Below are 144179 nucleotides of genomic sequence, written 5' to 3'. Positions count from 1 at the left end.
TTTGGAAATTATTAATAAAACATCCCTGAGAAAATGAATGAGATATTTCATAGTTTATCATACTTTCTTGTGATTCATCTACTAAGCGGATTTTTTCTGCATGCTTGCTGCGCTGTCCCTGAGGTTGATTTCCTGGCTTATTGGGCATACCGAGCTGCTCTACTGGAAGCTAATGTGCAGCCTAATCAAAGCAATTGTTTAAAAGGTCATCTAATGAGTAGCAGTGAAGATCATATGTTAGCCTTTATCCCTCTGTGTGGGACCTTGTGGTGAGTATGGACCACCTGCTAGCTGTGGTCAAAACATTAGCTGATGTTAATTACCTCCAGCGACAGCTTTGTTTTACACATTCAGCTGTTAGCCATAAAAACACCTTCCACTTTATTTTATTGATATCAGAGCCAAATATAGAAGCTCTAGCATGAAACAGTAGACAGATTCCTCATGTGTTTGCACTTCTACTGCATGCATTTGATTACTGTCCACACAGTTACTATCCTGACTTCAGATATTCAGCATGCCATGTTGGTTTTTGGAAAAATGGTCAACTGCAAAGCATTTTTCTGATGAGCACCTGGTCTTACAATAAATAACTCATCAGATTTTAAGTATCATGTCCTGGAAATGTAAATATCCTGCCTGAAAAAGCAAGGAATCAAACAAGTGACCCTTGGATAGGTCAGTAACTCTATTTGTCCTCTAATCAATACAATATAATATTTCTAATCCAAATCTAAAAACTGGAGAAAAAGTTAAAAGCACTTGCATTTTAAGCTGCTGGATCATAACCAGGATGTAAGTTGAGCTAAAAATGCATAAAACACGGGTGCAAAAAGGCAAAACAAATAGATTAGACCAATGATTCAATATGATATTTAAGCTCAAACAGGCTGTTCATCAGCTGATCAAAAATACAAGGCCACTTACCCCCTAAAAAACACCTAAACAGATCTAAAAACATCAAACGAAAGGCCTTAGTAGTGAGTAGCCCCACAGTTCCAGTTGGTCACATCAACGGTTTTAAAAAACAAATGTTTTCATCCGATTGTTTGCAGTAGGTTGGTAGGAGCGTTGCTCCATGCGGTTAAGATGGATTCACAAAGGATATCTACCCTCTGCAACTGAGATCTATTTTTGTAAACCTCTCTTGCCAGCCATCCCCAAATGTTTGCATTTTAACCAGAAGAACATACAGGATGAAAGATGAGCATTATCTTTCGTGGATAAAGTCCCTTGTCAGAGAGGTATTGTGAACAGCATTGTCCTGTTGAAAGGCCCTACCATCACCACATAGATGAGGACCCTGTGTTAAGAGGGACACTGACTGCAACATCTTCACATGGTCAGCCATGATTTGACTCCTCTGCACAACCTTAAACTGCATTTCTCCATTGAAGGAAACAGCTCCCAAAGCATGATGAAGCCTCCTCCACTGTGCTGTGCAGAAAACATGTCCAGTAGCATCTCCTAATCATGCCAATAATGTTGAAAGCCATCAGAACCACCAAGATTAAATATTTTTTTCTTGTCAGAGACCAAAACTTACTTCCAACATTTAATGTATCATGTTTAAGGCTTTAGGTTATTTAAACAATTTATAGTCTGAGACAAATAATAATCTTGTTTTGCTTTCTTTATAGCAGCAGTACACTGGTTTTGTAATTAATAGAAATGAAACCAATCAACTTCAGAGGCAGATTTCCTTTCAGCTGAAAAAAGCTGTTTTTTCCTGTGCAAAGTACTTTTGAGTGCCTAAATATCCACCAGTTTATAGTTTATGCAGATCTTCATCTACAAGTTTACCAGGAACTAATACAACCCTCAACCCTCACCTGACAAAACAAAGCCTGTTTGTCAATATAATGATTAAAACTATCAAAAAAGTAGTCCATCATTGAACAGACAAATGAGCTTCCAGTTATAATAAAATGAATAATGAAATGATCATTGGGCTGCATTAGTATGTGCACACAAACTTGGCCAATAAAAATGAGTCAGATTCTAATGTCTCAAATAAAGCACAACTAGATCTGTTTCTTTACAACAGAATAATCATTGTTTTTGAGTAAGGCTTGAAAGTCTACCCAATAGGCATTTAAAATTGTTATTTTTAAATAAAGGAGCTCATGCTTCACATGAAAATAAAAGCAGTTTGTTTTGAAAAAATAAGACTAACTCAGTTATTAACTCAACTTCACATTACATTTCATCAGTATTGCACAGTCTACATTACTGTAATTGTGTCCTATACTGACTCACCAACAATGTTCATGACATTGCAGTTTTTTCAGGATGTTTTTTTGGTTTTTGTTTGACAGTGATTGGTATTTGTGTGAAAGCTGTGTGAAGGAGGCCTGAGGCTTAGATGAGTGGATCAAATCACAAAGCACTGTTTCACTGCTCTTGACTAATTCTACATTTTTCAAACATTTTCTCTAAAATGATATCCAGTAATGAAGGTCCATCAACTCTAAAACAACAACTTACATATTACTGTAAACAATATATATCACACAGTCTTACTCTGTGATGTTTTTGCTTTATTGCCACCATGCAAATGAATAAGTCCATCACCAGCTGTCTCAGTTGTTCTCAGTTGTCTTTGCGCATAACAGTGACCCCAAAAATTGAGTTCATGCTGTTTAAAAGTAGAGACTGGCTCAAATCTGTCCTCCAAGACAGTAATATTACTTTGCATATACATAACATGCAGGAAATGTATGCTATTTTTACTGCATCCGGTAACCCTGACACTAAGATGTATGCTTGCATTCTGATTGACCATTCGCCTTAGATCAGGCTTTGACATTTAGATAACAGTTGAGTGCAAAGGAAATAGAAAACATAGAATCCATCTGTTGCGATAGTTTAATCTTATTAGAAAATCCAGAATTTGCATAAATAATGATAATTATCTTTATTCAAAGTCTTGACTCAGAAATTATTTTCCCATAATTCAGGTACTCTTGCAACTATGAAAACTTTTTAATATTGAGTTTGAGTTATACAAATAACATAACAGCTTTAAGAATATCTGCTTAACTGAAGAACAGAAAGCAAAGACTGCTTTAGGTGTATTTCTCCTTGTATAGATTCTCAAAGAGGAAGACAAGGAAAGAATTATAGCAATAACATGCCCCCCCCACCACCTCCCTCCAGTCAGGCGTTTATTCAAACACAACGTTTTAGCTGCTACTCAGGGCTTGTACTTCGCATAAGGATGCAAAGCAACAGATTTTACAATATTTGGTTTTAGTTTGGAATCATCTTATCAATTTTATATTTATCAGCTTCAAAGGATTTTCTTTAGGACACTTATTAAACCCTGGACTCTCTTGGAAATGTCAATAAAATTCAAATTTTCTCAACTGCCACATTATTGGCACAGATAAGAGAATGAGAGCCGCAATGCCGGCTCTCAGGAATCATTCGAGTCTTCTCACTGCTGATGTTTAAAGGCAGGGGTTTTCAAAATCAACAACCTACACCAAAAATATTACATGTTTATGCCTCTATATATAACTGTCTCTCCTCTCATCCTGACACAAAGATTCCTGTGGATTCCTGTAGATAGCCAAGAGATCAGAAAATGTTGGACCATTAAATGAACACACATTTACCCATGTCAAAAACATAACAACGCTACAGCCAGGACACTTTCATCAAAACATGCAGACATTTGGAAAGTACACACCAGGTCACCGCAGCTCCAGACGTTCAGATGATGCAAATAAGGAAGCAGCATGTAGGAGCTGAAATGATTTTGATGGAAATAAAATCACAAGGGGTGTACTGTGAATGTGCTTAAAAATGTATAAAAACGGTGTGCACAGAATCATTATCCAATATATGACAAAATAACTCTTGGATAAATCATGTGATCCATAAACTGTGACTTTTTGTTGCAACTTTGTGGCATTAGATAAACAGAACGCAATTTACAAAACTCTTAAGGGGGAGACAGATGACATCCAGTTTAAATAAGAAGCTTCAAAGTTAGCTAATTGTCACCTTATTTACATAAAAGTGTCAGCAAGTATCACCATGTCATCTTTTCACCACCTATTGTTCATTAGCTTGTTTGGTTCAAGAGAAGCACAAAATGTTACCTAAAGTACTTCTGAATGATACATAATTTGCAAAGCAGAATTTTATTAATCTTTTTTTTTATTTTCTGGCACAGAAGTCTAGTTTTAAATGAGCTTGATTTTTATTGTTTTTATATATGTATTGTTAATCAAAAGTGACAGTATAAGTGACTATTATGTGAAAAGAGATTCACAGAAAATATGTAAAAACTATTTTCTGTGAATAGGGGGAATAAATAAAAAAACTTGCAAATTTATTCACACAACTTAAAACTCATTTTCCACCGTAACAGCGACAAAACTAAATGTAATTAATTGAGATTTTAGTTGATAAATCAACACAAAGTAATGCATGATCTGGACTAAAAAAGACAGACTTTATTGATCTCACAATGGGGAAACTAACTTGTTACAGCAGCTCTTAGTAACACACAAGTAGGGTGCAGATAGTTATGAAAAAATGTGCAGTTAAAGAAGAATTAGGTAGATGTGCAAAGAAACAAGCAGTAATCGAATAGAATAAAATAAAATAGTGTATGTACAGTAAAAAGTAATACCCCAAAAATTGGTGCAACCAATAAATCCACCCTAGCCTAGGCCTAAATATAAATAATGATTTTTGGCATGATTTGAAAATTGATGTTCACAGGTGCTCTCTACACTATAACTTACTGACCTTTAGTTCTTTTGAAAAGACCACAATTTAATTATCTTGCTGAGAAAAGTTGTTAGAGACATTCGCCAACAGGGTTGCATCTGTAATTGCAGCAAAAAGAGATTCTCCAATGTAATAAATCAAGGGCCTGAATGCATGCATTTGATACTATATATATCATTTTACTTCCACTTCACAGATATGTATTAATTTGTGTAGGATGGTCCAAAGAAAATCCTAATAAAATATGTATCTACTGGGTCATAATACCTTGCAATGCACTGTAAATGTTTGCTATTGTTTGTATTTTTACAGACTTCAGCTGAAGCATCTTTTGCTCCTTAATTCAATTCATTTGATTCCATGAGAATGAGATAATTTGTTTCAGCTTCAAAACAAGTAACTCAAAGAAACAAGTTGATTTCTTTATTAGTTAAATAACTGTAAAAATAAATGTTTAATTAAAGTGTGCCAGAGATAATTTGCAAAATATCTGTCTATTTAGATTTATCCTGTTTTCTATAAGTGTATATGGAAAACTTTTACAAGGTAGCTCCATGGCCACAGCACCCCAGCAGCCCTTAGTGTCAAATAAACTGTGTTTTTATTGAAGAAAACTGTCTTGCAAGGAAGCCTTTTTTGTCACAAAGCCAAAACAGATTGCAGGCCCCCATGCCTCAGTGGACCCCTCATTTCGACACTGCTGTCAAAAGCAAATAGTGATAGGAGAACCCAGGCTTTTGACAGCTGCTGACAGAGATCAGTGCTCAAGGCTCACATCCAGTTGTGTTTAATTCAAAGACTTTTGTAAGAGCGTTTGCTCAAAGTCTAAGGGCTTTTAAAACTTTATAGTATTCAATTGGGACTATTTCTTTGCCACAGTCTTTGTCTTTTTTGGTGATGTGATGAGAGGCTGTAATTGAAGTGCAGGTACCTTTAAAACCCTTATTGTCAGCATTTTAGCATGACTTTTTAGCCACCTAACTTTGACACAAATGGCCCAGCTGATGAAAGCTGCGGATAGCTGAGAGCACAGAGTTTTTTTTAAAGAAAACTAAAAAGAAATTCTTTTTTGCATATAACTCAGAACCTGAACTGCTGTTCTGTGGTATTTCATTTTCTCACAGAGTCTGACAAAAAACCTGAATTAATTATCATCTCAAGGAAGATATTGACTTCCACTTTTCATTTTTTCTCTCTTCATTATTGATCAGTGTTATTTCATCAGCTGGGAAAGACAGAGAAGGCAGAGGGGATCCTCTTTTAAGTCTAATGTCAGTTAGATGCAATTACATGTCTGTCAAAAACGAAAGACATTAATACGAATAATCTACCATCTTGATCTTTTTTGGGTTCTGCATAGAAATATGTATAAACTTTTTTATATGCTTTTATACATACAGTCATGACGGTTGGTTTAATTAAAGGGCCGTTTTGCTGTTTTTAAATACTTAGATTGTTTAACTTAAACTGGACCCCAGAGCCCCCAACAAGTCAGGCAGGTAATCACCCCCATGGCAGCCAAAACTCAGAAGGACCAAGGTAGGGAGGGCAAATTATCATCCCTCCTGGTGAGATAGCATGCGGGAGGTCAAGACGAAGGGAATCCCACCAGAGCCCAGCATAGTCCCTGTGACCCACAACTGGCCACCTGGCCAGACACATCCCCGGGAGCTATAGGCCAACCGACGGGAGTCCACTACAACAGGACGTCCACCCATACAAACCACACCAAGGGGGGAAGCCCCCACTAGCACCTTTCATGGCGCCACTAGAGATCCCCAGACCCTCCCCACACCTCCAGTCCCACACCTACTCCTCAAGACCCCACTGATGTGTGGTGTTGCATATGTTAGGGAATAGAGGATGGGCGCCTAGGTGCTGGCACGAATCCCTTCTGAGGGTCAGCTCCCCAACTGGCCCCTCTTGTCCTGCCCACACCTAGGTCAGGCCCACCCCTCTAGATTCTCAAAAATGCCAGGGGGGAGTGCCCACAGAGCAGTGACCCCCCCGGTTTGGCACAGTCAGAGAACAGGGACCAGCCTAGTGAAGTGAGGCCTCCATCAGCAGCCCTGGGGGTAAATTTGACTCAAATTTAACTTTCGATAAACATAATCTATTCATCTATGCAGTGACCCTTTTTTAAAATGAGGCATGAAACTTTGCTGTCATTTTTGTACTCTGTACAGAACTTTGGTTAATGTTACAGTTGTTTTTAAATGTGTTATGTACATGAACCTGAACTTGTTCATTATGTTGGGCATGTCTCTTTAACAGATTTGTTAAATTTGTGCAACTACAGATTAGTCATTCAACCATTAGAGCACACATCAGTTATGTAAATGCAAAAATAAACACAAGCTGAAAAAAAATCTGGAAAATAAACCGTCATGAATTTTTAAATCAGGCCCAAATACCAGAAGCTACCCCGTTGACAAGATGCTCCCTCGGATCGGCTGTAGGCTTTGATGAACCACTGAGAGTTGGACACATCACTCTCATCTCTCCGAGAGATCTAATTAAAGCTGAGATGTGCGACCACTTGCTGAGATGAATGACATGTTTCTACTTAAGCCTGAAAGGCAGTTCAATGTTGGAGGTTCCTAGAACTTAAAGAGAAAACACACTCTAAAGGAGGTTTGGTGTCATTTTTACTCTACATGCCATACAATTAGGCTGTGATGATGTGTGTAGAAGAGGGTGACATGACTTGGTGAATACTATACTGTACTGGCTGCAAATAATTCATAATCTTTACCTCAGAGTAGCCATTTCCACAAATGCATCAGGGAATCATTCCCAGCTGACGCACCTTACACTACTGACTTACAGTCATTATATTCAAACAGAGGCACACCGACTCAGCATGGATAGTCCAACCGTGTGTTTTTGCTGTTCTCTCCACCCCAAATAACAATGAGAAATCACAGGCTGTTGAGCCAATAACAAGAATGAGCCATTTGGCGTGCTGTGTCATTCATTTCATGCCATTTGTCATCATTACTAAGGTCTTAATGTAGCACACAATCCCTCAGTCATTATGTGAGTGGGAAAGTGTCTATGAAAGCCATGGAACAACCCAGCATGTTTCAGTTGATAGTGGTGGTTATTTAGGTAATTAGATTTTAATTCTTAGGAGATTGTCACAGGTATTTTAGCCTCAACCTGCTTTCAGAGAGCCTTGGCTCTGAGATGTCTTTGTATGGACAAGGTGGAGGAAAATTTATTTTGAATAGTTATTTAATTATTTGCTGTTGTCCTGTGTATACCTTTACAGCCTTCTTATCTTGTTTTGTGGGTTTGGCTCTTTATTGTACTAAAAGACAATTTATATTTTCACTTCTGTTTTTCCTTCTTTTTTGAGCAATTACTTCACTTGTTGAACCACCAGTGTTCAGGCATAATTTAAAGGATGTATTTTGTCCTAGTTTTGGCCCAGGAAAACAACACATCTTGATAGTAACATTAAAATATCACAATCTCCCTTCTAAATCTGTCAAAGCAAAAGAGTCATTTTAAAAGGGACTTATCATGCTTTTAAATCCTTGCTTTTCACATTTAAATCATTCAGTTGTGGTCTGTATAAAGTAGAACTGCAATGCTTTGATCTGAACTCCTTGTTATTGTAGCTCTACAGGCTCCTCTTTTACCCCTGTTCTGAGGTCCGTCTAAGAGCAACTCATTTTGGTGCCGTCTCTTTAAAGGCTGCTGAGGTGCTTCACACCCTGCCCCCCTACAGGTCAAGGTGCGCTCCACTTTAACCAGTTAGTTTGATAACAATTATCTAGCCAAGAACATGACAAAAATGGGAAAAACAGTGCAAAACGTTATGTAATAATAATATTCCAAACATGCAGTACAGTTATGTCCTCAAGTAGCTAAAAGCAGCACACAGTGCTAACATAAGCAGAAGGGACAATACTATTGCTATCAAATCAATGACCAGGATGTCATATTAACACACAATAAATTAATGTCTAAAATAAAGTTTGTTGTCATTTTAGCATTATTTGTAGCTTACTGCTTTGCTGTATCCGTCGATTCCATAGACAGAAGGAACAAGCCGTTTAATCAGATGAACTCTTTCAGCAAATCCTTCTTGATACTGGTGGAGGTTGCTGAAGGCACTCGTCCTTCAAGTAGGGAAATAAAAATGTCCCCACTGATGTGGGAACATTTCCATGAAAAATAAAATATAACCAGCCACATAGAAGAGGTTCTGATGCAGGGTGTAATGAATTGTGTGGGGGTTAATACACCCAATAACCAAACCGAACTTATCCTCTTAAGGCATACTTGAGCTTGGAGAAAGAAATATATATGCCGGAAACACAAAATTGATCAAATGGAAGTCCATGATCTTATTTAGCTGTTCCGCAGCAAATACTGTGAGGTATCAGTTGGAAAAACCAATTCAGCTTCTGAAACGGAAAATATTTTTAAAGCTGAAACTGAGCTGAGGATTTCACAAAAGAGATGGTTGTTGTACAACCCCAATTCAAATGCAGTTGGGACGTTGTGTAAAGCAGAAATAAAAACTGAATACAATGATTTGGAAATTCTGTTCAACCTATATGCAATTGAATACATTACAAAGACAAGATATTTAATGTTCAAACTGAAAAACTTTATTATTTTTTGCTAGTATTCACTCATTTTGAATTTGATGCTTGCAACATGTTAAAAAAAAGCTGGGATATGGGCATGTTTACCTCTTTGTTACATCACCTGTCCTTTTAACAACACTTAATAAACATTTGCGAACTGAGGACACAAATTATTTAAGCTTTGAAGGTGCAATTCTTTCCCGCTCTTGCTTGATGAACAACTTCAGTTGCTCAACAGTGCGGAGTCCCTGTTGTTGTGTTTTGTACTTCATAATGGACCACACATTTTCAATGGGAGACAGGTCTGGACTGTCCAATCTAGTACCCGCATTCTTTTATTATGAAGCCACGCTGTTGTAACACGTGCAGAATTTGGAACGATATTGTATTCTTGAAATAAGCAGGACATACCTGAAAATGACGTTGCTTGAATAGCGGCATATCTTGCTCCAAAACCTGTATGTGCTTTTTAGCATTACTGAAGCCTTTACAGATGTGCAGGTTACCCATGCCATGGGCACTAAACACACCCCCATACCATCACATATGCTGGCTTTTGAACTTTGCACTGATAACAATCCAGATGGATCTTTGACCTAGAGGACACAATGTCTGTGATTACCAAAAACAATTTGATATGTGGACTCGTCAGACCACAGCCCACTTTTCCAATTTGCGTCAGTCCATCACAGATGAGCTCAGGCCCAGAGAAGCCGGTGTCATTTCTGATGTCTAATTGGTATATGGTTTCGCTTTGCATGATAGAGTTTTAATTTGCACTGTAGATGCTAACTATTGACAGACAATGGTTTTCTGAAGTGTTCCTGAGGCCACGTGGTAATCATTACAGAATCATGTCGGTTTTTAAAGCAGTGCCTCCTGAGGGATTCAGGGTCAAGGGTATTCAATGTTGATTTTTGGCCTTGCCGCATATTGGCATAAGGACTGCAGATAAAGAAATCCCTAAATTCCTTGCAATTGTACATTGAGAGACATTGTTCTTCTGGCTACTACAGAAGTGCTCTTGATGAATCCACACACAGCTCCAAAGGTTGCATTTAACCTGGCTGCTCCATGTCATGAATCTGAAACATCTTATTGCATTTGAATCACCTGTTCCAAACTAAATGGAGGTGAAAATGCCTGACATTTTCTTCCCACTTGACGCCTCGGTAGCTGGCATGTGGTGTTGCAGAGAAATGTCACAGCAAGCGGTGACAGCGTTTGAGCTCTTTGACACGAGATGCAAACCCACACTGCAGCTGTGCGTGGCAGTGTTTTTCATGCTGTCATATGTTGTGACTGTGCAGGGACATGACAGCCTATACATTGGCCCATCTCAATGCACTGGCAATGTATAAGAAAAGGTTGCAGGAAATCACAAAAAAGATTGTTTTTAATGATGTGACATAAATTCTAAACATCAAGAGAGGTGACGTTGTTGTCTTAGTGACACAAAGTCTCTAGCATGGAGCAGATTCAAAATAGCAAAATAAATTTGTTTTTTGTTTAAACCATCCATCGCGTCAGGGAAATAAGACTTATCTGTGACAAATTGTTAGGAATAGTTGGGGTTTAGGTCAACAAAGCCACATAATGTATTTCATAGTATTATGTGGCCTCACAACACCAATAAAACAAATTTTTATTTTATTTGATCTGCACTTTGTTCCCATTACTGTAAGACAAAGACACATTACTTTATCAGTTCAGCCTTTATGCTATTTTATGCTGTTAATATTTTACAACCATGAGTTAGAAGCTAAAAGTTGTTCCAAACACCTAAGCATTTTGACAGAGAAATGTGGCTGTGACAATGTAGTCTCTTTGCCCACATAGGCACCATATACAGTACAGACCAAACGTTTGGACACACCTTCTCATTCAAAGAGTTTTCTTTATTTTCATGACTATGAATAATGTAGCTTCACACTGAAGGCATCAAAACTATAAATTAACACATGTGGAATTATATACTGAACAAAAAAGTGTGAAACAACTGAAAATATGTCTTATATTCTAGGTTCTTCAAAGTAGCCACCTTTTGCTTTGATTACTGCTCCACACACTCTTGGCATTCTGTTGATGAGCTTCAAGAGGTAGTTACCTGAAATGGTTTTCCAACAGTCTTGAAAGAGTTCCCAGAGATGCTTAGCACTTGTTGACCCTTTTGCCTTCACTCTGCGGTCCAGCTCACCCCAAACCATCTCGATTGGATTCAGGTCCGGTGACTGTGGAGGCCGGGTCATCTGGCGCAGCACCCCATCACTCTCCTTCTTGGTCAAATAGCCCTTACACAGCCTGGAGGTGTGTTTGGGGTCATTGTCCTGTTGAAAAATAAATGATGGTCCAACTAAACGCAAACCGGATGGAATAGCATGCCGCTGCAAAATGCTGTGGTAGCCATGCTGGTTCAGTATGCCTTCAATTTTGAATAAATCCCCAACACTGTCACCAGCAGAGCACCCCCACACCATCACACCTCCTCAAATATGCTTCACGGTGGGAACCAGGCATGCAGAGTCCATCCGTTCACCTCTTCTGCGCCGCACAAAGACACGGTGGTTGGAACCAAACCTGGACTCATCAGACCAAAGCAAAGATTTCCACTGGTCTAATGTCCATTCCTTGTGTTTTTTAGCCCAAACAAGTCTCTTCTGCTTGTTGCCTGTCCTCAGCAGTGGTTTCCTAGCAGCTATTTTACCATGAAGGCCTTATTCACGCAGTCTCCTCTTAACAGTTGTTCTAGCGATGTGTCTGCTGCTAGAACTCTGTGTGGCATTGACCTGTTCTCTAATCTGACCTGCTGTTAACCTGCGATTTCTGAGGCTGGTGACTCGGATGAACGCATCGTCCGCAGCAGATGGTCTTGGTCTTCCTTTCCTGGGGCGGTCCTCTGGTGAGCCAGTTTCTTTGTAGCGCTTGATGGTTTTTGAACTGCACTTGGGGACACTTTCAAAGTTTTCCAATTGTTTGGACTGACGGACCTTCGTTTCTTAAAGTAATGATGGCCACTCGTTTTTCTTTACTTAGCTGGTTTTTCCTGCCATAATACAAATTCTAACAGTCTATTCAATAGGACTATCAGCTGTGTACTGTATCCACCTCCTGCACAACACAAATGATGGTCCCAACCCCATTTATAAGGCTTGAAATCCCTCTTATTAAACCTGACAGGTCACACCTGTGAAGTGAAAACCATTTCAGGTGACTGCCTCTTGAAGCTCATCAACAGAATGCCAAGAGTGTGTGGAGCAGTAATCAAATCAAAAGGTGGCTACTTTGAAGAACCTAGAATATAAGACATATTTTCAGTTATTTCACACTTTTTGTTCAGTATATAATTCCACATGTGTTAATTCATAGTTTTGATGCCTTCAGTGTGAAGCTACAATATTCATAGTCATGAAAATAAAGACAACTCTTTGAATGAGAAGGTGTGTCCAAACTTTTGGTCTGTACTGTAAATGTTTTTGATTAGATGCTTACAGGCTCTGCCCTGCCAAGAGAGATGATTTCAGTGTATCAGTGCTAACTCCAGGATACAAAACCAAAAACCAGGTGCTGATTTTAACACATCACCTCTAACCCTACCACCACACTGACAAATAAAGGTTTGTAACAAATGACAGCACATGTATTTGCACCATAGAGATGGTGACATCTGTGTGTTGCTCAGTCCATTGCAGGGCAACAGACATGTCTTTGGACTTTCCATGCAGAAAGGTGGGAGTCAAACCCAGGACCTTTTTGCTGCAGGGCAACGGTGCTACCAACTGCGCCACCGTGCAGCCCACCACACAGATGTCTAACCGTCAATTAAGGAACATGTGTGTCACATTTTTGCTGATTTTTGTTGCAGTAAAAAAAATATTTTTCATTTCCTGATATTAATTAGATTTTATTATGTTCTGTCCGAGCTACTGCACCCTGTTAGCGGTCGGACGCCTCAGAGCTCCTCCGGTACTTGGTCCCCAGAAGCGATCACACACTCTATCTAAAGACTCTTCAATGAATGACTCTCAACCAGTTTCTAACTTTTAGCTCTTTTGATCTAATTTAAGGCAGAGGAATGATTACAGAGATCAGCGCTGAGGCTCCCGTCTCAGACCGTCGCCATTTGTTAGAGCATGACGAAGAGCCTCGATAGACGGTCACATCTAGTTTTTATATCTGGCACTCCAATGCAGTGGATGTGCCCTCCCTCAGTGATTATCAGTAGACTGTGTGTCACCATTGTGGTGTCTATCTGTTAGATTGTGTAGTAGCGGGTGTCCTTACTTAATCTAAGTGTGCTGTGGCTTTCTAATCAAACCAGTTATACCAGCTGCTCCACTATCAAACCCAGTGCCCCAGCCTCAGGTCATTCATGACAAACCTTGGGCCATTGATCCTTGTACTGTGTGTCTATGAGCATTCTTATCCTATTCTAACAAAAGGGAAACATTAGAACTTGTATTTTATATTACTATGGTATAAATGGGAAAAACAGCTATGAGTCATATTAATAAAGGTTATTCCTAACAGTTCTGAAACTTGGAAAGTATAGAACTGACTGGAGATTTGTTTGGATGTTTTTCTCAATAAATAATGTAGTCTAAGCAGGCATAGCCTGTACCTGGATGAATAGAACTGTTAATGTTAATGTTTAGAAATTGTTAAATAAGACACTAGTTATATTTAAAAATAAAACAAATCTTTAAATCACATTTGGAGTTGTTTGATATTTCAAGAACCTAGTTGACCGGCTGTACCTGAATGCAGCATGCGCAGTGCTTGGGAAAATTCCCTCTCATCAACGATTCCTCCAGCGTGCATTTGATATAATGCAAGGAGTGTGGGTTGATTGGATGCTACAGGTAGCCATTTAGACATCAGCTGATTTTTTTCCTGTATCTGTCATGTTTTCATTTGGTTTGACGTTTCAGGTGAGAAATTCCGGTAAGTGCTGAGCTAGCTACATACACCTTATTGCTGATGTAAAACACTTAGATTAAGTTTTGGTTTGGCCCACCTTTTTTTCCTCACCATAGCTGCATGAAAAACCTTCATGTTTCCAAACAGACGAGATTAGGGACAGCTGGGAGTCCTTTGTTTTGTTTTGGCGTAATTGTTTAAAGTTGCACATAGAAAAACTTTTTATCCAATATGAATAAATAACTGAATCTGACAGCACTGTTCAATGGTTAATTATTAACTGGAATACATGTGCCTGACTTGAAATCTATATGATTCGATTGTATTGACTTAGCCCATTTTAATGTTACCCACCTTTCACACAATGCAACAGGAAACAACACTCTCCAATTATTCTTACCTCCGCCTTCCTCCCTCCCTGTTGGATGGAGTAAGGGGGAGTCAGGTTTAGCCTAAACCGGCTCAGTTATGGTTGAGGTGCAAACATACCTTCCATTTCTGCTACCTTTCTCTTTTCCAATGGTTATAATAAGTCTGACAGAGAGATGTACCCCCAATCCTTGTGGTTTTTAGTATAACAATGGCCACCAGTGGGCTCTACATGGACACACTTTATCAGTGTATTATTTTACTTAGTACCCCTACACATAACCCCTACACATAGCCCATTCCAAAATGGCCAAACTCTAACACTCAGTAATTTATTCTAACCTCCCCAACAACCCTATACCATTCCAAACCCTTTGTGAAGTGCCTTGAGACGACATGTATTGTGAATTGGCGCTATATAAATAAAACTGAATTGAATTGAATATACATTCTACATCTGTTCAGGTATAAAACAACACTGCATTAGTTTGCTGTGTTCATTCAGTACACATGTGTACCAAACCGACAGGGCCATACCGAATATTTCTGGTACGAATACGTTTAAGGTTACTGCCACAGGAAGAATGGTTGCCAGTGGTTGACATACTGGAGGCTGAAGTCCCACCTGGTTGCTTTAAATCAGCAGTGTACAGAGGAGTTTTTGGTTGGATAGCAAATGTATTTCTGATACTATGGTCATAAACTAGCACTATTATGGCAAGCTATTTAGGCTATTTGTGTATTTATTCCATATTATTGATATCTCTCATCACTACCTGCCTTTTCATTTGTGGCTTGCAATAAACTCTTTTCAATGCCACAGAATGATTAATAAATACTATTAAAGGGGTTTTTTTCGGCACTAGTGGTCTTTATGTTTTGTAATTTAAAGTAGGCAAACAGGAAATTGGGGGAAGAGAGGGGGGAAGGTTTGACATGCACTTGTATTTAGAGCCCCTTACTGTGATGCTTCTAAATAAAATCCAGTTCAACTAGCTGCCTTCAGAGGTAAATAGTAAGTAGAGTTCACCAGCGTGCCATTTAATTGAGTATTTATAATAAACCTTTCTGTCAAGGCCTTAGAGGATTGATAGAAAACGTTAGTAAACAAACAGCATTGTGAAAACCAAGGAACACAGCAGACAAGTCAGGGCTAAAGTTGTGCAGAAATCTAAAGAGTTAGGTTAAATCAATCAATAAATATCCCAGTCTCTGATCATCTCACAGAGCACTCTTGAATCCATCATCTGACTGGCACAACTGCAAGACAAGGACAAACAAGTCAATCTTGTGTTTTATTATTTATTTGTACCCTGTATCATTTTACTTGACATGATTTTAACAGATGGAAAAATGCCTAATTGTCTCTCTCTGTGTTTTTGTGTTTTACACTAAAAACTCTAATGAAGAAAGGCAGAAATGGAAAGAGAATGGAAATCCATAAAGTCACAGCACAAGCCATCTTCAGTGTCCTGTATTTTGAACCATTGTGACACAGAATAAATCCCAGTTTTCTCAAGTGTCCTTGGGGCCAAATAACTGCAAAGTTGTTCCCTGATCAGGCCTGGAAATTACACACTAATACTAGCTGACTGCCTCTGCAGGTCTTTGATCAAGAGAGATTGGACTGACAACAATGATAATGGGGCCTGTTCCATCTTGCCTGCTCTGCCATTTGTCAATCTGTTTCACCTTGGTATAACTTGGTATAAAGGTTACATATCTATCTGTCTCCATAGAGCTGCTTCTGCACTTTCAGACAACGAACTGAAGTCTTTGTAACGGAGTGAGAGACTTACCATTAAAATTTCCCATAGTGAAAGTGGTTCACTGTAAAAACAATTCTTTTCATTTCTTACTGAATTAGGTCGTATTGAATTTCTTAACTTATTTAGACTTAGTTTTCAAGGCTTGTCACTTATACCCCTTTTCCATGGTCTCTACTTTGGCCAGCTCCGCTCCACTCAGCCCCTTTTGTGACCGTTTCCATTACTGGCTTTTCCGGCCCGGTATTGGCTTTCTTGGTACCATCTCATCAGCAGCACAGACTGCTGTTTACTGATTGGCCATAAGCGTGGTTATATGTCAGCGGCATGAGAAAGTGTTTGCCAAGGTAGCCCAGAGAATGACAACATAGATTTTACCACACATCGCATTGCCGGGAAAAACAAAAAAAAAACTAAACTATTGAGGACCACAATGGCTGCAGCGGATCAAACTGAAACCCGTGGAAATACTTGTACTCAACTTTTCTCATACTTGGTAAGCTCATGCTGAAGAGGCTTACACTGAATGACAGTAAGGGTTAATAGCAGCATAGCGCAAGATGCTGACAGCTGAAGGTGGGGCTTCAAGCCATATCTCCAGCCATCAGCGAGTCAATGAAAACACAACAGCTTTGTGTCGAGTAGAGCATGATCTAGCGGAGTGGAGCACCAGTGGTGCTGAAATTATGACTGGAATAGAGGCATAAATGTAGCAGATCTTACATGTTTAATTACATGATTTTTTATGTTTTACAGGGACACACAACATTGTTTTAAGACAAAGATAAGTACTGGCTTTAGTGTCTCTACTTGAGTGTCGTTTGGATTGTTATTTAGGTCAATGCTTCCTACTATTGCGGTGTTGTATTATACAAGTTAGGTAGTTTGATATAAAGTTCTGCAGTCCGTGTACATTAATTAATACTATTTTCATTCTGTGCAACAATTATGACAAATTATGCTATGAGTAGTCCGTGTTAAATTTATTTTCATTTCTGGGGATAATCTCTTGAGACAAACCCTAAAATATTGGTTTTTTTTTAAGTGAGGTTCTGTGCAAATGCTGTAGGTCTCTTAGCATTTTCATTTTGTAAAAATACAGATGAAATTTTCCAGGACTCAAATGCCAATAGTTAAACTTAACAAAATCCAGATAAAAAAATATTTTTAACGTCTTTAAATAACACCAATGGCAAAAATGCCATAGTGGTTCATGCAAACACTATTGTATGAACTGTTAATCTGTATGAATACAATTATTAAAACTGGACTTCTTTTAAACTGGTAGACATCTCCTTTGGGCTCTTGGCCCAATCCTTGCTGGCCATTAGCTGTAGCCTCTGGGAAAAAAAAAAACTAATGTTTAGCAGTATCCTCCATCCTGTCAAATGTACCTCACGTTTTTGCATTTAACTGTACAAACCTCCCATATTATTTAAGTTACTGCAATGAAACAAGTTTGTGTAATCCTTGGATCATTGAAGAAGAAAGAAAAGCCTGCCCAACCTGCTGCTAAACAGCTCTGAACCACTATAAACGAATAAATCTCCAGTACAGAATTTATCCCGCTGTCAACCAAGTCCACATTGACATAAACATGAGCAAATAATCGGGGACCCAGTGTGATATTTGAGCTAAACATTAACCTGTCATTTGCACTGAAGCAATAATCTCTAATAATACATATAAAAAAGCACTAATGTATTGTGTTGGACATTTGAGACATTATTGGTGTCTACAAATGGTGCACATCTATCCAGGATGCATATAGTAATCCGCGCTCAAACAAAAAAATGAGATCTTGCCACATTAATGAGGTTATTTGGATTCAAGAGCACATGATTTTTCAACAAAATACTTATTTTGGGTCATTACTATATTTTAATTAGGTAATCAGTCCATATAATGTGTTTGCAAAACCTAATTAACTCTTACCAAACCTAATTAAAATGTTTATGTAGAAAATTTTAATTCTAAATATCAAATTAAGAATAATAGAAGGTTTACATAAATAATGAGATATTTTTGGCATTGTTTAAGCTTCTTGGTGCTTTATGTTGAATGTAGCTAGTGCTCTGCAGTAAACACTGCAGAGCACATAAAGTCATAAACACATGACTTTAATACAGCTGCACAAATATTTTTTTGTTTTAAATACTCTGTCATAGTTTTTAGGTTGCTTTTATTTTCATTATTATCAGAAGGAAAATTACAGCACAATAGATGTATCATACATAGAGAGTTTTCATAAATTTATCGGGGCAGAGATGTACATGTGGTCGAATAAGCCTTTTTTTGTTTTATTACAAAAAATGTAATACCCTTTAAATCACTACCTGATTAGTAACGGATTACTCAGCTTGTCTTAAGTATACAAAGTAGACTCTATGTGCAAACATTTTAGTGTAGCTCCAGCAGGAGCACAAACTGAAGATCTGTCTTTCTGTTTAAGTCTTGCGAGTTTAATGTGTTGTACATTAAACTAAGCTGTTAAAGTCGTGAAGGAAACCTCTGTCTCTCCAAGCAACTGTCAAGTTCCTTGCTGTGGGGAGATGACCATATGAAGCAGAAGGAAATTAGGTCTGTTGTCCAAATTTAACTAAGATGTTGATGAATTAAACATGCATTAAACATACACAAAGTTTCCATTTTGTCTACAGAGAGCAGAGTCATTGCTTGAAAAGAAAGTTTTCATGGAGTCCTGCTATTAGACAGGATTTGCCTGTATTTCCAAAATGTTCATAAAACTTGTAAGAAATAATTAGAAATAGAAATGATTGCTTCAATTAGATTCTGTTTGGTACACAAACACAATTCATTGCTATATCTTTCCCTCTTTCATCTTCATGGAAAGATTATATGTCATCTCACTGAGTTTACACTTTTATTCCAGCATTGAAACTTTAACTTTGACGTTTGTTCCCAAGTCACAGCAACGTCTTGTCCAAAAAAAGAAGCCTCAAGTGCCTGAGGCTTTTTGCTTATACTTTTTAAATATATCATGCACACTATATTTTGCACACTGAAGTGAAGAAATACTAATCAATTTCATTGACATATTAGAACACATGGTTAGATAGAGGACACACATATTAACTAGGGCTGTATTCTTAGAGTCAAATGATCCTGTGGTCCTTACAGTTACATTTTCCATCATTAGGATGTTTGTCATGTTAATTTGTAGCAACTTAAAAATATTTATTTGAACCAAAGATTTTTCTTTGTAAAAAATTGTTTAACTCACAGCTGCCGTGTTCAATAGAAAAAGGATTTGGGAGGACAAGGTTAATTTAGTGTGGGTTTTATCTAACTGGCCAAAATTATGTATACAGGGTCAAATCTATACAAATACCCCCAGTGATATTCAGTTAAATGTTTTTTAGCAACTTACCCCTTGAACGCATTCTTTTTGTAGCCATTAATTTGGCTCTGGCATAATTTTGACTGGATATTTAACATTTCTTCTTCACAGAATTGATAGAGATTTTTTTACATGGTCCTAACTTTTGAGCACATTCTACAAATTTTTAATGCTGTTTGGGTCAAAACCTTTCATTTGCCTGCTTTATCCATCTATCTAGTTTATGATTGAAAAACCCATCTTTTGGAAGTTATTCCATCAATAACCACTGTTAGCAAAAAAAAAAAGACCCACAGCATTAAGCTGCCACCACCATGCTTGAAAATTGGTAATGTAATCCTAGGTTTGGAAATCAAACAACTCATTCTTTGCTTCGTCTTACCACAAAACTTTTCTCTGGAAGGCATTTGGTTTGTCCATGTGGGCAGCGACAGAGTTCTTTGAGCTCAAAGGTGTTCATTTTGGAGCAGAGGCTTAGTTTTAGTCACTTCTCTCTCAATTCCTGAGTTGTTCCTGAACATCTTAACAAAATTCTTTACCTTTATGGTTCCTCATGCCTTGGACAAGTGGTAACACATCTGGATAATGTATGAATGTAGACTGACTGGTAAATAGAGAAGTTAACTTTTCAACTCAGCTTGTTCTTCACCACAACAGGCAGCAGCAGGAACCACATTGCTGCAGACAAAGCCCAAATCCTCCAACTTACCATCACTCGTATTGGAGTCATCCATTTTGGTCAGAAAGACCGACTAGGCTGCACAGGTCAACACGAGCAGATCAACAGACATTGTAGCTCTGATGTCACCTGGGATAATAAAACAAGTGGAAAATAAACTTTTGTTGACATTTCCAGCGTGTCTCACGGGATGATGTATCGGAGGCGCATATCGGGAGAGACAAAAACTTTTTTCTTCCACACGGTTATTCCCGGAAGAGCTTGAAAGCTGGAAAACTGTCTAATACAAGAAGGTTAAAAGATTCATAAACCAATGGAAGACCCTGCCGAGACCCGGCGCAGGTGAAAAACCCACAGAGGTTTTATTTCCAAGGAAATTAGTTTTATTCCTTGTTGATTCAGTCGACTAAACGGTTCTTCATATTTTCCCCTCTTGGACGGATGAGAAGTTTACCGTTTTTCTTTTGAGCTGATCACTAACGCGTGATCGACCCCCCTCATTTTTCTTCAGACCTGAAACCATCCTCAACTGCTAGAGAAAAGAAATCACCACCAATGTATTTTTGTTCCTTTTTTTAAATTAAATTGGATAGGTGAATTTAGAAATCTGGGCAGAGTGAGGCATAGCTAAGGTGATTTAGAATCACCAGTAGTTAATCCAAGGAATCAACTTGTTGCATGCAATACTGATTTGAGTGTTTTTGTCATGGTGCGGTTTGTGTGGTGGACCAATAGGCAGACAAGCACGGAGAAAGCAGCGTCAGTGGAAAACTCCTTCTTTAATTTAAAGAGTCGGCTTACTTGCAGGCAAGGCGCAGGGTTACAAGAAATCCCGATCACAAGGAATCTTCAAACAGAACCAAACATAACAGGATCCAAGGCAAGGACTAATTCCAAAGACATCAAAAGAGACATGACACCGCGTGGAACAAAGGACAAAGACGGACTTAAATAGAGACGAAGGTGGACATGAAACAATAGGGCAGGTCATCAGGGAAAACAGACACAGGTGTGAAACAGACGTGCAGCAAGACAGAGGGGCAGGTGAACCAGATAGGGATAAACGAGAACCTGAGGAGCCCGACAAGACAAACAGTAAATAAACCCAAGAGACCAGAACTCAGGAAGATAACAGATCTATGAATATAACTATAACACAGTTAACAGAACAGAACCTAGAACATAAAACACCAGAAACGAGGACTCAAGGATTAACCATACTTAGAACAGAAAAACACCTGACTTAACGTAAACAAATACCAAACCAAAAACACACACTGTGACAGTTTTATGCTGAGCTGTTCTGATTTGCTGTGCAAGTGTGCTGAATCATGCAGCGCAGATGCGATCAGCAAGGTGCATGTTCATGTTTTTGTCCGGCTGATCCCAAATCAACCAGGAGTTAGAAGTTGGACTTTTAAAGTTTTTCAATTCAAAGCAACTGCGTTCTGAGCCTCGTTGCCTTACCACTCTGTTGTCCCAAATTTATTACTGGAGTTTTTCCACTGAGTTCCCGCCTCAGAGTTTTATGACTCTTTGTTCAAGATTCGGGGCAATCAGCTGCTAATGGCTAAGGGCACAGCCCACCGTTTACCAGCTGATCGCCGCAATTGAGACATCAGCACACCAGGAGGGCTTCACTTTCCAAGTTAACCCAAATTGCCCATGTTGTGCATAAAACTGCTGGTTTCATCTTCATAGACACTCAATGCCCATATATTTTCTTTTCTTATTTTTGTTAGGTAGTTATTTTTATCCCCTTTGTGTAGAATAGTGCTTGTTAGTTAGGTGAAGGTTTTTGGACCAGAATAATGGTATATCAGAATTATTTGGCTTCAATAAATCTTCATTTATATAATAAAGAGAAGTGTTTTTCTTTATTTCGTGCAAGAGTGATTTATTTGTCAAAATAAGGTCAAAGTTCCCCCACCTTCGGTGAAGCGGTTGATTAAACAGTGACATGGTTTTTGGTTAATAATTATCAATTATTAATGACAATTTACTATTTGTAATTACACCAGAGGACATCTCTGATTTCGATTCGTAAGTAATGATTTTGGTTAAGAAATTATTTTTCTGAATTATGATTTTTAATTATAATTTATGATAAATATTAATTATTTCATAATCATAATCCTTACACTCTTGAATAAGACACCAAGATACTTAAACTCCTCCTCTTGAAGAGACAGACTCGCACACAAAGGGAGCAGTCCACTTTTTTCGGTGGAGAACCAAAGCTTCAGACTTAGAGGAGCTTATTCTTTTCCCAGACACTTCACACTCTGCTGGGAACCGCACCAGTGCGTGCTTCAACTTGTGGCTTGAAGAATCAACAGAATCAAGTCATCTGTGAAAAGTATCCTCCCCTGAGGCCAATTTGTCATGGGAGACCCTACCAGGAGCTGAAGCGCACAACAACATAGCCCTCAGAATCAAAGGGGTACACAAACCCCTCCACCTTGTTAAGGTGGCGATTTAACGGAGTGCAGCCAAATAGATCTTTTTAATAATGGCATCGAAACTACCACCTGAAGTCATTCATTTTCACTGTCCAGAAGTTAAATGGCTTTCTTCTAGTGAAGTCAAAAAACTCTCCAGAATCTTTAGGACCACTTCTGGCTGAAGGTATGTATATATTTGCGCCTGTATGTGTAACTTTGACTCTGTGTAGATCAGAGAAAATCCATTATAATTTTTTGTAAACTGTACAGTTCTGTGTTCAGCAACGATGCAGAAATAAAGGTGAACTGAATCAAATTCTAACCTCAGTGTTTTTCAACAGCTAAGAGGTATGTATCTCTCTGAACAATGAACATAATTACTCACCTGAATTGACATCCAGTCAAATGTAAACATCACTGTTAGAGAGAAAAATAGACTAAAGCTGCCTGTTACAGTTAAAGATTTCCAAATACCATGGCAGTCTTTAGAAGGAGACATGCGACCATGCACCAGTGGTCGCAATTGCAAGTAATTTAAACATTTTATAATCAAATGTTGACACAGTTTTATCCGATCAGTGTGGTCGGTCTGTCTGTCTGTCTGTCTGTCTGTCTGTCTGTCGCCAGTTGTGATCTTTTTAACACTACATTTAAAGCAAAAACAAAATCCATAAGCCTGAAAACAAAAAAATTAGCACCACAGTATTTGTTTTGCCTTGAGGCTAATGTGCTACTCTCACATTCAGCTGTTCTGAATGCCCTATATCTCTGAAAGAGCGTACTAAGGTGGCACCTTTAATTGTTCTGTAGGCATATCAATGCATGAAAGCATGTGTGCAAAAAGGCTGTGAACTCATGACCCATTTCAAAGTACTTTCAGCTCATTTTTCACTGCGAAATTGCACGGTCTTGCCATATGTTCCGTGTTTTAACTTTCCATGAGAACTAAATTCATCAAACTGCAGTAAAAGCCAAGTGAATTTCATAGCATTGCTCTTCACCTTACAACAAGATAAAGTGGCACTTACACAGTGAGCACAATCAGCCTTCTGGCAACCCTTCAGAGAGGAACACACTTATCTGCCATGCTGAGGCATCCACCAGAGGCCAGCTGCATGTGATCACACTATCAGGTAACTGTTCAACAGTTAGATTTTATTGTCATATGACATATGAGGACATGAGACCAGGAGATGCCGAGGTGTTCTGGTGATCCTTGTGGAGAGACTTGCTGTAGTGCGGAAGATGGTGGCTGAGAAAGCATTGGAACATTTTGAAACATGAGCATTTCACTTACAAAGCAATACAAGCAGATTCTCCCATGAAAGCACGTAACCAAACACATAAACATCCCACACACTGAGACAGCAGCCTCTAATGGCTTAATGGATCTTCCAGAACAATGGAAAACAAATCCTGTTAGGAGCGTTTGAAGATGGACTCAGGTTCTTTGAGAAATATTCCCCTGAAAGTGTGGCACAGAAGCCATTTCAAGAATAAACATGAGCAAGAATTGCAGCCTCCACTCAAATTCATCTCAAAGGTGTTCAAGAAGGTTGAGGTCAGGACCACCAGAATTCATTAATTTGGTGCTGGGACCTAATACTTTTGGCAATAAAGCGTATATGTCTTCTTTTGTGAAAAACAGCGTGGAAACAACATGTGTTTATATACTGATTTTGACCATGTTGTTCCCATGCATTTTCACTCAAGAAAAACACCTACAATCTTCCATGATCGTGGATCATTAACAGATTTTAAGTTTATAAAAAAGTTTGTCAAAAAGGTTGTAAAATCATTTAAATTTTGCATTCATTTGTCCTCTGTAACAAATTCAGCAAAGGCAGAAATCTGCATTTCTGAAATACTGTACATTTTAAGTTCATTACAGTTACACTTTTGCATAGAGTTTGGAGTGACATTACATAAGTAATATAGAGTGAAGCCACTGTGAAAGAATTACTGACTGTAGTTTCATGGCTGAAAATCACGTTTATTGTTTCAAGACTTTTTTCCTTTTCTTGCATAAACATACTCTCCCTCAAGCTGTAGACTATGACTGCATTCACCATCAGTGGATGCAATTTACATAAACATCACTGCAGTACAAATGCAGGCAACAATTCGAGGAGACAGAGGTTTCAGCATAGTTAGGTGTCTAGACCCATTGAATGTTTATGTGAACTTTTTAAATATTCCCACATGCACACCAGCCGGCAGGATCCAAGAAATGACTGTTGTCTGTTGTTAAATAGTGCCTTGACCCGCTACTGTGAAGCTATACATAGTCAACACTATAAAAGATAGTTATAGCTAGAACCACTGAGAGTAATAATTTCTACTATAGATCTGTGTGTCTCGTTGCTGTTATGTTATGTTACCACTTTTGAACAATCTTAGTTTATACACTAGTATATACTAGTTTTAATACCTCACTGCTCTCTGAGTCTGTTTTTAAAGCAAAACTTTCCCACTAGAATGAATTGTATTGATTTTACTCCAATAAATACTCAATCCTGCTGAAATGTTTGCAGAAAAGGAAATATTCCTGAGTAAATCTAAAGGAAAAAAATTCTCCAAAGATTGATTTCTATTTCAGCCTCTGAAGTAAGACTAAATTTGACTTTCAAGATTTTCCTTTCAACCCAGGTGTAAAGATGAACACTATCAGCTATTCCATAATTTACCATGAACTAAAGCACAGAGTTCAAAATACTATTGATTTTTGACTGAAGGACTACTTTAAGTCTCATTGACTCTTCGGTTTAAAGTGCGGAGTGAAATGTATGCTTTCAGCATGAGGTGCCTTTCAACAAGATGAATATTAGCAGTGTTTCATTAACTGTAATGGAGCTGAGGTTATGAACTAACAGTGCAGCAAGGACTGATTGCTCTACAGGGCTGCGAGAGGTTTCCTGTTTTGACTTGAACTAATTTTATTTCACTACTGAGGGTGCAGTAATTCATGTACATCCAACCATAACATTCTCAGGACAGGAGATTGATGTGTTTGAGACTAGACTTGCAGGAAAACAGGGTGTAAAGATTTATTGCCTTCCAACAAATAGAAGAGGAGGGAGGGAAGTAATCAAAACAAAATAAGATGACCTTTAATATCATGCTGAATCTGCTCTGAAATTCCCCTGAGTCAATCGTAATGTGTTTGTGTTTTTTTCTGCCCTGGAGCAAAATTGCCGCATACATGGAAACAAGTGTGGTCGTCTATAAAAGAACCAAGATGATCAGATTCTGTCATTTTAAACAAGCTCTGCAAAAACTAAAGGATACAATTTGTCACCTGATGCTGCAGGGTTTATTCACATCCTGTATTATTTAAAAACCTTTCCTTTGAGGCTTGTATATATTTTTTTCCAGTTCAGTTTTCTAATATATAGAAATAACTTGAGGTATAACACAGGCATATCCAAATACTTTAGAAATCTTAATATTAATCACTTTTTTTTAAAGATGAATAGGGAGAATTTCAGATTTGTGGTTTATTTACTACAGTGGAATAAAGGAATGGTCCGACCCAGGGTCTATCCAGGCTCTGGTTCAACTACATAAGGAAACCAATTGTTTTTCCATGTTCATACCTCCTCTTTTCAAGTGCAGACTGTTTGATGTTTTATGATGACCAAAGGCCTATGAACAATGGAGCAAATAAAACAACTGCTCCCTCATTTTTTAACATAAGAAAAAACATTTATTCACTGCTGTCTGACAATTTTTGAAGGCTTCATTAAATCTCACTATATGTTTTTAACTAACAAAGAAGAAATTGGAAATAATTGCTGAATCTTAGTCCCTACCAACCACAGTAAAGTGAGCCGAGTTCTGAGTTGGTTTGCTCCAACTCACCCCATATGTCACAGTTGTAGAAATAAAAGTTGATTTTATCTCAACATGATCTCGTCAGTCAGACAACCATGACGTCAAACAGTATGGACCATGAATTTGAATCAGCTTTCTCAATGTTATAATAGAGCTGCATCTCTTTCTCTCTATAACCCCCATAAAATACAGCAGACAACTGTACTATTCAAGTAGAGCTGCAGACTGTACAGACCTACCAGTCTGCGTCATCGACATGCACACCCATGCAGATGTTATGCAGTCTACATCTGCTGCAATAAGGCACAAAGGCTGGTTTCACAATTTTATGAGTGTTGCTAAAGTCCTCACATGCTTAGATTTTTGTCCTTTTCTTTACACATTGGAATCAAGTGAAGTTGTGCCAGAAACATGGAGATATCTGTGGTTGAATTAACTCTAGTCTTGCTTTTTGTGTGTTAGTCATTTGTGTTGTGGCTAAATGTGCAGGACTAATTTTATTTTGTATTTACCTCACAAATCAAACTCCGATTTGGGATTGATACCCCCACCAAGGTAACTGTGTTTTAGTTGCCTCAAAAAATTGTTTGCTAATTGTTCTGCTAAGGACCAGATTTAACTACTATTGGTCACACAAGGCAATAACAATGTATTTCTCTTCATTTTATGCAAAAAAAAACATAAAACTATAGAAACCTGTTTACAAGTAGATGTTGCACAGTACTATGTGTGGAATGGATTAAAAAATATACAGAAGTGGAAATTAATGTTGTATTCCTAAAATAAAGCCATATTGGATTTTTCAAGTCAGAGTTGGGGAGATTCCTCTGAATTGTCATGTTGGGATTTTGACTTAAGGGACATTTCAGTTGATTTCTCCAATTTGGGATTAGGGAAATCCAACTCCTGAGCACAAATGGAATCATTTTAGCAACCCTATATCTGTACATTGTCTATGGAAGTTAGCAGGCAAGCTGCAGGTTTTTTTTAACAAGGAAAAATAATTCAACATAGCATTATGTAACAATACTTTGATCAAGCTCTCATACACTACTTTCACGGGTTTGCTGACAAGTAGATAACAGGGAGTTAGATGTTAGTGTGAGGTGTATCTAATAAAAGGCAGATTAGGGGAATGGTGGAAAGTAAGATGAAACCTGGATGACAAAGAAAACTCAATGAACATTTACACATAGGGCTACTAGATGGGTACATCCAAACTGTTCCAATTTCCTGAAAATTATGCTTTTCAACAATCGATCAAGACCTAAAATAAAGGCTGTGAGCCTGCAATGGACAAAAGCTGACAGGTGTTAAGATATTCAACCAATGATACTGAAGAGAACTATTTTTAGGATGAATGAAAAAGGTAAAACAAACAGCAGTGAGGATGAACAGCACCAGCATCCCAAGCTCTCTTCTCCAAACTCTCAGCTCTTTAGTGAGGCTGCTATGCCAACTTTCAGCAGATGTTAGTTTTATTAGGATAAACCCTGCTGTTTATTAATTTAACTGTGACCAAGCCTGATCAAATTACAGATAAAAACAAAAATATGATTCATCAGCCTTATCTAAAAAATTTGCCATCATAAATAATTGCTACCTGAGGGAAATAGGCTGACACCAGCCATGGAATGAGATTTCAGTTCAGGAGTAAAAAAGGCCAGACACTTGTAAAAATCTTTAAACATTGAATAATGTAAGAAGAAGGTTTTTCAATATATTTTACTTATGTTATGTCTGGCAAGTGAAATGTAACCTGTGATGTAATGCAGGACTTCTCCATTTTCCAAAATCAGTTTTTTTCTGTGTTGACATACCTTTCCACATCCATGTAGACAGGTTGCTTTGGCCTCAGACATTCACATGCCCATATTTATATTGTTTTCGCTCAGCTGAACAACAGCATTCCCTTCAGAGATATGCAGGTTTCACAACAACCTCTTGGGTGTGATAATATGTTGCTATATACACTGTATCAAAAGAGGAAAAGAAGAAATGAACAAAGAAGAGGAATAAAGGGATTTCTAAAATGAGTGTGTCACATTGTGAAATTGTTCATTTTGTTGCATTTTGTTTGTTTGTTTTATTTGAATTCTGTTAATTTGAGATGTCAGTCTTTCCATTTTAACTTTGCCCTGTTGTTTCCAATGAGGAGGAACACCTAATTACTCCAGAAACCAATGGGGAGCCAGCAGACTAGCAAATGGCACCAGTCATGGCTTGGGAAAGGAGTAAACTAGAGGAAGGGAAAAATGTAACACTCCGCCTCTGAAGTAAGTGCCCAAAGTCTGCCAAACCATTTCTCCCTTGCCAGTCCATGAGTACTGGTCCTCTCCTCATCTTTTTAGGAGATGCCTGCTGAGGGATTAAAGACAGCGAGTAGGTGCTCAAGAAACCTAGAGGTTTCTTCATCTCAATGTTGGCTGCCTGCACTGGAATTTTAACTTGGATTTTAGGCTTTTTGTATGTATTTTACTAGAATAAGTTTCCGAACTTCTTTTTATAAACTGTTTGGGCATTGCATTGCCTTTTTCTGCCTGATTAAGAACATGTGCCCTTGTTTGACATCCGCAGAGGCCCCTAGTGGGCTAATACAGATGAGGAAAATTATGTCACTCAGGCTTTGTGGTCGTGTGGATTCTGTAGTGGACTGGAAAGTATGAATTAGACTTCATGTCAACAAAATACATAATTTAGCCCCGAGGCACTACCTGCACCCAGATAAAACAGCAGATAGAAAAGATATGTGCAAAATCCAAGATTTTAACTAGTGCTTAGTAAAAACTAATAATGAGTGACATCTACAAATGTATTTTTTATTTCAGCTCAGCTTAAAAAGATTGCTACAATATTTCCACAATTATGCAACATAGCTATCTTTAATCAGTTGGAAACCATCCAGACCACGAGAATAAGGTTATTATTCCAGTACAATGTGAAATAAATACACGATTGTATTGGTTTTGATGAACATCAATCATGCATCTCTTCAACCAGTTTGAGTAAAAAGTTTTTTGTGTTGATGTATTTATCTGATGTGTTTCACCAAATTGAGTTAAATGTGTTACTTGCAATAAGCAAGGTTTGACTGTATCTATTTTGGGGCAAGCAATGATGTTCTCCCCACCTCAGATTCCAGTTTGATTCAAACCAACTGATTAGTGAAAGATTAAATAGCAACTAAAATCAACAATGAAAGCCCTTGACAGACTTAGGTAAAATAGATCTCCTGTATGAGGCAGTAAGGTGTTTTATAAACTCCTTTTTAAGGCTTATCTGAGAGAAACTTTTACATCATGCTGTTGACCATACAGATTCAAACAGGGTATTACTCTAGCAAGGTCATAGACCCTATCATTTTAAGACCTGGCAATCACCGGTGTGGATGAGAGTTTGCTTGGACTGTATCTATAACTGTACAAGGCCACTTGGATAGAAAACGTTTTACCAATTAGATTAATATACTGGACTTATTTTATAACTAGGATTGAATTGAAATGTATGTAATTGACTTTGAATCTGTCTGTATGATTGGGTTGAATGGATTAGATATTTTTATTTATAAGGTCCTTGTTCTGAATTGATGCTACATAATTAAACTGTCCCGGTGTGACTGAAAAGGACCCAAGAGCAGAAACTGACTGAGGTGAAAATAGAGTTGCTTAATAATAAAATGATGAAAATTTACATCAAGCAAAACAGGTCGTGGAAAAACAGGCACTGTAGCGGAAGAATCCAGTGAGAACCAGTGAGATTATATACTAAGGGGTGGAATATAATAGATGAACCACAGGAGCTAATCAGAGGAAATTTGAGACAGCTGAGGTTAAATGAAGGCAAGTAAGCTGACAGAGGGAGACTAGTTAACAAAGAGGGAGGTGAACTTAAACACAAAGATAGTTCTAACCAAGGTAAAAGACTAACACTGACCTAAGAGAAAATAAACTACAAAGCACAAAGAACAGAACACAATAATAAACTAAGAAACTAAACAAAAAGCAATGAACTAATATGGCAAGAGCCCATTGGCAAAAGAGCAAAAATAACAACTAAGAAAAGCAAGACCTTGAGAACATAATAAACAAAAAGAAATTATCAAAACACAAATACAAACGAAAACCAAAACCCAAACACCTGAGGATAGTGACATACAGCCAAAGATTTATTTGGAGTGACCAGTAAAAGGTTGTTCTTCAGGTTAAAGTTCACATCAGGGATGTGATTGCTTCCCTACACTATGAAAACTTCTCTTCTTCTGATACATACTTTTCCACCTTTTAAAACCGGTAGGTTTGAGACAGATTCCTAAAATACCATGACAGCATATATGGGTTGTTATTTTTATGCCAACATAAACATACGTGTGTCTTGTCTTATTAGCTATGAAACCACTGATTTTTTCTCTCCACTCTCTGGAGAAACCAGCACTGTCACCCTACTGTATGTAGTGGGATTGCTACATGTTATAGACTTATCAGCTCCCCAGACTTGGGCAGTCAGCGATTCTGGTGCCCAGGAGCTTGTGCAAGAAGGTGTCTGAAGCAGAGGAGGTACTGTCTCAGTGTGGAATGAGTTGATCAAGTCAAACCATAGTTGAACAACAGAAAGTGAGACAGAGACTCTGTTTTACTCGCTGCGAAGGCAACCACACCGTTGAGTGTGAGCTACGAGTGTGGTTATCCTAGCTTCGTTTATTTATACAGTAGAATGAACAGACATATCAGATGGGTGTGTGACATTTACAAATTTCAGTTGGGGAGTGGAAACAGGGACAGTTGGTACTGCCTTTGGTTATTGCAAGACCAGCTGCTCACAGACCAAGATAACAATTGAGTACAGCCAGACACTGGGTCACATTTACATGTGACTGTTAGAATAGGGAAGAAATGCATGTGAGTGATAATTAGTGAACATTAATGTATATACACTCAACCTAACATACTGTCATTCCCCTCAGCTCCTCTCTTCTAAAGGGATTGATTTTCCACTCCCACATCCCATCTGGTCATAGACTATAACCTGCCAGTCCTCCTCAGCCTTCCCCCAGTATGTTATTGCTCTTTGCCTCAATTAACCTCTATATGCCTTTCTTTTAGACCATCAGACCTATAAGGATCTTATTCCTGCTTTTCATCCTGAGCACCTTACAGAAAATAGAAAAACGTTTTACTGCCCTTGAAACTTTTACATGTCCCTAATCACTCCTTAGCTGATCAGTATGTTTCTCTCTTTAATATGTCACCCTTGCTTTCTGTAGAAATTACAGTAAGCTTTCTATGTTGTCTTCTAATGTTAGCTTGCATTATTTGGACCTAAAATTTATTTTAACCAACAACTTGCAGCATGTGTTTAATGCATTTTAAACGGAAGCAACCTTAGCAAAAAGGTTAATGGTTTTAGGTTACTGTGATTTTCCTTCATAGAAAATCACAGTAACTTCACTGATGTAGAACAGAAAGAAAAACATGGTTAATATGGAGTACAGCTGGGGGAATCTATTGAAAAGACAACTATTAATCATATACCTCACAAATCTGGCCATAAAAGCCCTGTTTGCATTTTGCCACAAGCACCCAAATTACACATGTGGGGGACACAGCAAACATGTGGAAGAAGGTGTTCTGATCAGTGGGGACAATAGTGAACATTTTGACCTACATACTGTTTCTATTGGAAAACTGACACAGCACACCACTTTAAATACACCATGTCCACAGGGCAACTTGTTGTTGGTGGTAGTATCATGCTGTGGGGATGCTTTTCTTCTGCAGGGACAGAAAAGAATGTCAGAGGCCACAAATACTTGATACTGTGGCACAGCTTCACCTTCCAGCAGGACTGAGATTTTAAACATACAGCCATAACTTCCATAAATGGGATTAGATCAATGCACGGTCCTCCACCCACACCAGGAGGAGGCCTAGTGGATGGCCCAGGACACGCTGGAGGGACTATATCTCTCGGCTGGCCTGGGAACACCTTGGGCTCTCCCCGGGGGAGCTGGAGGAGGTGACTGGGGAGAGGGATGTCTGGACGTCTCTGCTGAGTCTGCTGCCCCCGCGACCCGGTCCCGGATAAAGCGGAAGTGTCATAATGTTTGTTATAGATCTGACCCACATGCAGAATAAAAGAGGAGAAAAAAAAGAGTATGTTTAAAAGATTTATTTTCACGGGAATAAAATTGGTTAGGGATCCGGGACCGGTAATTCTCCAACTGCAAAAAAGATGAGAAAAGGGTGAGACCAGAGGAAATAAACGGTTTAGTAATCTTGGTTAGACTAGGGCTTCATGGGGAAGGAAGATGAACCGCCAGAGGGATGAGAGATGCGGGGTCGGAGAGCACAACGCAGGGGAAGTTCTGTGAAGGTAGGTCCTTAGGAGCTCTGATCACGGAGAGTGGATTGATGGTGTGGAGCCCATGTTGGAGGTACCTGCGTCAGAGTTTGTTGGAGGGTGGACAGGGTTCACTTATGATTTGATCCAGGTGGTCGAAGAGCCAGGAAGCTGCCAGCTTGAACTTGATCCGGAGGAAATAATTGGAGACTTGAATCCTTATCCAGAAGTCAGGAAACACTCTTTAAGAAGAGTCTGGAGATCAGCTTGAACTCAACCAGGTCTGGAACAATCTGAGGAGGAGGACACACTAAAATTACTCAGCGCACAAGAAGAAACAAGAAAGCAAAATTAGAGCTAGAGTTTGGTGAGAGTCTGTTACCACTGGTGGCTAATGCTCAGGCATCGAAGTGCTGGCAGCTTCCAGTCTAAATACACCTTCAGGTAATCAGTGAAATGCGAAGCACCTGTCCCCTCTGCCTCTTTGAGCTCCAACACCATCTAGTGACCAAGTAGAGTAAATAGCAGGCGACACAAACACACAGTAAACTCACAGAGCCCGACAGGAAGACGACAGGACGAGATCAACGCATATTAATCTGTTAGAACTGCCCAATTAAAGTCCAGACCTAAATCCAACTGAGAATCCATGACAAGACTTAAAAACTAATGCCCATCAAATCTGACTAAGATTGGGCTTGCACGTCGCAAAAAAGAATGGACAAAAATTTCTGTCTGTAGATGTGTAAAGCTGGTAGAGAAATAATCCTAATTAAAGCTGCAAGCAGCATTGAAGGCCCTCGCAGCTCAGCGCAGCTCGGCCTGTGCAGCGACCGCAGGAGCCTGGCATCGCTGCCTACACACCACCGATGAGGCCGCCATTCGATTCCACACGTCGCCACATGGTGGCACTATGAGCAACAAGTTAAATGATCTTCGATCATGCAGAGTTGTAGTCTGGCGAGAAGCATTTAAAATTTGGGGGAAATCAGACCTTCCAGATGGAGTTGCACTCACTTTTTTATTAATGGGCGGGGCTAAAATTATGTCATCAATTGACTATGCCAGCATGTTCAGCAGTGATCCATCATGATGTATACTACAACTGAAGTGGATCCGACAATGTATGAGGGAGAGCACTTGAAATGTCCTATGGGGCGCTGTTGATCCAAATTCCAATGTAATCCAATAGAGCTGTTTGGGGGTTGACAAAGATCAACCATATTCGGTTTGGAGCAAATTGGAGCTTCCTAATGGAAGCCACATTCACTTGTTTTTTAGTGGGCGCGGCTAAAGTTATTTCATCAATTGACTGTGGCAGCATGTTCAGCATTGACCCATGATCATGTACTACATTTCAAGTGGATCCAATGATGTATGAGGGAAATAGAGCAGTTGAAATGTCCTAGGGGGCGCTGTTGATCCAAATTCCAATGTAATCCAATAGAGCTGTTTGGGGACTGACAAAGATCAACCAGATTTATTTTGGAGTGAATCGGACCATGCATGTGTAATTTAGAGCCAAACGTATGGCCGTGGCGTGACATCAGAATTCGCCACGCCACCACAGCCACACCCTCCAGCCAAGCCAGTCAGTACTGAAGACTGTCTTAGACCGTCATGTTATCTGTCATTTGGGACAGTTTCACATTGATTAGGTGAAGGACATCAAAAATTGACTATCTAAAGCAAAAAATGACAATTCCTGTTCCCAGGGGGCGGGGCTTCAGGCCCAGAGGCAGATCAATCTCAGAAGTTTTTATGTCTCTGTGACTTTCCTTGTAGGAGCTATATCAATTTTGTCTTTCATGGTGAGAAGTCATATTTTGAGGCATGGCCATGCCCACACGCTTTCATGTATCAAAAAGTTTTGATAACTTTTGATCCCCAGTGCCTTGAGAGTATACTGAGTGATTTTCAAGTCTGTAAGTCAAAAGCTGTAAGAGGAGTTCGCTCAGATATGCAGGCTACAAACGCCCAAACCGGTGTCAAAATGGCAACTTCAATCCAAAATGGCCGAATTCCTGTGGGCTTTAGAGAAACACTCCATGACACTTTTTTGTAGGTCCTGAGAAGTTACATATGTGTACCAAATTTCACAATCCTCGGTCAAAGCACGACTTGGGGCTGATTTATTTTTATTTTCTAGGGGGCGTTGTGGAGGAATTAGGCCACACCAACCAAATATCTCACCAGATCTCTTTTAGGGACTGGACTAGGATCAATCATCTTAAATTTGGTGCAGATCAGATGATGTATGTTGAAATTAGAGCCAAAAGTATGGCCATAGCTTGAGTTCCAGCTGCGCCTCACCACCACGGCCACACCCTTTTATGAAAAGTCACTGTGCTTCAAAAGAAGTTAGACCCACTAGTTATCAGTCATCTGACACAGTTTGAAGCAGATTGAGTGTAGACAGGTAGATAGCGACCATTCCCAGTAAAAAAAAGTGACTTCTTGTTCTCAGGGGGTGTGGCTTTGATGATGTCCTCACATGACCCAAAGGTCCTCCTTCATGCCAACTTTGGTGTGATTTGGCATTTCTTTGGGAAAGTTATTGCATTTTTCATTTTTGGCGCAAACGCCAAGTTCGTGTCCCGGCCATGCTCCCTAAACATGGCCGAAAACTCACGATTTTGATAACTTTTAATCGCCCATGCCTTAACTGCATATTGACCAAATATGAAGCCGATAGGTCAAAATCCCTAGCAGGAGTTGGTTAAAGTTCAGGGTGAGCAAAAGTGCAAAACGGCCAAAAATTTGCCTTTAATCCAAAATTGCTGACGTCCTGTGCGTTTTAGGGCATACCCGCAAGATACTTTTTTTCTTGCTTGAGGAGCTCTACCAGTGTGCCAAATTTCAGATCTCAATGACTTACGGTTCGGCCTATCTCACGTTTGGGGGCGTGGCTAAGAGATTTGACCACGCCCACTGACGACGACATTAAAGAACAAAAATTTCACGAGGGGGACAATTTTGGGTAAAATCGTGTGCATCTAGGGGCTTGGCAAAGTCCCCAAATTGCCCCACAATGACACAACGGAATAAATAAAGAAAGAAGAAACACTACGATTACAATAGGCCCTTGAAGGCCTTCCTGCTCGGGCCTAAAAAGCAGCAACTGTAATTGCAGTGAAAGATTGTTCCACAAAGTATTGATTCAATGTGTTGAACACATTCACATTTTTTATTTGTGAAAACTTAATATTCCTTTCACTTTACAATTTTGCTCTACTTTTTATTGCATCTCATAAAATACATAGAAATTTGTGGTTTTAACATGAAATATTTTGATAACTTTGAAAATTGCAATTACATTTTTTTATTTTGTTGGACATACAGGGCCTGCTCTCATTAAAAGCCAGAGATTTTCAGGCTTATCTAAGATTGTAAGACCATTGACATCGGTCCTGTCTCTATAGATGACAGCAAACATGTGGCACTGACACAGTTTTTGGTACATTGGTTTTGTAGGATACCATCTCATAATGGAGACTTCTGTGAAACAGAAGTAATTACTAAAGATTTAAATCTCTGAGACTGGAATGTTTCATATACATTTTGTATGTTTGAAAAGATTTCTCTTGCATATTTTCTTCACCATGGATTCCAATATTACATTATTCGATTCTTTCTTCCAGTGAGCCTCCCACAAGTATCTGACCCCCCCTGCTCTTCATGGTGTGTTGTGATGGGGCTGTGCAATATGAAGGTAATCCTTAACAAAACACATGAAAGTTTAACCAAATGTGTTTATTCCTTTCCCTCTGAATGGCTTCTGTTCAAGAGGGACTAAAAGAAGATGTATTTAGCTATTACCTTGTCTGTTTATGCCAATAAGCATGTGATGTGGAATCAATAAGTCCCTAGGACAAGTGTGATGGCTATTCTGTTAAAAGGTCAAGCCAATTTACAAATGAAGCAATAGGAAAAAGGTAAGTGTGAAATCCTTAGAATTTGCATATTTTACGCTGTACAAATTGTTCAACTTACTAAGAAATTTACATATTAATTCATAGTAAATAACCTCTCTTTGTTTTCTGCATTTAGCATAATAACCTCATTTCAACCTGCCAGGTTTGCCTGCTGTGAGCTCTGATGAAATGGATTTCTGAAAACAAACGGACGTAAACTGTGGACCTCTAAAGAATGGCCCTAATCTTTTGTGGTTTTATACTTCACAAGGTTTTTAAATGTATGGGGTATAAGTGTTGAATATGCTTGTCAGCAACAGCCATGTGACTCATTTGGAATAAAACAGCAAGAATGACAACTGCTCCATTTCCATTATTACCAGTGCAATTAATCTATGAAATACTGTAGGTGGACTGGACTGCTGCAGTTCAAAAGTTTGTTTTCCAAATTTAGTGAATGCCTTAAAAAAAATTATTTGAACTTTGTTTTTTCTATACATTTTACATGCATCCTTTGTTGCTGACATTGATAGCATTCTTGAGTGCATCCTTAACACAATTAAAATATGAACCAGTGGAGGAACAAACAGGTATCAGTACTAATAAAATTCTACTCTCTTCAGCGTGTCAACTTTATTACATTGCGTCTTTGAACACACTGGAATTTAGTAAAAGTGCCTAAAAAATCCTATTTGTCTTATTTTAGGAGCACTGTCTGAATTATGCATTGCTCAGAATTAAGTGGCTTAAAATCTGAATAAAATTCCTCTGAAAACAAGTTCTGACCTTATGATTTAAAATGGTTCCAACATTCAAAGAAAAATGTTTTAACACATTCCTGAAAATCTAGATAAATTTAGTTAAAGATTAGTAACAAGATTGTCTGAAAGATTAAGAAGCTCTGGCATTGCTGAAACAAAATATGAAGAAATGAGGAAGGACAAGTTATTAGAACGTTTCCACATTTTGACACTCCCAATCACAACTTTAATATAATTTAGTGGGATTTTATGTGATTGTCAAAGTAGAGCACAATTCTGGAGTGGAAGGAAAAATCACGGTTTTGAATTTGTTTATGAAAATCTGAAAAGTGTGGGATCCACAATCAATACTTTTTGAACCACCTTCAGCTGCAGTTACAGCTTTTGGGGAAACATCGATTCTTTTTTGCAAAATAGCTCAATCTCAGTTAGATTAGATGTTGAGGATTTGTGAACTTCAGCTTTCAGGTATTTCCACAGATTGTTAAGTGGATTTAGGTCTGGACTTTGAGCTTTTCTAACTGATAAATATTATTTTATTGAAACCCTTGTTTGTCATGGCTGGTGTGGTGGAGGACCCCAGAATGCAAACGAGCAGGAAGCATCGTGATGATACATAAAACAAAAGACAGAGTTCAGGCAGGCGACCAGGAGGTCGTCCCGTGCGCGCACAAAGTTTAGGCGGGCGCCAGGACCCGCAACGTAGAGACCTTGGCGGCTGGCAGTGGCGACGTTGACAAAGACAAGGAGACTGGCAGAGACGTAGGAACCTGGGCGGCCGGTGGCGGGGTCATCAACGAAGACCTGGAGCTGGCAGAGATGTAGGAATCTGGGCGGCCGACAGCGGCAACGAAGGCGAAGACATGGAGGCGTGGAGACCTTGGCAGCCAGTGCCTTTGAAGGAGGGAGCAGAGCCGACAGGACCCTCTAAGGCAGGAGCAGAGCCGACAGGACACTCGAAGACCAGGAACGGCAATAGACAGCGGTTTGTCATTGAACCTTTTGTCACTGGGTACAGAGGCCAGGACGAGGACTACTCTCTCCTTGAACCCCTAGAAGGCCTTGTGAACAAGAGGGGTGTTGGGGTCATCCATTTTGTTTTGGGCAGTTCGACATGTGCAGCTCAACAGACATCGCAGCTCTGATGTCACCTGGGATTATAAAACTAAAATAAACTTTTGTTGCCATTTCCAGCGTGTCTCATGGGACGACGCATCGGAGGCGCATATCTGGAGAGAGAAAAGCTGGCAGGCGAACCTTTTTTCTCCCCACGGCCATTCCTGGAAGAGCTTGAAAGCTGGAAATCTGTCTCATACAAGAAGGTCAGAAGATTCATATACCGATCGAAGACCCTGCCGAAGACCCAGTTCTTCATATTTCCCCTCTTGGACAGATGAGAAGTTTACCATTTTTTTTTTTTTTTGAGTGGATCACGGATGCGTGATCCCTCCCTTGTTTTTCTTCAGACCTGACCCATCCTCAACCGCTAGAGAGAAGAAATCAACATCAAAGTAATTTCGTTCTTTTTTTTCTTTATTAAATTGGATAGGTGCATTTAGAGGTCTGGGCAGTTAAGATGATTTGGAATCACCAGTAGTTAATCCAAGGTATCAACTCTTTGCATGCAATACTGATTGAAGTGCTTTATGCTGAGCTGTTTTGATTTACTGTGCAAGCGCTGCTGAATCATGCGTGTTCATGTTTTGTCCGGCTGATCCCAAATCAGCCAGGAATTAGAAGTTGGACTTTTAAAGTTTTCCATTCAAAGCAACTGCGGTCTGGGCCTCGTGGCCTTACCACTCCTTTGTTCCAGTTTTATTACTGGAGTTTTCCACTGAGTTCCCGCCTCAGAGTTTTATGACTCTTTGTTCGAGATTTGGGGCAATCAGCTGCTAGTGGCAAAGGGCACAGCCTAACGTTTACCAGCTGATCGCAGCTATCGAGACATCAGCACACCAGGAGGGCTTCACTTTCCAAGTTAACCCAAATTGCACATTTTGTCCATAAAACTGCTGGTTTGATCTTCATAGACACTCAATGTGCGTATATTTATTATTATTGTTAGGTAGTCATTTTTTTTATTGCCTTTGTGTAGAATAGTGCTCGTTAGTTAGATGAAGGTTTTTGGAACAGAATGGTGGTATATCAGAATTATATGGCTTCAACAAATCTTCACATATATAATTAAGAGAAGTGTTTGTGTTTATTTCATTCAGGAGTGATTTATCTGTCAAAACAAGGTCAAAGTTCTCCCACCTTCGGTGAAGCGGTAGAACAAACAGTGACATTTTGTGGTTTTGGTGAATAATTTATCAATTATTAATGATGAATAACTAATTGTAATTCTTAAGAGCTTTGAGCCCATAATCACAACACCAGAGGACATCTCTGATTTATATTCGTTAAATAATGATTTTTGCTTAAGAAATTATTTTCCTGATTTTTAATTATAATTTTTGATAAATATTAATTAATCAATAATCATAATCCTTACAGTGGTGATTGGGCGTCTTCCATCCTTCCAGAGGCGTCCGGCTGCCCCTCTGAAGTTGGAGCAGTGGCCGGGGCGTCAATGCGACCATCAGCGGAGACTGGAGCTGGAGCTTTGAGCTGACCTCCAGAAGCATGGATGAGTTCAGGAGCAGGAGCTGAGGCGTCACCGAGACCCTCAGTGGCATGAGCAGGAGCTGAGGCGTCGAGAAGACCCTCAATGGCGTGAGCAGGAGCTGAGGCGTTGAGAAGACCCTCAGTGGCGTGAGGAGGAGCTGAGGCATCGAGAAGACATTCAGTGGCGTGAGCAGGAGCTGGGGCGTCGAGTAAAACTGCCTTACTGCTGCCTCATAATTTTCCTCTACCTCTCTTACTTTCTCCATTAACTCAGGAGAAGGATGTAAAAGAACAGTTCTACCAAAACACTTGAGCTTGTGAGAGACATGGACTGGAGGGAGCGGAGACAGCATGGGCGGATCCACAGTGAGCCTGGGAGACCGTGCTGTGGCAGACGGAGGCGTGGGAAACACCGTTACAGCTGCCACAGCAGTGGACATGACAACCTCCTCCTTGACAGTTTGACAGAAAGGAGCCGCCCCACGCCGGCGTTTTCTGCAGTGGAAGGAAGACGTAGGCTTTGATGCCCAATGTTGGGAAGGACTGGAGGAGCGGGATCTTATGGGACCAGTACCCAGACAAGGAATCGCCAACCTGGAACCGTTGTAAGCCGACTGCGGCACAGACAGGTCCGCAGAACAGCACAGCGATTTCCCTGCCTCCTGAAACAGGTAGGTGAACAGGTCCTTGGCGCTTGCCTTTCATTCGTCTGCAAAGTCCGTGTTAAGCGGAAACACTCTGTCATGGCTGGTGTGGCGGAGGACCCCAGAATGCAGACGAGCAGGAAACATCCTAATGTAAAAGAAGATTTAATTAATGAAACTGACTCTAGCAGGTGGTGGCAAACACAGGCATGTGCAGGCAGGAAAGACAGGCTTGGCATGAACAGGTCAGACTTGGCAAAACAGGCTTTAAATAACCAAAGTGATTACAGAGTGAATGTTTGCGCGAGGAGTAAACAGATCGACGGTGTATGTATAAAACGTTGTACAGATGAACCGAGAAGACTGATTACATGATGCAGGTGGACCGAATGAAGCTGATTGCTATGGTTGACAGAGGCAGGGAGAAACAAAATGTAACTGGGCAAAACAGAAATCCAAAGATACAAAACTAATCAGGAAAACATAACATACAGAACATGAACAATACTACAAAACTAAAGCACAGCCTGGAAAACAGAAGCAAGATCCAAAAACATAAACTGGAAATAAGAATGACTAAGTAGAGTTGCAGCAAGAGGGTCTTGAGTTCAAATCACAGCCTGGGGTCTTTCTGTCTGCAGTTTTCATGTTCTCCTTGTCCGTGTGTGGATTGTACAGCTTTATCCCACAGCAAAAAAACAAACTAAACAAAAACATGAGAATTAGTTTTATTGGTCTCTCTAAATTGTTCTTAGGTAAGAGTGTGTGGGTACATGGTTATTTGTCCTTTGTGTTTTCCTATGGATTGATGGATGGATGGATGGATGGATGGATGGATGGATGGATGGACACAATATAAAACATATACACAGAACAGAGCAAACCTTTCAACCTTTGTGATAAAACAAAACAGCTTAATTGGGATTGGTGGCTGTCCTAAAATACACAACCTATCAATATTAAACGTTCATGTTTATCTTATCAATCCCTCAGACACCTTATGAAATACAGAATGTTTTTTGCAAAATTGTCTTTATTTGATGCTTGTAATGTTTAACAATGACACCATCTGACACCAGAACAATTTTCAGTAGGCCTTATTCAATTTAAGTACACAATAATCCAAGTAATTATAATTTTTTTTAGCTGTCCACAGAAAAGAAAACTTTTTCTGAAGATTTCTCTGCATCCCTACTCTACTTCTTTTCAAATACTATTTTTGTTACTTTTTCCCTCTACAATTTAATTTAATATAATTGAACAGCTAAAAACTCAAAAGTAGCATTGGAACCCAAAATGTTAAAAAAAACAAAAACATAAAAGCTTTTTTTATTATTTGCACAAATGCCCTGTATGTTTCTGAAATCCTTGCAGTGGGTAGTTAAATGAGCTGACAAACAAAAGGTCCCAGGTTGTAGACATGAGTCCAGTATCCAGTATCTGCACTCGTGTAAATCTACACGAGTGCAGATACTGGAACAAGCAAACGGTGGAACAAGATAGGCCTGTCAGTTAAAAGAGAAAGCTTAGCCCTCTCAGAACCATCCACTTGTGTCAGCTGCTTTTTCTCTGTAACAACAGAAAATAGATGCTGGAGCTATTCAGCTGAACAGAGGCAGCAGTATTCACTCAGTGAGTGGATTGCTTCTGTTTACATTGTCACTGGTGGAGATATGCCCTGCTGCTGTGTATCTCTCTGATCCAGACTGCGTAGCACTGACATGAATCAGTTCACATGTGAGCTGCCTGGTACATCATCTTACAGCCACAATCCCATTTCAAGGTTCATGTTTTATCACCTTGATGACCTGTAATTTATCTCGCTTCAATGCAAGCTCCTGTGAGATGAAAAAACCTGTTCAGAGTCTTTGTGTGGAGTTTTTTGCCTTCTTTCCACTGAAGAGTTCCTGCAATGCAGTATTGCACCTTTTTTTTGGTTCTGCGTCAGAAGATTTGGATTGTTCTGCCCCAGCCATGGATAAAACAAGGACTCTGAAATGTACACATAGATGCTCGTAGGAAACTCTGCACCTTTAAATACAGCATTACCCTATTCTTTGTCCAATCCAGGAAGGAGGAGTCACAGCTGGAATCGCAGTGATGTCATGCAGTAACTAACAAAAACACCTTCCCAGCTCCGCCTTGTTCTTTGTCCTGCTGCTTAGCAGCTACAGGAGAGGCAGCTCACAAAGCAGAATGTCCAACTTGCTGGCCGGCTGGACTTATTTCTCAAACTGGGATCCAAAGTAACTATGATCTGGTGTTCGAGTACCCGCCGATTGTGGAACATAAGGTTAAGTATGATCTCATGTTCGAGCACCCAGTGATCTTGCGAAATGGGTGATTTACTCAACCTTTGTGAGATTCTGCACAAAAGCAACCTGAGCCAGAGATGTCCCCAAATAAACATAGTCTCTAATCGAACCCATAGGCACGGTTTTCCCCATGGCCTGTCAAAGAATGCATCAGAATCGCAGCTCATTTCCAAATTCCTCAAGATTAAACATGGTTCTTAAACACATATCCACATTGAACTGTCATTTTATTGCATCAATTATATTGGTTCCCTTGTTCCTTTATTGGCACATGATTCATTAGTTTACTTTATTATTTTATATTGCCTGGTAGTTTAGATAGATTGTTCTAGCCTAGTAAAGAATTTCTTAATTGAAATATTTGGAGTTGAGTTGGAGTTGAATTGTTTTGTTAATAAATTCTTATATTTTGGAGAGAAGTTGTTATCACTTCATTCTATGTGTGCAGAGTTTGTTGTTCAGTAATGCCGGTGCTTAAATCACTCTTTCATCGATTGCTCTAATATCAGCCCATATTGGGCTGGTTTTCCCAGGACAATACTTGATGACCAAAATATTAAATAACATAAGCATCCTAATTGCAGAACAGGATAATAAGTGTAGATTTCTTACAGCAGCTAATCTTAAGGTCAGGACTCTGATCCAGATCTGGACTGAAGAGCAAGTCAACCCAGACCTAGTTCACAATCTCAGCAAAGGCACAACTATGTGGACGGGACGTGGGCACTTTCACCCTCGAATTTAATATAATGGTCAAAGCAAAGGACTTTGTTAAAGAAGCAGAAGAAACGCTCTTCCCAAACCCCAAAGAGAGTATGTTATGTGCCAGAATATCAACCAGTCCCATCAAAACAAAGATGAAACAGCTGCGGTTACACTTGTTAGGTTTTGTTAGAGCATAATAACAACAATCTAAAACCCAATCCTGGAGCAGAGAAGTCTATCCAGAAACTTAAAGAACAAAACAGAAACCAAACAGGACAGAAAAGCCTCCCAAACATCATTATTGGTGATCGAGTCAGGTAGTACACAGTCAAGATACTTTTGTAAAACATGAATCTGCATGAAATGCAGTCTAAATATGAAATTTACATCTGCAGAGTTTTTATTTCCCAAAAACGATTGTTTCTTTACCTTGATATAAAACATGCTGCTGTTTTTGTTCCAAAAATGCTTATGCATATCTGAAGTACAGTAAACAAGTAGCAGCTTTACAAAAACTTTGAATTTAATCCCAATTAAACTGGGTTCTTTTGAATTAAACTACCTCATTGGCAAAGTTTTATATTCTTAACTCTTAATTTGAACATTGCTCACAAAATTAGAGTGCTGTTCCTACTTTGTATACTTTGTATATATATATATATATATATATACAGGTCCTTCTCAAAATATTAGCATATTGTGATAAAGTTCATTATTTTCCATAATGTCATGATGAAAATTTAACATTCATATATTTTAGATTCATTGCACACTAACTGAAATATTTCAGGTCTTTTATTGTCTTAATATGGATGATTTTGGCATACAGCTCATGAAAACCCAAAATTCCTATCTCACAAAATTAGCATATCATTAAAAGGGTCTCTAAACGAGCTATGAACCTAATCATCTGAATCAACGAGTTAACTCTAAACACCTGCAAAAAATTCCTGAGGCCTTTAAAACTCCCAGCCTGGTTCATCACTCAAAACCCCAATCATGGGTAAGACTGCCGACCTGACTGCTGTCCAGAAGGCCACTATTGACACCCTCAAGCAAGAGGGTAAGACACAGAAAGAAATTTCTGAACGAATAGGCTGTTCCCAGAGTGCTGTATCAAGGCACCTCAGTGGGAAGTCTGTGGGAAGGAAAAAGTGTGGCAGAAAACGCTGCACAACAAGAAGAGGTGACCGGAGCCTGAGGAAGATTGTGGAGAAGGGCCGATTCCAGACCTTGGGGGACCTGTGGAAGCAGTGGACTGAGTCTGGAGTAGAAACATCCAGAGCCACCGTGCACAGGCATGTGCAGGAAATGGGCTACAGGTGCCGCATTCCCCAGGTCAAGCCACTTTTGAACCAGAAACAGCGGCAGAAGCGCCTGACCTGGGCTACAGAGAAGCAGCACTGGACTGTTGCTCAGTGGTCCAAAGTACTTTTTTCGGATGAAAGCAAATTCTGCATGTCATTCGGAAATCAAGGTGGCAGAGTCTGGAGGAAGACTGGGGAGAAGGAAATGCCAAAATGCCAGAAGTCCAGTGTCAAGTACCCACAGTCAGTGATGGTCTGGGGTGCCGTGTCAGCTGCTGGTGTTGGTCCACTGTGTTTTATCAAGGGCAGGGTCAATGCAGCTAGCTATCAGGAGATTTTGGAGCACTTCATGCTTCCATCTGCTGAAAAGCTTTATGGAGATGAAGATTTCATTTTTCAGCACGACCTGGCACCTGCTCACAGTGCCAAAACCACTGGTAAATGGTTTACTGACCATGGTATCACTGTGCTCAATTGGCCTGCCAATTCTCCTGACCTGAACCCCATAGAGAATCTGTGGGATATTGTGAAGAGAACGTTGAGAGACTCAAGACCCAACACTCTGGATGAGCTAAAGGTCGCTATCGAAGCATCCTGGGCCTCCATAAGACCTCAGCAGTGCCACAGGCTGATTGCCTCCATGCCACGCCGCATTGAAGCAGTCATTTCTGCAAAAGGATTCCCGACCAAGTATTGAGTGCATAACTGTACATGATTATTTGAAGGTTGACGTTTTTTGTATTAAAAACACTTTTCTTTTATTGGTCGGATGAAATATGCTAATTTTGTGAGATAGGAATTTTGGGTTTTCATGAGCTGTATGCCAAAATCATCCGTATTAAGACAATAAAAGACCTGAAATATTTCAGTTAGTGTGCAATGAATCTAAAATATATGAATGTAAAATTTTCATCATGACATTATGGAAAATAATGAACTTTATCACAATATGCTAATATTTTGAGAAGGACCTGTATACACACAGTACAGACCAAAGGTTTGGACACACCTTCTCATTCAAAGAGCTTTCTTTATTTTCTGACTGATTATATACTGAACAAAAAATTGTGAAACAACTGAAAATATGTCTTATATTCTAGGTTCTTCAAAGTAGCCACCTTTTGCTTTGATTAATGCTCCACACACTCTTGGCATTCTGTTGATGAGCTTCAAGAGGTAGTCACTTGAAATGGTTTTCCAACAGTTTTGAAGGAGTTCCCAGAGATGCTTAGCACTTGTTGGCCCTTATGCCTTCACTCTGCGGTCCAGCTCACCCCAAACCATCCCGATTGAGTTCAGGTCCGGTGACTGTGGAGGCCAGGTCATCTGGCGCAGCACCCCATCACTCTTTTTCTTGGTCAAATAGCCCTTACACAGCCTGGAGGTGTGTTTGGGGTCATTATCCTGTTGAAAAATAAATGATGGTCCAACTAAACGCAAACCGGATGGAATAGCATGCCGCTGCAAGATGCTGTGGTAGCCATGCTGGTTCAGTATGCCTTCAATTTTGAATAAATCCCCAACAGTGTCACCAGCAAAGCACCCCCACACCATCACACCTCCTCCTTCATGCTTCACGGTGGGAACCAGGCATGTAGAGTCCATCCGTTGACCTCTTCTGCGCCGCACAAAGACACGTCCTCAGCAGAGGTGACTCTTGGTCTTCCTTTCCTGGAGCGGTCCTCATGTGAGCCAGTTTCTTTGTAGCGCTTGATGGTTTTTGTGAGTGCATTTGGGGACACTTTCAAAGTTTTCCCAATTGTTCGGACTGACTGACCTTCATTTCTTAAAGTAATAATGGCCACTCGTTTTTCTTTACTTAGCTGCTTTTTTCTTGCCATAATACAAATTCTAACAGTCAGTAGGACTATCAGCTGTGTACTGTATCCACCTCCTGAACAACTCAACTGATGGTCCCAACCCCATTTATAAGGGTTGAAATTCCATTTATTAAACCTGATAGGACACACCTGTGAAATGAAAACCATTTCAGGTGACTACCTCTTGAAGCTCATCAACATTATGCCAAGAGTGTGTGGAGCAGTAATCAAAGCAAAAGGTGGCTACTTTGAAGAACCTAGAATATAAGACATATTTTCAGTTGTTTCACATTTTTTGTTCAGTATATAATTCCTCATGTGTTAATTCATAGTTTTGATGCCTTCAGTGTGAAGCTACAATATTCATAGTCATGAAAATAAAGACAACTCTTTGAATGAGAAGGTGTGTCCAAACTTTTGGTCTGTACTGTATATATATAAATATAAATATATCCTCACAATTTCTGTCCCAGAATTTCATTTTGGCTTTCCAGTAGATCGACTGAGAATAATGGATGTCATTATAACAGATGCTTAAACATCCTGTGGGAAAATCGTGATTTACAACTTAGCCCTCCACCAGCTCTATGTTTATAGGTCTACATTTTACCCACACTAACTGCCTGATTGCCTCTACAAACTGCCACTTGTGAATCAAGGGCTGACTGACTGGAGCAAAAATCAGCTATTAACATGTAGCTACAAGAAGCTTCTTAGTAACAAATCAATGGACTCTTGCTCATTGTATTCTCCAGGTACACTCAAGAACAAAGCTCTCAAAAAGACACAAATAAACCCCTAAAAAGCAAGAATACTTTATTATCAGATCTTTTTCATTCAGATTTCAGTGGGTCTCTGCAGGAGCTAGTTTCTGAGCTGATTATAGAATGAGCAGTACTCTAAAATAAATAAACAATTTAACTTGTATGCACTATACGAGTTGACATTACAGAATCATGATAGAAATGGAAATAAATAAAGCATGAGAGTGGGTTTATATGTTTCCCTCTAAGGCCAACCAATCAGTTTTCCAATCTTCAGCATAAGATATGATTACATTGTTTTGCATTTTCCCTCAGCAGCTTGAATGTGGTCTTTTTATCTCTGAGACCTTCTATGTAGCAAAAACTAAAGTGTGGGCTACATCTTTTATTCCTTATTGGGATTTCTGTGAAGTATTTCAATCTGCATAAGGAAAAAAGCATCATGTTTCTTACAAAAAGCCAATAAAAGAAATTCAAACATTAATGAACCACAAAGAAAAATTACAATGAAGTAAACAAATGTTATGGACCACCTCCAGCTTTATTTAACCGAGGAATATTTGTTTCTAACTTTGAAGTTCTTTGGCAAAACAAAATTAAATCCAAGATATTTGAAGCTTTTCCTGTAAGAAAGATTTCTGTGCAAACTGCTTACAGTGAAACACTGTGAAGTCTTCATAATGTTTGCAGCAGTGTTCCTGCAAAGTGCAGATGCACTTTAATTTCATAAAAATCATCTAAAATATATATTCACTGATAAAATAAAACCAAGGAGCAGCAATAATGGAGACAGAACATTGAAAATGTATGATTTATATTATAATTCATGTACTTTAGACATTCAAAAAGGTCAAAAATGTCAACTTTGATTCAAAAAGCAAACTGAAGGCTTTAATCTGTTATATAACATTATGCATGCATAACACATGATTTAAACTATTCTGAATTTCTTTATATTTGACTTCCAATGAACTTGGCCTTCTTTTAAAAATCTAAAAATATCTACATCAGTAGTTCTTTTAATTTCTTTCATTAATCTTTGGTCTGTCCTTGTGTCTGACTATGACAGCATATCGTTGAGGTAATGCTTAAAAATGTAGAAAAAACAGGGAGTTGGAAGGTATTTGAGTCCTTCAGAAGTGGGAACATTTCCCTTTTTTTAATCACCTTATTAATTCTGAAATAATGTTCTCTGTCTGTCAAACAAGAGCTGTGTTTAAATTCTCAGCAAAAATCAAACTTGATCACAGTGAAGGTTGTACCTTGCTAGTGATGCCCTTTGTCATCTGTTATCATTGCAGTTTTGATGGACAGAACTTCAAGATGTAGCCATGGATAGGATCACGCCTGATTTGGTGCCATCAAGCATTGACCTTCAGAAGACACTGGAGTGGTTCACAGAGGTTTTTCAACTGGAGAAAATGAGTGCTGTTCTCTTCATGTCTGAGGGTTCAGTCTCTGCCCCAAATAGATGAGTTCAAATTTCTTGGTGTCTTGTTCTCTAGTGATGGTAGGATGGAGCAAGAGATGGATAGATGGAGTGGGGGCTCATCTGCAGTGAAGTGGGTGCTGATCCAGTTTTCTCAAATTTACCAGTCCATCTACTTTTTAACCCTGATGGTCATGACGTCTGAATCATGACCAAAAGAGCAGGATCCAGATATAAGCGATTGTAATGAGATTCATCTGAGTAGCTAAGAGCAGAGCTGCTGCTTTTCTGCATTAAAAGTTAGTTGGTGTGGTTCAGGGGTCTAAGAATAACTCCTGGAAGGCTCCCTTTGGATGCTTTCTAAGCACATTTCTCTGGAAGGAGACCCTGTGACTCTATAACCCCTTTGAGCTAGGATAAGCCTTGGCAGAAGGATTTCTGGGTTTCTTTAGTGGACATCTTACCTCTTGAGCCTGAACTCAGTTACGTGGAAGACAATGCACATTTAAAAGCAATTTTTGGGAGTTCACGTTGTGGGACGCTCATCTCTTTATATTCTGCTGCACAAAATCTGCAATTTATGATTTTTTTAAAGCAGTCTTGATCAATATTCCTTTTAAAAGATCTGTCAAAGATTTCCATTAAATTTTCATTAAAGGATCAATAGATTTTTTTTTTTACTGTTTTAGTTGGAGTTTTAATAAAATTAAAATTTCACTGTTTCATTATTAAATTTAGATTTTTTCTTGTTGCTTCTAATAGTTAATGAAGGCTCAACTGAAATGACCATACTGATGCAAAGATTGTTCCCTGTTCTGGTTCATTCACATCCAAATCATTCTCCTCCAGCAGCATTTTACGTGTGATCCTCTCTTTATCTGACAAGGTGTTTTAAAAATTAACTGTAAAATGTACGTATCTGTTTTTCTTATTACAATAAATCCTGCTGAAACTCGTCTATAATTTTGAGTGATGTTTCCCGTATGGTTCGATTCCATTTTCTAGTATCTTCCTGTTTTTTGGGTTTTAAATCATTTATTTGTCTTTAAAAAATTGGGGGGGGGGGGGTGTTAATTGGAAAGAAAACCACCAAGAACACGTTTCATGTTTAGCAGTGCTGCCACACGTATGGTTTGTTTATGTCACCTTGATAACGTGGACTATCTGTACATTCCATAAAAACAATTTCTCTCCCCTGCGTTCCGAACAAACTTTAAAACCACATCTAACCCTGTTGATGTATATACCCTCCACTTCCTCTTCAGGCTCATCCATTTCTCCTGCTGCCGGCCCCGCAGCACTGTCATCTATTGATTCATTCATCTATTCATCTCTTAAAGAAGCTGCTGCACTTTGATTTGTTGTTGAGGAAGTTTCAGCTCAACAGTTTAGATCACATATGTATTTATAAACTGTTTGACTCATAAATTCGGCAATCTGGTAAACTGCTTCATTGTGCTTCTTTTGCTATCTAATTATGAAGTAAAGATCTGATTTTATTATAATCAAAACTGGCACCTCACATGAATTTAGAATCATGTTTTGTTTTTCCCACAAAGGAGGAAGCGATTAAATTACAGCCATTTGTTCTACCGTCAGTCTTCCTGTGGGGTGGCAGCTACCTCATTGGCAAGCATTCTCCAAACAGATCATGCTTTGTCATGAGAGAATAGTGCAGAAAATACATTGATGGGTTTTACTCTGCCTTCATGTTAATGTATTCTAAGTCACTGGGGTGTTATGGTAGTGTGCTACTCTTCATCACTCATCCCCTCTTCATCCTCTCTGTTGCTCCTCATTACGTACCAATATATTTCTCGATCTGCAAAGACAAATAAAACCAGCCAAGCTGTGCCGTGTTCTTGTTGCCAGATTCACTTCCATTGTGGATGGGGCTCACAGTAGGATTATGTCATGATTGCCCAAAACACTCAAACCCTGCAGATTGAAGTGGTGCATTATCATAACCTTGAAAGACCTTCACTGGCAGAGAAAAAAAGAGTCAAGAGGGCCTCTGTGTCATAACTGTGCAGACAGCAGCCCCTATTGATCATGCAGAGAAACAAACAACTACATTACAAAAGAAAAAGACAATGGCTACACACTCTAATAACTATATACTATATACAACTATATGTTTACGGAAATTATATTTTATGTTGTCTATTGATAACAGCTGGCTATACAACCCTGTTCATGATTTGATTAAACAAAGTAATTCAGGATTGATTCCAAATGTACTGCTAATTTATTAGTAGCATGTTAAAAGAAGACATGTTAATGTAATTTTAAAAGACACACCCTATTCTTGCTGGTTTTTTAGAAGACAGTCAGGTCACAGGCCAAATGACAGTCTCATTTACAGCGCCCGACACAAATATTAGCACCATGGTGAAAATCCTTAAAACTCTTAGAATACTGTAAATTCTCCTTTTAACTTCACACTGAAAATTTTAGAAAAAATCCAACCTAATTTGAAAATGTGTATTAAGTGGGGACAAATACCCCAAAAAAAGTAATTGGTGTTATGTCTGATTCATTGATTCATTGATTCATTGTATCAATCAATTTTATACATTTTATTTTGTAAGTATGTCTATTGGTTTTCAGCCTTGGCTCCTTTTCTCAGAATTAATGTATGTTTTATGTATCTCCACGGTTAATTGTATGAGAGCGATACATCAATTTTATGAAGAAATGTCAAAGAGGGAAGAATGTGATTTTGCTGACAAGCAATACACATCTCTATATAAAACAGGGATAATAATAATAATTTCTCACCGGTCAGTAAGTCTACCCATCAGAAGTTATTGGGCAGAGCGACCACTGCCACGTTCAATATAATTGGTCTACAGTTGTGTTGCTGTTCATATTAACAAAGGAAATTGTGTATTTGACAAGCTGCAATGACAGTTTATTTCATGGTACATTGCAGCACAGGAACCTTAAATTAATTAAATATTGAAATAATTATACAGCTTTAACACTGAATACCTTTAAAAAATGTAATTATGATTTTCACATATAATTAACCAATTACATAATTATTTTATTCAATTTAGATTTTTCCCATTTCTATCTACCTAATTTTTGAAATATTTAAATACTCATGAACATTTTTATTCATTTAATGCATTGTGCCTATTGTATAAATAACTATATACTTCCTATTTAATTGTTACATGGGGGCTCTTTTGGCACTCAATCGAGGTCAGGTGAAGGTCTCTTAAAAATTATTAATTTTGTTGTCACATAAAAAATTCGACTACGCTTACAGCTTTTATTTTGAAGGACCACTGCTCGATCCATAACTTCCGTGTATCTTCTTCGTGTTTCTCTTGTGCGGTAGGAGTGTGTTGTGACTACTTCTTCGAAATAAATAACCATGTCTATTGAAGTGGAATCTGCTGAGTAAGTAGTCTGCCGGATAATAGTTAACTTCCATGTGTTTTATGAAACTTTGCAGGATAATAAACGTTTGTTAAATTCTAAAATTTAAGCTGAGGCCTCTCTCATCCCATGCTGTTGAACACCGAGCTACGTTAGCAACCACAGCTAACATGCTAACTGTTTTAACCACTGATATCCTCCTCGTTAGCTGGCCAGGGTAGAATGTTTTGTTCATTAAAGTGCAGGAATGGCTTTTAGACTATTAACCCGTTTTACATTTATAGTAATTAACATGCATCCGCAATTTTGCAAAAGGGAATGAAGCTAAAGTTAGCATCAGTTAGCGTTTCGCTCCTTCAACCATAAATTGTCAAACTTGGACAGGTTTGTAGGTTTTACAGACAATGTCAAGCAACGTCTGCTCAGTTTGGCCTAAATATGTAGACATATTGTTCTGTTATATGATGTGCTCTATAATTCCTTAATGTATCTGTTAAATAGAAATATGCACTTATCTGAAAAGAAATGCTCCTTTAAACTTTGGTTAAATAAACATAAATTCATGCTGGAGACGTTTTGAGGAAGGAGATTCGTTAAGGAAGGATTATTACCGGTGTATATCAGTTTAAAATTGCTACAATTAATGTGCTGAGTTCATGAATCAGTTATCACCGGTATAATTTCTTTCTTCCCAGCGTGGTCCGTCTGATTATGCAGTATTTGAAGGAAAACAATCTGCACCGAACCCTGGCCACGCTGCAGGAGGAGACAACGGTGTCTCTAAATACAGTGGACAGCATAGAGAGCTTTGTGGCAGACATCAACAGTGGCCACTGGGATACCGTCCTGCAAGCCATCCAGTCCCTCAAGCTACCAGATAAGACCTTGATAGATCTTTATGAACAGGTGAATTTTGGATCAGTTAGTTAGTATTATAATGCTCCTCTTCCATTCTACAGCATCTTTCAGAATGTTCAGAGATATATTGTTTTTAATGGTTCTTGCACATTTTAAACCAATTACAGATGTTCTAATGTTTTAGTGCATCATCTTCAAGTCAGAATTTATCTATTATGCTAAATCTATTTTTGAAAAGGACATATTTTAACTGGGATATCCGTGTGCTGACTAGGTTGTCTTGGAGCTTATTGAGCTTAGAGAGCTTGGTGCTGCCCGTTCGCTCCTCAGACAGACCGATCCCATGATCATGTTGAAACAGACGCAGCCAGAGCGATACATCCACCTGGAGAACCTGCTAGCTCGCTCCTACTTTGATCCCAGAGAGGTGAGTTCATAGTACATGTGCATCAGTATGCAGCATGTTTTTTTTATTCCTGCAGTATTGGATTAGTGTCACTAAATACTAGGGAAAGATTTTCTGTTGCTCTATCCAGCAGTTTGTCATGTCTGTCAAGCCACCTGTTTGTCTACCCATCCATCCATCCACCTGTCCATCTAACCGTCGATCCATAGGCATAGCCATCTTTCTGTTCATCCTTCCACACATCTATCTATCCCTCAAAGCTTCGCTTAACCTGCGGCAACGAGGGGAAATGAAATATTCTCCACCTCGAAAGACCTATCCAGTGTCACTCTGCTCACTCTCCATGTTTCAATATGTCAAAATAAGCTAGCTGCCACTTTCCCTCGTCCTCCTGACCATATCCCCTGCTTAACCCCCTCCACTTGGCCGTGCCCCTCAGAGTCTATTGGCACCACCTACTTTGTTGACATCTTTCAAAATTTGTCTGGGACCAGTTTTATTTACACTTTTACCTCTTTGCCCACTGGCTCCATTTAACCCCGCTCTGCTCCACTCCACTCGGCTCGGCTGTGTGAACGTTTTCATTACTGTTTTTTTCCATACCGGTACCTACTTTTTAGGTCCATGCTCCTGAGCAGGTACGGTTGGTCCCCTACTTATTGGTTTGCTCTAATAAATGTTCAGATATTGTCATATTGTAATTAAGCATGTTTGCTCTTAAATAGAAAGAACCCTGTGCCTTCCTAAAATGCGGCTGTGGTATGGAAAATGGTATCAAATGTCGAGGATTTTTATACTTCTATACACAATATCCATATTTTGGTTTTTTTACATTTATATGTACACTTTAGAAATTGGCCACAAATTGACCGAGTAATCCAGACAATAAACTGCTGGAAAGTGATTAATTCTGCAGCATTTACTTTTTTAACTTATTTGGATGGAATTCTGTCCAGGCTTACCCAGATGGCAGCAGTAAAGAGAAGCGACGCGCGGCCATCGCTCAGGCTCTGGCAGGAGAGGTCAGCGTGGTGCCACCCTCCCGTCTCATGGCTCTGCTGGGACAAGTCAGTAACCTTAAAACCTGTCTGAGCCTTGAAAAGCCTGCCACAGATGAGGCTAATATAAACCATTATTTACTCTTACGCTGACATTTCACAACTCTTAATGTCCTTTCTTCAGTCTCTGAAGTGGCAGCAGCATCAAGGTCTCCTGCCGCCTGGTATGACCATTGACTTGTTCAGGGGTAAAGCGGCTGTGAAAGACGTAGAGGAGGAGCGCTTCCCCACTCAGTTGAGCAGGCATATAAAGGTACCCATGCTGTCTAAAATATGACTTGCAGATTGGGTTACAATGGTCCCCTTACTAATCAAAACTGTTCATTCAACTAAGCTGTGGTGTAAGTTGTTTTTTCCCTCTTTGCAGTTTGGACAGAAATCTCATGTGGAATGTTCTAGATTCTCCCCCGATGGTCAGTATCTGGTCACTGGTTCTGTAGATGGTTTCATTGAAGTCTGGAACTTCACCACTGGAAAAATCAGGAAGGTACAAAAATCTTCAGAATTATAATTCGAACAAACAAAATGTATATTTATGCACCTTCTGCAAAAATAATTTTTTGACTTGATTTAATTTGTCTGTTATCCAGGATCTGAAATATCAGGCTCAAGATAACTTCATGATGATGGATGATGCTGTGCTGTGTATGTGCTTCAGTCGAGATACCGAGATGTTAGCAACAGGAGCCCAGGATGGAAAAATCAAGGTCACTCATCATTCCTATGTTGCATTTTGGGGTCATTTCTGTCATTCTGAGTCATCATTAGATGCTTTGCATACTTGTATGTAGGTGTGGAAGATCCAGAGTGGTCAATGTCTGAGAAGATTTGAGCGTGCCCACAGCAAAGGAGTAACCTGTGTGAGTTTCTGTAAAGACACCAGCCAGCTGCTCAGCGCCTCCTTCGACCAGACCATCAGGTAAACTCTCATCTAAGCTAACCTTTCTCTTCACTCCAAACGCTCAAATGGCATTGTAGTCTTTGTTGAACACACACGCTTAACTTTTCTTTGTTTTTGTTTGGCACAAGAATCCATGGACTGAAATCCGGTAAATCGCTAAAGGAGTTCCGCGGCCACGCCTCGTTCGTCAACGAAGCCACATTTACCCCAGATGGCCATCACATCATCAGTGCTTCCTCAGATGGAACAGTTAAAGTGAGATATTAAAAAAAAAATTATTTTAGGTTTCTACAAACTAGGGAAAATTGAAAGATTTAATTTGGTTTTCCTGGTCTGTATATTTATGGACAGAGAAAATATGGGATAGAAAATACAGAAGAAGTTATGGTGGTGGAATTGGACCCACTACTTTGTGATCGTGTGAGCGCTGTTGAAATATAATCCATAAGTCCTTAGTAAACCAAAAAAAAAAAATGGGCTAAAAAGCACTGAGAACTTGAGTCTGAAAAGCATGGCAGGTTTTCTCTTGAACTTAACTGGATCTAACCTGCATCATCCACTCCACCTCCTCCATATTGTCATACTTTTCCTTGTTTTTCTGTTTGTTTGTTGTTGTGTTTTGTTTTTTCTGTTTTTATTTTTAGGTGTGGAACGTGAAGACCACAGAGTGCACCAGCACTTTCAAGCCTCTTGGCGCATCAGCTGGAACAGACATCACAGTCAACAACGTCCTTCTGCTGCCCAAGAACCCAGAACATATTGTAGTGTGTAACCGCTCCAATACAGTGGTCATCATGAACATGCAGGGACAGGTCTGTCAAGAGTTTTAAATATGTAATTATATTTTTAGTTGTGTTTTTACATGTGAGCAGTTTAGCTTATTTGTCTGAAAACAGATCGTGAGGAGCTTCAGCTCCGGTAAGAGGGAAGGCGGTGACTTTGTGTGCTGCTCTCTGTCGCCCCGCGGCGAGTGGATCTACTGCGTAGGTGAAGACTTTGTGCTGTACTGCTTCAGCACCGTCACAGGCAAACTGGAGAGAACGCTGACGGTACGATGCTGCACGCAAACACAGATCAAAGAGTCCAAAAATATCACAACACATCCCCTCCACAGTTTCTGGTGCTACTTCTGTCAGGCAAATATTCAAACAGGTACTGATGGTGAGAGTTTATCCTGCAGGATGCAAACACATACTGATTAATGCTCTAGGTTGAACTATAATTATTCATTTTCTGAATGAATCTTATTGTTCTTTAGTGGTTGCCTAAATGTTTGACTTTTTCCAACTTGTTTTTTAGGTAGTTTTAACAATAGAGTTAAATGTGCGCGGGAACCCTGGTATATTTCTGTTTTTAGGATCTGTGTATATCTAGAACTGCGTTGCACTCATCAGAACACCTTTATGCTTTTTTATGTTCTGTATAGAAGGTGCAGATAGTTTCTGTAGCTTTTTTTTATCAGCTCCGTCAATTCTTGATTTTATCATTTTAGATGAAGCTTTCTTTTGATTCTTCAATTACTGACTGAAAAACCACAGATCTATGGATTCTCAAACACCTTGAAAGGTTTCTTGGATAAATATTAGCCAGGTGATAACCGAACAGGGGATATCAGGACCAGCGTTCACTTCCTCACTCCCCACAGTCATCAGTGAGTCTTGGCTTCCCATCACGTACTCGCTGGTTTACCAATATTTTGTCTTACTACTGCTGATTGATATTGACCAGTGCAGACTGGGAAACACCCTATTAGAGCTGTCATTTTGGAGATCATCTGATCCAGTCACCAAGCCAGTTCTTGTCAAACTGGCTCAAATCTTTATTCCTTCTCATTTATCCTGTTTCACATCATTTTGAGGACAAAATGTTCAGTTTCTGCCTAATATACCCCATTCATTTACAGGTGCCAATGCGAAGAGGTAATTGGTGTTACACTCTTCACCTGTCATAATGTTTTGCCTGTTCAGTATATAACGAAAATGGATAAAATCTTGATGTCTTTTCACATCTTCTATCCATCTTTTAGGGCACTCATCCAAAACCTGACTACTGCTTAAGTGAAATGAAAAATATGTTGGAGCCCTGCTGTGCCTTTTTGCCATATTGAGGTTCTGCTCTAAGGGAAGTGGCTGAAATCTTCTAGTTGTTCTCATCCTGCTGCTGTCTTCTTCAGGTCCACGAGAAGGATGTGATTGGAATTGCCCACCACCCCCACCAGAACCTGATCGCCACCTACAGCGAGGATGGCCTGCTGAAACTCTGGAGACCTTGAACCATCTTTAGGAGAGGGACCTGGACATTCCCAATCTTCCCATTTCGTTTTGTTTTTGTAATTTCTTTGCTCTGGTCAATCCTTCCCAGATTCAAATGGACTTCAAACAGATGTACAAGAGAACCAGCAGTCTTTCACACTCAGAATAATAGAAATGTGGTTAATTAAAAACAGAGTGTACAGTTTTTTAAGTTGTTTTTGTATCATTAAAATTTGGCAGCTTATGTCATTTTATTGTAGTAGTAGTAGTGGGACTTGAGTTCTTTTAGACAAAGACATGTTTTAAAGTTTTTCAGTTGATGTCACATTTAAATAACATCTACCAATATAATATGTATCTGAGTCAAGCAGCGTTTGCTTTAATGAGATGCAGATTATACATTTGTCAGCAAAGGTACCGAGATATTACGGAAACTAGAAATAACACCTTCAGTTGTAGGGAAATGTTCTCCCAAAATCAAACAAAAACTCCTGGTTTTTACATTTTCACTTTCTGTTAAACTAAAAAGATCCCATTGGTCTCTGCCCGAGCTTAAACGGCCTTTACTTTTCTGGATTAACAAGTTGGCTTGTTAGAGAAATGGACTTTAGTCTTGTTTTAAAAATCCCACACTTTTGAAAATATTTTCCAGTAAAAAAAATTGGTCTTTTTATTCTTTATCTTTAAGAAGACTTCTGTCTTCTGTTTTATTGTCCCACGTTTGGTAACAGCTGGACAGGAGCTCCTCACATTAAAATAGGTTTTAATCCCTTAAACTCAAGAGATGATAGTAAGAAGGCTTGCTCAGTGTGGAGAAATGTGAAGGTTTTCATATGTATTTAGGAAATTTCTTCAAAATTTGATGAGATGAGGTCTTAAAAATCTACTGAAACTACAAATGTCACATGTAACATTTTTCTGTCTGTGCCATTAAAACCATCTAAGCTGAACAGTAAAATGTGTGACTGGTGAATAATCAACGCAGAACTGGAAGAGAGGGCTCTAACATTTATTTTGGTCAAGTATTAAATCATTTTTAAAGCTTTGAATGAGCCTGTAAAGCATGTTTAAACTTTCTAAGTCAGGCTTTGCCCCGTGTTTGCCTGGAAAAAAAAGGGACTCCACATTCATGAAGAGGAGGTGGAATTTAAACCCAAAACAAACCGGTCCACTGATTCTTAATGCAGCTGCTGTCCAGAGACCAGTGTCAAGCTTTTCAGCAGAAGCTTCAAAATAAAAGCCTGAGTTTGAGCAAACGCGTTTGTCTTCAAGCTTTTAATGTTTTTAAAAGCCATTTGAACTTTATCTGAACCAAAATTTAAGCACTGTGAGTCATTTTTGGATTTTTACTCTTTTTGAAGAGAAATGGCTTTGGTACGCATAAAACTACACCTTTTATGATTGATAGATGGCTAGTCTGTACCAGGTAAAATAATTAGTGTACTGAGCTTTATTTATTGACTAAACTCAAGTTTTCTCCTAAAAAAATAAAACAATGGAAAGGGTATTTTTATAAGTGTATTAAATTTTAAATTATATATTTTGACATATTTTACAAATTTGGCCACATTGCTTGGATTTCATTTCCTGTGAAAGCAAGTTTATTCCAAATAATATACCTCTCAAGGAGATCTTTTGGTCTGGTATGTAAAAGGAAACCGTTTCTATTGATGGCAGCTTGACAGTCGCAGAGCTCCGGGTCAGGAAGGTTGGATGAGTGTTCAGTGTGTGAGGGGTTTCCACTGGAGAGGCTTACTATGGCAGGATTTCTTCCCATCACTCTGCTGTTATTTTCAGCTTGTGGCTTCTTTGCCCCTGTTTCTAGCCACTTGGCTGGTTTCACATCAACAGTCAAACCTTCTGTGGTCTCAGGTGAAGATCTTACCACAAAGAGATTTTTTTTTGCAAGGATGTCCAATGCCACAGAGGTTCCCACCACAGAATTCACAACCAGTTACAGAAAGTCAACAGCTGAAACCACTACAGAGCGCCTGACTGGGAAGGAAGGTCGGAAACTTGTGAGAAAAGTCCCCGAAATGGAAAAAGAAGAAGAAGGACCTGTGGAATTAGGTGAGATCTAATCAGATGGTTTTATCTGAACAAACTTTTCTTAGTGCATTTGAATCTGTCTTCAAATACAACGTGTGACTGCTACCGACCATGTGTTTATTGTTTCTTTGCAATATATTTGCATTAAATATGCACCTCAACAAAAAGCATTTTTACCACTGTGGTAGTAAATGTTATCGCTCCAAATGTGATGTACATACATGAGAGTAACCAAAATACAAATGTTTTGCATGCTTTTCATCTAAACTGGGAGGCAACACACCTTTACAAACTCAAGAGGTTAAGAGGTTCAGGAAAAAGATCCATTATGAATTCCTTGTTAAATTCTGAGTCACTGATCAGCCTTGATTAGAACTTCAGCCTTATGAAGCTGTCAGTGAAAGAGTATAAAGAGCAGGCCTTTTTGCATTTCTGTTGTCAGTGTTTGAGCGATGGGGGTAGGAGGATTGCCTCTCCACTGTATGCAGTGAGACTTTGCAGCAACATGTTTAATGCTGATGAAACCCAGATGTCTTGGTAATGACTGAGGTCAGTTAAACATGGGGAAAAAACACACATTTTGTACCAGTTGTTTGGAGTCTGAGGTGGCCATGAAAAAAGGCTGATTCTTTTGTCTGGTTTACAATTTCTTTTTCTGATTTGACCAAATATATGGATCATTGTGCTGAAAAGACCCAATGATGCTATCCTAGTATTTCAAAGAGTGTATGATACATTAGACTCCAACAACCTTTACTAGACCTTTGTTACTCCGGATCCATGATGCTGGATCCGGAGTAAAACTTAATAGCGGGCAGCTGCTGTTTTGTACATTAATCAGTTTTTACACAGGACCCACCAGGCATGTTTGTTTTGAAAAAGCACATTGCAGCATTTAAATTTCCTAAAGAAAAACCTAATAACAAGCAATTCAGGTAGTTTAGAGCAAGCAGTTGCATAAAGTACCCCATCAACTCATCAAAATGTATTATAACAGACAATGTAAAAAATTCAGTCAGTCAGTCATTTTCTACCACTTATTCCATAGTGGGTCGCGGGGGAGCTGGTGCTTATCTCCAGCAGTCTATGGGCAGGAGGCAGGGTACACCCTGGACAGGTCGCCAGTCCATCACAGGGCAACACACAAACAACACACTCATTCATACACCTAAGGGCAATTTAGAGTGACCAATTAACCTATGTAAAAAATTAATAGCTTTAAATGAAAACTGTTTAACCTTTGTGTGTTGTTGTTTTTTTAGGGTGTATTGTACAAATCTAATGGGGAAAATTTGCCTGTTTTGCCTTTTTTATAGCAAAAAGGTCCTCAAGGAGCCTTAAGGTAGCAAAGAGGCTTAAAAATGTTCTGAAGAAACCAAAATTCTTTCCCAAGAAGCCAAAGATTACTAAAACACCAAAACCACAAATCAAAAAGGTTGCACGTCACCAGTCAGCTGCCACAGAAACTGCCCCACGTATGTATGTAGAATAGCCCTGAAATATACAGTATGCCAATCAGACATGGACCAAGTTTTGGTGACAAATATGTTTTGCTGCTTTTCTCAAGTGGGCTTTACTTTCATGCTAATTAAGCTTAAGTCATAGATAGTTTTATGTAATAAAAGTTTATAATCACCTGATAATCAAACTGACCTGGACTCAAAGTTATCAACAAACTCACACCAGAAAGCAGCAAATGAGCAACTTGTGAAAGAAAGTGTGAAATGACTCATTTCTTTAAGGGCATATATCATCACTTTCACAACCTTTTATTTTCATCGGTGTTCAAAATTGTCCCTTTGTACCGTTATGTTTTAAGTGAGAAATGTGTAAGAAAGCATGAAAGAAAAAAAGGCAGCTGAGAGCACTGCTGAAAATTGCTAGTGATAATGTCACTTCTTGAACAGCCAGTCATAAAATAATGATCACCCAAGACCAATTTAGTGATAGCAAAACTTTCAGCTTGAATTTGAGTTCATGTTGATTGGGGGAGGAGGACGAGAAAGTCAGGAAGATGTTGTTTGACTGCAAAAGCTAAGAGACCTTACAAACCAGCACCCTATAGAGGGACTGTGGTGAGCCAAGTCTGACTGTAATTCACTACAGAAACAAAGGATTGCTTGTGACGAAAACTGTCATTTAGGAGACAGAAATTCTGGCAACATTCAGATTGATTTGGTAAATTCTGCTCCAGTTCTGACCAGCATTATTAATCTAATACCCATAGGCGTCAGCACTACCATTTTTCCAAATAACTGTGTCACCAGAATACTTTTTATTACAGAGCCACGAAATCCATCTGTGTTTTACTAATGAGGGTTAAAATGCAGTACTGGAATGTAGTTGTAATGACGTTATTCAAAGGACACTGTCACAGCATTAAAACCTGTCAGTTTTGTCTCAGCATATCGTTTGGCTGTAAAGGCTCTCGTCAGAAGGCATCTGAAGTCAAACATTTTGCCCTTAATTTGGCTCAGACACAGCAGAAAATTTCCTGCATTGATGATCTTTGTAGTAAGAGTACTCACCCCATTCTTTATCAGTGTTGTCAATGAGCGACGACACTTCTGTTTGACATATTCCCAAAATTCAAAAAACATTTGCAGTTTTATTTCAATGAACGATTTCTAGACTTTGCTATTAGCTGCTAAGTTCATCCATGTATGGCAGGCATTTCCTGTTTTCTTGGGCATAACTCAAAAGGCTCTTTGTCAGAAAACCACGTTTTCATATTACTTATCTGCTTTGTTAGGTTTCATGGCTCTAAACTATGCTCTAAAATATGATCATATATGCCCTTTACCTAATAATTGTGACTTTAACCCTCACTGCAGGACTGATATGAGACATACTGTATATGGTAACTTGTTAATGTCATTTGTTTGGACTAAACCTGCTGTTTTAAGTTTAAACAGCATTATTCTGGCACTAACAAACCTCAAAGCTGATTCTGAAAGAGGAAAACTTGGCACAAAGTAGATGGATCAGCTGATGTATGCACCTCTCTCTCTTGTGTAAGATCTTTGCTTGTTTATTTCTATTTTTAAAGGGCATCACTTGTTAGATGATGTTTGAGTCGCACATGTTTTTGGTTTCCCCTTTTGTCCAGTTTCCCCAATTTTTTGGGTGTAATCAGCTATTTATGACTCACTTTATTAGTGCAAACCTTAATTACATTATAATATTAGGAAAACTTTTAATTTTGACAATATTTGTGGATAATTGGAAGACGGTCTTATGCACCACCTCAGTGTTTGTGTTAATGCATAAACGAGAAACTTAATGTGAAACTACGCTGAGAGAAAGACAAGAAAAACATCTGTTTAGGAAGTGGAAAATGAATCACGCTATTTATTACCCTATAAAGATGTCAGGAAAAGGGGGGATAACTGGTTTCTTTCTGCTAACTAGTATTCAAAAGCTTGTACTATTAACACAATTTTGCTTATTTATTTTGCTGTATTTCTCAAGTTAATCAGTTAAGTTGTGAACTGCTTCAGTGAAGTAATATTTTTTCTGCCAAGTTTATTTGGCTCAGCTTCAGTGGTTTCAGTAGATATTTGTGGTTTGGCAAAAATCCAGAGGTCAGCAGCACCAAACAGTCATTTTTAGTCACAAGAGGCTGAAGAGATCCCACAGGACTACAGGGCAAAATGGAGACAGGGTTTTAGCAGTCATTTCCACGGTTTCGGCACTTTAGCCTGACACTTTTTAGCAGCTAGGGGACCTCCCTGGCAGGAATAGACCGTGCCAGCTGAGCTGAATTCTGTAGACCATGAAAAGTCTGTCTGAGGTTTCAGTGCAGCAGCAAAAGATGCTGAAAGGCCTAAAAAATGTCACAAGCTCAGTAATTTTTCTACTTTCTCCCTATTTTTTGGGTCAATCTGGAAAGGTGTGTGTGTAAAAATATAGCCTAGCAGATAAGCTGAGCATATAGGAACATATGTTTCCCAAACATTTAATTAACTTTAGATTTTGTGAACACCACAAGATAAATTTGCTTACTTAGTCGTGCCCTATCAAATTTTTATCAGATCAGCTTGTTAAACCCTTTTTTGATAGTCAATAAATACTGCTGGCATAAAATTAGGGCATAGTTCCTGGAAGCTTTGCATCCACCTACTCTCCTACTATTTCTTCTTATGTCTTGGTAAGAAGACACATTTTACATTGAAATGATGCATAAAGATCTGTTGACTGTGTCAGAATGTCCTCCTCTGGGTCTGGAGTCACTGAGGGTGAAAGACACTCAGCTGAGTGCTTCATCCTACAAGCGACGAGGCCTGGGACCTCACCGTGGCCGACTTAACATCCAGGTAAACGTTACATTTGTTCAATCTTCTACCTACAGATTTGACCCTGTTAAAGCTTTAATTGGGGTGCGTTTGTTGCAGTCTGGAATAAAGGATGGGGATATCTATGATGGGGCCTGGTGTGCTCAATACAAAGACAAGAGCCAATGGCTGGAAGTTGATGCCCAAAAGTTGACCCGGTTTATTGGGGTCGTCCTTCAGGGACGCAACTCCATCTGGAGGTCAGTGCGGGTATAAAAAATAAATGAAGAAGATGGAGATCAGGGAGTTTTTACCGGAAAGGCATTTTTTTTTTTTTTTTACTTCTTTTATGGTGTGGGCTCCATTTAATACATTTGAAATACATTAAAGTCTTAAATGTCAAAGCATTTTAATTTTACATATCTCTGTCTTGTTTAATTTTTCTGAAGCCCAGATAACTTCTCGATGGAACCTCCAAATATGAAAATGTTTTTTGTATGTTTTGACTCCTGCTCCTTTGCAAAGTTTCAGTGCGTAACACTTGAATACCTTGGCTTTACGGATTTGTTTTGCTTGCATGCAGTTGGGATATGGTGCATACGTACAAAGTTCAGTTCAGTAACGACACACTGCGCTGGAAGCCTTGCATGAATGGGAGCAAAGAGGCTGTGAGTGAACATCTGATTTATTAAAAGCTCTTCCGTCTTCCACATGCCAACAACACTCAGCCCACCTCCTTCTGCTGCAGATATTTGAAGGAAACCAAGACACAGAAACTCCCGTTCTTGCCCTTTTTGACACTCCCACAGTGGCACGCTACATTCGGATCAACCCGCAGACGTGGTATCAGAATGGGACAGAGGGAGACATCTGCCTCAGGGCTGAGGTGTTGGGATGCACACTACCTGGTACAAGAAAAGAAACAGTGGAAAACATTTTTTTATTTTGAATGAACTCCTTCTGTGTTTGGTTTTCAGTACAGTAGCTTGCAAAAGTATTATTTTGTATTCAAAAGTATTTTGTCACATTAGAGCCTCCGACATATAGAATACTTCAGAGGCACATTGCTGTAAAGTGGGAGGAAAATGATTCATGGGTTTTAAAAAGTTTCGCAAATAAAAATCTGAAAAGCGGGCATCTTTAGCCCATAATTAGAACCACCTTTTCCTGCAATTAAAGCTAAATTGGTGTTTGTCTCAGTCACATAAGATGGAGGCATCTGTTCACATCAATTTTCAATTCTTGCAAAATATTCTTAATTATATTTACATCAAGGCCATTCTAGCTTCATACATAATGAAGTTTGTGGCTATTATTTAACAAAAAGTAAAAAGGTTAAAAAGCACTGTACCTGTCTTCTTTCCCTTTCCACAGATCCTAGTAATGTCTACACATGGCAGACAGAACCAACAGAGTCAAAAGACAAACTGGACTTCAGGCACCACAACTATAAGGAAATGAGGAAGGTAGAAAGAGCACAAAAACGTGTCCAGTAATTATAGATACAGTAAAAACTTTATTCAGTTACCTCCACTCTGCTGCTGGCTGACGTTCCTGCCCGTGCTTTAGTACAATCAGAAAGTTTATGTGAGTTTGGCCAAAAAGAAAATATCACAGGAGTATTTTTTTACTAGTTCAATATCTTGACTTCGCTGGTGTTAACAGACAAAATCTGAAACCAGGAGCAAAACAGATCCACATCTCCTGATTTGTGGCAAAACTCATGCAAACTACACATACCTTTGACATGAGTAACATTGGGTCATTTTAGTCATTTATTTCTTTGTGTGTGGTTTGACAATTTTTTGGGTTTCTGCCAAATAAAAGCAGAAAATTTGCCCAAATCTGTCCTTTGAAACATGAAGTTGCCAGATGTTATGAGGAGGAGTGTGCTGGTGCAAACACTCACCCCATTAGAAAACCTCAATAAGATACATTAAAAATAGAGAACAACAAACAAAGAGGTATAAAAATGATGGCAATCCTAAAGTGACATGTTACATTTAGTTTCTTGAGATGCTGGTTATGTGATTTTTGGAGGGGTGGGCAGGGAGGACACAGAATTTAGTTCAGTGATGAGTAATGGGTAAAAACTATTCCTGAGTATGACAGTGTGTGTCTTTAGAGACTTGTAGGGTCTGCCGGAGGGTAGCAGGGTCAACAAATGGTGAAAAGGATGTGTACGGTCTTTCACAATGTTGCAGGCCCTATTGCGACCTGGTAAATGTGCTCCAGAGGTGGTAGAAGATGTTCTAAGCTGTTTTAACCACCGACTGGAAAGCTGTTCTGTCAGCTGTTGAACAGTTCTTAAACCAGACAGTAATGCAGTATGTTACTACACTTTATACCCCTGCTTGGTAGAAGGACTCCATATAAGGTTAATACAAGGTTTCTGATAAGCATATAACTCCTAAGGCATAAGAGGATTTACTGTGGCTAAGAGACCAAAAGTGCAAATGTAAAAAGTGGATAAAGAAGGATACAACTAATACCTATAACTCAGAAATGCCCAAATGGCATTTTGCTTTCTATCAGTTAAATTTAAAATTATTTTGTTTGTTTTCCAGTTGATGAAGTCTGTGCATGATAAGTGCCCCGACATCACCCGCATCTACAGCATCGGGAAGAGCTACAAGGATCTAAAGCTCTATGTCATGGAGATCTCAGACAATCCTGGAAAACATGAACTTGGTGAGTTTACAGGGAAGAAAGACATGCCCAGTGGGTAAAATAAAAGTTTTTTTCCAAATTTTACTTCAGATTCTCTAAAATCTTGGTCAATCCAGTTTGGCATTTTGTCAGTTAAAGTCAAGTCATTTATATTGCAGAGTTCATCTTCGCAAACGTTAGAGCACACAACTCCTCTCTGATCATCCATCTCTTCATCGTCTATCCCTGTTTCTTTGTGCAGGGTAACAGGGGAGCTGGTGTCTATTGCCAGCGGTCTTTGGGCGAGGGGCGGGGTACACCCTTGACAGGTCACCTGTCCATCACAGTGCAACACTTCCATTGATTTTCAGTCATTTTCAACCCTTTCTATGCCCTAACCCTGACAATAACCCTAAACCTAACCATTACCAGTGCTTACCTAACCCTAACCTTAACCTAAAGTCAATTCACACCTTAGTCCTAAACCTAACCGTTAGCAAAATAGGTCGTGAGGACCAGCAAAATGTCCTCACTTTGGTACAAATGGTCCTCAATTTGATGGTGAAATCGGGAAAATGGTTCTCACTGTGATGCCAAGACAGGAACACACACACACAGACACACACACACACACACACACACACACACACACACACACACACACACACACCTAACAGTCTTTGGACTGTTGGAGGAAATCAGAGTACCTGACTTCTCCACGCATGCGCAGGGAGAATATGCAAACTCCAGAAACTGCAGAAAGACCCCAGGCTGGGATTTGAACCTTCTCGCTGTCCCACTGTGTTGCCTCCTTTCTGATTAGATTAAATGAATCATGGAGAAACATTCACAGAGCACCCTAAAGGGTCTGAAGTGAACCTCTAAATCAACTGCTGCATCTCATCAACAGAAAGTCAAGCACAGTGGTAAACCTAAAGCTGCTCTCACTGGGGTTCCTATGTTTGGTCCAAGATGTACAAATGTTTTCTTTGGCCCATTTAGCTCAGCCCACATAGCAGCAGAGGGGATACATTTTTCCAACAAAACACACGGCAGAGAGGGGATCAGTCGAGTTGAGGGAGGCTGATTAAACACTCAGTCTTTAAATACATACGTTTTGTTTAATTTTTAGATTTTAAAATTTTCAGTGGGACAAGATAGTGAGAAAAACCTGCTACAGAATCTCAGCTTGCTGAAGGTGATCGCAAAATGTATTTCAAATAAAACAGCACACTGTGGTATGTGCAGGCAGTTTGTATTATTTGGAGGTAAATCTGTTTCTTTTACATGCAAGAAACAGACCTTAATAATCTAAGAGAACACATTTCATTTTTATAGAAAATGATTCCTTATTTACTCTGACAAAAAGCTACTTTAGCATTTAAAAAATAATGAGCTTGTTTCAAGTGGTCCCTTCAATCTATTGTTTTGCACCCTGAAATATTTTCTGCTTTGGCTTGAATTCTGCTCCTTGTTCTCAGTTGTGTCAAACTCCTTTCATTTTCAGATGATTGACAGAACAGAGCTCTGTGAGATCTTCAAAGCTTGGTATATTGTTGTATCACCCAACCTTCTTTGCCACGTTATCCCTGACCTGTCTGCTGTGTACATAAAGAACTTAGATGTGGCTTTACTTACAGAAAATTATTTAACAAAAACCTCTTTTTGTAATAATACACCTTGCATATTTACTACATAACTGGACACCTTATAGATAAGCAAAGACTACAATTAGCCAGTAGTGTTAGAGTAGCGATGAAATGATCCCCTGCTCTTTGTTTTAAGGAGGATGTGTGAGGTTTCCTAGATACTTGGCAGTGCGCTGTACGCATGCATGGGAAACCAGTTAAAGGCACACTTATCTGTGCAATACGGCTTTGAAAACCTTAAAAAGGACGTTAACCTTCTAAATTTGAGAAACATAATAAAAAATGTAGCTCTTTAGTCCATTCTTCTGATTTATAAACTGATTTATAAAAATAAAAATCAGCATTCTGCAAAATATCAAAAGCATCATTCTGCATGGCATGTATGTTTTGGCACTCCCTGCAGGAGAACCAGAGTTCCGGTACGTTGCAGGGATGCATGGGAATGAGGTGCTGGGTCGAGAGCTTCTGCTCAACCTGATGCAGTACATGTGCCAAGAGTATAAACGAGGAAACCAGAGGATCGTCCACCTGGTCAAAGAGACTCGCATCCACCTCCTGCCCTCCATGAACCCTGACGGATACGAGATGGCCTCTAAGAAGGTTCCAGAAAATAGCATCTAACATCCTATTCTGAGCTCAAAAAGAGGTTTAAGCGGAACCAAACCATTTTCCTTCATCCACAGGGCTCCGAGTTGGCAGGCTGGGCTCTGGGGCGCTACAGCTACGAAGGCATCGACATGAACCACAACTTTGCTGATCTCAACTCAGTGATGTGGACCGCCATCGAGCTGGAGACAGACCGGTCCAAACTCATCAACCACTACTTCCCCATCCCTGAACAGTACACATCTGAGGAGGCTTTTGTAAGACATACAGATGGCTTGTTTTTTTTTTTTTCAAAATCAGCAGAATTTCATCCAGTTGGTCTAAACAAACTTGCAAAACATTGCACATAAAATTCAACCTTAAGTTAAAGTTAAGATTAAATAGATGAGTTTCCCGATGCTGGTACCAACACACTAGGCCTGGCTTATAAGCATCTTCAGAACTTGATGAGGTGTTGAGATAATGCATTTCTTTAAGTTACCAACACTGATATAAAATCTTAGTTAGGGCTCTAACTAATGATTATATTGCTAATTAATTCATCTGTCAGCAATTGGTTTGATTAATCAATCAATAATCAGATAGCAAAAAGTGCTTGCTAGATTTTTTTACAGAGTCTGAACCAGGAAAAGCTAAAACTATGCCACTTGAGGAGTTCTGGATAGAGGATATTTACAGACAAAGGTTTTTCATCTTAAATGCAAAATGTATATATTTTTTGTACAATTTTGGCCTAATTACTGCTCTGAATGGATTGTTCCTTCAGCAAATGACATTTTAGTGTCTGTATACGCCAGTTAGCGGTTATTCTATTGCTAAATTAGTTGAAGATTATTTAAATAATCAATTAATCCAATCAATTGTTTCAGCCCTAACCTTATTAGATATATTACATTAAGCGATGTAGGCTGCATACCCAGGCTGCAGTACTAGCATGCAGTCGCTGAAAATCTTTCTGACTCAACTTTTCTCTCTTTAATATTAGGTTGCACCTGAGACCCGAGCTGTGATCAGCTGGATGCAGAACATCCCGTTCGTTCTGGGTGCAAACCTCCATGGAGGAGAGCTCGTCATTACCTACCCATATGACATGACCAGGGACTGGGCACCTCGCGAACACACGCCCACCCCTGATGAGGCCTTCTTCCGCTGGCTTGCTGCAGCGTATGCCAGCACCAATCAGGTCACTCTCACGTCTTACAACTAGAATCAACATCTTCAGGCAAGTGTTTGAGCAAGGTTAATGTTTCTGTCATTTGATCTAACCAGGTGATGTCCAACCCAGACCGGAGGCCGTGCCACAACAAGGACTTCCTCAGATACAACAACATCATCAATGGGGCCGACTGGCACAACGTACCTGGAAGTAAGAACCCATGTTTGAGTTTGATTCAAAGATAAAATCCATCGACAGATGGGTAGAGTAGCCAAAAATTGTACTTTAGTTAGAGTAGCAGTACTTTAGTATATTTTTACTCAAGTACAAATAAAAAGAAGTCACCCCAAAAAAATTACTCAAGAGTAAAACAGGAACTTTTTAATCATAACCTCTGATTTAAATCATAAAAATAAAGTTTTTAAAGAATAAAATAAAAAATTTGTAAAAAAAGAATTAACATTATTATAAAACAATGCCCTGTGATGGACTGGTAACCTGTCCGGGATGTACCCTGCCTCTCGCCCAGTGTCCACTGGAGGTAGGCTCCAGTCTGGTGCATTTTTGGTTACATGTTTATTTCTTATTCAGAGAAGTAATTAGAGATGGGCACAGTAGACAGAAGGTGTATTCAGGAAAGAGTAGCTTTACCTCATAATAATATTACTCATGGAGAAATAAAAATACAAAAAATCTTGCAAGAAAACTACTCCTAGAGATGCACTTATTTTGAAAAAGTCACAAAAATTAATGTATCTAGTAACTACAGTTATCCTGCAGGTAAACAAAATAAAAGTCTTGGAGAAAAACTTGGTAACATTCAGCAAAATAAAATCAGCTCCACAACGAAAACTGCAGCTTTTGGTAAAGATCAGGAGAGAATACTAGCAAAGCAGTCAAGATCTCTGGGTCTGACGTATGAAGTAAATTTTTAAGACATGATATTAATAACTGGAAGATTTGGAAAGCCAGAGTTTGGTTGGTAATATCAAAGATTTAACAAAACAGTTGCTGCTTTTACTTAGTTTTATTCTAGTTTTACACCAAAGTCACAGAAGCTTAATTGAAACTTACAATAGAAGATAATTAAACTTTTCTTTTGAAATGTTTTGTAAATGCGTATTTCTATTTCTCAATGTCACTAACTACAGGTAAAGGGTGCATTACTTGTTCTGACACTTTGTGATGATGTTCTGTCAGAGAGAACTGACTGTGCGACCCAAGCTAAAAAACCTTTAGATTAGAAAATAAAACTGCTGAAACATCTTTGTTTGCTCTTTCAGGTATGAATGATTTCAGCTACCTGCACACCAACTGCTTCGAGTTGACCATGGAGCTATCCTGCGATAAGTTTCCTCACGCCAGCGAACTTCCCATCGAGTGGGAGAACAACAGAGAGTCTCTGCTGGTCTACATGGAGCAGGTCAGAAAGGACATATATCACTCATTTTTGGTTATTTTTGTCTTTGCTTTATTTTCTTGTTCATCCTTTCCAGGATATTCCTAAAATACAAACTGTACATTTAACAGGGGAGTTATTACAATGCTACTACAACCATAGCACTGAGTGTCTGGTGGGCTGTTTTGAAACATTAGTGTACGTTTTTATCAATCGTGGTTGAATAACTCGAGAATGGAGCCTAATAAGAGCCATAAAGTTTGCTAATTTCAAACTAATAAAGGAAACGTTTTAAAGAAGATATGATCTAAAACAAACAAAAAAAAAAATGTATTCAAAAAAGAAAAAAAATCTGAAAGTGACATAATAAAGTTGAAATAAAAAAATGAAAAAGTAACATTTAAAATTTTTAAAACTATTAGTAAGAAACTGCACTGATTCAATTCTGAAAACAAATCAAAAGAAATTTAAACACAGTTTTCAAAGGTTAAAATCAGAACTTGACATTAAGTTTTTAAGTTTCAAATGAGCAAATTTCTTACCCTTATTAGACCCGTTCAACGCATTACTGTCATGTCTAACAAATATTTATGGCCGGGCTGCAGCTGTGGTGTGAAGGGGGGGGGGGTCCTACAGTTAAATGTCTCACTACATCCTGTCTAAAACAAACTGTGAATAGAAAGCAGTTAGGTGAAGAAACTTTCCGTGGTCAATAATGTATGTAAGACACTTTTGGTACTGAAATCCTGTTTTTGCTTAGACTAAACTTAAACATTTTAAGAACACATAATGTATGTATCTTCTCCTTCATTATGAATCTGCTGAATAAAACCAGGCCGTACTGATGGAACATAAACTTACTCCACATTTTTATCATCATGATTGATTCTGACTAATCTATACCCAATCAGGTTCTGATTCTGTGTTTACAAAACAAACCCAGAGTAAAAAGTTAGCAAGCAGTTGGATTTGATAGTTTTGGTGTAAACAGGGCATTAATAGCACATGTATCTCTTTTCAAGCTAGACTGAAGGGAGCATGTTCTGTTTTGAATGTGTACCTAAAATGCTCTGACCTGTTAGTTTTCTCCATATCTCAAGTACAGGAAAAAAAAAAAAAAAAAGAGTATAGATTCATATGTTGATTTTACAATTGATTTTACTGTTTAACAGCATGTTGTTTTGGGACTTCAGCCTGCAGAAAACTGTAAATCTCTCATTATGAATGTTCAGGTCCATCGTGGAATTAAGGGTGTGATCCGGGACAAAGACACCAAAGCAGGAATAGCGGACGCCATTATCAAAGTTGAAGACATCGACCATCATATCAGATCAGGTGCAGTTTCATTTTAAATACAGCGCCCCCCAGAGTCAGTACAGTTGGTACCCCTGGTATGCTAGCAGGCCAGCAATAAGGTGTCTCCTCTGACATTTCACAAGGTTGGAGCATAGAGAGAAACATAATCTCTTTAGTTCAGACTCAAGAGTCCTGGGTCTGTACTTATGCTCTCTCTCGTTCAACAAACACCACGGGGTTTTTTTTCCTTTTTGTGTTTTCCTTATTATTTTCAAAGTTGCATTACAATCACTGCACTTGACAAAAAGCAGAGTGGGCATAAATAATAGCCTGTGTTTCACATCCTCCTCAAGTTCAAATATACCAAATTAAGAGTTAATTTATAATAGAGAAAGAACAAGAAACAAAACATTCATGATAGAAATGCCAATCATAAAATAATATATAACATGATACCAAACTTACAATGTCCATCATCCACCTTCATCACATTAATTAAACAGATACAAAGTAATCAGAGACCCCTTGGCTTTTTTTAAAAATAAAAGATACCCTGATATTCAAAGAGCTCATTATGTCATGAAACTCAACAAGGTTCCCAAGGCCTTTGGAGGAGAAACAGGCCCACAGCATTACACATCCTCCACTGTACTGAACAGTCAGCATAAGCTGCTTTTCTGAGCTACAAGCCAACCACAAGCTTGCTGTCAAAAAGCTCAATCTAACCTCGCCTGACCAGAGTACATGACATTTTACAACCACAGTAAAAGTCCACGCATCATTTAGCAAACTACATGTTTATGTTTGACAAAAAAAAAAAATTCCTTCTCTTGTTACTCCTGTAGATCTGGGCAGGTTTAGACAAGCAGACATTTCTGGAGATACAAAGAACAACATCTGCCTTACTTTATTGGCAGATTCAAGAGAAATGGGACCCTGAGTTACATCATATTCATTCCTCAGGGAAACAGGAAGTCATGGATTACTAAATAAATGTTCCCCAACACTCTGGCCAACTTAAAATAGTATAATATAAATTTAAAAAGGCTTCAGCTGCAATTACAGGGACTGTTAGAAGAGAAAAATATGTATTAATGTGGGATTTTTATTTCCTTGCTGAATAAATGTTCTCAAAGGGTGAAATTTTACAACCACAGTAAAATTTTAATTTAAAGCTTTAAAAATATCTTCAGCAGGTGTGCCAAATAAGTGTGGTAATTTTATATAAAGTCTATACAGAAGTGATGAAGATGTAAATAAATATTTCCCTCTTGTAGCAGTGTTTCTTTTAAATCTTTGCCTTTACACGCTGAGCTTTATGTCTGGTCTTCCCTGCTGCAGTGGCTGATGGCGACTACTGGCGCCTGCTGAATCCGGGTGAGTACCACGTGACGGTCAGTGCTGAAGGTTACTTCCCGTCTTCCCGCACGTGCGACGTCATGTACGACCACTTCCCCACAATCTGCGACTTCAACCTCACCAAGATACCCAGACAGAGAGTAAAGGGTATTATGGCGAACAGGGGGAAACTTCCCAAGGACCATCAGCTGAGGCTGCGGCAGCTACGCATGCGGAAACTCCGCATCACCACCAAGGCCGTCAACCGGCGCCGTGCTGCAGCTGCTGCCAAACTAGTGAAACAGGTGTGAGAGCAAAGCAGGGCTTGGTTCAGAGACACCAAAACTCACTGGATTTAGTTTAGTTTTTATTTTTGAAAATGTATTTATCAGGACAGAGCACGTGGGCACTAATGTGTTTTTTTTGTTTTACTCTGCTGTGGAGCAGCACTATATAACTTTAGGAATGGAGATAAATCACTAATATTAGTTTATTTATATATAAAGAAAGGAAATGATTCAGTATCAGAAGGCATTAAATGAATCTTTATTATACAACTGACATTTTACTTTACAATTGAAAAAAAATTAAACAATACTACTTTGTTTTCTGTTTATTTAAGAATAGTGAGCTTCCACTTGACACCGTTTTTCATCTTTGGTGCTGTTGGGATCTCGGGATCTAAAAAAGGAAAAATTACTGATTAGAAAAGCGGTTGGGTTACCTGGTTGGGTTTCATTATCTACTTTGGTCACAAATCATTAAACCACACAATGCTGAAGGTGTCTTCAGGTAAAGAGCTATTTCACTGTTTTTTTAGCATTTGCACAAACTTGCTGGAGTATTCTAGAGTTCTAATATCCTGGATTAAATGCAGACCCTTCAAACCAGTCATAACTTTAATTTTGAAAATTCAAAAGGTAGGAATTTCAATACATGAATATTTTTTGGATCAGGACCAAACCAAAAACAAAGGTCATAATTTAGATAAAAAAACAGTTTAAAAATTGGGTTATTTCTCCAGAAATTCAGATAATTGAATCAGATAGTCTGGAAACTCAAACTTTTTCTACACTCGATTTTCATTGTTTTTGTACTTATTCAAAATTGGAAAATTATTACACCAATTTCCAGACTTTTCCAGACTACATGGGAACCCTGTCCTTAAACACTTATGGAAAAAGATCCAATTAATTAAATCTAATTTTATGCGGGTTTTTTAAAGGCCACATGGGTCAAGAGATGGATATGAAAAATAAAAACACTAATCTAACAACACAAACTGTACTGACCCAGTTGTGATGCTGCAGGTTTCTGCTGTTGCTGCTGCTGGAAAGAAGCCATGATGCTGTTTGCTGTGGAGTTTGGACCAGTTACCTTTAGAGTTAAAAAAGGGCAAAATAAAACAATTAGAAAATATATTCAAACAATTCTTCCTTCTTATTTCTCATTAAGATTGATTATTGTGTACTCTATCGACATCTTTATCTCTCATTCTTCGCAGTTTCAGCTGCTGAAATATTTTTGCTGGGTAATTTACCTTTAACCAAAAATAAGTGCGGAAATTCTAAATACAAAACTAAGTGCATTATTAATAGATTTATTAAATACATAAGATTTAACACAACCAGCTTTTATGTTTTGGGAACAAGTTGTTATATTTGTGAGCATTTGTCAGTCAGTTTTCACCATTTATGCTTTTCAAGTCAATTTTTTTGTGAAACCTTTAATAAATGACGTTTTTGGTGCCTGAAATAAAACTTCAAATATTGAATTAAACTATAGTTTTATTTTACAATCATTCATTTTCAGGCCAATAAAAGGACACAGTATGAACAAAGTGACTTCTAGGTGTTATATTTACCGGAGTGTTGCTGTTCAGCAGGGCTTCAGGCCACACCTCAGGAACAGCTCCCTCCATCGTCTGCAGGGCTTCTTCATAGACCAGCTGCAGCTTCTCGGCCTGCTTGTCAAACTGGAACAGCACCAAGGACTTAAGGAGGCTGTGGATCTCCTCTGTGGAGGGTGGAGGGACATATTTAGATTTATTTTTTACACCGTAAGACCCCGTTTTATGGACCTCCTAACTGCTTTATTTATCACAGCATGTACAATGCAGGCACTTTCTAGAAAGTGCCACATGAGCAGCACCACTGGTTTCTTTATGAGGTTTCTAAACGTTTCAGCAGGTTAAATTTAAGACGGAAAATAAGTGAGGGAACTTATCGACTTACTTATCTATTACCTTACTTAATAACTCAGCCAGTTAAATACAACTTTGTCAACTTAAGTTGTTGTTGTTCACCTCTGGTGTTTGATTTCAGGATTTGACCACCTAAATGACCGACTTAAACGCCTTCATACAGAACAAAGAAAGCATCGTATCACTGACAGCAGGTTTTACCCAACCCAAGGCAAACCATGTTAACTACGCATTTTACTATTATGAAGGGGTAGTTATTGAATGAGTAATACAATTAGTGGAATGAATAAAATGAAACATTTGAAGAAGAACAGAATGTAGAAATTATAACATAACTGAATGTAATTTGAGATCTGGTATGGAAAAGTGACTGTTTAAAACATTTTTTTTAAAGATCTAAAATTTGAAGCCCTCTAAACGATACCTATTACCAGAAACTGCAACAATATTTTCATTGGCTAAATAACATAGAACAATTGAGCATCCTCTGAAATGGTCAATTGTAATAACCCAAACCATTTTTGTTCATGTTAATGTACAGCCATCAAATGTTATAATAATGACAGTGACCCTAAAGCATCATTAATAGAAGCTCGTAAAGACAGAATACCTCTAGCTCAACCTCAAAGAAAGACAAGAAAAAAAAAAAATGATGCACCACTTCTTCTTTTACTCCCGACATTTCCCTTTCAGAGGTTGCTATAGCGAGTCATCTGTCTACGTCTAACGCTATCTTCTGCATCATCTTCTCTCACACAAACTACCTCCATGTCCTCTTTCACTCTATCCATAAATCTCCTCTTTGGTCTTCCTCTAAGCCTCCTGCCTGGCATTTCCAGCCTCAGCATCCTTCTACTGATGTACTCATCATCCCTCCTCTGTAGATGCCCAAACCCTGGTGATGCATCAATCATTCAAAAACAGTCCATTTTCCCCTGATCGGTTCTGATCAGCGGTCCAACCACCAGTGGTTATTGTTCACTGTTTATTAAATGTTTCAAAACTGAAAATTAACACTTTTTTCAGTCTGTAATCAAACAGAAAATCCATTTTGTTTTCAGTTTCAATGAAAATCTGATTGAGACAAATGCTTTGATGCAAAAATTAGGATAATCCTGTAATCTCCTAATTTCCTATCGAAATCAGAACTGTTACCTTTATCAAGGAACCTGGAGCACAGTTTTCCTTTTATGGGGAGGATTTATGACATTTAAATGCAACATTTGTTTCAGTCCTTAGAACGCAAATCCCAATCGGCAGGTCAGACCTTGAAGAAAACTGGAGACCGGTTTTAGCCAGTAAAAGCCTGATCAGGGCACCTGGTTTTTGGATTATTATGGAATAGATTTAAAAACATCTGAACCTAAGCAGGCTACGTTTAAAGCTGGACAATGGGTAAAATAAAGAGTATAATCATTGAGTCCTGTGCTTGTACCTCTCATCTTGTCAACAGTGGAGATGATTTCACTCAGAGCATGCATTAAAGCTCTGTCCTCCATCGGGCTTCCTTCCTTCAGACTCAGCTTCTTTCTCTCTGCTTTCCGGCGGTTCTTTGACGACCTTCTGCAAGAGAAATCCAGACACTGAAACCAAAAGACAGAAAAACATTCCAATATTTGACATTTTTTTAATGTTTGTGTCTCTTACGAGGAGATTCGGGAGTTACTCTGAGAGTACTTAGAAGCGGTCATCACACTGCTAGCCTCTGAGTAAAGCTCAGCATCAGGGCAGTCTGGACCTTCTTCATCTAACAAGGAACAGAAACTCATTTAGAATAGAATATTAAAACACATTTTGATGATATGAAATGTGGAATATATAAAAATCCTCATGGATTTATCAGAATATTTTCTCACCAAGCATATCTAATCTAGCCTTTTCTTTCTGCTCCCGAACCACAGCCAAACGGCTCCTGTGCCGAGTAAATGTTGCAACCTGAGCCTCTAGGAACCCTGTTTGACTGTTCACAGCTGTGGAAAAAAAAAAATGCAACTTTTTCCCAAATTGCATGTCTTTGGACCCCCTTTGCATGTGATCTTTACTTTTAGAAAAACTACAGGAGAGTCACTGTTCTGTCTTTCATCTTACCTTCTAACAGGGCAGGTTTCAGGTTGGTTTCAGTGATATCCTGTCTGTTGTGCATGTAAATCTTGAACAATAAAATAAACAAATTTTAATACCCTACAGCTTAAAAACCTTGAACTTTTTCAATATGACAAAAAAAGGTGAGTTTGTTTACCGACCAGTCTGAGCGCCTCCTCCCAGACTGCACCAGTGATTAGAGCCAAGATGGCTTCCTCACAGTCCTGTTGGAAATAAAAATAGAGGTTTATAATGAGACCCTTAACCAGCAGCTTTAGACAGAGAGGAACATGTTGCTGCGATAGTGATTGCATTTAAACTTTAACCTTTTCAAACTATGACGTTAAATTTCTAAATGCAACAATGTGATACAATAGAAGCCATTTTATTTAGTTATCTTACTTTGGCGTACTGGTCCAAAAGCAGAGCGGCTTCTGAGTATCGCCTCTGCTCAGTCAGCCTCTCTGTGACAGAAGGCAGAGAAAAACTGAATATACAAAGTCATAATTATACCTGGCTGGATATTTGATCTCTCTTATCAGAAATGGTAGAGCTAATAGAAATTGATGGGTTTTCAGGTACTTAAGCAACTTTTAGGCATACTCCATATATTTTTCTATAGGGTTTAGAGTGAAGCCTAATGTTAGCCTGCTTTATTCATTCCAAAACCAGTTTAAATGTCTGGGATCATTGTTTAAGTTTCAACCATCTAGTTTTTAGTTTTAAGAGGAATCTGGAAACAGTCCTTTGTCTTTGCTATTCCACTCACTTTCCAGCGCCACTGTCAGTAAAACAGACCCTCAGCATGATACTCCCACAACCATGTGTTGAGGTAAAATAATGCTGTCACTGATATTCTTGCGGCCTCAACCTCTCCCAGTCAGGATGTCGTGAGAAAGAACAGATGAAGAGCAGGGAATTACATGCTTGACAGCTGGTGCAGTGTTATTAACTTTGATGGCCTCACCCTGTCTCCTACAAACAAATCTTGTCATTGTGGTCAAATGGCTCTATCTTTGTCTCATCTGATCATAAAACTTTTCTCCAGAACGACTGGGCTGGTCAATGTGGGCAAGTTTTGTATTTGAACCAGTGGCTTTTTTCCTGGTCAGCACTCTCTCAGTCCATGTTGATTTTAAATGTGTTTTGCTTTGTACAGTGACACTGGCATTCCCTCATCTTCCAGTTCGTGATATGATTGAACTGGCGGTTCCTAGGTTGTTCCTGATCATTCTAGCCAATTTTCTTTCCACAGAAAGTCACAGTTCAGGTCAGATTGTTGAAACTTGGAGCCAGATCCAAAAACACATTCAAACACACATCAAAACAGATTTTGGAACAGATAAAGCAGACTTGTAGATGATCAAAAACAGGGTCTGTGCCAGGAACCCAGAGCTAATCAACGTATCAAATTGCAATCGTCATCACAATATAAATGACTGTAATGTTGCAATCACAAAGAACTGCATGGATGAAATATTTGGGTGGCCATAATGATTCAGGCACCATGAATCAAAACTCTGCTTACCAATAATAATTACAAAAGTATTGGTTAATCGGAGCTGATATCATCATCCCAATACTCATTATAATTTTGCAATGTTAAGTTTTCCTGATATCATGCAGCAATACAGGAAACCATCTAATTCAAATGAATTATGCCCATTCTGCAGAAGAGCTGTCAAATATAAAGCTAGAATAAGGGTGGCTTGTTGATGACAGCAAACATTTTATAGTTTCTCTGCAATCAAATATACTCATGTGCCAACTTGTGACTCACACTGCATCTGTTTGCTTTTCTGTCGGTCAGTCAGACAAAATGTTGTCATGGTTACCTGCCAAGTCTCTGGCCAGTAGGGCTAACTGGTCCGTTGGTAGCGGTATCTGCTGTGCCACACAGATGGCGTTTCTCCAACTGGAGCAGCTTGTGAAAGCCTGCAGTGCTCTGGCTGGTAGGCCACATCGCCACAGCAACAAGCCGGCCTGCTCGGCCTGTTGCTGCTCCACCAGGTGCTCAGCATACGCAGAGCTTAGATGCTGAAGGCAAAAAGTTAAATCTAGTCATGACTGAATGACTCTCTTAGGATATCTAACATGATGAGTAAAGGGAGGTAGAGAGGGGATTTAATTCATAGAAGCTCAAACCAGAACAGCTCACCTTGTACTGAGGACTATCTGTTGTGTACAACTTCAGAGCTTCACTGAAGAGTTTCTGCTCCTTCACCAGCTGCAAAACTTCAGTGAAATGTTCCTCTCCTGAGCAAAACAAACAGTATACAGGTCACACATAGCTGTAACCTAACCTCCAAACATATTAGGGCACGTTACTGACCAGACTTGCTGAGATGGACCAAGGCCTTCCTGTAGCGTTTCAGGTGTTTGTCGATGGTGTAGCGTTGGTAGTTTGGCTCCAGACTCTTCAGCATGTTCAGGAAAGGAAGGTACTCTTTGGGATCCTGAAAGGATGGAGAAGAAAAGAATATTCTGCATTATTTCAACAGTATTATAAAACTAAAAGTAGGAATATACAAATGTTTTCCAATAACCCTCCCAAAAACCTTATTTATACAGACATCTAAAATGAGGGTGGACTTCTCAGGTCTGTTGAACCAGGTGAACATCTTCTATAACAAGTGGGTACCTTCAGGCCTTAATGGTTTGGTGTCCTGGAACGTTTAGATGTTCTCCTGCTTCAACACACCTGTATGGCTCATTTGAAGACCTGTGCAGAACCTGACTGCAAACAGATGAGGTAGTTCAGCCTCCAAGGACAGATCTGAAAGTTTCAGGACACCGGCCCTCGCGGACTGGAGTTGCCCGCCCCTGAATAAGTATTTAATTTAGATTCTAACACAACAGTTGCAATGAGGTTCTTTCATGATTTAGAATTAAATAAATATATTTTGTTGGTTAATATGTTTATTTTTATTAAACCTAGTAAACTAAATGAAATTATTATGACATTATCTAAAAAAAAACTCTCACAACAGAGCTGATTATCTGAAAAGATTCGAAAGGTCCTTAGTTTCTAAATGAAAGACGGTAAAATATATCAACCATCTTAATTCTAAATAAAGTAATGTGGACATGGATCATCTAACAGCTAAAGTATCAAGGAACTGATGTCTCCTGTGACGTCTCGTACCTTCTGTGATTTTTCAGCCACCATGAGAACAAGGTCGAAGTCGTACGTCCCAAGTGAGTGTTCGTACAGATCGTTGACATTGACGAGGAAGAGGAGGTATTTCAGTGCCTCTTCAGCACTTACAGCTCCTGCAGCTGCAGGAGGGTTTTCTATACGCACACAAAGACATCACTTCATCACATCATTTCATGGTGAAATAACAACATGCATAAATGAAAAACCACCAATGCACATGATGCATCTCCTGCAGATCATCAGTAAGCATGGCTCACCTCGCAGCTCATGCACTTTCTGCAGAGCGACCTCGAGCTCGGGAACAGTCTTCTTCACATAAGCAGTCAGTATGGACAGACAGAACCTTTAAAGGGGAAAAATGTGACCAGGATTCTCCAAAAAGAGAGATAAGACTATACCAATCTCCCTCCTACCAGTAGCATTAACAAATAAACAAAAGGCCAAACATCACTGACTTGTTTCGATTCATTGATTCCATGGCCTTCCGTAAAGCATCACAAACAACATCAACTTTTTTCTGGCCTGAGATGGACGGAGTCTGCGATGGGCCGCCCTCAGGCCGGGGATACATGGTGCAGCTCGTATCCTCCTCTCTGAGCACAAAAGCAGAGCAAAAATCTCTGTTATAATACAGGGTTTTCCCTCAAGTCACAAGCCTCTCTTTTTAAAGCTGACCATGTCTTACTTGAGCTCAGTGAGGAAGAGGTTAATGTGGTTGATGGAGTTGAGTTGTGTGATGAAGGTCTCAATGTTTTCCAGAAAAACCTTAAAGCGAAATAAAAATCATTTGTTGTTAATATTTTTTTTATTTGTCTTCACAGGTTATTACCCCTTAAAAAAAACCTCCAGTAACCTTAACCATCTCTTTTTTTTCTATACATGTTGAGGTTCAGGGTTCTGACACAATTTCCATTTTTTTATATTTTTTTGTATTTATAAACCCCCAAAACACAACTGAACTAAATGAATCAAGAAATTATAATTTAAATACTATTTTTTATTTTTCTCGACCGGAAAAGGGTGGCTTGTCCTCTTCAGGTTGGAGGGGAGTTCCTGCCTCAAGTGGAGGAGTTTAAGTATCCCGGGGTCTTGTTCACGAGTGAGGGAAAAATGGAGCAGGAGATCGACAGACGGATCGGTGCGGCGGCCGCAGTAATGGGGCGCTGTGCCGGTCCGTTGTGAGGAGAGAGCTGAGCCGAAAAGCAAAGCTCTCAATTTACCGGTCGGTCTACGTTCCTACCCTCACCTATGGCCATGAACTTTGGGTCATGACCGAAAGAACGAGGTCCCGGATACAAGCGGCTGAAATTACTCCCTCAGAGATAGGGTGAGGAGCTCGGCCATCCGGGAGGGGCTCGGAGTAGAGAATGGTTTTGCATTCATTTAACAAAGTACATTAACATTTACTTATAATAAAACAAAAGTGGGAATCACATTTGTCTAAATCTACATTCAATAAACTTATTTATATAGCTCTGATTTTGAACAAATGTCTCACGACAATTTACAATACAAATAATAATAATATCAAATATTTATTACAGAAATGTAGTCAATTCAATCCAACCATAGAAATAGATTCAAAATCAATAACATACATTCTAATTCAATCCTAATTATGAATAAATCCATTCAAGTTCAGTTTATTGTTCTAATTAGTAAAAGGTTTTCTATTGAAGGAAATCCAGCGACATCGAGTCACTGCATCTGAAACAGTTGCTCCTAAAGAACGTTTGTCTGTGCAAGACTAACATCTTCCTGGAAATAATGTAGGGAACCAGCGATTCAGAGGATAAAAATGTTTCTAAGCAGGGAACCACTGAATGTTTTCTTTGCTGAAGCTACAAAAACATTAATAACCACTTTAATATATTTCAAAAAACATCTGATTCCTGATGCAATTAATGATTCTCCGCAAAATATGCTTAAGGTTTGTTGAGAGCTGCTACAGACCTTCCTCCTTAAATCCATACATACCTTTGGATTGTGATCATAAATGAGGTTCAGGTTGATCCTTAACTTCCTCATACACTCAAAGGCCTCTCTGAATCTCACGCTGTAACAAAAAAACATGGATTAATAAAACAAATGTGAAAATCCTTTAAACATCTACCTTTGGATCCAGTGGGAATGTGTTTATCAAACATTTGCTTCTTGATCAACTGAGTTTGAAGTAGTTTTGCTAATTTATCAGCATGGAGAACCATTCAAGGGCCGCAGCTAACAGTAATGCAGACTTTAAACGTAACCGTTAAACGTAAAATAATAAATATTTAAAAAATGTAGGTTTATAGTTCAAAAACCAACATGATTGTTGTGACATTTAGAAACTACCGCTGTGTTTCTATCATGTTACCCTGAACCATATCCTTTGAAAATTAATTACCCCGAACCCTCCGTTTCATCTGGATGCGTTTCCACTACTTTGCTGTTTATGTAAATGATGTCCACTGAAAACTCCTCTTCTCCCAACAATAGCAGCAATTCCCTTTTTCAACCCTATTAAAGTAACTTCAAACACCATTCAAAATAGCTTGGTTGGGGGTAGTTTCAAAAGTACAGTGCCTTGCAAAAGTATTTTGGTGGTGGACGCATCATGGTGTGGGGGGATGCCTTTTTTAATATGGGACAGAAAAAATTATCAGAGTTTAGGGAAAGAAGAATCCAAGTAAACACAGGAAATCCTGGAAAAGATCTGAGATCTATGTGGAAGGTTCACCTTCCAGTAGGATGACCCTAAACATACAAGCAAAGCTGCAGTAGAATGGCTTAGATCTAAGTATATTCATGTGTTAGAAAGATCCCATCAAATTCCACAACTAAATCCAAGAGAGAATGTGTGGCAGACTTGATAGCAGTTCAGACACTCTCCATCTAATTTGACAGCTTTACGTGAATAGCAAAGAAGAATTTGCAAATATTTCAGTCTCAAGACGTGCGAACCTTGAAGAGAGATAAAACAAAAGACTTGCAGCTGGAACTGAAGCAAAACCTGATTTTATAAAGACTCAGTGGGGCTGAATACAAATGTGCCCCACATTTCAGATGCCTATGTGTAAAAAAAAGGGATATCTTTGTGTTTTCTTTGTGTTGGTCTCAAAAATAATATTCTCATGAAATACTTTGAACTCTGTGGTTGTAACATGACCAAATCAAATAGTATAAATACATTTGCAAAGCCCTGTACTACCTCCTTATCAGAGCTGTTTTCTGGGATAAATGATGGTCCCAGAAAACTACCCTTGTTCCTGGAAGTGGTTCCTGAAGTGGAAACATCGATAGAAGTTTTGTTACAAAAGAGTTCACTGTTAATCGGTTATGTGATACACAACAAATCACAGTCTAACTGGAATGATATTGAACTCACCTATCTAACCACTTCCTTAACTGAACCAGAACCAGTGCTCTGTGCTGAATGGTCTCCAGATTTCCCCGAGGCATCTGAAAACATAAAAAATGAATCGATGAACCCCACTGAATGTAACATTTTAAAATTAAGAGGTTTTGATTGTACCCCTGTGAGTTGGTTTCACATGAAAACAGTCACAGAAAGGCATATTTGTAGGAAATTTAGTTTTCTCTTTCCATTTAATACCATGAATAAATTTGTGCTCAGCTGACCTGTAGAATCACTCTGGTGTCCTGAGGTACCACAGTGACGATCCTGGATCCTCTCTCCACTCGCCGAAGGGTCTCATCGTTCTGACCTCCATCAGAGGACAAAGCCAACTGCAGACCTGCAGTAAGACATCCCATAAGAAGAAATGTGCACCATATGCAGGATGACAGCTCTTCCTGGTGTCTCACAGCTTTTATTTGTGTCTACCTCACCTTTAAGTGTGAGCGTGCTCAGCTGGAGGCAGCGGCAGGTGTGGGAGTGTGTGGTGATGAGCAGGAAGTCATCGCAAACAGCAAAGGAACTAACATTGGGTGCAAGCTGAGGACAAAGAGTATTTCAAAAATGTTATGCTAATAAAACTATTAGTAACTGAATACTAATAAAACACTTAGACTTTGCACCTCTGTGTCTCCAGCATACAGGTGGGATCTGTCTGTGAGGCCAAGCAGGTATTCCTGCAAACATAAAGGAAAGAACGGAGAAACATTAAGACCAACAATTTTTAGGCTAAAATTCCATACTTTTCTACAATCAAATTTCCCAGTTTTTTGTCCATTTTAAGCCAGGTTTTTAAGTATAAATAAATAACAAATGTTGCTGTGAATTTATGGCAGATGTTCCTAAAGTGGTCAGACTGTAATTGTAGACAGGGAAGAGGATGGATGAATGGGTGGAGGTCATTAGGTCATTCAGCCTGTACCATCTGGGAAGGGGGTACAATCAATGGAAATAAGCCATAGCTGTAATTGCGTGCATTTACATTTGTGTTTTTAAAAATGTTCATTAATGCACGATGTCCCTCCTTAGCAAATAAAATAAATGAAATGGATAAACGGATAGGTGGATGGAACAAACTGTTGACTGATGGATGCATGGATTGATGGACAGATGCAACTTATCTGGAAATGGGATGAGGGGGAGAGGTATCCCAATGCTTGTGGTTTTTAGTATAACAATGACCACCAGTGGGACCCTTTGTGGGGTTCCTTGAGATGACATTGTTGTAAATAAGCGCCGTTTAACTAAATAATCTGAACTGAAACTATCTGTGTAGTTATGCTGCTATAGGCTTAGGCTGCTGGAGGACATAACGACCACTTTCACCCTCTTCGCTACATTCTCACACTACTCTCCAATTTTGCATTATTTGCTGTTATTTCAGCTTTTAACCTTGTTCTCTCTTTTCTCTTCCTAGAAGCTACACCTGGCCTGACTCTGTGTCAGCCTGTGACACCTTTCTAGAGAGGGGCATCGTCCAAGCTTCTGCTGGCAACAACTTAATGCTCACCTTCTACAGATGATCCTCATAGCCCTGTCTTTTAGTGTTTAACCCTTTCTCTCTCCTAGACATGGAAATTGACAGAGCTTTTACTGTGACTAACTCTATGTGCTCTCTTTCAGACTCTAACCTTGAAAACTGGCTTAGAGTTTATCTGTTCTTTCTTTCTAGATGAAATGACTAAAGGAGCTACATCCATTAACATTTACTTTTCCTTCCCATAGAAAGTACTTCTGGATCAGTGCTTCTTTGTTCTTTTTGTGTCTCTGCTCTGTTCTCTCAAACCCCCAGTCGGTCGTGGCAGATGGCCGCTCACACTGAGCCTGGTTCTGCTGGAGGTTTCTTCCTGTTAAAAGGGAGTTTTTCCTCTCCACTGTCGCTACATGCATGCTCAGTATGAGGGATTGCTGCAAAGTCAACGCCAGTGACTGTCCGCTGTCTCTATATGCTCATCCAGGAGGAGTGAATGCTGCAAGTCACTGACTGGATGCAATCTGCTGGGTTTCCTTAGACAGAAAAACTTTTTATCCAATTTGAATAAATAACTAAATCCGACTGCACTGTTCAATAGTTAGGATTAATTGGAATTTATGAACCTGACTTTTGTGAAGTGCCTTGAGACAACATGTGTTGTGAATTGGCGCTATATAAATAAAACTGAATTGAATTGAAAAAAACATCTAAAAATATTTCCCGTTTTGTTTCTCCAATCTTTGAAGACTTTCCAGGTTTCATAAAGAAGCTTCAGTGGTGCCCTAACTGATATGATCAATGATTATGTATAAACAAATACCAAATTAATATTTAACAAGAAAACAACCCTAAAGAAGGCTGTGTAGTGCATGGTGATCTTTCTACCGTTCCACTGATGCAGCAGAGAGCCGTCTGGATGCAGCGAACAGGAAAGTTGACGCTGCAGCCATTGGAGTCATGCCAATCTTCCACTGACAGCTCAGGGCAATCTGCACAAACATGAAACAAAAGACAACATTTTGCAGACAATACATTTAATGTAAAGTTTCAATGCATGTCATAAATATCCACAGTCATGGAGCATGAATGAATGAATGAATGAATAAATAAATAAATAAATAAACAAACTTTAGGACTGTCTGTATCACTTGAATAGGGCTACCAAAACTAGAAGCAGCAGATTATATTTTGTTTCCTCACCCCAGAGGAGCTTCTTTATCTGCCCATCTTCCAGCTGTAGAGCCAGAGTTCCAGTCTGGGAGAGGTGAGCCGTACTGATCACAACACCTTCAACCTCCACCTGAGACCTGAGGAAGAAAAACAGCATGAAAAGAAAAAAGGAAAATCACCAGATCATTATAAATACTTATATAATTCTTATAGCTCTGTAGGAAAGATGGCAGGCAGGAGGATGCGAAGGCTGCAGACCTAACAGCGAGTGTGTCAGCAGCATCCTGAACTGGATGAAGCATCAACAGGGTGGAGGCGTTCGGCAGAATACCCGAAGTTACAGCTAAAAACAGCTCATCCTGCAGCCACAGCAGCTGTCGCAGGGCAAGAGGGTCGTTCTGATGAGATGTCACTCTGCAGGATGTTAAAAAATGTTGAAGTTAAAACAAAGGAGTCAGTGTCTCTTCTCTAAGAAAGAATGAGGCACATACTGAAAGGAGCAGAAATGTGTCAGAACATTCACAAACAACAAGGTTTCTTTAATTACCTGAAGGTTTTCTGGAGGGAAAGAGGATGAGACAGAATTCTGAACCCATCTGCTGTTCTGTCCGAATCTTCTTTTGAAACTGTATACACATAAGATACTGTATAAATAAAAGTCCAGCCAGAAAAAAACAAAAACAAACAATAAATAACTTAAAGTCAGGTACAGAAGCCGACAGAGGCCGCCCTTCTATAAATATATTTTCGGTGTTTTTGTCAAGATAAAGGGAAAATCATCTAATTATCACAAGAAAAGGAAAAAAAAAATCCATATCTTGTCATAACTGCATAATTTTCTCATTTTCATAATTTAAAATCTGTGTCACATTTTCCCATGCTTCATGCTGGCTAATCCTGGATGGCACTTCTGTTGCTACACATGCAGACAGGCTGGGATGGTGCATTTTAATACTGCCCGTAAATTCCGTCTAAATCCGTTACCTTTTCCAAACACTGAGATCTGTCCGTTGGAGGTGAAAACTGCAATCCTATTGGTCCTTGTAGGCTGACAAAGGAAAGTCACCTGGTTGACTGGTGACTTCAACTGTAGCTCGAAAGAACTCATGGGAGGAGGAACCACACACTGCCTGAAGGTTGTCACCAGGACTTTTTCTGACAAAAGTTAAACTAATATTAAACTCATGTTATAAAAACAACAAGATACTGAACAAAATGTTGTCTTCTTCATGTTCACCTCCATCAATCACAGCCACGCTGGCGTCATCAGTCATGTCCAGTCCGGGGCTTCGCTCTGTTGTCCAGCCCCAGTCGTAGGTGATGCTCGTCCAGTTGTGGGTCAGAACATGGAGCCAGAGAGGGCGTTCGGGGTCCCAGCAGAAGGAGACAGGAGCTTTCTGGGGGTCTCTGTCGAAGTCCAGGCTCTGCTTCAAGTACCAGTGGTAGTTTCCCACCGTCCACAGCTGGACTGCAGGAAAAAGAAACGAAGAGTAATATCAGAGATGTTAGAGGGAAAAAAATAAAAATGTGTAAAAGGGGCAATAACCTAGTTGCAGAAGTGTGCACAACCTTAACATAATAATTGATTTGATCTTCATCAGCCTTCTTCTGTCAATAATAATCATTCTAAATAACCTCAAATAAAGCTCTGCTGTCCTTGTGAGTTTCCTCCAGTTGCACCCTTTATTTAAAGTCATAGTTTGCAGTGACATTACAAAGGGTCAAAAGGTTCTTGTTGCAAAGTTATCAGTCAAGGGAAGAATACAAAAATATGAGGTTAAGACAGACACCTGTAAAAGGCAAAAACCTAGAACAGCAGTGACTTTACAAAGAGTTCTGGCTGTGTTCTAAGACGATAAAAGCCTCCTGCGTTCTCTACTCAGGAGTAAGTAGGGTTTCATTTTAGAAACATTTTCTTGCTGGCTGAAATCAATCAAACTCCATCTGTCAACCATTAGCTCTCAAAATCTCTCTCTCAGTATTTCAACAAAAGAATGTGTCCTAATGTATACTTCTTATTAGGTCTGTGTTGTGCTTACTGTAACTCTTGACCGTTCCATCCGGCCCCGCAGTTAAGTCCTCCAACCAAACAGCTAAAACAGTGGAATCGCTGTTCCACAGCAGCTCCTTCACCTAAAGACACACACACACACACACAATAATGATTTAATAATGACGTTGGGTGACAACTAAAATTCTTGTTTATCAAAAGTTATTCATTTACATTATTGGACAAAGATTACTGGAGCTTAAACCTACCTTGACTTGGTCTTTACTGAATGGTAATGTGAAGTCTCCATGCAGCAGTCCATTCTTCTCCATGAACACAACACTGTGTTTGTTGGGATGGCGCTGGGAGCTCGCAATCAGGCTACCTGAAGGTCTGAAACAACACGTGAAGCTTCAAAACAGATTTTAAGTACTGATATTCATGAAAAGCTGATGCTGTTTTTATTTTTATCTATGTTGTTTTTCACACAGACAAAATACACAACCTAAAGTTGTGTACTATAGCCTGACGTTTCCAACATTTAAGGAGATTTTGAAGTAGTTCTCACTTCCAGCAAAGTGCCTGCTCCAGGCCGTTGATAGGCTCACTGGTAGCTTGCAGAACACCCTCTCTGTTCCAGACTCGGACCTTTCTCGCTCCAGTCTGGGGACAGATGGCGCTGACAGCAAATAGCTGACCATCTCCTCGCCACGTGACTCTGGGTTTGCGGTCGTCCCAGGCCACGGCAGGCTGCGAATCCTGTGAGAAAACATTTAAATCAGACCGAAAAAAACTTAATGTATGTTCAGTTAAATCTTGTCTTTGAAGCAAATCCGAAGTCTGATTACATCATCACTGACCTGGATCTTCTTCTGTGCTGCCTGTTTCCCCTCTGAGCCATGAAACTGAGTCTCCTTCTTTCCCCAACCTACCGTGATGAATTTCCCTACAAAACAAAACATTTAGACAAAAACAGTTTTCAATTAGAAATATTCAAAGCAAACAATAGATATACAATTATGAACCATCTCCTAACTCTCTTGTCTGAGAGAAGTTCATCTGAAGCTAGGGTACCTTCACCAAAATCATCCTGGTGGATTCCAACCTCAGTGACTGGCTCAAAATCTTTGGTCATCATGATAATGGTTTCCTGTCCTGTAAACAAAGATAATCATTGATTTAGTCATTTATGGGACTGATAAGTATTTCTGTGGTCTCCATACGTGAGTGAGTGGGTATGGATCTTTTAAACAGTGGTAAAAGGAATGAAGTCTGAAAATACAAAACATTTTCTCATACATTTCTGTACTGACCAGTTGTAAGGATGACAAGCTCTTCATCAGGACTCCAGCTCATAGATGTAAGACCGCTGCCCACACTGCCGACACACTCCAACTGTGGAACATATAGCTTTTTAATCTGCATTCTCTTCAACACAATTTAGCAGTGGGCTGAAAAACATGGACACCCCAACAGTTCTTCACCCACCTGACTGGTGTTGAGGTTGAAGAGAACAACATCACCGGCTGCTGTGGCCAAACATGCAGACTGAAGCTCAGCTAGGTCCTGCAGTCCCACCACCACCCCGCTGCCGTCCTCTGGGAGGTAACCGTCTGCTGTTAACGAGGCTTCACTGACAACCTAAAGAAAAAAACAAGGAAAACATAACAGTCGGATCAAAGAAACCCTGCCATCTTAAAATATACAGAAATGAGAAGTACTGCACCTCGCCAGATTGTGTGTTGTACTCTATTACTGAAAACTGAGAGGCGATGAGCAGTGAGCCGGTGTCGGACCTCACAGAGAAACACTGCGGGGAGCCAGGACCCTGCAGCTCTGAGTTCCGTAGGCTCTTCAGTAGCTTCAGATTCCTCATTTTACCTCAAGGAATCGTGAAGGCCAAAGACAACCTGAAACAACGAGACAAACCTACTTTTATCTCATCACATCAATCCTGCAACAAACCACAGTGAATAATACAATTCTGGTGAATCTATTTTATTGTATTACTTAATAATGTTGTATTGCTTTATAATGTTGTCTGCTGCACAAGAGATAAATGAACAATATTTTAATAGCAAAGTTCTTCTTCATTTGCTTGCTACAAGAACCTGCAAACATTTTGTCAGAACTGCAGCAGACAGGAAGAAAGGTATCTGGAAAACTCCTTATAACCGTTTATAACAATTACAATTGTCTGTCATTAGGTTTTATCTTTGAAAATAAAAAGATCTGAAATACCTCCATCAATTTAATTACAGCATAGAAAAGAAAACCTGCAATGGGTCCTTTGCTTGTATCAAAGTTCTTTGTGTTTTTGTAAGACCCTAGTATTTTCAGACGATCTTACAATGTGCAGCTAAGGAGTCACTTCAGCCTAAATAAATCCCTCAAAATCTCTACAATTCTGAAGGAAGGGCATGGACAGAAAGCAAAGGTTGGTGCCAAGTGATTTATTATTATTTTATTATTATTATCCCACCTCTGTAAAAGTAAAGCTGAAAACTACCTAGAATCCTGTGTGGTGCCGACAGTGGAAGAATGCTCATACAGTCCATATTTGGGGTTACTTTACATACAATTGAGTGGGCTTGAGTCGTAACGTAGCTGCAAGATCAGAACATTCCCCGGAACCGAGCTCCACTGAGAACCTTTGGTCAGTTCTCAAAAAGCAGGTGGAGAAACAGAACCCAACAAACTGATCAACTTCAAGCACTAATGAGAAAAGAATAGGTACCCATCAGTCAGAATATGGACTAGAAGTTGATATCCAGCTTTACAGTGTGAGTTCCTTGAGACGACATTGTTGTAAATAAGCACCGTTTAACTAAATAATCTGAACTGAAACTATCTGTGTAGTTAGGCTGCTATAGGCTTAGGCTGCTGGAGGACATAATGATCACTTTCACCCTCTTCGCTACATTCTCACACTACTCTCCAATTTTGTATTATTTGCTGTTATTTCAGTTTTTAACTTTGTTCTCTCTTTTCTCTTCCTAGAAGCTACACCTGGCCTCACTCTGTGTCTACCTGTGACACCTTTCTGGAGAGGGGAATCGTTCGAGCTTCTGCTGGCAACAACTTAATGCTCACCCTCTACCGATGATCCACATAGCCCTGTCTTTTAGTGATTAACCCTTTCTCTCTCCTAGACATGGAAATAGACTGAGCTTTTACTGTAATTAATTATATGTGCTCTCTTTCAGACTCTAACCTTGAAAACTGGCTCAGAGTTTATCTGTTCTTTCTTTCTAGGTGAAACGACTAAAGGAGTCCACTAACATCCACTAACATTTACTTTTCCTTCCTATAGAAAGTACTCCTGGATCAGTGCTTCTGTGTTCTTTGTGTGTCTTTGCTCTGTTCTCTCAAACCCCCAGTCGGTCGTGGCAGATGGCCGCTCACACTGAGCCTGGTTCTGCTGGAGGTTTCTTCCTGTTAAAAGGGAGTTTTTCCTCTCCACTGTCGCTACATGCTCAGTATGAGGGATTGCTGCAAAGTCACTGACTGGATGCAATCTGCTGGGTTTCCTTAGATAGAAAAACGTTCAAATCAATTGTTAGGATTAATTGGAATGTATGAACCTGACTGTTGTGAAGTGCCTTGAGACGAATTGGCGCTACATAAATAAAACTGAATTGAATTATATGTAACAACACTAATGAGTAAAATCAGTAAACGTTGAATATTTGCATACGTATGATGATCTTTTTGACGAACGTCACTAAAAGCAGTAGTTTTTTTTTTTTTTTTTTTTAACAACTCGCTCACTTTACCAGCTTAACGCTCAACAGTTTCTATTGAACACTTCCCTCAGCTATGAAAACGGGTTTCTAATTTGTCACTGATAATGAAAGAAATCAAATCAATCGATCACAAACTGAAGTGGCATTATTATAGACAACAAACAACTCGAATTATTGACCGCATGCTCTTTCTGTCCGAACATGGAACTTGGGGTGTTTGCTTGAGAATTGGGTACATAATTTTCACTTCAACAAAAAATAACAGCTTTAACACATTAGAAAACATCAGGAAAAATGTAAATCTCACCGTAAAGATGTAACTTCAATAAAATCTCTTTCCCCGATTATCCAGCATCAACACCACAACAACATACATGTGATTTTGTCCAACTCTTCCCCTTTCACCTCTGACTCATTCCGATGACGCTGCAGTGTTGTCGCCCCCTAACGACTTGGGGTAACACTACACTACCGAGAGGAGCCGAGTTTTCCTTGTATGAGAAGAAAAACATATTCCGTTTTTCAAATGAATATACTCTCCTTACTAAAGTAGCCTACTAGTTTTGATTTAGCATAACTCAAGATACTCCTCAGCTATGGTACAGAAATATGAGAACCACAATTTTGACAGCCTCAAATTACCAATTATAAAATCATCTGAAATGCATCCTAGCACAAGTTCTTAGACATTCTAATTTGATTTATTTTTAATATGGGTCTCTGTATGTTGACTGTGGGTTTTATTCGAAAGCAAGTTTAGATTTTGAATTCATAAAAAAAAAAGATAAAGAGTTCAGAAGACATGATGACACAGGATGATTAAATTAACAGACTTGCAGAAAACACTGTTTAATTGCAGCAAAACATTTTTTTTTCTTTGCTGAACTGTCTGTTTTCAGTACAAAGCTGTGTGTTTGATCTACTGAATCAAGTCTTATTTTATATTAACAACTGTCTTATTGAAAAACAAATTGCACACCTTTGAAAGAAATATATATTTTTAACTGAATGACAAAAGCATAAAGTGAACAGTAAAGAGTAGGAATTCCGTTTCTAAATACAGGGACTTTTTATATGATTAATTATTTGAAATGTGAGTTGTGCCTTTTAGTTCTTTTTTGCCAGCAGTAGTTGTAACCTTGGAACTCCTCCATGGATGCTAGTTTGTCCAGTCTCTTTCTAATTGTTGAATCACAAACTCTGAGCTTAACTGGGACAAGGTAGATCTGTAGTGCTTTAGATGTGTTTACAAATCGGTAAAAACGAATCATTTATTTTAGGTTGTTTTAAAATAAATCATTAAGTTCCTCGAAAATGTCTCTAAATTGAAGCACATATCATTTTAAAGCACACAATTGCCCATCTGTAGAAGCGCCTTATTCTGAAAAGACACAAAGGATTTGAAGGGTTGAAAATGCTTTTATTTTGTTAGAAAAACAGGAAGTAGCGTCAGCTCGCTCACTTTGTGTTTTGACAAGGAGTCTGTGACAACAGGTGGAAGGTAGTGAGCTTCAGACATCTGAGCTGGAGTAAATACGCGATGACAGGAGGATAACAACATGGTAAAACTCTTTTATCATATTTCTGTTTATTTTTAGCTTGAATTTATTTGTAGACGAGGCGGCAGACAGACCGCAGCGTCCCTCAACCGTCACCGAATCGAAGCTTTTATTGCGCTTCGGAGGCAGCGTTCTGGTTATTCTGGGGATTTTTAAAAAGTCGGTGTTTCATGGAAGTAATGTCAGTTTCACTGAAGGAAAACTTTAACATGTTACGATACTTACTGGTTTCTATTTGCGTCTTTTTCTCACATAAAATTAATTGGAAATCCTATCGAACGCTTGGTGTCTAACAGCGAACTGTGTGAAAGCAATATAACCATAAAAACAAAGCAACTAAAAGGTGGTTAGACGAAATTTACCAGGTTGTGTCTTTTTGCTAACATGTACAGTCTAATTAAATAAACATGTAAATGGATCAGTGTATACTTTGGCTTATTAACAAAATATGTTATCTTGTAGGGTTCTTGTTGGTCTTCTACTATTGTCTCCTTTATGTCTATTTATCTGAAAAATTTGATGGGTATTGTTTCTTGTTTTTCTGAAGTGCTGGTTGCTCAGGTTAGAGACAGACATTAGATCTGTTTTGCCTTTCTGAATCTGTAGTTTCTCTTCTCCAGTCTCTCAAATGCTAAAGTTCATCCTTGTTGCTTATATTGTTCCTGGTTCTCAGGGCCAGACAGAAATGACACAAAAAGAAATATGGTATCGGAAGCTTATTACACTGATTTGTATGTGTGTGTTAGTATAGTGAGTGCCATCATTGTGGATTCTGTTGCCTACTAAACCCTAAATGTTGGCTGTGGGACATATACAGTGCTTTGCGAAAGTATTCACTAATCCTTTCCACATTTTGTTATTCGTTTGGATTTTATGTCATTAATCAGCTGGAAGAAGTACACAGTTGTAAAGTGAAAGGAAATGATGCGTTTCAGCATGTGGCATGCATTTGTATTCATCCCCCTTTATTTATCCAGTTCAACCAGCTGCCTTGAGAAGTCACCTCTGGTGCTGTAAAAGTAATGCTGTGAACACACCATCCCCATGGTTGAACATGGTGGTGGCGGCGTCATGCTGAAGAGATTTAGGAGGCCGCAATAGACTTCAGACTGTGGTGGAAGTTCACCTTCTATGAGGCCAGTGATGCTAAACAGCCAGAGGTACAATAGGATGATTTACATCAAAGCATCTTCATGCGTTAGATTGGGTCACTCAACGTCGAGGCCTAAATCCAAATGAGAAACTGTGGCGAGAATTGGCAATTTGTTGATCACAGATCATCAATCATCCCATCTGACTGAGTGCTGGATATTCTGTAAAGTGGAATGGGAAAATATTTTTCTTCTGCTGTGCAAAGCTGGTAGAGACATACTCAAAAAGACTTGCAGCTGTAATAACAGTGAATGGTGGTTCTGCAATATATTGTCTCAATGCAAGTACAAGCCACACTTTTCAAGGTTTTATTTATTAAAATATTTCATTAATGATTTGTCCTTTTGTTTCCACTTTACAATTATGCCCTACCTAATGTTGTTCTATGACATAAAATCTAAATGAAATGCACTGAGGCCTATAGCTTTTACTTGACAAATATAAAAAAATCAAGGGACATAATTCATTTTGCAAGGCACTGCAGTCTCACATTGAGTTGGAACATATCTCACGCTGTTTCTTAGACAAGAACGTTCTTTGAACTTATGTGTTGCCTGCTGTCATTATCTAGAAGCACTAAGAAAGAAGCAACCCACGTTCAACACAGCCAGTGCAAACAGTTTCTTTCTGTGTCACAACAAAGCATTCTTCACCTTGTGGGCGATTACTTGAACATTAAAGGACCTTTGTGTGGTTTGAAAAGAAAGTTTCCAAACTCACGTAGCTGACTATGAAACCAGTTCTTACAATTTAAACAAACCTAAGACAATGGAGGTAAGACCCAAAGTTTTACAGTGAATGTTTCAAGAAAAAAGAAATTCTCTAGGTAATTGATTCTTCAGGAATCAATTTTTATAACGTAACTGGCTTCATCTTCTACTCTGTATCGTAGGATATGGCTGATAAGTAGCACACGGAAATGCAGATGTTTGCAGGATTTCCTTTGGACTTCTGGCTAATATTTCTCACCAAATCAGTTTAGTTTATATTTATACATATATATATATATATAAAAAAAAAAATTAGTTGGTTCTACGTCATATTTTGCCAATGCTATAAAGAGCCTTTGTAGAAGGTCCAAAGAGCCATTTGCAGCTCCAGAGACGCAGGTAGCAGACCCCTGACCTAGGATGAATTCTTCATTAGCATTCTGCAAATTTAATGAATTAAATCTGCCTGTTAGGAATAACCTTGCTTTCTATTACTTATAGACCATATGTGACCTTCTTTCGGGGCTGTTTGGTCACTCCAACCACTGAGCGGGTTAAGGACGGGAGCCATCAGCGCTGATCTCTGTAACCATTCCTCTGCCTTATTTAGAATAAAAGTGTTGAGAGTATAAAACAGCTTGAGAGTCATTCCTTTTAAGAGAAAGTGATTGTAAGCAGAGGTGACGCTTCTGGAGAAAAGGATTCGGGGGAGCTCCGAGGCGTCTGTCCGCCAACAGGGTGCGGTAGCTCGGACATGCCCCTAGTTGATATTGTGGACACGTGGGGTTACTTGTGGTGTTGATAGTAACACTGAATGAGGCAGTTGGGTTTCCTTTTCATCTGGAATAGAAAGTTACTTTTTTGATTTACTAAACTGAAGCTCATGAACAACTTTAAAGGGGAAACATCTGTCACATTTGCAATAAGGAAATGGAGAGGGATCTTCTTGGGGAATTACTTTAATTTCTAGAAATAAACGGATCATATCTGGGAATAGCTCAGGAACACATGTTTGCTCTTGGCCACCTTGGACTCCAAATATTTCCATCTTTACCAGGTTCGTTGTTCTAAATGTGCAAGAAGTCATTCGCATATTCCCTTCTTTTTTGAAACTGTCAGTATTTGAAATGTCTTATTGTTCTGTAAAAGATAATCTCCAACCATTCTTTTTACATCATGTCATTCTTCCTTTCCTATCTGGGGAGCTCATTGCAGAAGCTTCCCTGCACCTCCTTTGTTGCAATTAATACAGTTAAAACCTACCTCCAGCCAGCTGCCCAGCATAAAATATTGCATCAAATTGTTTACACTTTTTTTTTTTTTAAACATCATCGCAACCGTGTGAAAACGGTGATCCGAGTCATGCAGCATCGTGTTATCTATCTGTTTAAGAGTTTTGCTCGGTGCAGCTCATATTACAATTTAAGGAAGAAAGCTGAACAGCAAATTGTGCCACAAAATCCCCACAACTACAGAAGAACTGAAGGGTGTAAATGCAGCTGCTGAAGACAGTTATAAGAATAAATTCTGCGTGATACGATTAAAACCTTTGCTGCTGATGACTCCAGTTATTAAGACACTCGTCCGTGGGGTAAAGGAAGTTTTGAAATGATTATCTCCTCATTGCCAGTAAGGCTGCTGCAGCACACCTGTCAAAAGTTTGACAGGAACAATGTTTAAGCTGACTAACCAAAGAAGATGCAACTATTACTGCAATTATTTTTAGCCGAGTCTTCCTAATGTGAGTTCAGCAAGCTGAGCAAGTTCAGCTGGAGAAAACCATATGTCATCCAGGATCTTCAAAAATGGAAAATTTCTTTAACAGTAATAATCTGAGCAAGTCTATGATCTTGTTTTTTCAGCTCTCATTTTTCGATGGTAGCCACTACCTCGCATGTGCAAATAATTTATCTGGTGATAAAAGGTGAACGTGATAAAATATAACACTTTATCACTATAATACATAGGAATAAATAAAATTCTTTCAATGTCGTGTCATATTTAGGTGTCACTCCACCCTGCCATGTTTTCTTCATCGCTTATTTGTGATCCACATCCACTAAATCTCGATGACAGCTTGTTGCTCACCTCTGACACAGAATGATTACAGACGCCTTATTGGTCACATCTAACCTCGTTTGTAATTACTGTAAATACCTTCCCACTTCAGTCATGCTATTAGTCACTTCTTGTGTTTGAGGTATGGCAAAACCAGTATACCTAATGTACCATATTTAGTTTGCATTTAGTGAACCTGTTGTAAAAATAGTGATTTGGACATGGATTCAGTTTTCTAAAGCACAACAAAAAGCATTTCTTTTTCATGGAAGAGCACAGTTTCGAGGATGTTTGGTCTCTATGAAGTCTAGGATGAAGGTTTTCTTGTTTTCAAACCACTGTTTTGCTTGGCCTACGCCTTGGTTTACTTTCAGATGAGCAGGAACCACGTGGTTAGAGGATACGGTCTTGCAGCATTCCTCCCAGACATGCCGATCGGTCCTGCCTTTCCTCATTCCTCATTCCTTACCCATTCAGTCTGAATCCAGTGACTGCCCCACTTATGTCTGGCTTTGCTCAAGTTGCTACCACATTCCGAAAAATTTCTCAAACCTCAGCAAAACATGGAATCACCGCCTTTGTGTTTGCTTTATGATTGTTTTTTTTAAACATCACAGTGAAATTTTGAAGGTTATTTAAGACGGGACTAGAAAAGTAATACAATTATTTCATGAGACTAAAGAAATAAAGCAAAATCTGAACATGTGACTTTACAGGCAATAGGTTAAGGTGACATGTTGTGTAATATTTTTTATTTTTTTTACAGTGGTATATGATTTTAGCTATCATTAAAGGGGTCGTAATGAACTTGAACCCTTGTAAGCATTTAAATATACAATCGCCTGAGAACTACCTTGTTTTCTGCCTATATTACTAAGAGCAGTTAACCTCATCAAAAACCATAATGGTTAATGTCTGCTGCTGGGTTTCTGACTTGCTCCCGGAACATGGTTAAACTGGATGTGACATAATTTCAAATTCCAACTTTAGAGATAGAGTTCGCAGATTGTACCTTTTGAAATATTTAAGTTACACCAAAGTGTCCATCAGTGTTTGTCTCTGCACTCCTACTTACAGTTATGGGATATATCACCTGTTAGGGCTGCTGATGTGTGGAAAAAATAAATCATCAATACTAATCATGTGCATGGAAACACAATGTGTTTATTGTGCATATTGAACAAAAGAAGGGCAGACCTGCAGAATTTAATGTGGCAAAACAAATAATAGGCTTTATTTGTCTCTTATATTAGTTTTGTGATTATTTGGAGCCAAAATCAAAATTGAAATGAATCTTGAATAATTGCACAGCTATAACACCTCCTTCCAGGGAATACATCCTCGTAAATTTGTCATCCTGAAGAGACCATTAAAGACACTGCTATAATCCACTAAAACTGCCAAGAAGGATAATATAAGCCCTCTAAACAGAGGATGTCCATGAACATCTTTCAATGGCTAAATCAGCTCAGCCAGTCTTTGCCTTTGGACTTTTGTAACCCACAGGTTCTGTCCAAATTTAGCCTAAGTAAAGATGTTGAGAGTCAAGCTTGGTTATCCCTTTCAACCAACTTTAGCAACTTTTCAACCACGTTAGGACACTGGTGTCTTTATTTGAACTTATTTTTACCTTTGACCCTTTTTCTAGTTTTTGTTTTGTGGCTCTTGTGGCCTTTACTTTTGTTATGTTTCCAAAGTAGACAGACAGGAAGTGGGTGAAAGTGTGTTTTTTTATTTCATCATATTTTCAAATTAGAAAGTTCCAGTTGAACTTTTCTCTGTTGTACATATTTGAAACATTTACATGTGACATGCAAAACCAATACTATGCAATACAGTGACTTGTATTGCAATCATCGTCTCGTACGACTTCGATCATTTTGTATTTTATTTTTTAACAAATCTCACACCAAACATTTTAACATGTGAAAAATGTATTAATAGCTGTTATCAGATGGAACTGTGGGGAATAACTGAATCTTAAATATATAATAATTATTAAATTATGTGTTAGCCTCTACCCAGAGATAAACAGGCGTAGGCTGTAAGGTTGTGTATTTCCTGTTTTCCATGGAGGAAAATATATCTTATAGCCAATGTTTGGAATATGTGAAAATACTGAAATTCTAATTTTGTTTGGAAATTATGCATAAAAAGGTTATGCAGTTGTCAAGTTTAAAAAATAGCTGCAAGATTTCACAGTGGCTGAAAAACTGTTGAAAAAAGATTTTTTCTACCATTTCCACAACCACTCAGATTTTTCTTTTAAATGTTACATCCAAGACTGTGATCCTGAAGAAATGTGCAACAGTGGCATTTTTCATTTTCATTCTTTTGTGGTGTCCTCTAAATTGTGAAAACACAGTTACTTTAATTGTTCTTCAAATTTTTATAAATTGGACATAAAACTAAATCTTAAATCCTTTATTTTTACTGACAGAAAATTAGGAGTGACTGTAAATCTTCTTTTGTTTCAATCCACCAGAAAATCCAAACAATCCATTTGCAATCGGAGGAGGATGGGATGTCCCACCATGCTTTTGTTTCCTGTGAGAAGAAAACTTCAATCACTTCAGTGCTCTGTCTTTATTGGCCCCTTTTAGTGTCCCATAAAGCTTTTCAAAGTGTCGTCTGATTGGTCCTTCAGACTCCTGTGAGGACTAATCTGCCAATCATTGTCACCCCCTGTGAGTGCAACTTCCTCCTCTGAACAGTTGCTGCAGTCAGTCGGCAAGGAGTGTGTGTTTGAGTGTTTATGTACCCATCCCACCCCTCTTTCCACTCCCATCCCCCTCTCCTTGCACACTGAGTTTTCCCCCTAACTCACACCCTCTCATGAAAACACACTCCTGCCACATGAGGCTCAGCAGCAGCCTGCTGTGTGTGAGTCACTGCAGAAAGTTACATTGGTGTGTTTGTGTTTTGCATGCAGCAGCGTCTCTCTGCAGCACATTCTGCAGGTCAGCATTCTCAGAAGAACACGAGAAAGAGGAGAGTTCGGTTCACCGCAGCTGAATCAGGATTTGGTTGAAGGTAATGGCAGCCTCCTCACCTCTAAATGTTTGTAATGATCACTGTTACACACTATGCTATCGTCAGGAGGATGGTGATGACTTCTCGTGTTTGGTGGCAGCTTTTAAACTGTGGATGTTTTGCCTTTAAGATCTCAGAGATTGGACACATTTGCCTTTTTGTAATTTTTTCCCTATTGTTTCATTGTTGTGAGCTTTATTTCAAACTTTCTTGAAATATTTAGTTTCTGCTACATAAATACTCGACATTTAAATAAAATTCATATTCTTAAAGTTTTTTATAAATACCGTTTCCATTCTAAAATGTTTTATTGTAGACCTAAAAAAGTAGTTCTTTAATTAAACAGATCCTTTGTTTATTGCTCTGCTACATTACAAACCAGGCAGTGCTGCCTTCACTTTTCAATTTTTACATCTGTGGCTTAACTGAAATTATGAAACAAATCTGCAAAGCTTGTGACTTAACTGAATCTAAAAAATGTTCACTACCTAATAAAATTGTTCAGATCATTAAATGCATTTATGATCAAATCAATTTCAAATATCAGTCACTAAAATCTTAAAACGCGTCGAAGTTTTTAGGTGATGTGGGAAAACATACAATTTGTATGTTTCTGTTTGAATCATCCATATGCTTCATAATAACAAGTGTGAACAGTTTAAAAAACCTGATTTGCATGTTCCTTTCAGACTAGGACTTTTGCACCATAATTGCACTTTGCAAGATGCAGAAGCAAAATAGCGACCTAGAAGTTGGTGATCTTCAGGATGTCTTTTTCTGCTTTTATAGCATAAACTGTTAAATAGGAAGTAAAAGTTGCTTAAAAATGTGTTTCTATGAGAAGATCAGCCTTGTTACAAAAACCCTTTTGTTATAGAGTATTTGTCTTATTTTACATAGTTTTAACTATGTTTTTAGTAGAATTAGATACAGTAACTGCATGTTTTAATTACATTTGTATTTGGGAACAAACTTGATTTTGTGACGGTATCAGTTAAAATATATACATTCTCAGTGAAGTAATGGCAGAACTTCATTTTCAGTTTAGGTAGTTCAAGAGAACAAAGCTTGAATTAATTAGTATATACAATGGTATTTCTTTGTAAAATATGTTCCTATATATCTAAAAAATGCATCTCCAAGGTAATGTGGTGTTAGCCAGTGACTTTGAACATTTAACAAATCTTGAGCTTGGCCTCAGATGTTAAATATTTTAATGAGCTGCTTCTGTCTCAGATATGATAATTTAATCACAAAGACTGAATTTTCTGTTGTGTTTTACCCTGAAAAGCACAGATAATCCAGCTGAACCACATAATAGCTATACTGTAATGGTGGTGGCAGCATTTATCACCATCTAAGCAGCTCGTCAGCCTCCTGGTGGCACAACAAGTGGTGCTTAAGCTCAGGGTATCCATGACAATACCTCCCCACTGTCTGCATGTTTGTGGGAAGTAACCAGTAAACAATGACCTCTTATATGCTCCCATCTGCTGTTTTTATTAAGTTAGAAATGTCTGTTACAAATGAATTATACATATAAGCTGTGATGGTGTTACAAATACATTAAATGATTGTTACATTCACACAAATGTTGGTATGCTGTAAGGTCTTCATACTACAGAAATTCTTCTAAAATATCTTTGTCCTCTTAAAAAGCATTAAACCTCATGTAGGGGAAGTAGTAGCTACATAATGGAAAGTGTATTTACAATGACAGAATAAATAGCTTTCTTAGTGAAAGGTTCAGTAGATGTAAAACAGATGTTGTGAAACCAAACACCTCAACAGTCCAGCTGGTTTCCCCATCTCTAAATGTCTTATCGGTGTTTCAAAATTTCTTGTCTCCAAAAATAATGAAGACCATGTATACAGCTGTTTCATATTTTGTTTTAAATATAAAGCTTTTGATATGGGCTGTTGAGACAACACAGCTGTGAAAACACAGAAGAAATGCTGACAGAGAATGTGAGCCCAGTGTTTGCCTCACATGCTATATTTTCATCTTATCATTTCCTGAGAAATAGTCATCTGTACTTTTAGGGAGTTAGGATTGACATTCAAAGTTGCAAAAAAATTACTGTATGTTAAAGAAGGAGAAAAGACAATGTAAAGTCTTTATTTAGGACTTCTTTTCTAACAGCAAACGGCCTGGGGTCTCTGACGGCGCAGTGGGGGGCCCAGTAGGGGGCTGCCCCCCCTGGTGGGGTGATTTTTGTGTGGGTGCTCGGGCCACGTCCCTGACTGTTGGGCCTGTGTCTGGTGACCTATGACTCCTAGAGGGGTGTTGGGCTAGTTGAGGGTTGCGGGGGCTGCGCTAGGCTCTGTTTGGCATCCCTCCCTTTAGATCTCTGGGTGACTTACTTACCTAGATAATGATATTAAAGTTGCACCCTTGTTCTTCAGTTTTAATTTGAACATATGAACTTACCAGTAAAAATTGTGACACCTTATACAACAATAAAGTTTCTATTAGGTGGATCGGAACAACATATAATTAATGTTTTTACTTGACAGTGATTTCCATCATGGAGGGGCCCAGTAGACTACCCCCACCCCCCTTCAAACTCCACAAATCAGCTTCATCTCCTCTTCGCTATTCAGGAGCAATAAGGAAGGTTGCCAAGAAAAATCAAGTTAGGGATAATCTCCTGGAAGGTGGAAATAAAGAGGAGGACAATCAAGTTGAAGAGGAGAACCTCCACACCGAGGAGGAGACGGCAGAGGATTCTGTGTTTATGAAACCACCAACTGATTCCTTGGACGTCACAGATACAGGTGCTCATCGGATAAGTTTGAGACTTCCCTCACAGGACAGTTTCTCAGAGGATAGCTTGGTATCAGAGGAGAGCCTGGCAGAGGAAGCCAAAAAGAAGAACGAAGAGGAGGAAGCAGCGGCGAAGGAGAGACAAGCTCAGAGACAGATGATGGCTATAGATGAGCTTGTCCAGTCAGAGAAGAGTTACCTCAGAATGCTGCAGATTTGCACTGTAAATATCAGGAACAACCTGCTGAACCTCCAGGTAAGCATAAATTGCAGGTTGTAATGAACATTGTGCTTTTTGTAAAGTATACTGCTAAAGATACTCAATAACACTCTGGGAAGTACAGGTTATTCAGATTCGGGACTGTTAAACCCAAAATCCATTTTGAGCATTTTTTTTTTTTTCTTAAAGGTTATATGGAAATCTGAACATTTTAAATGTTGTTAGGTGCAAACATTTCATTGGAGTCATGTTAATTATAAAGCGCACAAAATAATCGCAAATAAAATTACAGCCGACCATTCACACATTTGAGCAGTTTGCAGTTGGGACGTCAAGAGGCACCAACAAGTGCTTTAGCTACAGTACTTTAAAACTTTTATATCGTAAGATGTTGCTAAAAGACAGAAAGGTTTTGTTACAGTTGTCTTTCAAGTTTCTTTCTTGTTACGGCAAGTGTTTTCTCTGCTTTTAGTTAATTGCAGACTATATGAAAAAACAATGAGGCTTGCATTTTAAATATGTGTTTGAAAAAAAAAAAGAACTTATAGGTCTCATTAAAATCTGCCACTAACATCTGTTCTGGGGGATCCAATCACACTTAGAGCGGATCCAAGACAGATTAAGGCCACCTTCGGAGGTGATTGCAACCCTTCCTGGGACACATTGAAGGACCACCCATTGACCTAATATTTTGTCCCATATTCCATCTCTTGAGTTTATCAAACCTTCTGCTGTAAATAACTCTACTAAAGTGAACTATGGTAATAATATGAGCTACATTTATTAGGGGTTTAATCAAGCATTACTAGACACCCTTACTCATGCTTACATAGGGTTGATTGACTAACAGCCCACATTGTGATAATGATGTTTTTTGTTTTTTTTATGTAGCTCAAGTAACTCAGTTCTTATCAAATTTTAATGCCAGATGTAAACAGTCACACTTAAAGCAGTCCCATAACTTAAGCTGGAATACATGTTGATGCAACCTCTACCTCCACCTTGGGGTAAGCAGGCAGCCAAATGTTTTTTACCAGGTGGAAAAAAAACAAGATGTTGATTTAGCAAAGCAGATTTGTCTGAGCTATTTAAAATTGGGTGCTGTTACTACTAGTTGAACACATGAAATCCATCTCTCATCCCTTGTGGTAATCTTCAACATTCCCCGCTATCCAATGATTTCAACTCGTCTTTTTCTGATTTTTTTTATCCTGGCCTTGGAATTATAGATCTGAATATTTACTTACTTCACAAGAAATTGAAAAACGTTGTTTTTGTGTAGAGACCATCAAACCAAAGTGGACTGGTTTTCAAATTGATTAGGTTTTTAAGTAGATTCACATCATTAGAAATGTCATGTTCTGATTATTTATGACAGACTGTTTATTACTACTTTGTGTAACCTCTTGATCACCCCTTCACCCATTATTTTTTATTACTTTATTTTATCAGCGAATGGCCTCCACACACCTGAAATGTTTGACTTTCTTTCAACAGTGGAGCTGTCCCTCAATTTGCTGTGTCTGAGTACTAAGGATCCACATTTATCGAACTTGGTGGGAAATAACTTGATTTTAAAATGAGCAAATTTGAGGAAAAAAAAAACAAAGGTTCTCAGGTAAATCCTGGTTTATTAGATTTTAGCAGTTATAATGACCTTTTAAATCACTGGATCCTGAAGTCACTCTACAGAATCCCGAATTACTTCTGCAGCTTCATAATGACTTGCCATTTTCAGCTTTTCTTTACCGTTTATGTATTGCTTATTACAGCAAAATAATAATTTATTGTTCCGGTGGTAATAAAACGTAATGATATTAGGCTTTCATATTCTGGTGGTTGAGCCTAAAATGAAGTAAAGAGAAATGGGGAAAAACAGAATGAACAGAAAATGAAAAGACCTTGCAGTGCTTGTTAAGGAAAGACAGAAAAACCTTTTATCCAATTTGAATAAAAAGCTAACTCCGACTGCACTGTTCAATTGTTAGGATTAATTGGAATGTATGAACCTGACTGTTGTGAAGTGCCTTGAGACAACATGTGTTGTGAATTGGCGCTATATAAATAAAACTGAATTGAATTGAATTGAATGAAATTATCTGGTGAATTCATTACTGGTAATGATGATTATTGGTAATGATGGTAACAGAATTTGTGAGAAAGGCATTAGGATGAAGGATGGAGAGGGACAGAGCAGAGGCAGTAGAGAGAAAGCGAGCTGGAAGGAGAAAACTGAGAACAGCCACATAAATACTGGCATTGTATGACAGATAAGTCTCCTGATTGTTTTCTCTAGAAATGCGCACGTTGATCTGTTTACCACCAGTGATTGGGCCCACTCTACTCTCATTTAAATAAAATGGACAGCAACAGCAAGCAAGAAGAAAAATCCCAGACATTATACATTGTGAGACACGTTTTTTGGGATCTCTATAAAGATGTGTTTTTGTTAAATGATGTGTCCTTCTGTTTGCTATATTTACCATATTGTAGGTCTCAGCCAAATACAGAAAAGATTACACGTTTTCATTGTTCTCAAATGACCTCAATGACTATGGTGAAAGTCATCATGCAGTCAGTGGAAAATCTGCTTAACATCATGATAACCAGGTTTAGACTGTGCAATAATAATATCTGAACAAGTACAATGAAGCATGAATGTTGTTTTTCTATGTTTGTCTTGTTCATCTCGATAACCGCTTGACGAGAAAGTAGACAAACTAGTCTTCCACCACAGCTGAAGTGAAACCTGGAACTAGAACTGCACAATCCAAAAACAAATACCCGTGTTACCTCCATCTGTTCCAGACTTGTTCAGATTTTATTAGAAAAGTACCAGTTCAAATACTTTTGACAGACCACAGAAAAGCAAAGCGATTTTTAGTTTTGATTAATGTTGTCAAATAAAAATCTGAAAAGGTGTCATGCATTTGATCAGACCTATTTCCTCTGATGTCCCCTAAATAAAAGTAAAGTAATTAGTAATTAACCAACCAATAAACAACTCTATAGAGTTATTGTTTCTGTTATATAACTTCAGTATAAATACAACTGTCTTGTTTGGATTGTTAGAGAACATTACTGAAAAAAACAGCATCATGTAGACCAAGGAACACCGCAGGCAGATAGAAAAAAGTTTAAAGCTTGATTAGGTTACAAAACAATATCCCAATATTTGCACATCTCATGGAGCACTGTTCAATCCACCCTCTGAAAATAGAAAGAGTTTGGCACAACTGCAATCCGACAAAGACATGGCCATTCCAATAAACTGTCAGGTTGGGCAACGAGAGCATTAATCAGAGTAGCATCGGAAAAAGCTTCCATAAGAAGTCCCTTGTTGAAACAAAGCCTGTTTGCAGTTTGCCACAAGCCATGTATGGGACACTGCAAAGACGTGGAAGGAGGTGATCCAGTCCCATGAGACCAAAATTAAACTTGTTAATCAACATCTTAAATGTTATGTGTGTTGTAAAAATAACAATGCACATCAGCCTTGTATATGTTTCATCCGCACAGTGAAACATGTCATTGAGGATTCATTTCTTCAGCAGGGACAAGGAACCTGATCCCGAGCTGATGCGAAGATTGGGGCTGTGACATACAAGGCTATTACATTTTGACTTTGAAATAAATCTCAGCAGCAGAACATCCGCTCTGAGCGTTATCTTATTTGTAAAGTTTTGTTGTGAAGAAAGTAGGGATCCCCAGAGCACTATTACATCTGCAGCCAATAAAATGACACCATTCAAAATCAGTCTATGTTTTTTCAAGTACAGGTCCTTCTCAAAATATTAGCATATTGTGATAAAGTTAATTATTTTCCATAATGTAATGATGAAAATGTAACATTCATATATTTTAGATTCATTGCACTCTAACTGAAATATTTCAGGTCTTTTATTGTCTTAATACGGATGATTTTGGCATACAGCTCATGGAAACCCAAAATTCCTATCTCACAAAATTAGCATATTTCATCCGACCAATAAAAGAAAAGTGTTTTTAATACAAAAAACGTCAACCTTCAAATAATCATGTACAGTTATGCACTCAATACTTGGTCGGGAATCCTTTGGCAGAAATGACTGCTTCAATGCGGCGTGGCATGGAGGCTATCAGCCTGTGGCACTGCTGAGGTCTTATAGAGGCCCAGGATGCTTCGATAGCGGCCTTTAGCTCATCCAGAGTGTTGGGTCTTGAGTCTCTCAACGTTCTCTTCACAATATCCCACAGATTCTCTATGGGGTTCAGGTCAGGAGAGTTGGCAGGCCAATTGAGCACAGTGATACCATGGTCAGTAAACCATTTACCAGTGGTTTTGGCACTGTGAGCAGGTGCCAGGTCGTGCTGAAAAATGAAATCTTCATCTCCATAAAGCTTTTCAGCAGATGGAAGCATGAAGTGCTCCAAAATCTCCTGATAGCTAGCTGCATTGACCCTGCCCTTGATAAAACACAGTGGACCAACACCAGCAGCTGACACGGCACCCCAGACCATCACTGACTGTGGGTACTTGACACTGGACTTCTGGCATTTTGGCATTTCCTTCTCCCCAGTCTTCCTCCAGACTCTGGCATCTTGATTTCCGAATGACATGCAGAATTTGCTTTCATCCGAAAAAAGTACTTTGGACCACTGAGCAACAGTCCAGTGCTGCTTCTCTGTAGCCCAGGTCAGGCGCTTCTGCCGCTGTTTCTGGTTCAAAAGTAGCTTGACCTGGGGAATGCGGCACCTGTAGCCCATTTCCTGCACACGCCTGTGCACGATGGCTCTGGATGTTTCTACTCCAGACTCAGTCCACTGCTTCCACAGGTCCCCCAAGATCTGGAATCAGCCCTTCTCCACAATCTTCCTCAGGGTCCGGTCACCTCTTCTCGTTGTGCAGCGTTTTCTGCCACACTTTTTCCTTCCCACTGACTTCCCACTGAGGTGCCTTGATACAGCACTCTGGGAACAGCCTATTCGTTCAGATATTTCTTTCTGTGTCTTACCCTCTTGCTTGAGGGTGTCAATAGTGGCCTTCTGGACAGCAGTCAGGTCGGCAGTCTTACCCATGATTGGGGTTTTGAGTGATGAACCAGTCTGGGAGTTTTAAAGGCCTCAGGAATCTTTTGCAGGTGTTTAGAGTTAACTTGTTGATTCAGATGATTAGGTTCATAGCTCGTTTAGAGACCCTTTTAATGATATGCTAATTTTGTGAGATAGGAATTTTGGGTTTTCATGAGCTGTATGCCAAAATCATCCGTATTAAGACAATAAAAGACCTGAAATATTTCAGTTAGTGTGCAATGAATCTAAAATATATGAATGTTAAATTTTCATCATGACATTGTGGAAAATAATGAACTTTATCACAATATGCTAATATTTTGAGAAGGACCTGTATTCTAACAAAAATCCCAATTTACATTTGATTTTCAACCATATCTCAATTTATCTTCATAACTGTACAAAAGATATTAAAGTGTCATATCTAGTATGTACAAAAATGCAGTTAGGGAATAATAATTAATGACTATTTATTTTACATTAAATTAATACTTCTGACATCATTGAGTGTCAATATTCAAGGAGGCATGTATTTGTTTTTTAGGTAAACCATGTCTCTGGTTAATTTTGAAAGCTTTCACTAAGTTGGCTGAGGGATTTTTTATTTTCAGTATAGGTTGTAATATGGATGAAGTGCATTTCTAAGCTTCTTAATGTTTCAGTGAGGGCCATTGGAGCCATAACCCAAATGAGTTGTCCAAAGTCAAAGGGCACTCACTAGCTGCATTTCCATTGACCATCAAATTGTAATTAGGAAAAACAATTTGGAAAAAACTCTTTTCGCTAAAAGGTTTTTGAGAAGGACCTGTATATTGCTATGTAAAGGTAAGTATCACCAGGTTTTTAAAGATGTGCAGAGGAGAGGTGCAGGATACAAACTGGGTCCATGCAACAAAGAGGAATATTTGTGGCTTTAATATTTTAGTACTTTTAACCTTAGAGATGTATGTGCATCTGTATTTTACATTTCGGGAGCATAGAGAAGTTAATAAGCATGTATGCGTTTTTTAATTGTTTTCATTTCATATGCACCAAAGCCTCCTCCACCCGACTTGGACAGTATGTTCCTCTACATAGAGGAGGTGATGGACGTGTCAAGCCGCCTCCTCAGCTTGTTGGACCAGAAGCAGCTCATGCCTGACAACCCAGACTTTCTAGAAAACCTCTGTAAGTCATCCAAGCCTTTATTATTGACTAATCTGTTCACATTACAGTGAGACTGTTCTTAATTGTTATGATTTTTTCATTTCTAGATCAACTGTGTTAGTGCTACTTGTTTACTGGAGACAAATCTTTATACATGATTGTTGCTTGATGTGTGGTTTTTGGGTTAATGGGAAAGTATTAGAGTAAGCACCTTCACTGTCAGTGAGAATATAGTCCCCCAAGATTTACTGTGTCATCTCAGCTGCTACTGAATTAGTTTGTAAAATCCTCTTTTGCACCACTTAGAGATCTTCTCCTATACCGTTTTACAAGATCAGAGCATACAGAAGGTTGCTAGTAGAGAGCTGTAAATAACATCCTCTCATGAGATGTCTTTTTTCTGTACCAGTTCTTCTTATACATGTTAAAAACGTTGTTTACAGATTATATGACCTCATCCTTCAGCTTTGTCTTTGTCCTTATTGTGATTCTTGTATGTTAAGTAGTAACATACATACGCACCTTTTTTTTCTTGGCAGGTGTTTCATTCCTCGGCCTCTCCTCAGACATTGAAGCAGCATACAAAGAATACCTGTGGAACTACAACCATATCTCGTTAGTGGAGAACAGCTACAAACAGAAGGAGGCACTTTGGAATGACATTATTCAAATCATAAAGTCATCAGCGTGAGTTTCAGATATTTTAGTTGGCATGTAATAGTGTTTGTTTGCTTTATTATTGTGTCAAAGGTTAGATAATCTTTCTTTTTTTCCTCCCCAGCCCTGAAGTCAATGCCACCTCTCTAAGTTTCTTCTTGGTGATGCCTGTGCAGCGGATTGCCCGGTATCCTCTCCTCCTGCAGACCATCCAGAAGCACACTGACCCCTCTCACCCAGCGTACGCCCTCCTGGAGCAGGCTGCTCACACCTCCGTCGCCTTAAACTGTCGTATCAACGAGTATAAACGCTTCCGAGAAGTCGGTAAGACAGTTACGGCCTGGATTGTCAAAATAAAGACATACAGAGTATTTCAAAATTATTCATAGCCCTTGAAATTTTCTAATTTTGTCCCTTTACACCCACAAACTTCAGAGTATTTGAAAGGACCTTAATGTGATAGACCAACACAAAGTAGCAAACAATTGATATATTTTAACTTATTCTTCTCTGCCAGATAGCTCAGGTCCAGTGAGATTAGATAAAGATATATGTGAACAGCAATTTTTCATTCTTGCTACATTCTAAATTGGATTTAGGTCTGGACTTTGACTGAGCCATTGTAACAGATGAATATGGTTTAATTTATATCAGCGATCTTCAGCGTCAGTCCTAGCTGATGTAATGCTTTTTTTTAGATGCTTCCCTTTTTCTTAACACCTGATTCAAATGACTGTCATTAGTAGCTCTTTGGAGAACCTGTTGAAATGCTTAGAAGGTAACTCAGCTAGTTTGCTGGAGAAAGGACATATCTAAAACCTGTTAGACACTGGCCCTTAAGGACTGGTGTTGGACGCCTCTGATCTAATCCTTTCATGTTGTTCTGGTTGTACCTCTGGCTCAGTTCTTTGTGGCTATGTTAGTTTTTTGCCATATAGTGTTTTGCATGTAGGTTAAAAAGTTCAGTTTTGCTCTCATCTCATCTGATCAGAGCACCTTCTTGCACATGTCTACTGTGTCCCCTACATGGCTTATGGGAATTTTCATGGCTTTCTTCTTGTCACTCTTCAATAAAAGCCAGATTTGACTGGTCTGCGCTATTCCTTGATCTTTATGATGCTGTTTCCGGTCATTAATGTTACAATTCTGAAGCCTTCACAGAAAAGCCTTTTTATACAGAGATCAAATCGAACACAGGTGGATTCTGTTAGTTGACTTCTGATGACAATTGAATGCACTAGATTTTATTTAATGGTATCTGAGTAAAAGAGGCTGAATACAAATGCTCCCTTCATAATAATGTACTATTTCGTGTTTTCTATCACATAAAATCCCAATAAAATACATTGATATTTGTATTTGTTACATGACAAAATGCAAAGACATTCAAGAGGTATGGATACTTTTGTGATGTACTGTAAACTGGAGAAAAAAGTAGAATGAATAATTAGTCTAGTTTCGTTTGAAACGTTTAGGAAAGATGCAGTGATAATAAAAGATGAAGTTCACTTTAGTCTAGGACTGAGACCTTGTTTCTAATATTTTGTAGCTGATAAATACAAGAAGACGGAAAACCTGACCATCATTGACAAGATCAACCGGCTTAACACACACAGCATTGCAAAGAAGACTGCAAGGTTCAGTCAGCACATTAAACATGAAACTGGAATGGCACCAAAGGTAGGAACCGACCAACATCAATTACAGTCCCACATTAGGTACTAGAGAGAGGAGCTAAACTCACAAGGATGAATGAAGCAACCCAAGAGAGGGATATTTCCAGAGCAAATGGCCTCTAAGCAGTAAAATACCTCTATCTGTACACACCTTATCTGTAGCTGCACCTCAGTAGTTAATGATCCACAGGAAAAAGATAATAACTGAACTGTTGTTGAACCAACTTAACCCGGGTTGACTGTTTACTAGTTTATACCTTTTCATCTTATTTACATTTAGTAAGTAAACCTTATTTACAGTGCCTTGCGAAAGTATTCAGCCCCCTTGAACCTTTCAACCTTTTGCCACATTTCAGGTTTCAAACATAAAGATATAAAATTCAATTTTTTTGTGAAGAATCAACAACATGTGGGACACAATCGTGAAGTGGAATGAAATTTATTGGATGTGTCAAACATTTTTAACAAATAAAAAACTGAAAAGTGGGGCGTGCAATATTATTCAGCCCCTTTACTTTCAGTGCAGCAAACTCATTCCAGAAGTTCAGTGAGGATCTCTGAATGATCCAATGTTATCCCAAATGACTGATGATGATAAATAGAATCCACCTGTGTGTAATCAAGTCTCCGTATAAATGCACCTGCTCTGTGATAGTCTCAGGGTTCTGTTCAAAGTGCAGAGAGCATCATGAAGACCAAGGAACACACCAGGCAGGTCCGAGATACTGTTGTGGAGAAGTTTAAAGCCCGATTTGGATACAAAAAAATTTCCCAAGCTTTAAACATCCCAAGGAGCACTGTGCAAGCAATCATATTGAAATGGAAGGAGTATCAGACCACTGCAAATCTACCAAGTCAAAGTCCAGACCTGAATCCAATTGAGAATCTGTGGAAAGAGCTGAAGACTGCTGTTCACGAACGCTCTCCATCCAACCTCACTGAGCTCCAGCTGTTTTGTAAGGAAGAATGGGCAAGAATTTCAGTCTCTCGATGTTCAAAACTGATAGAGACAAACCCCAAGCGACTTGCAGCTGTAATTGCAGCAAAGGGTGGTGCTACAAAGTATTAACGCAAGGGGGCCAAATAATATTGCACGCTCCACTTTTCAGTTTTTTATTTGTTAAAAAAGTTTGACACATCCAATAAATTTCATTCCACTTCACGATTGTGTCCCACTTGTTGTTGATTCTTCACATTAGAATTTTATATCTTTATGTTTGAAGCTTGAAATGTGGCAAGAAGTTGACAAGTTCAAGGGGCCCGAGTACTTTCACAAGGCACTGTATATAACACATATCACAGGTCAGAAACCACAAAGTGCTTTACAATACAAACAGAGATAACAACACAGAAGATTAAACATAAAAATAATCTAAAACAGCATTATATTAACATCATACACCCTAAAACTAGTTAAAAACCAGTCTAAGTGAACTGGGTTTACACCTGTGAGGGGTTGTCACAGAGCCACTGTTGGATACTACTAAAACAGTTTATCAAGGAAGACAACTTTGAATATTCACTCAGCTTCAAGGAACAGCAGAGCTGAATATCATCATATATTTCTCATTTAGCTCACTAATTTACATCTGAGTTGACTTTTAGGGATGTAACTGCAGTATATTAAAAATCAATCAAGGAAGATCGGCTTCGTAATGTTTTGCAGAGCAACCTTAAAGGGAAAGGAAAGGCCAGTTGATGTTTCCACGACCAAGGTATTTGTGGAGACATTAGTTATCACATACACCCTGTAGTTGGAAATATATGTTGGGAGATATATTTACAAAGCAGAGTTACAAAACTACTCCTGGCTAGCATGCTTATGTGGAAACTAAAGTCTTAATGATTGATTTTAAGTTTTGTAACATTCAATCTTGTCATATATCTATAACTAAAAGATCTAATGACTATTGATTATTAGTCACAAACCTGAAGCCAGTGCACACTGGAAGCAATACTAGACAACCCATTTAAATAGTTAATTAGCTGTAAGTATGGCTTGAATGTGTGATATTTATCTCTGCATGATCAAAAAATCATGTCTACACATAGAAGACGAGGAACTTCATGGAATGAGAGATCTTATGCAAAGAATAAAAACAGGCTTTGCGTATGGTCATAAGCAAAGAAAAAGCTTATAGTCTGTTTCCAACCGTGCTGTTGTTATAATGAATGAATAGTACATATGTTGGTCAGGTATATGTACGCATCCAAACTAATTTATACATTGATGTAATTAAAAGGCTTCCCGTTAATATAAACGTTAATTAATTGATCCCTGGATGTTGCTTTTATGGCAATGTGGGTAAATGGCTCCAGTTACATCAGAGTAAGATGCCACAGACGTTATTGGCCTTCCAGCTCCATCTGCAAAGCCAGCGTTGCTATAGGAACCACCGTATGATCAGCAGCTGTATGGGAACAGGCAGTGCACAGCCCCTCCCTGTGTCACTCTACAAGCCTGTCCACAGCTCAGGACACGGGTCCAACAGGATTGTCCTTGAAAACCTAAAGCAGCTGATGAGCTCTCTTCACACTGCAACATTATGCATGCGTTGTTGTGTGAAAAGGCGACGTCAGTTTCCTTTATTTTCTCTTTCACTTTGCACTGTCAAAATGAGGTGAGATCCTTCCATGTATCCATGCAGAAATTAATTAAACCCTCATAATTAGATCAATGACATATACAGCAGTAAATGTTGAGTCTGGGGGGCCCATTTGGTGTATGTTTTAATTCTTCTTTCTTTTGCAGAAGTGTATCACTATGATTGAGTTTAACAACAATCACATATGATGAAATGAGAGCCTAATCTTTATTGTATCAAATAAATAATGATCATATTACATGGATAAGATGTCATGAAACAGTAAAATGAGTATATCTTCGCACTCTGGAACCGAGAACTGAAGAGGCCTGTATTTAGTCACACATTAACTGTGACTGTCTTATTTTTTCAGAAGTAGAAAACTACAAGTATAATCAAAGAAAAATGTATGATGATTTTCTATTTTTCTACAATTATTAAATGTAATGAAGAGGGGTAATGTTAATCAATTGTGATGTATGAATAAAAATAAGGTGATGCTTTTTTTTTAGCTGTAACTGGTGTGAGAGCAAGAAGCAGAGAAATACTGTGTTAGAAAGCTTGAGGCTGAGCAGATAAGGAGGGCACCATGGCCTGGGAGCCAGAGGCGGCAGAGTCATAACAGTAGGACAGGAGGGGCAGAGGAGAGCCAGCTTCACAGGAACTGGGCATGGATGGAAGGTCAACGAGCAAGCTCAAGTCATAACAAGCATGGGAGCAAGAAACGAGAAGCCAGGTGCACGCTGTTTTTCGTCAGTCTGAAGTTCGAACAACAGGCAAAAGTCATGGCACCAGGACGGGAGCGGGAGTCGTGAAGGCCGAAAAACAGATGGAAGTCATAACACAGGGATCCAGCTACGGGCTGTTTACGACTCTGTCTACGGAGGCTGGGAGACAGCACCAAAAAGTAACGATGACCGCATAACTCAATGATGGGAAAGCTTGCCTAGCAACAGGGGATGAGCAGTGAGGCTATCTGCAATATAAAAACTGTGCCAAAAAAAAAAAAAACGGGGTTGTTTCCTCGCAGAAGACCAGCGAACAAGATCGGACGGAGAAAGAAGCTACAGATGAATTGAAAGACCGGAGACGCAGTGCCGCTGACAAATTCTGCATTATAGAGAGGATCAACCCGTGTGCCCTGAGAAGAGCTGCAACTCAAAATTGAGAATCTGAATTTCATCTGTTGCATTGTTACCAAGACAACTGAAGTGAACTTGGTCAGTGAACAACTGATTGCTCTACGTTTCAGGCTACTGGAAGTCCTGAACCAACCTCAATTACACCTCAATGGTTTGCTTCAACTATTCAGCCTCTGGAAGCTACCAACTTTTGAAACATATGCCAACAAAGTTTCTGTTTTTTGAATTTTTAAATAAAAAAATCTTTTTCTTTTTTCAACTTGACCATTGAAATCCTGAGCATCAGCGCCTGTCCACTTGTCCTTATTTTGGGGTTTTTCGTTAGTCGTAAAAAGTCTTGTTGCCTGGTTCCAAATGATTTTAGGAGGTTTTTATAGGTTGCCTTAAGCCAAACTTGTTAAAACAATGCCCTTGGGACTTGTACCGAGCCTCTAAAATCAACCTAACCCATATACCAATTGCAAGTTGTAAAATTTCCCGTCACCAGCTTAAACAGATTTTCCAGTAAACCTGCTTAGTAAGACCTTTCAGGTTTAGGGAAGTCCAGACCCGTTGGATGGAGAGCTGGATTGAGCAATCCCCTTAGAAATAGGGAAGTAGGAGGGAGGGGTTAGGTCATTGGACAACGAAAACACATTAATTAATATCCATGCAGATTTTTGTTTGTAAACACTGTTTGTAAATGAAGTCCTAGATTATTTTTATCAAGTGCTGGTACATAAAAATCTGAAATGGAATGAGGGTGTCCTTTTTGTTGCCAATTACAGTATTACTGTGCACATTTTAGTGTTTTTCTTCTTGTGCATTATGTTCTAGCTGGTGGATGAAGAATTTGATGCCCTTGAAGGTTTCTTTAACATTCTGGAATACGGGATCCTGGTGCTTCTGGAGAATGTGGAAACGTATCTGCTCCACCTGCAGGTATTTTTATAATAAAAAACAAATAAACTGTAATTACGTTTCAGCTCTAACCTCATGTTCTTCATAAGAAAAAAAGGTAATTATCATAATGAGAGACATTGAGTCATAAAGCTTCACATATTAGTCACACCTTTTGCCTTTCTTACAGTGGATCCTGGGCATAATAAACATGCTATTATCTGTCTGGTATGTTGTTTGCCCTTGACCAAATCTAGCTGCCAGATAGAAACTGAATGTAGAACATGTGTTTCTTTGTTTACAGTCACACTCCAGGGTCATCAGATTCCAAACACATAATCTACTTATCTTCTTGCAGACTGCTTCATCTCATTTCTGACTCGCCATTTGAGACATACTTGTTTGAAAACTCCTCACAGGTTGCTTTACATTTGAAAAATGTTCTTTCTTTATAACTACACGTAACGTCTGATTTTTTCCACCGCTTCAATTTCTCAAATGTGATAAATAGAAAAGATCTTTATAGACCTGTTGCTGATCAAGGAAATACTGTGGTTCCGTGGTGACAGAGTGCCACATATTCATTTCTGCAGCTCAAACTGGGCCGGCTGATTCACATACAGGAACTTTCCAGTCCAGTAGTGGTGGCTGGAGAAGTTGGATATAAATGAACATTTCTTTGCTGCTGTTTGAGTCACACTGAGTAATCCCAGGAACTCATTTGAGGTCGAACATGAGACCCTGTGTTTTCAAGTCTAAAATCATTCTCAAAGTAGTTTCTTTCCTAATCTTTTCCTACCTCTTTTTAGCCTTTCTTGTATAACATCTTCTCAATGCTTTAGCTATTCATTTAGAGTCTCTGTCATTATCTGTTGCCTGTATTTTACCACAAATATTATTTAAAGACTAATTCATTATTACTTTCAAAGTCTTTCTTCTCTCTTCCCTCAAACAGACCCCTTACTGTATGTTGGTTCAGCAACTAAACAAACATAATTGAATAAACCAGGAATCTTTTTAAACATCTAAAACAACCAATTTAATGCTTACTTGTTGGTCTACAGAGGTTCTTGGAATGTAAGACAGAGGAGTTTGACTTTGACATGGATGGTGAAAAGACCCCTATTTGCTACAAGGAGATCAATACTGCACTCAGACAGTGGATCCTTCCAATGTTTGTAAGTCAAATCTGTTACGGTTTCAAGTAAACTAGCTGAAAACTAAGAGAAATCAAATCCTAAAATATAAAAAATTCTAAATTAAATAAAGTGAATTATACTGCATAAACAATCCATTCTAAAAGTTGTAATTATTTGATACTTTAAAAAAGAGGTTTTCTAATGTTTGCCATCAACTTATACTCCTGCCAATCTGTCTTCCAGGATAAAAGGATGAAGGCTCTAATTTACAAGCCTCTCTGTGAACTCCGTGACCTCCTGGTGGGCCCAAAGAACCTGATAAAAAAGAGACTCCACAAACTGCTCGACTATGAAGTGATAGAAGGCAAATCCAAACTGAGTTATGAGGAACAGGCTGTGGCCAATGCTTACAAGTAATGACCGACAAATAAAATAGAGTTAATGTTCCAGCTCTTAGCTGCAAATACTATAATGTTTTGCAGCTAAAGTAAATTCAGATTTGGCTAAATTGTAAATGATGACAAAAAGACAGAACCAATCAAGCTTAGAGTAAAAGTCACATTTTCTTACAGAAATATGGCATTCAGAAGCCTTGTTGCTATACAGTTCCTTCTCAAAATATTAGCATATTGTGATAAAGTTCATTATTTTCCATAATGTAATGATGAAAATTTAACATTCATATATTTTAGATTCATTGCACACTAACTGAAATATTTCAGGTCTTTTATTGTCTTAATACGGATGATTGTGGCATACAGCTCATGAAAACACAAAATTCCTATCTCACAAAATTAGCATATTTCATCCGACCAATAAAAGAAAAGTGTTTTTAATACAAAAAACGTCAACCTTCAAATAATCATGTACAGTTATGCACTCAATACCTGGTCGGGAATCCTTTTGCAGAAATGACTGCTTCAATGCGGCGTGGCATGGAGGCAATCAGCCTGTGGCACTGCTGAGGTCTTATGGAGGCCCAGGATGCTTCGATAGCGGCCTTTAGCTCATCCAGAGTGTTGGGTCTTGAGTCTCTCAACGTTCTCTTCACAATATCCCACAGATTCTCTATGGGGTTCAGGTCAGGAGAGTTGGCAGGCCAATTGAGCACAGTGATACCATGGTCAGTAAACCATTTACCAGTGGTTTTGGCACTGTGAGCAGGTGCCAGGTCGTGCTGAAAAATGAAATCTTCATCTCCATAAAGCTTTTCAGCAGATGGAAGCATGAAGTGCTCCAAAATCTCCTGATAGCTAGCTGCATTGACCCTGCCCTTGATAAAACACAGTGGACCAACACCAGCAGCTGACACAGCACCCCAGACCATCACTGACTGTGGGTACTTGACACTGGACTTCTGGCATTTTGGCATTTCCTTCTCCCCAGTCTTCCTCCAGACTCTGGCACCTTGATTTCCGAATGACATGCAGAATTTGCTTTCATCTGAAAAAAGTACTTTGGACCACTGAGCAACAGTCCAGTGCTGCTTCTCTGTAGCCCAGGTCAGGCGCTTCTGCCGCAGTTTCTGGTTCAAAAGTGGCTTGACCTGGGGAATGCGGCACCTGTAGCCCATTTCCTGCACACGCCTGTGCACGGTGGCTCTGGATGTTTCTACTCCAGACTCAGTCCACTGCTTCTGCAGGTCCCCCAAGGTCTGGAATCGGCCCTTCTCCACAATCTTCCTCAGGGTCCGGTCACCTCTTCTCATTGTGCAGCGTTTTCTGCCACACTTTTTCCTTCCCACAGACTTCCCACTGAGGGGCCTTGATACAGCACTCTGGGAACAGCCTATTCGTTCAGAAATTTCTTTCTGTGTCTTACCCTCTTGCTTGAGGGTGTCAATAGTGGCCTTCTGGACAGCAGTCAGGTCGGCAGTCTTACCCATGATTGGGGTTTTGAGTGATGAACCAGGCTGGGAGTTTTAAAGGCCTCAGGAATCTTTTAAGACAATAAAAGACCTGAAATATTTCAGTTAGTGTGCAATGAATCTAAAATATATAAATGTTAAATTTTCATCATGACATTATGGAAAATAATGAACTTTATCACAATATGCTAATATTTTGAGAAGGACTTGTATTGTGGGAAGAAACTATACAGATATTGGATTCAGTCTAAAACATATGTATTGTTGGAATTTACAACATCAAATTTTCCCCTTTTCTCAGTTTTGCTAAGCACTTAGGGTTGACACACAGCTGAACCAGATATTTACATAAATGACAGAGAAACTTTATTGTCACTCAATTTATTGTCTGATTCAATCAGACTACACCTCTGCTGTTTGAGGTCAGCTAGGATCACCAAAATTATGTCTGTTTGCTAAATGCCAGAATACCGATCAAGACCATTTTTACTTGCATTTCGTTACTGTTTGGTAGGATTGTCTTTTAAAATATGACTTTCCAATGAAGTTCATTGTGTCTGTATACAATATAGTCTTTAGGTTCTTTTGTTATTAGACACAACTTTTTTTGTCTCTTACATGTTTCGTCAGAGACTTCCGTCTTCATCAGAGGTTCACTAGATGGTAAGTGATGTGTCAAAATAAGCTGTTATTCCCTGAGCCGTGTCAGTCTGTCAATGTAATGAAACCATCTAGTGACACCTCTGATGAAGACGGAGGTCTCAGTCGAAACATGTTATATTTGTCCTCAAAGAAAAAAAAAAAAAGTGTCTAATAACGAAAGAACCGAAAGACTAGATGTGACTTTTGGGTATCCTCCCTCAAGCTTCTCTCAAGAATTTGCTGGATTTTCCCTCCTCCCTTTCAGGACAATTAACACTTTGCTCCTCAATGAGCTTCCTCGCTTCAATGGCTTAGCTCTGCAGATGATCTGGAGTATGCTTGGGACGTTCAGCTGCTTGCATAGAGACCTTGCTGCAGACATGGAGCAGCTGTTTCAAAGCTTTGCACAGCAGGTACAAGCTTCCACTGTAAAAGCTAACACTGTTAATTAAACAAATATTTGATACTATGTGTAACTCTTTTCAACAATGATCTGTTCTCCATCTGTTTCCATGCAGCTCCCTCACAGCACTTGCCACCCTAAGGAGTTCCTGGAGTGGGTGGAGAATGCAGTGCTTGAAGGAGTGAGGAAGTTGGAGATTTTATGCCAAAGTGTGGAGGAAACCCTTAATGCTCCAGTTGTCCAGGTTGAGTTGGATTCATGTGTTTTACTCAACGACTTTCTCAGTTGTTGGCAAAGAGCATTAGATTTTTTTGGTGACTATTAGCATATTCAGGCTAATACTGCTTGGAAACATAACAGCTTCTCCAAAACAGCTGAAACATAAAATGTGGTCAGAACACTACATCCACTCCTCATGGGTATGAATGGCACATTTATTTTTTGGAGGTTATGGGAAGTATTTTAACTTGACATGGTCAAGGTCTACGAACCTCTGGTTAGTGATCAAGATTGCCTACAGAGGAAAGTTTCTAATCTCACTATAAGAGCACACATAGCTTTGACCAATACTCGGAACAATGGGAAAGTCTAAGAAACTTGGTCAAGATCTAAGAAGGTGGATTGTAGATTTGCTCATGTTGGTAAAATCTTTTAGCGCCTATTCTCTAAAATTGCAGGTTTCAAGATAATCAGTTCATAAAGTAAGCAAATCTCCCTCTTCAAATGAAAAAACACTGGTTAGGGTGATCAGGAACAAGCCAGTAACTAAACATAGTGGCAGCAGCCTCATTATAATGGGCTGTATCACTGCCAGAGTAAAGGTGCATGGTAGAACGTAGATGGACTGAAAATGAAGAACTTCTTCCAAATTTGATAATTCAGTGGCTAGATGGGCTAAACCAAGGGACTCGGTTAGATTGAGCAGGGAATGCTGAAAGATTTTACACCTTGATTTGGTTTGACACACATTTCCATTTTACAACGCTGAGCAGAACCTGGAGAGACGGTCATGCAGTTTCAGCAGCTGCTGATTGCGGGCACTATCATATAAAGCTGACCAATATGAGCAGCAAGCAAATTGGGCAAATTGTTTTAACATTTAAAAACAGATCTTTCTTTAATTAGTATTTGTAAGAATTTAAGTTCATCAACAAATGTATTTCTAGACGGGAATGAGTTTTTTTTTTAAATATGTGCAAATGCAAATCAAGGGAGAATTATGTGTAAAATAGCTGACATGTGCATTGTGGATATCAAGAATGTGATTCTGGATCTCTGAAATGTTGATTTTTACTTGGGAAAATTGCTTAATGGATATTTGGTTTATGGATTCTACCTGATTATTAAATGTTAAAACAACTTCATTAGCTAGTCTGTGAGCAATCAGCCTTTCCCCCTGTACCTGGAACAAATAAAGCAGTACAGAAAGAAAGGTAGAAAGTACGATATGCTACTATGATTACATAGCCACCAAGATTTCCAGGTCATATACTAGTCTGTAAACCAAGTATGATACCACACCTTCTCTGTGGGTCACTGGTTGGTCCATTTACTTACACACTAAAAGCAAACTGCACCAATGGTTCTGATCCAAGTGAACCGAGACTCAAAGACCAGAATTCGCTTATTTGGTCTGCAGCAAAGTTCAGATGAGATTTAAATCCTAAGCAAAACCGACTATCTGATGACAGACTGTGGTCCACTTGAAGTGGACTAAATAGCTCTAGTGTTCATGTGCATCATACATGTGCATCATACATGTGCATCATACATGTGCATCATACATAAGGAAATGTATCCAAATCCAAGTTGTTATAAATATGTGGGTCTGTTTGTATAATAATGAGTTGATTAGAGAAATTCTTCAATTCAAAATGTGCAGCCATTTTTTGTTTTAGATAACTGCTCTTACATAATCATTCCAAGCTGCAAAGCTTGATTTGAAAAAAAAAAAAAAAACAAATCTTTAAAATCTCAAAATGAATGACATCCATGCCTTTGATGAGTGTATGTAAACTTCTGAACACAACTGTACAGATATTTCGTTTTGCTACCAAGCTGGCATCAGTCATGCCCTTTATACTGGAACATCTATTTGTGAACTGAAGTAAAGGAGTAGCAGCTGCAGCCATCACTTCAGATTATTTTTATCTGGCACCAAAAGAAGCTCGAAGCTTCAAAGCACAACTCTCTTGTACTGTATGTGATAATTACCGTACACACTTTCCTTAAAGTAAGCAGCCAAAAAAATCAACCTTTATTTAGTCACAACTTCCTGCTCTACTATTCTTTCATCATACTCATTTAAACTTGTCAAACAAGTTACATATAAATACCTTCTTAGAGTGGAATGTACGCTCACGTGATGTTTTGTTTGGAGCTTAAGGAAATATACTTTGAAAAAAAAATATTTGCGCTTGCTGTCAAACACGTTTTGCCTAAAGAATTTGTCAAGTCATAGAGCATTCGGAACATTAATATCTGTAACGTTAGGTCATTCATGTGAAAATATGACTCATCGATGTGGATGAAAACAGTCTCTACGTGCTCCTTGTTGTCCTGCAGCTTTATCAATGACATCTAGCCTTTCATTTGCTCACAGATAGTTTTACAGATGGATCTGTTGTCAGTACTGCTAAAAAAACACATGTATTAGGAACTAATATATTTAAATATTTGAAACTGCCTGAAACATAGGTATATGTTGGTTCACTCACTTCATTTCTAATTTATATTTTGCTTCATTTTTTTATTAATTCTTGTCTGTGTGTGTTTTTGTCTTTCTTTCAGCCTGTGAGCCCGTCCTTTCAGCGCCGTCTGAAGCACCTAACAGATAAGCACGGCTCCGGTAAGATCTTCCAGGTGACAAACACTGTGGTGGGCACCCGGGACTTTGACCTGAACCTGACTAAAGGGGAGTTGGTGGCCATCATCAGCGAGACCGACACCCGCGGAGACAAACGGAGATGGCTAGTTGATGCCGGAGGTTAGAACAGTTTTTCCATTAAAAAACTCCTTCACCAGCTTATCTGTTCTGCACAGAGACAGAAAAAATGTTATTTTGTTCATGGTTTTGCTTACTTGTGTATTTGAGATTGAAGTTAACCTAACCTTAGTTGTCCAGAGCTTTTAAACTGGACTGACTGACTTGAAGTAGTAGTTTCTGCTCTTGCAGCATTTCTCTAAGGTACCATGCTGCTGCCATCTACTGGTTAACTTCACTAATTACACAATTGCTTTGCTTTTTTCCATGAAGCACTACTTTACATATCCAAATTACTATGTGAAAATCCATGTTTTCAATTAAGAGCCTTGGCTTAAAACTGATTTGGCCTGTAAAAATGTTTTTTTTATTATCTTATGAGTAGCAATTAAAAGACTACATTGGTTGAATTTTCTAAGAAATCTAAGGCTTCAGCAGAAGACATAGATAAGGTCAAATGTGAGCAGCTTTTGGGTAATTTGAGAATGGCAGACTTTCTGATAGTGGATAAAAATCGACATTTTTAAATGCGTTATTAAGGTAATAAATAAGTTAACGATCGAAATGCAGAATATTTATTTTCAAGCAATTATGTCTGAGACCATAATAAAAGTAAAGCAAATGTTTTTCCATATAACAGATTGTATAAATTACAACACTTGAAAGAAACACTGAATTTAATATTTTGTTGTCTAGATGGGGCTCTTTAGTGTCAACCTGTGTGTTTTCAGGAAAAAAAGGTTATGTTCCATCCTCAAAGCTCATTCGCTATCACCAAGCAACGGAGGACCCGCCTCCCTCACCATTCCTTCCTGTGCCGGGAAACATGACGGGATTCAGGAGACACTCCTGCATCCCGGACCCAAACGTCCTCCATGTCACAAGTCAGCCTTTATTCCAGGTAATTGCTAACTTCCCTTTTTTTTTTTTTTTACTACTGATTCCACAATAACCTCAGTTGTTTATTATTATTTTAAAAGGCATATTTCAGGATTTTTACAAATGTTACTTTCAGGTGTGCATCTGAAGTTAAGAAAATGCAAAAGAATTAAAAGGCTTGTTAATTTTCCAAAGATCCTCACAGATCTTCTGCTTTCATCTTGTGACAACTCTGCAATGGAAGCATCAGTCTTTCATAAGATTGACTGTGCGCTCTGTTAGTTATGAATCCTTCTTAAAGGGGATTATTTTAAGTATATTTTGTGAATATCATTAGTATTTACGTTTCCCGAGAGGGGGCTGCTAAGTTTGAGTTGATCAGTCATGTTATGTCAGTTATGTGTAGAGAGGGCTGTGTTTCTGAATGCATGTGTGTTATTAATGGAAGCATCCATAATTAGCGGTTTAACCTTGTAAGTCGATTGCCAGTAAATTTATGCGACGCAGACCTGCAGGCGTTGATAAAGCTCCTCTCTCGTCATGTGTGCATGTTGTCTGATTGATTTATATTCTAGACCACGCAAGTGTGAAAAATGGAGTGTCAGGATACTAGATTTAGGATGGTTTATGGGAGTGTGTACATGAGCATTTCAGGTTAGTATGTGTTTTTGTGGATGCAGGGTGTTGTGCAGGTGTGACTAAGATATGTCATGGTGGTAAAAATGAGTAATTGCTCCAGTGACTTATGCTGGGGTTTTTCCTTCCTGTGCTCCTGCATCCTCTATAAGCCAGAGTCTGTTTATAACCCATAACCATCACACCTCTGCCCTGACTATCCAACATACATCAAGACACTGTTTTCTCGTCCCAAACCTTAGGGATTCAAACAGCATTGGGACATTATGGCACATGGAAACTGAGGCAAAAGGCTGTTTCTAAAAGACGAGGTGTTCACTGAGCTTCATCTGGTAGAGAAGTGAGAGACATTTTATTACCTGGCTGTCAATGGACAGTGTATATATTGATCTAAAACATGCAGTTCTAATATGTTTTTACTGTTAAAAGCATACGTTTGTTTATGTTGAAGTCAGGTTGTGAGGAAATCCAATAAGCATTCTGTATTTTACTTGCAATAAATGGCAATATGAGGAATCTTTATTTTGAGAATATGGGAGAAATTCCTGTGAAAGAGTCAGGATAACAGCAACTCAAAGCCGGGTCCATTCAAAATGTACTTTTCCTGGACAAAAATGACAAACTTTGAATACCATCAGTTTAATTTAAGGCAATATTGATGGTTTTTACTCTTCAAAACTATCCTGAAACTGATCTGACCCCCTCTGGTTGATATGCCTCTCTGTCAAGTCTTCTTCCTCTCAAAAATCTGGAGTCAAACACACATTTTCTACTTGAGATATGCCCCGTTGCCCTCAGTTTGCTAATCACTCATTTTCATTGTCTGGTAGTTGTTCTTGCAGGTTAGAGCTGGGGAACTACAAGCAAGAACTGACTGGTTTTAGGGTACTGTAACCCTTTACTGAGTTTATTCACAGTTGAAGCAAAACCAAAATCTTGTGTTTTTCCTCCATGCTGAATTCAGTAGATTGTTCATTTAAGTACGGCACAAACAATAGATAGAAACCTAAACATAATTCCCATTGAGCTCACATTTCTGTATTTGTAATATTTTTTATTTATTTAATTTTTAAAAAAATTTCCGGGCTGCACGGAGGCGCAGTGGGTAGTACTGTTGCCTTGCAGCAAGAAGGTCCTGGGTTTGATTCCCAGCCGGGGGTCTTTCTGCATGGAGTTGCATGTTTTCCCCGTGCATACGTGGGTTCTCACCGGGTACTCCAGCTTCCTCCCACAGTCCAAAGACATGCCTGTTAGGTTAATTGGTCTCTCTAAATTGCCCTTAGGTGTATGAATGTGTGCGTGGTTGTTTGTGTGTTGCCCTGCGATGGACTGGCGACCTGTCCAGGTTTACCCCACCTCTCACCCAAAGACTGCTGGAGATAGGCACCAGCTCCCCTGCGACCCACTATGGAATAAGCGGTAGAAAATGACTGACTAATATTTTTTTTTTTACGTCTGATGTAATTTTCTAAACTTCTAAGAAATTAAATGTTGTGCTTAATTACCTTTTAAGCGTAAAATCAGTGTAGTTAACAGGAACTAAGGCTTGAAAACCTCAGTGTGTGTGTAATTATCTATGTAATATTATATATAATATATAATCTATATAATGTGTTTCACTTAGTGAATCGAGTTACTGAATTAAATTGACTTTTTCTTAATATTCTACTTTATTCAGATGCACTTGTAATGGATTGAAGAGCCTTATGAAAAACTTGCATAGACCAAATGATCTAATATTGTGTTTAAAAAACCTTCTCAGGAATGAAAAGGTTTGTTTTTGAAAAACAAAAAGACGTTGAAAAACGTCTTATATTCAGTAAACCTCCTTCTAATGAGCTGTTGGCTTGAATTACACAATTTTAACCATTTTTTGAAGAGATTAAGGCACAAGAAGCAAAATCGGTTATTAGACGCGAGGGCAGCCCTGCAGGGTAATGTCATGCATGATTCATAATTAATAACTTTATTTCGTTTAATAGTCTGTTTAATTTTGTTGTGCTTTTCATCTGAGAGTATAATAAGTGTTTTCAGTGCTATCTAATGTCATAACATTAGAGCATTATTCGGTCAGAAAGAGCTAATGAAGTATTAGGTTATTGTTCATATATTTTTCCAGATATGTGGAAAATCTTCATTTGATCACAGTCTTAGTAGATTTCACTCAAATCTAAAACTTTAAACTGTTTATGTGATGCTTTAATGTTACTGACATGCACTGGCAATTCTTTATTTCTAGTATTCTAGAGTTGGAGGAAATCATGTTAATGCATAATTTGCAGATGGTGACATCTTTACCACTTATATTTCAAAGTCCTTAATATTTTTTGTTTTAATATTATTAAAACGTTTCTAACATTTAGTCTGTCACCTTTAAAGCCAAATGTTTGAATCTCTGGAAGCAGTAGATGGAGGTATTTGAAAACTTCCAGATTTAATGCAACAAAAGTGAAGCACAATGCCTCCATTTTATTCATTGTTTAAGCCTTTTTTTTATGTATCTGTGAAACCTGTGAAAATTTGCATCGGTTGTGTATTTAGACTACGTCAAGCCAATTTCAATCTGCCTTACATATTTTTTTGTTTTTTTCTTTTTCGTCATCCTTAAATGTTTTACATTCACTAATACTATTTAGGGAAAACTGCTATCTAAACCACGTGGCCCTATGGGTAAAATAATTGCCTCCACACCTTGTTGAATCATGAATATGACTAACCTTTTTTATGGCTCGATTCCACAAACCAGTCAAGTCAATCAATTAATCAAGTAATTCAATTCAGTTTTCAATTCAGTTTATTTATATAGCGCCAATTCACAACACATGTTGTCTCAAGGCACTTCACAACAGTCAGGTTCATACATTCCAATTAACCCTAATCATTGAACAGTGCAGTCAGATTCAGTTATTTATTCAAAATTGATAAAAAGTATTTTTATCTGAGGAAACCCAGCAGATTGCATCCAGTCAGTGACTTGCAGCATTCACTCCTCCTGGATGAGCATGTAGAGACAGTGGACAGTCACTGGTGTTGACTTTGCAGCAATCCCTCATACTGAGCATGCATGTAGCGACAGTGGAGAGGAAAAACTCCCTTTTAACAGGAAGAAACATCCAGCAGAACCAGGCCCAGTGTGAGCGGCCATCTGCCACGACCGACTGGGGGATTGAGTCGGTTTGACTTGGGATTTGACTGGGGGTTAATCACTTAAATAGGACCTGTCTTGCAAATTGATGTAGGCTAAAAGATCTCAAAAAGCAACACATCATCTGATTAAAGTTAAGAACACGTCACGTTCAACTCATGTTGTTTGATCTGATAAAAAAATCTGGCCCGAAAATAAGGACAGTAAGACCACAACCTGACGATCTTTTAAACATACATTAACAATATAATTTTCAAACATGGTGGTGGCCACAAGTTACAGATCTATTACCAAATCTTCACTTCCTCACAGCAATGATTTATTATTGACCTTATTAGTTTCTTTCAGAAATCTTAGAAACTGTTGCATTACATCCCAGATGAATCAAAAGCAGCAACGTGTTTGGCGTTTCTAATCATTTGTTCCCCCTTCAGTGCTGTCACCATCATGTTCTAAGTTCACACGTTAGCTTAGCTATAATCTTCTTTACTTTATTCTCTTCTACCGAAATTCAACTGCAGAAAAAAATGTTATCTCTTCAGCATGAATGTCCTCTCAGCCTACAGACATGGTACCTTTACTTTTTTCTCCTGCCTTTCGCTGCCTGGCAAAATTCTAATTAAATGCTAATTGGTGTGGACTGCCAGGGCAGAACTGATGTTGTAGCCGAGAGGTGAGCTGCAGGGAAGGGTTTGTTAATGACATCGTGCAGCCACCTAAACTCTGCTATTAGTGCTGGTGGGGCGCTCTGTCATACCAACACGAGGCTCATTAGGAAGCCTTCAGTCTGTGTATATGTGAGTTTCAGGTGATGAGCTGGGATTTGTCAAGACATAACTAGTGGGCTTAACCTTTTCAGAGAATATCACAATGCCAAATTGTAGAAAGTGTGCGGTTTTTCTCCTGCTTACTTTTTTGTCTCAGCTGCATGAAAAGATTGGTCTTAAATAGATTTGTAGAGAGCTGTTTAATACAAACTGTGCAAAGAAATGTATAGAAAAGCTGGTAACAGAACAGCTGTGGGAGTATAACGTTACTTCTTCACAATGGTAAAGTTTTATGTATCAGAACGAATATAAAAGTCACCCAGTTTTCACCATTTCTTTATTTAACACGAGTTTATGCTGATGACAAAGACAGTTAGAGATTCTCAGTTTAACATGGTTTTATCAGTACCAAAAAACTGTATTTGTACAAATACTAATTCTTAAAAATTATTTCAACTTTTATATGGACTTATCACAGCATACTTTGTCTACATACAACTTTTCCAGTTGGCCTCTTTTTGACTTCATTAAAATGTTTACAGGTGTAATAATGCAGGAAACATTGCTCCACAGTTTGAAAAATTACAAATCTCAGTCACATTCAAAGCAATCCTTCACACTTATTGGTTCCCCTTCTAAAGATCTGTAAAAAGTAATTTAAGCATCACAGAATATCCACAGTTCTTAACAGTGAATTTGAGGTGCTTTATCACATTAACATCCTTTTGTTTCATGCCAGATCAACTGGAGAGTATGTTGCCAATACGTTCAGTCTCAGTTTTATTTCAACAACAGTTGCAATAAAAGGCTCACTAGCATTTACTGTAGCAAACCCCACCTGTTTTCATTTGTGACGATAGGACAGAGAAGGCTTTTCCTTTAGCATAACCTCCGGTTTGCATCGAGATCGTTTTAAATGGTAGTTATGGAGACTTGGTGACGTGCACTCTTTGTTGCTGTTTTCAGCAACAGTGAGTTTTGAAAGTTTTGTTGTATTTTTACCATATTACCCTTTGTCTCATTGTGTCCAGTTGCAAAATGAACTAGGGCCCTCAATAATTTCTTGTAAAACCTTTAATTATTGATCTGACTATCAGTATTGACCAGTAGCAATTTTCTTGTTGCCAATTCCTGACTTATCAACAATAGCACTCACACACCTTTCTTTTCAAGCTATGTTTTCTAGTCTTTACTAATTTGAAGAGTGACTAAGATAAATAAGAATCTGTTACACGACATACAGCGCCTTGCGAAAGTACTCGGCCCCCTTGAACTTTTCAACCTCTTGCCACATTTCAGGCTTCAAACATAAAGATATAAAATTCAATTTTTTTGTGAAGAATCAACAATAAGTGGAACACAATCGTGAAGTGGAATGAAATTTATTGGATGTGTCAAACGTTTTTAACAAATACAAAACTGAAAAGTGGGGCGTGCAATATTATTCAGCCCCTTTACTTTCAGTGCAGCAAACTCACTCCAGAAGTTCAATGAGGATCTCTGAATGATCCAATGTTGTCACAAATGACTGATGATGATAAATAGAATCCACCTGTGTGTAATCAAGTCTCCGTATAAATGCACCTGCTCTGTGATAGTCTCAGGGTTCTGTTCAAAGCGCAGAGAGCATCATGAAGACCAAGGAACACACCAGGCAGGTCCGAGATACTGTTGTGGAGAAGTTTAAAGCCGGATTTGGATACAAAAAGATTTCCCAAGTTTTAAACATCCCAAGGAGCACTGTGCAAGCAATCATATTGAAATGAAAGGAGTATCAGACCACTGCAAATCTACCAAGACCCGGTCGTCCCTCTAAACTTTCATCTCGAACAAGGAGAAGACTGATCAGAGATGCAGCCAAGAGGCCCATGATCACTCTGGATGAACTGCAGAGATCTACAGCTGAGGTGGGAGAGTCTGTCCATAGGACAACAATCAGTCGTACACTGCACAAATCTGGCCTTTATGGAAGAGTGGCAAGAAGAAAGCCATTTCTCAAAGATATCCATAAAAAGTCTCGTTTAAAGTTTGCCACAAGCCACCTGGGAGACACACCAAACATGTGGAAGAAGGTGCTCTGGTCAGATGAAACCAAAATCCAACTGTTTGGCCACAATGCAAAACGATATGTTTGGTGTAAAAGCAACACAGCTCATCACCCTGAACACATCATCCCCACTGTCAAACATGGTGGTAGCAGCATCATGGTTTGGGCCTGCTTTTTGTCAGCAGGGACAGGGAAGATGGTCAAAATTGATGGGAAGATGGATGGGGCCAAATACAGGACCATTCTGGAAGAAAACCTGTTGGAGTCTGCAAGAGACCTGAGACTGGGACGGAGATTTATCTTCCAACAAGACAATGATCCAAAACATGAAGCCAAATCTACAATAGAATGGTTCACAAATAAATGTATCCAGGTGTTGGAATGGCCAAGTCAAAGTCCAGACCTGAATCCAATCAAGAATCTGTGGAAAGAGCTGAAGACTGCTGTTCACGAACACTCTCCATCCAACCTCACTGAGCTCGAGCTGTTTTGCAAGGAAGAATGGGCAAGAATTTCAGTCTCTCGATGTGCAAAACTGATAGAGACAAACCCCAAGTGACTTGCAGCTGTAATTGCAGCAAAGGGTGGCGCTACAAAGTATTAACGCAAGGGGGCCGAATAATATTGCACGCCCCACTTTTCATCCAATAAATTTCATTCTACTTCACGATTGTGTCCCACTTGTTGTTGATTCTTCACATTAGAATTTTATATCTTTATGTTTAAAGCCTGAAATGTGGCAAGAAGTTGACCAGTTCAAGGGGGCCGAGTACTTTCGCAAGGCACTATTTATACCCCAGGAAATTCACTGATTTCTAAACAAAAGTTTCTAAACACTAAATAATTTTAAAAGTCAGGCATAAATAAAAAAACGCTTCTGTAACATTTTGTCTAATGAGTGTTTAGGGCCATCAAATGAAAGTATAATTTAATATTTATTTTTTTAGTTGTAAATTTTGCTACTGCATTTTACAGATTTTTACTTGGTGTGCCAATAATTATTCAGGCCACTGTAACAGCAAGAACTTAATAATAATGGACTTCAAATCACACGTGTCCAAAGACAATTGAGAGACAGAAGAGTAATCACTGGAGGCCTTTATGTAAGATTAGCAAGAGTCTACCAAAGGAGGCTCATTCAAGAAATATTTGTACATTTTGTTATTCAGGTTTTTTTATGTGAGAAACAGTTTAAACTTTCTTTGGACAAAAGACCATTGTTAAAGTAAATTTTGTGTGTCACAGTATTCATGTCATATTGAACCTTTTCCAGTCCAGTCTTGGGAAACACGGACATGTGGTGGGTTTTAAATTAGACTTTTTTTTGTTTTTTTGTCTTTAAGGTTTGCGCAGCCTACGACTTCACAGCGAGAGGAAACCATGAAGTTACTGTCCGTGCTGGTGAGTCTGTCCGGATCCTGGAGCCCCACGACAAACGAGGGAACCCCGAGTGGAGCCTGGTGGAGGCCCGAGGTCAGAGAGGCTATGTGCCCTCCAATTATCTCATTAGGATGCCCGTGGTCACAGGGACACTGGCCCCTCCATTCCACTAGGAAGAGAGTAGAAAAGTACCTTGTTATAAGCGTACTACAGTATTTTGTTTTGAGTCTGCAGCTGCTTCTAAAAAATCTTTTTAAGCATATGTTTTGTGTCAAAAGGGATTTTAAACTACATGCAAGAAAATAAATGAACTAGTTTAAATGTAAGGCCACCCAAGTTTAAAATCATATGTATTTTCAGTTTTTATCTAGTTAACTGGATACATAGAGACATGTACAAGATAACTTCAATTTGGTGTGAAAACATGTTTTTTTTTCTTTTTTAATGGCAATATATAGAAGTCCTGCAGACTGTTGAACCTGCAGTAGATGTTTACTGCATAAATATGTATTGCAACTTAAACTGTCTGATTTGTATAGATTGTTTCTTATGTACCTGTTTTAAAATGTGTCAAATATTTTCTTCTTCTTTTTTTTTTTTGAGGAATTGCCTTCTCACTAAAACTTATAGACCGTTGCTAAACATCAGACTCCGACTTTTGAAAGTGAAAATACTAGAAAGGTCCAGGCATAAGTAGCCAGAATGTGTGCAATAGAAAACATTGATCCAGTGCCTCTTTTCTCATGATGCTTCAATGTGGATCTTTTTGTTTGACCATTTATGAGTTTTTAAGATATGATACTGGATTAAGATGAAGGAAGCTGCAGTTTCTCTAATGCTGACTGGTTTCTCATGTGTTGCTCATGGGTAACAAGGAAGGGTAGTCTGTGAATGTAGCATGAAGGACAATCTAAAAGTTGCACTGGCAAACTCTTGTGGTTTTTATTAGTGCCAGAGGATAGTTTGGATGGCCCATCTGATCTGAAGAAAAAAAAAAAGAAATATTGGGTCTAACCTTGACTCATTTTCCATGAGCCTCAGTGGGAAAGAAGGGCAAAGAAAATGAAAAGTATAGACAGCATGTTCTCATTAGAGGCTTTCTGTGTCAGTGGGGGAACTACAACAGTGAGACACAGAGAGCAAACAGTGCTTGTGTGCGTCCTGTCTCATTTGAAACTGTGCTGAAAGGTGATTGTGTGTGAGAGTCTCCTCCTCCTCACCTGGAAGCAGGCATTGTATCAAGACTGGCAGGTTCACAACGTTCTCATCATCCCAGACTTCGTAATGGGATGTAAATGCAAAATATCTCAGGCTGAGTTGAGGGGAGACAGAGAAAGGTGCAGCTAAAAATGAGAATAGGGAAAAAGATTCTGGGGAAACGTTTTACTAGGCGATTTGTTACCATTGTTTTAATCCCCTCAGCCCCCGTCACAGCAAAGAAAGCCATTCCTTGGCCAGGTTTTACTTAACAAGGTTTCTATAATGAATATAAAGTACTCCAGACAAGACAGAGGTGACCTACTTCTGTGTTCAAGCACACCTGATAATGGTTGTTACCATGGATACAGTTTAGTTTGTGTTTTTTCTACTTGTCTTGTGTGAAAATTGTGTGAAAATGTTGAGACATTGCATGACTAAGTCATATTTAGTATGTCAAGATTTGATACCAAATATGATTTATTTCCTGCCGGTTCTTGCAATTCTTGCTCAAAATGAAATCTTTTAAAAAACAAAAATAATCAATCTAAAAATAAGATTTTACAACAATTTTCACCTTTTTGTTTTCTATAGAAATAATAGAAACAATACATAGATATATTCCAGTAGTGATATTTTTTTTTTTTTTATAATTCACTGCTGATTTTTGCTTATATGCGTTATACAAAATTGAGAAATATTCAGGCTTGAGGAGTTTACCACCATGTATAATAACAATGCAGAGTTAATCTTTTAAAATGAAACAATTTCTTTATTTTAGATATACTTTTGCACAGACTCTCAGCACCCAACAATCTAATCAGACTATTCGCTCCTTAAATTTTCTGATGAGTTGCATTTACTGCTGTGGATGTGGAGCAGAGGGAGCTTCAGTGGATCTAAGTCCAAGTTGCTCAGCTGGATCTCTTCTCTCTCAGTGAGTTTGAATGTCAGATTGGAGCAGAGCAGCAGGAGGCACAGGAAAGGGATACTGCAGTGATACTTACAAAATGCCTCTGTAGCAAATGTTCCAAAGGTTAGTAAGAACATGGACATCCCTTGACCCTAAAAGACATTAATTGCTTTTAACTCTTCAAAGGCCATTATAAGAGGAAGGGTGAACATTTAGAAAATGGGTTGTAACTGTATAAATCTGCTTAAATCATGCAGATGACAAATAAGCAATTTTAAACCTTTGATTTAGATAATTTTTTGTCATGTTTAGTGTTAAATCTAAGAATTATTACTTACTGAAGACACCTGGAGCCACTTGCCAAAAACTGGAATAGATCTTACCAGTTTTTCAGGACATTTATGGATTTTTGCCATGAAACATCTGTTGTTTTTCAATACACCCACCACTAGAGGGAGGTGTGACTTACACTGCTTGTGTCATATCTTTGATGTACACTGTGTAGTATGGGTTTGTTTGCTAACATCATTACCTTTTGTCAGTATTTATCCTGACATGACCTGAGTGCACAACTGGAGTAGATTTAGTAATTTTTGTTAATACCATTAATGTTTTATTTAACTGGATGTAAAATAAATATGTTGTTGATGATGCTTTCTAATTCATATTGCAGCTCTGTTTGTAATTTATTATAATGTAGTTCTGTTAAGCCTTGTTGTGATTTTAACTTATTGGATGCTGCAGGACTGCTCTTCCTGAGATGAAGTATGAAGCCCTTGGAAGTGCTGCCAGAGTTATGATGTTGAGCTCATTTACTCACACATGTATTTACACAGCAGATGGGAGTCTCTGCAGTGCAACAGCACTGTGTCAGGGCAGCTGTAATCTGGTTGTGAGGCTTCAATAAAATGGTGCTGAAACTTGTTATGTGTGCTTGCATCATTTCACTTAAGTGTGAAATAAAAAAATATTAAACAGGCAATACAAACACAAACCAGAATTAAGAAACACCGGGTTTGTTTTTGTGGTGTTTTGGGTTACATGGTAATCTCTCTCTCCACATATTTCTGAGGCACCACATGACAGACACCAAATCCCGCAGCCTTTGTCATATTATTTTCCGTCTCTGTCGGAAACCAGCCATGGCAGTTTGTTACAGACTGGAAATGTTTGCAGAGTAAACACAGCTCATCACACGTTCATATGCCTGCAGGGTGAGGAGGTCAGTTGCCCTCACTAGTAAGATTGTTTGCTCAGCAGCTGTCTCTACATTTTCTGCGCTTTATTGAAAAGTTTTTGGTGTGCTTGTATTATTGTCTTCCTGTTTTATTGGATATGTCTGCATCCAGTAAGCTCTCCAAGATTGATCAAGAAGTCCAACAGTGCAGTCAGTTTGCTTTCCTTCTTATTTCTCAGCACATTTATCCATCCATCCATCAATCCATCCATATTCCTCTCTTGCCTTCTTCAGGTGTTTCTGGATAATCCCCGAGGAGTTTCCAGGCCACAATACGTGTCAAGTCAAATTTATTCATGTAGCAACAGCTGAACAAGGTGCTTAAACGTTAAAAGACAATGAAATAGCATCACATACACATCATGAACAATATTTAGTCAGATTTCAACAGCCATTAAAAACAGTTTTTTATGTTTAGGTTAAATTTTAGAAGTGTTTAATGTTAAGGGGAGTTATTTCTCAGTCTAGGAGCAGCTACCCCTTCAATATGGTGTAATCTCAATCTGGATACAACAGGGAGCATTTGTTCAGCAGATTTTACTGACTAAAGAGGAGCGTGCAGAATTAAAAGATCTCTGAAGTAGTGAGGTGATTGTCCAATCAAATAATTGAAAACAATAAGATCTAAAAAGCAGAAACAGCCTGCGTGAAGAAGCCAGTGTGGGATTAATGTGGCATTGGTTGTATCAATGTGTTCGATACTAATTTATATACAAATTTGTATTGAACACATCATTTTCAATACATTGTTCTCAGTACAGATGCTGATTCTAGATTGAAGATGTATTCTGTCTGGAGAAACTAGTCATATGCATTGCTCAGGTGTGATTTGTAATCATTTTTCCACATAAACTATGTACAAATATTAAATGTGTTTTTTCTATGCACTCTGATTTTTAGCTCTTTACATAGATTTTCAATTGGATACAATTCCGAAGTTTGAGTTGACCATTATAGCAGTTTTACTTTTTTTGTCTAAAATCAATTACAAGTTTTTGTTGTGTGTTTGGGACTATAGTCTTGGTTGGAAATCCGCACTAGTTTCATCTTTAGATCCTCACAAAGACTGTCCTGGTAGATTTCTTCATTCATCCTTCCTTTAGCTATATTAAGTCCCGCTGGCAAACTTAACTTTTGGCTTGGTATTTTTGGGGTGATGTGCAGAACCATTCTTCCCTAATGACATCCATGAATTCAGCTTAGGCCTCATCTTAAAAGACTATGTTCTCCTAGTATTTCACTAGCTTTTCTGAATCTTCTGCAGCAAAGGATAAACAAGCTTCAGCATGGTTTTTCTTCTGTGGTGGAGTCTTGCACAGTGAGTGTACATAAAGGCCATTGTGGTTAAGTGCATTGCTTTCTGAAGTTCTCTGTAGCTACGTTTCTATTACAAATGTACCCAAAACTTTGTCAATATTCTGCTAGTGTCGAAAAAACACAATTTTACAATTGCGGTGTTTCCATTAAATAAGAAATGCAATTAAAATCACACATGCAAATAAGTTTGTTCACACGATAACATCATCCTCCCACTTCTTCCTGTCATCTTCTTCATCTTTTTCGGCAGTTGTAGCATCCAGTTATTGATCACATGATTCGTGTGATGAGCAAAAAAGTGTTTCCATTACAATTTTGCGAAAAACACCAGTTTCTATAGGGCCAAAAAAACACATCATCCAAGCGCAAAAACCTTTTAGTGAAAAACTAGAGTTTTTTCCAAATTGTTTTTCCTAATTACAATTTGATGGTCAATGGAAATGCAGCTAGTGAGTGCCATTTGACTTTGGACAACTCATTTGGGTTATGGCTCCAATGGCCCTCACTGAAACATTAAGAAGCTTAGAAATGCACTTCATCCATATTACAACCTATACTGAAAATAAAAAAAAATCCCTCAGCCAACTTAGTGAAAGCTTTCAAAATTAGCCAGAGACATGGTTTAACTAAAAAACAAATACATGCCTCCTTGAATATTGACACTCAATGATGTCAGAAGTATTAATTTAATGTAAAATAAATAGTCATTAATTATTATTCCCTAACTGCATTTTTTTACATACTAGATATGACACTTTAATATCTTTTGTACAGTTATGAAGATAAATTGAGATATGGTTGAAAATCAAATGTAAATTGGGATTTTTGTTAGAATACAGGTCCTTCTCAAAATATTAGCATATTGTGATAAAGTTCATTATTTTCCATAATGTAATGATGAAAATTTAATATTCATATATTTTAGATTCATTGCACACTAACTGAAATATTTCAGGTCTTTTATTGTCTTAATACGGATGATTGTGGCATACAGCTCATGAAAACCCAAAATTCCTATCTCACAAAATTAGCATATTTCATCCGACCAATAAAAGAAAAGTGTTTTTAATACAAAAAACGTCAACCTTCAAATAATCATGTACAGTTATGCACTCAATACTTGGTCGGGAATCCTTTGGCAGAAATTACTGCTTCAATGCGGCGTGGCATGGAGGCAATCAGCCTGTGGCACTGCTGAGGTCTTATGGAGGCCCAGGATGCTTCGATAGCGGCCTTTAGCTCATCCAGAGTGTTGGGTCTTGAGTCTCTCAACGTTCTCTTCACAATATCCCACAGATTCTCTATGGGGTTCAGGTCAGGAGAGTTGCCAGGCCAATTGAGCACAGTGATACCATGGTCAGTAAACCATTTACCAGTGGTTTTGGCACTGTGAGCAGGTGCCAGGTCGTGCTGAAAAATGAAATCTTCATCTCCATAAAGCTTTTCAGCAGATGGAAGCATGAAGTGCTCCAAAATCTCCTGATAGCTAGCTGCATTGACCCTGCCCTTGATAAAACACAGTGGACCAACACCAGCAGCTGACACGGCACCCCAGACCATCACTGACTGTGGGTACTTGACACTGGACTTCTGGCATTTTGGCATTTCCTTCTCCCCAGTCTTCCTCCAGACCCTGCCACCTTGATTTCCGAATGACATGCAGAATTTGCTTTCATCCGAAAAAAGTACTTTGGACCACTGAGCAACAGTCCAGTGCTGCTTCTCTATAGCCCAGGTCAGGCGCTTCTGCCGCTGTTTCTGGTTCAAAAGTGGCTTGACCTGGGGAATGCGGCACCTGTAGCCCATTTCCTGCACACGCCTGTGCACGATGGCTCTGGATGTTTCTACTCCAGACTCAGTCCACTGCTTCCGCAGGTCCCTCAAGGTCTGGAATCGGCCCTTCTCCACAATCTTCCTCAGGGTCCGGTCACCTCTTCTCGTTGTGCAGCGTTTTCTGCCACACTTTTTCCTTCCCACAGACTTCCCACTGAGGTGCCTTGATACGGGCACTCTGGGAACAGCCTATTCGTTCAGAAATGTCTTTCTGTGTCTTACCCTCTTGCTTGAGGGTGTCAATAGTGGCCTTCTGGACAGCAGTCAGGTCGGCAGTCTTACCCATGATTGGGGTTTTGAGTGATGAACCAGGCTGGGAGTTTTAAAGGCCTCAGGAATCTTTTGCAGGTGTTTAGAGTTAACTCGTTGATTCAGATGATTAGGTTCACAGCTCGTTTAGAGACCCTTTTAATGATATGCTAATTTTGTGAGATACAAATTTTGGGTTTTCATGAGCTGTATGCCAAAATCATCTGTATTAAGACAATAAAAGACCTGAAATATTTCAGTTAGTGTGCAATGAATCTAAAATATATGAATGCTAAATTTTCATCATGACATTATGAAAAATAATGAACTTTATCACAATATGGTAATATTTTGAGAAGGACCTGTATGTCCACAGATGTACACGGGTTAGATAATGAAACTGAAACACCTGGTTTTAGACCAAAATAATTTATTAGTATGATGTAGGGCCTCCTTTTGCGGCCAATACAGCGTCAATTTGTCTTGGGAATGACATATACAAGTCCTGCACAGTGGTCAGAGGGATTTTAAGCCATTCTTCTTGCAGGATAGTGGCCAGGTCACTACGTGATACTGGTGGAGGAAAACGTTTCCTGACTCGCTTCTCCAAAACACCCCAAAGTGGCTCAATAATATTTAGATCTGGTGACTGTGCAGGCCATGGGAGATGTTCAACTTCACTTTCATGTTCATCAAACCAATCTTTCACCAGTCTTGCTGTGTGTATTGGTGCATTGTCATCCTGATACACGGCACCGCCTTCAGGATACAATATTTGAACCATTGGATGCACATGGTCCTCAAGAATGGTTCGGTAGTCCTTGGCAGTGACGCGTCCATCTAGCACAAGTATTGGGCCAAGGGAATGCCATGATATGGCAGCCCAAGCCATCACTGATCCACCCCCATGCTTCACTCTGGGCATGCAACAGTCTGGGTGCTTCTTTGGGGCTTCTCCACATCGTAACTCTCCTGGATGTGGGGAAAACAGTAAAGGTGGACTCATCAGAGAACAATACATGTTTCGCATTATCCACAGCCCAAGATTGCACCATTGAAACCGACGTTTGGCATTGGCATGAGTGACCAAAGGTTTGGCTATAGCAGCCCGGCCATGTATATTGACCCTGTGGAGCTCCCGACGGACAGTTCTGGTGGAAACAGGGGAGTTGAGGTTCACATTTAATTCTGCCGTGATTTGGGCAGCCGTGGTTTTATGTTTTTTGGATACAATCCGGGTTAGCACCCGAACATCCCTTTCAGACAGCTTCCTCTTGCATCCACAGTTAATCCTGTTGGATGTGGTTCGTCCTTCTTGGTGGTATGCTGACATTACCCTGGATACCGTGGCTCTTGATACATCACAAAGACTTGCTGTCTTGGTCACAGATGTGCCAGCAAGACGTGCACCAACAATTTGTCCTCTTTTGAACTCTGGTATGTCACCCATAATGTTGTGTGCATTTCAATATTTTGAGCAAGACTATGCTCTTACCCTGCTAATTGAACCTTCACACTCTGCTCTTACTGGTGCAATGTGCAATCAATGAAGACTGGCTACCAGGCTGGTCCAATTTAGCCATGAAACCTCTCACACTAAAATGATAGGTGTTTCAATTTCATTGTCCAACCCCTGTATTTGCCTTGCTACCACCAACTATCGATTGGTGATGATTACATGAGTTTGCTTTTACACCAACTATGCCAGTTTGAATTTGAGTTGAGAAGCAAAATATGACTTAGAACATATTGGACTTTAGACGTCTCTTGTTAGTATACAACAAGGCTGCTTTGTAGCTAAAATATTAACTTACAGTCATATTCATAAATAAGAATATGCGTTCCAATAAGGCTCGTTTGACAGATAAAAAGTACCTTTAGAAAAAAACAACTTTTAAGCAGGTATTAAAGATTTCTCTTTAAGCCCACATTTCTGTATTGAAAATGTTTTTTTATTTGTCTGATCTAATATTTTAATCTTTAATGTTGTGTTTTTACTTGCATTAAGGAGAGAATTCTAATAATTAATGGAAGTAAAAGCATGGAAAGATCAGTCTATGTGTAATTAATCTATAATGATGTGTTTCACTTTGTAAGTTGAGATACTGAAATAAATGAACTTTTTAATGATATTCCTATTTATCAAACAACTTCAAGTAGCTTGCTTGAGAGTCCTCCCTCCAAAGAAGCATGTTGCAATGATCCAATCCAGGTCAACACTTAAACCTCATAAATGCTTCTGTGGAACCTTAAGAGAGGGCTGCATGGGTGCGCAGGAGTTTTCATGTTCTCCCTGTGCATGCGTGGGTTCTTTGTGGGTACTCTGGCTTCCTCCCACAGTCTAAAAACATGAATGTTAGGTTAATTGTCTCTCTCAATCGCCCTTGCCCTTAGGTGTGAATGGGTGTGTGCATGGTTGTTTTTGCTGTGTGTCTGTGTTGCCCTGCGATAGGCTGTCGATCTGTCCTGGGTGTACTCGACTTCCCACCCTTAGACCGCTGGAGCTCCCCTGCGACCCTGTAAGGAAGAAGTGGGCATAGGAAATGGATGGATGGAATCTTAAGAAAGCTGCACAAAAACAAATTTGACTTTCAATTCCCTGACACGATACACTGGACCAAAATTCCTTATAACCTGATAAAAGATTGTTTATTTGTTAAATTTTGCACTAGTGTACGTTGACTGACAGGAAATGGAGAAAAAAGAGGGGAAAACATGCAGCAAAGCTCAACTTGCCGGGACTTGAACCGTGACGGCTGCGTCGAGGACAGCAGCCCCCGTACCCCTGCACCACCGCCACACCCCTGGTGAAAGGTTAAGTCATTTAGAAGATGATTACGGTAGGTTAGTGGTGTTTATCCTTGTGGTGTGCTGGGGACTTGTCCAGAGTGTACACCCCTTCACACCTAGCACAAACTGGTATCAACAATGGATGGATGGATGGATATTGCCATTCAACATTGTTTTAAAGGCTAATTGATTATTTGTTTGTTTGTGGAGTTTCAACCCTTTCTAATTTTGCTATTTTTTACCCACAGAAAAACACATGCTACAAAGGAGCTACAGCTATAGTATGGTGTATTT

General features: G+C 38.9%; 4 protein-coding genes across 5 annotated transcripts; 3 read left to right on the top strand and 1 right to left on the bottom strand.

The window, feature by feature from the left end:
- Nucleotides 1-52612: 52612 nt before the first annotated feature.
- Nucleotides 52613-59145, top strand: smu1a (SMU1 DNA replication regulator and spliceosomal factor a). Its single transcript, XM_047352615.1, has 12 exons — nucleotides 52613-52733; nucleotides 53408-53618; nucleotides 53845-53997; nucleotides 54933-55043; nucleotides 55159-55287; nucleotides 55402-55521; nucleotides 55625-55741; nucleotides 55826-55953; nucleotides 56064-56190; nucleotides 56580-56747; nucleotides 56832-56984; nucleotides 58109-59145. The coding sequence occupies exons 1-12, from the start codon at nucleotides 52708-52710 to the stop codon at nucleotides 58205-58207; spliced, it is 1542 nt and encodes a 513-aa protein (XP_047208571.1). The 5' UTR covers nucleotides 52613-52707; the 3' UTR covers nucleotides 58208-59145.
- Nucleotides 59146-59903: 758 nt separating this feature from the next.
- LOC124860258 (probable carboxypeptidase X1) lies at nucleotides 59904-75200 on the top strand. 2 transcript variants are annotated; one of them, XM_047353402.1, is made up of 15 exons: nucleotides 59904-60257; nucleotides 61553-61711; nucleotides 64443-64552; nucleotides 64631-64770; nucleotides 65094-65178; nucleotides 65259-65418; nucleotides 65885-65976; nucleotides 67078-67201; nucleotides 69212-69408; nucleotides 69492-69671; nucleotides 70400-70597; nucleotides 70684-70780; nucleotides 71854-71993; nucleotides 73202-73304; nucleotides 74607-75200. In XM_047353402.1, exons 1-15 carry the CDS (start codon nucleotides 59945-59947, stop codon nucleotides 74912-74914), a joined length of 2406 nt encoding a protein of 801 aa, XP_047209358.1. In that variant the 5' UTR covers nucleotides 59904-59944; the 3' UTR covers nucleotides 74915-75200. The 2 variants fall into 2 exon arrangements, with proteins under 2 accessions (XP_047209358.1, XP_047209359.1); XM_047353403.1 differs by lacking the exon at nucleotides 61553-61711 and having other exon boundaries at nucleotides 59905-60257.
- Nucleotides 75128-94252, bottom strand: elp1 (elongator acetyltransferase complex subunit 1). Its single transcript, XM_047353400.1, has 36 exons — nucleotides 94133-94252; nucleotides 91806-91989; nucleotides 91568-91720; nucleotides 91393-91474; nucleotides 91154-91234; nucleotides 90940-91025; nucleotides 90648-90838; nucleotides 90349-90472; nucleotides 90129-90222; nucleotides 89327-89557; nucleotides 89074-89244; nucleotides 88637-88715; nucleotides 88348-88503; nucleotides 88120-88226; nucleotides 87805-87908; nucleotides 86069-86122; nucleotides 85880-85985; nucleotides 85670-85785; nucleotides 85416-85489; nucleotides 84026-84104; nucleotides 82734-82813; nucleotides 82504-82641; nucleotides 82306-82391; nucleotides 82034-82182; nucleotides 81221-81344; nucleotides 81047-81144; nucleotides 80724-80925; nucleotides 79291-79352; nucleotides 79050-79112; nucleotides 78895-78955; nucleotides 78663-78776; nucleotides 78454-78553; nucleotides 78242-78369; nucleotides 76468-76619; nucleotides 75896-75980; nucleotides 75128-75284 (listed from the first exon to the last, which is right to left on the bottom strand). The coding sequence occupies exons 2-36, from the start codon at nucleotides 91953-91955 to the stop codon at nucleotides 75217-75219; spliced, it is 3948 nt and encodes a 1315-aa protein (XP_047209356.1). The 5' UTR covers nucleotides 91956-91989; nucleotides 94133-94252; the 3' UTR covers nucleotides 75128-75216.
- A 7963-nt stretch (nucleotides 94253-102215) lies between these two features.
- Nucleotides 102216-137383, top strand: arhgef37 (Rho guanine nucleotide exchange factor (GEF) 37). The gene is given in 15 exon segments (XM_047354052.1): nucleotides 102216-102286; nucleotides 102288-102337; nucleotides 104855-105360; nucleotides 111414-111543; nucleotides 112062-112209; nucleotides 112304-112503; nucleotides 113729-113859; nucleotides 118399-118503; nucleotides 119526-119639; nucleotides 119844-120013; nucleotides 122375-122522; nucleotides 122628-122756; nucleotides 125303-125498; nucleotides 126227-126396; nucleotides 134313-137383. Coding segments are annotated over 15 exon segments (2463 nt in total). The 5' UTR covers nucleotides 102216-102230; the 3' UTR covers nucleotides 134523-137383.
- Nucleotides 137384-144179: the final 6796 nt, after the last annotated feature.

The sequence above is a fragment of the Girardinichthys multiradiatus genome, chromosome 23 (genome assembly GCF_021462225.1).
Source record: "Girardinichthys multiradiatus isolate DD_20200921_A chromosome 23, DD_fGirMul_XY1, whole genome shotgun sequence".
Classification (NCBI taxonomy): domain Eukaryota; kingdom Metazoa; phylum Chordata; class Actinopteri; order Cyprinodontiformes; family Goodeidae; genus Girardinichthys; species Girardinichthys multiradiatus.
This window is presented reverse-complemented; position numbering and strand designations above follow the sequence as displayed.

Excerpts from the sequence above, each read along its gene's own strand:
- smu1a (XM_047352615.1), top strand. The coding sequence starts at position 52,708 with ATGTCTATTGAAGTGGAATCTGCTGA. Across the intron at positions 55,742-55,825 it reads CCCAGGATGGAAAAATCAAG|GTGTGGAAGATCCAGAGTGG; the intron begins GTCACTCATCAT and ends ACTTGTATGTAG. Across the intron at positions 56,191-56,579 it reads CCTCAGATGGAACAGTTAAA|GTGTGGAACGTGAAGACCAC; the intron begins GTGAGATATTAA and ends TTTTATTTTTAG.
- LOC124860258 (XM_047353402.1), top strand. The coding sequence starts at position 59,945 with ATGGCAGGATTTCTTCCCATCACTCTGCTGTTATTTTCAGCTTGTGGC. Across the intron at positions 69,672-70,399 it reads ACACATCTGAGGAGGCTTTT|GTTGCACCTGAGACCCGAGC; the intron begins GTAAGACATACA and ends CTTTAATATTAG. Across the intron at positions 73,305-74,606 it reads CGACCATCATATCAGATCAG|TGGCTGATGGCGACTACTGG; the intron begins GTGCAGTTTCAT and ends TCCCTGCTGCAG.
- elp1 (XM_047353400.1), bottom strand. The coding sequence starts at position 91,955 with ATGAGGAATCTGAAGCTACTGAAGAGCCTACGGAACTCAGAGCTGCAG. Across the intron at positions 86,123-87,804 it reads TCTGCTGCATCAGTGGAACG|GAATACCTGCTTGGCCTCAC; the intron begins GTAGAAAGATCA and ends TTATGTTTGCAG. Across the intron at positions 78,956-79,049 it reads GGGAGGAGGCGCTCAGACTG|ATTTACATGCACAACAGACA; the intron begins GTCGGTAAACAA and ends TTATTGTTCAAG.